A 121,896-nucleotide genomic window follows, 5' to 3' on the forward strand; every position below is an offset into this window, starting at 1 on the left:
GGCAACACAGATGGTCCCTCAATAATAGACCCTGGGAAAAGACAAGCCAGCCACAGACTGTGGAAATAATGTGGAGTTTTGGAGCCTTCCAAGCTTCTATGAGTCAGAATGATAACACATGGCTAATAACCCAGCACCTCCTTTTCTGTCAGTACTCTGTCATTAATTCTTTTTCTGTTTTTGTTTCTGAGTTGGGGAATCTCACTATGTTTCCCAGGCCCATCTTGCGATCTTGAATTTCAGTGATCCTCCTGCCTCAGCCTCCCCGGTAGCTGGGACTACAGGCATGCCCAGCTGTCATTAACTCTAAAATGACACATGCCAATAATAGAAACTTATTTAAACAGTGATTCTGGGAAGAAAAGGAAGTGGAGGGTCAGTCTGTGGTGAGGACAGGGAACTGGGAACCCCGTGCCTATGTCCCCTGGTTTTGTGGAGTATGCTTTACACCTCCAGCCTCACTGAACCTCCTGTGGGTTCAAGGATTGCAGTGGCACCATGACATGTCTGGAAAGCCAGAGGCAACGACAATTTGTACAGCAATAAAATGTTTCTTACAGCTGATAAAGCCAGAGCTTAAAATAATCATGACAGCTAGGCACGGTGATGCACACCTATAATCCCAGCGGCTCGGGAGGCTGAGGCAGAAGGATCGAGAGCTCAAAGCCAGTCTTAGCGACTTAACGAGGTGCTAAGCAACTCAGTATTTTATTTATTGGTAAATAAAATACAGAATAGGTCTGGGAATGGGGCTCAGTGGTTGAGTGCCCCTGAGTTCAATTCCCAGTACTCTCCCCCCAAAATGAAAAATAAGATAAAATAATATTGACACCGATATCTATAATAATCCTCCTCCAGTATTATAAAGAAAATATGGTATAAAAAGTGCTAATCCTCAAGACTTCTAATTCATCAGAATATTTTTTCATATAAGTTCATTGGAGTTTTATGTAAAATACCTACTCCAAATTAGGCAATATTTAGAATGGTGTTTGTAAAATAAACTTTGGGAATTGTTTAAACTCTGGATTATTACAGTTTTTCCAATATTAGAAAGCAGGGGTTTCTTTTAATGCAATTAATGACCTTTTTCTCAGCATAAAATGACATTTAATGTTATAATAGAAAGTGAACAAGGAAGATATGCACAAAATGATGAAGAACCGCTTGAAAAAAAAAAAACACAATTTTTTAAAGATGAGAATCTTCATGGAATAGTGTGGTCTGTTAAGATTCTAATTAACTTTCATTTATCACACGTTTTTTAAAAGTCATCAAGTTAAAAAGAAAGTCATACACTCTATGGAGCACAAAATCAGCCTTTTATTTAAGGAGATTGGATATAGGCCTGTTCTCATATGACTTAGTAAAGTTAGATATAGGGTTACCTCACAGATTTGTTTAGGACACCTAACATTCTCTTTGCATTTGTAAATGATATAAATTCCTGACTTGGGGCTCTCCTTGGAATCCTCAATAACTTCAAAGTGATGTAAATGATTGTAAAAAATTCAGTCTCCTAAGTTGAAAGGGCAAATACCAGCCTTTTATATAGTTTGGGCTTTTAAAGTATGTCTATATAATTAATTCATGTTCACAATTCCTCTTATAAGAGAATAATTTACAACTGATGTTAATTAAGCTGGATATGAAAGGCACACTTCTATAAGAAGGCACCATATTAGACACTGTGGATTTAAAAAAAAATGATAAAAGACATATACCATCTGCCCTTGGAGAATTTTACTTAACTGGAAAGACAGAATGAGTGCATATAAAGTGTATGTAAAGATAAATGTCCATAAATACTTAGAGCCAGACTGGGCAGAACATCACTTGCGACAGGAGTCTTGGTATGTCACAGCTTGCTGTTTGCTGGGGTGATCTTGGAAGGTGTCTGGGTCTGAAGGAGCTCAGCTGGGCTTCCAGGGGCTTTAACGTCCTTTGTGTTTTTGTGGTCACAAAACTCACCAGGACCTACAAACTTCAGGTTTGATCTGTGGGGCCAAAGTGTATTCCCTAAAGCTCAGTGTAGAGTTGAATTTCTGGCCTCTCCAAGAAAGAGTTTAGGAGGATGTCTCTCTCTCTCTCTCTCTCTCTCTCTCTCTCTCTCTCTCTCTCTGTGTGTGTGTGTGTGGGGGGGGGGGGTTAATTACAAAATACATAGGTCTAGCTGAAGAGAAGACCTTTCTTTTAAGTAAGCCCTGAGCAAAGAAAAGGCCGCTTGAGAGACTGTGAGGAATCATACAGTAAATGCATTTAACATATTCAAATTTCAGCTGCACACATTTGGCATCAAACCACAAAACAAAACAAAATATGCTGTACATAGATAAAGAACACTTGAATCCTAGTTGGGGATGTGGCTCAGTGGTAGAACACTCCCCTAACGCATGTGAGGCCCTGGGTTTAATCCTCAACACCATATAAAAATAAATAAGTAAAATAAAGTCATTGTGTCCATCTACAACTAAATAAAAATATATTTTTAAAAAAGAACCACCTGAATGCTGTGGGCAATTCCACCTGCCATCCCATGGCAAGATCCTATAATCTAAGAATGGGGACATGATTCAAATGTGCCTTTGGTTGCTTTTGTGACCTGGGTGTCACACAATTTACTCCTCTGACTCCCTGTGGTGTTATGGAAGGGTTTTAAGGAATCATTAGTATTTTGTATGCATTACCTCTAACTACAAACCAAATCCTTCATCTGGTGCTTAAACCAAAAAAGAAAAAAAAAAAGATCTGTTTCAATGCTGGATGAAAAACGCAGTAGTAGAGTGAAATCTAGTCTCCAAAATGACCCTTTCTTTTTGGAGGAGGTGGGTACAGGGGACTGAATTCAGGGGCACTCGACCCGACCTCTGAGCTATATCCCCAGCCCTTTTTTGTATTTTATTTAGAGAACAGGGTCTCACTGAATTGCTAAGTGCCTCGATTTTACTAAAGCCAGGCTTTGAACTTATGATCCTCCTGCCTCAGTCTCCGGAGCCCCTGAGATTACAAGCATGCCCCACCACACTGGCCCTAAAATGACCCCTTTCTAAGAAATGTCTCAATGGAATATGGACATTAAGCTATTTTTCCTTTATATATACACTGACTTTGCCTTATATTTACCATATATATGCTGACTTTTGTACTTAACCCATGGGCAACATAGACTTCCAGTTTATTCTGAGTGAATAATTTTCTTGTTAATATATTATAACCAGTTCCTTGATAGCTCCATAAGCCCTGGTTCTAGACACAGCCTTGTCCAATAAAACGTTCTGTGTTAATGGAAAAGTTTCTATAATCTTCACTGTGGCTATTGGTCCCTTAAAATGTGGCTAGTGCGATGAAGGATCTGAATTTTCTATTTTATTTCATTTAAATTAATTTAAATTTTAAATGGCCACAGGTGGTTAGTGGTGATCCTATTGGACAGTGCAGATGCTGATCATGAGGGCTGCTGAGCTTATGTTTTAGTCTAGACCCTCTGATGATATTGGAGCAGCAGAAGTTCCTATTTAAACATAAGCCAAATTTGCCCTCAATTTTGGGGGAAGTGTAGGTACTTTCTAAAGGCTAGTGGAGATCTGTTTAAACAGACATCAGATGCTTCTGGAAAATTATAAGTCCTTAGGGCAATTGGTATCAGAAAGAAGGGCAAGCTAAAAAAGGAAAAAGCAACTGCAATTTCAGAATCAACAGAGTCACATCTGAATTTTACAAGGGATGGCCCTCAGCCATTGCCCCTCTGTGAAACCCACTTCCCAGAGCACTGAAGGATAAGGCAGAAGCAGCATAGGCAGTAATCAGCACCCAGGTGTGCCTCCAGCCAGCACCTCATGAGCATTCCTAAGTGCCAGGTAAGGTGCTAGGTGCTAGCAGTCTTATTGGCAGCTGCTGCAGCACCTACCTGCGTCTCTGTCATCAGCAACCTCTGCACAGTTGTCAGCATACTGAGGCCACCACAGAGCATCCAGAGCATAGTTGTCCATTGGGAATTGCAGGAATGATCAGAAGCATTTATTTATTTTTATGACTAGCACTCTTTACTTTTATGTGTTTGTCTAAACCATAAGTGGCTGGTCTCCTGTGAACAACCTTAGGTTTACCTGAAGCCAAACTTAAAGAAAAATGGAGTGCTTTGCTAAAAAGCTAACCTACTCCAGAAAGCATTAGGCAGCAAGAAATTTTACTGACCATTTGGAAAGAAAAACATTTATCACTCACTCCTCCAAAAATAAGGAAATAATTTTTTTTTCTCCCCCCAAGTCCCTCTATAGTCTTTAGCCCCTCCCAACACCTTCTCTATGCAGCTTCTACCCATCTTCCAATTCCCCTCCTATCCATAGCTCTTAGGCCTGTACAAGACCTCCCAGGATTATTGTTGTTGTTTGGGTACTGGGAATTGAACTCAGGGGCACTTGACCACTGAGCCACACCCCCAGCCCTATTTTATCTAGAGACAGGGTCTCACTGACTTGCTCAGCGCCTCACTGTTCTGAGGCTGGCTTTGGACTCCAGCTTTTCCTGCCTCAGTTGGGATTGTAGACATGTGACACTGAGTGGGGCTATTGTAGTTTTTTAAGCATTCATCTAGCAAAAGTCATTTTCTCCACCAGGGAGAGTCTGACCCCAAGAAAAGTAAGATTTCTCTATCATCTGATTGATTGGCTAATTTCTTTAACACCCTGCCTCATTTCCAAAAGTACTCAGGGCAGCAAAAAGTGACAATATCAGTTCAGGTAAGAAGAAAAATGCTAGGTACCTCTTATGCTTTCTATTCTCAAGACTCGGGTTTAGTTTCTCCTCTTCAACTTCCCCAAAAAATTTATTCTAAAGACATTGTCTCTTCCCTCTCAATGTTCTCTTGTTTGTGTATTGCATTGCTTAAGGTCCATTTCTGCCAAGAGATAATAATTTCCATCAGGTACCGTACTAGTTTTGTTTACTACTGCATCCTGAGCACCCAGCATGGTGCTAGAGACATAAAAAAAATCAATAAATATTTTTGGTGAATGGATGAAGGAATGAATGGTAGCCAATTCCAAAAATTTAGATGCTTCAAATAATAAGAAATATTTATTATTCCACTCCATTTCTGTAGGTCAGGAATTTGAGGGCAGCTTAGCTGGTGGGACTAACTTGGAGTCTCTATGATGTTACAGTGAAATTGTTGCCCAAGATTGCAGCCATCTGAAGTTTAGCTGGGAATAAATGGTCCACTGCCAGCGTGGCTCCTTCACATGGTTATTTGGCCCCATGGACTTCTCCATAGTGTTGCTTCAGTGACTTCACAATGTGGCAGCTGGGTTCCCCCATAGAGACTGACCCAAGAGTAAGCCAAGCAGAAACTGTAATGTCTTTTTGATCTAGCCTCAAAAGACACACTTCCAGGATGTCCCATCATCTACCTAGGTCAGCCCTATCCAATGTGAGAGGGAAACACACAAAAGTGAATACCAGGATTCAGGGATCACTGAGGGTCACCTTGGAGACTGGCTACCACAAATGATCAATGCTTGGTACATCCTTTATAAATCCTCAAAATTATCCAAAGTTCTAGAGTTCCTTGCCAAAGAAATGCTGTTTATGACCATTATGCTTCCCTAGTATAACCCCCACACTGCTGTTGCCTGGGAAATTTGTGTTCCCTATAGAGTGTCTTTCCTCTGAATCTCATACATCCAGATCCTTAGAGTAAACTATAACAGAGAAAGCACAGAAAGCCCAGGAATCCCTAAAGAACCAAATATAGCAAATTTCTGGTTTATAAAAAAATATGACAAAAATTTAAAATAATAGATAGAGAATAGAAAATTGTTTCCTATTGGAAACTACAAATAAACATAATTCTATTTGAACAAAATACTCATTTTTTTCAGACTAGAGAAAAATATAAATACTCCTGAGACATTTATAAATCTATCTTATTTATCTTCAAGTTTGATGTTTTATTATTTTACCATAATTGAACAGGAAGCATGTGGGGAGAGGATTTACTGCTAGAATAAACCAAAGGTCTCAAACTCAAAGCCTACAAGGGGCCAATAGGAAATATCAATGAGTGAAATGGGCCAGGTAAGCAGCTGCAACCTAGATCTAGACCTTATCACCATGAAAGAATATAAGGCATTTATTGCCAGTTTTTGCATTTGTAAAAAAATAAAAACCAATATACTAAATGTTGCAAGTAAGTGAAAAGACTTCCAACTCTGTAAACCAACATGGGCCTGGAACCTGGATCTGGCCAGCAAGCTGCCATTTGACAACCTCTCCCATGGATTAAACAGCAGATGGAGAGTGACTACACATCTGATTGGGTGCTGGCTGCTGCTTGGGGAAAGGAGGGAGGAGTTTTTGAGAGAGCTACTCCGCCTTTGGGTTCTTCAACCCACAAAGTCTTTTATTCACCTTCCCACAGGTATTCTCTGCTTATCCTTGGAAAGCCCTGAGACAATTATGTCAAGGGTAGGTAAGAGAGGCTGGCAGCCTACTGGGGCATAGAAGCTGAAAGAAACAATGTACTAAAGCACTCTGTTTGGGGTTCTTCCTCTGTATCTGGCAACATTTTTTGAGAGGAGTCAGTGTCTCTTAAGTGCAAAGGGTCATGTAGCCTCCTTGGATTAGTTTTGACCAGTTTGAGCCTCATTTTCTCATCTGTGATAGGGAGTTGCAAAATCTTCTTTAGGGGCTGGAGACATAACTCAGTTGGTTGAGTGCATGCCTTGTATGCACAAATCCCTGGATTTAATCCCAGCACCACACACACACACACACACACACACACACACACACACACACACATCTTCTTTAGATTATTTTAAGGGTAAGAAGTTCTCAAGGTACTTAGCACAGTGCTTGGTACACAGGAGAGCTCAGTAAGCACCCTTGGGATTTTATCTGATGTTTTGTATTCTTCCACCCCACCACCCTGTGCTGGCATTGAACTCAGGGCCTTGCATATGTGAGGCAAGCACTCTCCCACTGAGCTACATCCCCAGCTCTCTCACATCTTATATTCTGGACCTGTACTTTTCAGTTCATAGGCTCTCCTGTTGCAGATGAGGAAAAACAAGAAAGCTTAGGTGACACATGTGCTATGACTTTGTTACTCACTACTTGTTGGGACCCTGGTCAGGGCTTGGGATGAGTGGCCCAAGGTGGCACTGATCTCTCTGGGCTCCCTTGGGGCAATGAGTGGTGAGTTGGGACTCTGATTATTGCCTTGGCTGATTCTACAGGGGAGACTCATGTGCCTGACCCACCTTCTAGTGATGGTTAGAAGGGATTAATTAGTGGCCGAGAAAATAGCAGTGACAGGGAATCCTTATCCCAATAAGCCACCCGAGTGCATCCAGCAGATAGAACCAGATGGAAAACAACCACTTAGGCCTTAATGAGCTGATTCATCTGTAAATCTGGGGAGACCCAAAAGTCTTGCTAATTATCCCATTTTTGTTTTGTTGTTGTGGTGGTTTGAACTTTTGGGGTTTTTTGCTTTACTTTGTTTTATGTTAGTTTATTTCAGGTTTTCCTCACTGGACAGGCTCTTGCTCTGATTGAGCTTGTCTCAGTCACATCCTCCTTTCTGGTAGATTTGAAGTCATTTGCAAATGCAAGATTATGGGATGGTATTTGTATTTGCCTCATTTCAAGTTCTCCTTAATTCACTATAATGACTTTCATCTTTATCCAAAGAGCACACTTTTTAAAAAATTCATTCTAGAACCTATTAAAACCTATCCAAGGCTCCAGAGGGGAAACAGGCTGGATTTTTCTCTTTTCTACAAGTAACTCCCTAGTTGAGCAATGAACAAAGCACAAGAGCCTTTTTTAGGTTATGAGGGTGGAAAGTCGTGTCCTGTCACAAGCTTTTATGAAAACTGAGTATGTGAGACATTATCTGCTGCTCCATCATGAATGTAAAATTGAAAGTTGTTCAGTGTTCACACTGCAATAGGTTCAAAGTACACACCACCTCACCCACCTCCTGGCCTAAAGGAAGGAAAGCTCCTACTTACATGCTAAATGTGTACAAGGGAGATGTTTGGATGCAGCAGATTACTTAATAGGCCAGCAAGTTCTGGGCAGCTGATTACATGGGTGGTGGACACCACAAAATCATGCTCCAACATATCACCTCCCACCTTATGCAAAAAATGTTGTTCCCACCAGTATGGTGACACTCCAGAGAAGAAGCCCTGTCTCTGGAAGGCACCTGTGAAGAATGCACGGAAAGTATCTGGAAGAGCAACATATTGGCCCTGAGGGACTAGGACATGAGCCAGGTCTAAAGTGGAGGAGAGAACTGGCAGGAAGCATAGAGTTCATCCTAGAGGTGACTTACTATTGCCATTTTACGGATGAGAAAGATGAGGCCCAGGGAGATGAAGCCAACTGCTTAAAATCACAGCTTGCTAAAAGTAGATGTCCAGATGGAATCCAAATCTCCCGCTTCCTAGGCCAAGACTCTTTGAGGGGAAAAACTAGGAGGAGAAGGAAACAGCATGAGAAACTAGGGTTAGAGGAGAGGGTCCAAGATCACTGAAGTGGTGCTATGGGAAAGGAGTTGGGTGTTCCAAATATATCCCTTGTTTTCCAAATACTATCCTAATTTACAGAATAGTGAAGATGACCCCCTAAGAAATTGAATATTACTTCAAGAGTAAGGAAAACAGATCCAGACAGAGAAGAGCCCTATTCCGTTTAGTTAGATGCCCTACAAAAGAGAAGAACTGAGATGAAGCACTTGCAGGCAAACATGGAAGCTTATGCAAATACAAAAGTCTAGAAGCATCTAGACGGTTCTGCTCCATAGAGATGTTTCCAGCCATTGAAAGAGAATAGAGATAGTCTTATTTGTGGTATCTAAGAATGCCATAACTATCCTAAGGCAGGTGCCAAGTGTCCATTTTGCCAGGTATACTCACTGCCCACACTGCAAAAAGGCACCGGCTTGAAGGGATTGCTTATTTGTGGGACCTGAGATTCTCCACGTTATGAATACAGGTTGTTCATCTGTATGAAATGGGGAAGGGAAATTTTTCCTAAGATACCTTCTAAGTTAGGTTGGCAAATAGGACTATGGATCCTGAAAGGGTATGGGGTGGAATAATGAGGAGGATGTGGGGTGCTGGTCTCCAAGTTTCCCTAAGTCCAACAGGGCTCCTACTCAAACCCTGAATAGAGCCCAGAGCAGTCCATGTTGGAGAAAGGCAGCACATGTATTTGTCCCCATGGTGGGCAGGAGGCCAAATAGCAGTGCCCACTGCAGTGCCACACCTGTGCATCTACATGTCACTGAGGCTAAGAAGAACAGAATTATGTGGATTCTGCCAGTCTACATAATTTCTACTAGGCATCTGTGGCTCTTTGAATCATGTGACATTTGTCCTCACAGCCAGATCTTCCAGTTTCTGGGCCTTTCTTTGCCACCCAATCCCAGAAGATGAGCGTTTCACTTTCCAATAATGATGTGGGAGTGACAAAGGTAATAGGCACCAAGGCCAAGTGTAACTTGGGTCTTGAGGGGGAAAAGTGCTAAGAATGGTCCAGCTCTACTACTAGAAACTTTCTCTCCACCTCCCCGCCCCACTGGCTTCTCCACCCACTTCACTTTAGATGCAGTCACATCCCCTGTGCTACTTCATGTCCTTCTCCAGCTGGGAAAAGTTCATTATGCTCACCCAAAGGTCCATCCAGGCAGGTGGCATCGCCATCATCTGCACCAGTCACGCGGGCAAGAAGCATTTCATAAATGGACCTGATGTGTGTCATTTACTTCTATGATATGGTTCTGTTGAAGACTGTATAGGCACCAATAGAAAGGAAGAGAATATTCATTACAGGGCAGTGGAAAGACCTAATGATAAACTGATTTCCAATTTTAAAACTGCCACTTACCATTTGTGGGACCTAGGATAATGCATATCTGTTATTAACAGTTTCTGTGGCCTCATCTATAAAATTAGTAGCCTGGATTTGGGGCATTGTGAATGTGCTTTAAGATGCAGCCTCTTGCCATCAGGCACAATAAATTTTGGTTCTCAATTCATTGGTTTTTTTCAGTTATCGATAGAGAGTCAGTCATCCAGAGATTTGGCCCAAGTAAGATAGGACCCTCTCATCCCCAAACAGGGAGAATCCAAGCAATAACCTTCTGTGGTCATCAGACTCACCCTGAATCTCACTTGGTATAAGTTCTTCTACAGCCATTCTATCATGTGACCCCAACCTCAAAAGGGCCCAGTTCTGGGATAAACATTGTTAAAAAGTCATTCTGCTTGTCAAACAACACATTGAGAGCTTTAGAAAGTGCAGACACGGAGACTTCCTTTCTCCTGCTCCTTGTCTGAACTGCAAAGGGCAGCTCATGGTTCTAAAAGGCTATTCTAGATCAAAACCTTCCTGACAGGCTTCCCATGTACCTACCAGCACGCCACCTCCTGAAGCACTAAGATGGCAGGCAGGAGTCTCACCTGGACGTGAAGAACTGACGAGCTTTCCTAAAAGCATTTGATATAGGAGAAGAGAATTTTAAAAAAAAAAAATCACACCTTTGGAAATAAGAATTCTCCAGCAGTGCAGATAGAAGTGTGCATTGGTGCAGCCTTGCTGACAGGCCATTTGGCAAAATGCATCAAAAGCATTAAAAATGCATATGCCATTTGAGCCAGCAATTCCATTTCTAGGAACTTCCCCTATGAAAATAGTCTGATATGCTCAAGGATTGAGATGCCAAGGAATTCATCATGGCCCCGTTTAGAACAGGGAAAAAACTAGAAACCACCTAAAAGAAGAGAGTAGCTTCAATAAATTAGTGTGATCATAAGACGGAATCCTAGGCTGCCACTATAATGATGTTCCCAGAATATTATAAAGGGGGTGGGGTGGGGGCAGAAATCAAAAAAAGAAGGAAGCAAGGAAGGAAACAAAATTGTATGTACAATAAAATTATGCGGGGGGTGGGACTGCAAATTGGTGCAACCACCATGGAAAGCAATATGGGGATTCCTCAAAAACTTGGAATGGAACCACCATTTGATCCAGTTATCCTACTCCTTGGCATATACCTAAAGGACTTAAAATCTGCATATTACAGTAATGCAGCCATGTCAATATTTATAACAGCTCAATTCACAGTAGCTGAGCTATGGAACCAACCTAGATGAATGGATAAAGAAATGTGATATATATACACAATGGAATATTACTCAGCCCTAGAGAATGGAATTATGGCTCTTGCTGGTAAGTGGATGGAGCTGGAGGATATCATGCTAAATGAAATACCCCAATCCCAAAGAACCAAAGGCCAAATGTTTTCTCTGATTGGCAGATGCTAATTCACAATAAGGGAGGTGGGCTAGAGAAGAATAGAGGTACTTTGGATTAGACAGAGAGTAGTGAAGGGAGGGGAGAGAGTTTGCAGGTAGGAAGGATAGCAGAATGAATTGGACATTATTACCCTATGGCATATATGACTACATGACTGGTTTAATTCGACATTATATAAAACCAGAAGAATGAGAAGTTATACTCCATTTATGTATGATTTGTCAAAATGTACTCTACTGTCATGTATAACTAATTAGAACAAATTTTTAAAAAATAAAATTATTTGGGGAGGGCAAGTTTGCAACTACTGAGCCATACCAGCAACCATGTGTATTGTTTTGGTTTGGTTTGGTTCAGTTTGTGGTGTTAGGGAGTGAACCCAGAGCCTCATACATGCCAAGCCATTGCCCTATCACTAATTCTGCATCCCCAGCTCAAATCTTTTTATGAAACTGTATGAAGGCTATATTTTAAGAGGTAGTGTGTAGGAATCTTATTGTCTTTCTTTTTCTTCTCCGTCCTTCCTTTTACTGCAGGAAATTGAATTCATATGAATTAATTCAATCTTTCAACAAATATTTATAGAGTAACCTCTGGGTATCGTGTGCTGTGCTAGGTCAGTTCTGAGCAAAAAGATTCCTGTCCTGTAGAACTTTTCAGTCTAATGTTGCACATTCAATTCAACTGGTTTCTCCAGCATACCACTGAGGTATTTTTCAGGCTCCAGTCCAGGAAGGTAAATTATAATAGGAACTTTCAAATAGTTCTAGTCCTCAAACTACCTTACTAGTGCTAAAAACCCATGGATCTCCTGACTCTCTTTTCCTCAAACCAGTCCTTCTTGCCATGGCAAATCAAGAAAAATCTTTGGAGGGGTGGTAGGGAAAGCCCGGCCTTGTTAGTGATGGTTAAACTTTTATTAGATACCAAATGCAATTGCTGATTATTCTGGAAACAAGGATGCCTGTCATGAGGGATGGAGCAACTGGATGAAGAGGCAGGGTAGATGCTGTACAACCCCGGCTGATAAAGTTTGAGTGACTTTCAGGAACCCACTAAGCTCTCTGTGCCACCACATGTTCGTTATGCAAAAGAGAGAGAGAGAGAAAATAACATCTACCTTCAAAGGGTGTTACTTGTATGAAATGAGGAAACAATGTCTGCCTACCCCCTCTCAAAATGACCATTTTATGAGCCCCCCCTTGTCCCAAGAGGTGTCTCTGCAGCCATGTTCCTATGCTATGATCATGACTCCTTGGCTGCAGCCAATTGGACCAGGAGCAGATATGAGCCTCATGCAAGGCTAATCAGGCTTATTCTCCTTCGATTTCAGAATGAGCACCGGGAGACTAAGTGAGGTTCAGTCTGGTGTTATGAACAGAAGAAATGAAAAACTTTGTTTGCTGGGCATGACCATTATATTAGTCAGTTTACGTTACTACAACAAAATCCCTGAGACAGGATACTTATGAAGTAGAAAGAAGTTTCTTTAGCTTTCAGTTTTGGAAGTTCAAAGGCATAGTACTAAAACTGGCTCAGTTGTTGGCTGCATCACCTCATGGTGATGGTAATGGCAGGAATGCATGCAGAAGCAGGAGATTACACCTCAAACCAAAAAGCAGAGAGGACTTAGCGGAGTCAAACTCAGGCTTTTATACCGACCCTCCCTATCTCTCTCCCTTCTGAGGGCATACCTCCAAAGACCTAAGGACCTTCCACTAGGTCCCACCTCCCAAAGGACCTCCCAACAGCACTATCCTGGGACCAAATGTTTAATCACAATGGATATTTGGAGTGACACAAACCATATTAAAACCATAGTAGCCATTTTTTTTGGTAGAAAAAGCTGGATTACAAAAGAACAGAGGCACTGGCTGAGACAGGCAGTGCTGAAAGAGTTGGTGTCACTGGGTGGCAAGCCCAGCCCAGCCCAGCCGGCTCTCAGGCTGAGCTACATTCTTATCTTCAAGACTTGGAGAAGGCCTCTATCTTTGCATCATAAATTCCCCAATTTTACTTAACCTAATTTAGTCTCTGTTTTCATAACTTGTTAGCACAAAAGGACTGGGCTGGATGCAAACTTCGTGGATTAGCCAAAGCCTTTATTCAGAAATGGAATCAAACCTCTGATGGACCCACTTACCTGGTAGAAAGTAAGCCACCAGCCAAAGGGGGAGTCTGGGCTTATGGAGGTTAACCAGAGAGGTGACTTAAATAATGAGCATGCCAGTTTGGGCACTCAGGAATTTACTTTTGTTTTTTTTTACTGGGCAATGGAGGGTCTGGGGTCAGCGGTCAATATCTGGGATTTGTTTTTACTGCACAAGATGGAGAGTCGGGGTCAGCAGCCAGCATCTGGAAAGGATTTATTGTGGGAGAGATCAATGCTTAAGTCTCTTCCCAGAGACTCTCATTCTAAGTTTGATGGACACCTTCTCCCCAGGACTTGTTTTGTCACCGGGAAAGAATGTATTGGGAAAGGATCAATGCTATCAATGTGGGTTTCCTTTTCACTCCCTTTTCCCAGGCCATACTATTTTGGGGTTTGTCATTTTCCATATCTAATATGACTAAACAGTCCTAATGCTTTTGTGAAAATGAAGTGGACCAATTTTCCCCCCACTGTGCTACTAAGGATTGAACCCAGGGGAACTTAACCACTAAACCGCATCCCAGCCCTTTTTATATCTTTTATTTAGAGAGAGGGTCTTGTTGATTTGCTTAGGTCCTGGCTAAGTTGCTGAGGCTGGCTTTGAACTTGCAATTCTCCTGCCTCAGCCTCCCGAAATGAACCAATTTTAAATGAGACATTTGAAAAAATCCTTTTCAAGGACTCCCCTAGCTACAGTTAGGGTAGCATCTCAGGGTCTGACTGATTTTTTAACTTCAAATCCAACATGTCATGGTTCGGATATGAGATGTTCCCCAGAGACTCAAGGTCCAAATGCAGCAATATTCAGAAGTGGGTCTTTTGGGAAATGATTGGATTGTGAGGGCTCCAACCTCTCAATGGATTAATCCATCAAATGGATTTTTTATTAATTTGATTAATAATTTGAATAGATTATTGGGAAGTGATGGACCTATAGGAGCTGGGGCCTAGTTGCAGGAAGTAGTTCACTGGGGATGTGCCCTGGAAATGTATTTCTTGTCCCTGTCCACCCCCTCCATCCCCAGCTCCTGGCTGCCCTGAGCTGAGCAGCTTTCTTTCCTCTGCCACACCCTTCCACCATGATGATCTCCCTCACCTCAGGCCCAGAACAATGGAGCCAGCCAACTATGGACTGAAACCATGAGCCAAAGTAAATCTTTCCTCCTCTCAGTCTTTATTTTCCTCCTCAAGTATTGTCACAGCAACAAAAAGCTGACTGACACAAACACATCTGTCGATTTCAACCCAACCTTCACCCATGTTCAGAAATACCTGCTGCTATTTGCAACAACGTGGATGGACCCCGAGGACATTATGCTGAGTGAAATACACCAGACACAGACAGAAGAATACTTCCTGATCTTACCCATGGGAATCTTTAAAAAGTTGAATACATAGAAATAGAAAGTAGATTGTTAGGGAAGGAAATGGGGATGTCAGGGCCAAGGGTACAACGTGACAATTATGTAGCATGCATAAGTCTGGTGTCTTTTGCTGCTGTGACTAAAGGATCTGACCAGAACAACTGTAGGGGAGGAAAAGTTTATTTGAGGGCTCATGGTTTCAGAGGTCTTAGTCCAGAGAAGGCCAGCTCCATTCCTTGGGTCTGGAGGTGAGGCTGAACATCATGGCTGGAGAGGATGGCAGAGGAAAGCAGCTCACGGTGATCAAGAAGCAGAGAGAGGGGCTGGGGCTGTAGCTCAATGGTAGAGTGCTTGCCTAGCATGTGTGAAGCACTGGGTTCAATCATCAAATAATAAAAATAAATAAATAATAAAGTATTGTGTCCATCTACAACTAAAAAATTTTTTAAAAAAGAAGAAGCAGAGACTCCAGCTCTAGACCCCATAGCCATGCCCCCAATTAACCACTTCCTTCAGCCACACCCCATCTGCCTCTAGTCACCACTCAGTTAATTCCTATCAGGGGATTAATTCACTGGTTGGGTTAAGACTTTCACAATCCAATCATTTCTCCTCTGAACCTTCTTGCATTGTCACACATATGAGCTTTTTGGAGGACACCTCATATCTAAACCATAACATCTGGAGATCTAATATACAGCATGAAGACTGAAGTCACTAATATCATATCATATCATACCATGGAAATTTGCTAATAGATTTTAGGTGCTGTTACCACATATACACACTCACACACACAATTACTCTGTGAAGTGATGGCCACACTAGTTTGCCGGATTATAGTAATCATTTCATTATAAATATGTCTATCAAAACATCATTTTGTACCCCCTAAATATATACAATAAAAAATAAATAAATGAAAATTAAAAAAAAAATAAATGCTCCCAATTCCTTGGCTTTCAGGATCCCATGGCACCAAGCAACTTGATACTTGAATTTTTATACGGTCACAGTGAAGCTGGCTGCTGTAACAAACAAGTCTCCAGTTCTCAGTGACGTCACAAAAGAAAAAGTTAGTGTCTAGCTCACATCAAAGTCTACTAATGCTGGAAGGGAAGCTCTGCTCAACATAGTTATCTGGGAACCCGGGTTTGCCATTTCCAGGGCTTCAGGGTGATCCTGGATATCCTCTGTGCTCAGTCCACAAAGGTAGGCCAAGTGAGCACACAGAGATCTGCAAGGATGTGTGTGAGAGGCCAGGCACGCCTCATTTCTGCCCACATTGCACTATCCAGACTTAGTTGCATAGTCCCACCTAACTGTGAGAGAGACTGAAAAATATAATGTATGCACATATGCAGAAGGAAGCAGAAAGGGAGGACTAGTGAAGGTACAGTGGCCCTGGACTCCATTTTCTCTCCCTATTTCCCCTAATCCTATTTTTTTTCATTTGTCTCTGGCCATCATTTAACCAATAATATTGGGATTGACAAACAGCCAGGGGGCAAATCCAGCCCAGTGGCTGGTTTGGTAAATAAAATTTTATTGAGACACTGCCCCACCCACTTGCTCTCTCACTGCCTCTGGCTGTTTCCGTGCTCTCATGTTAGACTTGAGCATTTTCAACAGACCATGGGCCAGCAAAACCTAAACTATTTACTTTCTGGAACTTTATAGAAAAAAAATGGCCAATTCCTGCAAAAATGCACTAGCTTTCTAAATTCCCAAAGTGCATGATCTCTCTCTTTTTTTTTCTTTTTTTTTTTTTTTTTGAGGGGGGCTACTGGGGATTGAACTCAGGGACACTCGACCACTGAGCCTCATCTCCAGCCCTATTTTGTATTTTATTTAGAGACAGGGTCTCACTGAGTTGCTTAGTGCCTCACTTTTGCTGAGGCTGGCTTTGAACTCTCGATCCTCCTGCCTCAGCCTCCCAAGCTGCTGGGATCACAGGTGTGTGCCACCCACCTGGCACTCGATCTCTCTTGACTGTCTTTTCCTCTCCTGTTTTCTTCTTCCTACAGGTCACCATGCTGGACTGGGTAAACCACTAGATGAGACAGTCTCTAAAGTAAGGTTCCAGTCTGCTACAAAAGAACTCAAATGCTTATTTATTCCTGAACTTCACTGGGGGATTTTGGTTATTTTCTTAACATTGCTAAATTTTTTTTATGTTTTGAAGTTTAAGAAAACTCTTTCTAAATGTAATTCCGGGATCTTATTCAGCCTCCAGATGAAATTCTTAAATTCACATGGAAGTGCTGTTTGTGTTCTCAACTTATGGAACAGAAAGCAAACAATATCAATGTAAACATCAAAGGATTAAAAACAGGGTTGTAGAAAGAGCAAAAATTGGGAAGAGAGATGAGAAATTGCAACAAGTCTCACATTTTGCAGCCCCAGCCTACCTCTCCAATATCCTATCATTGTTAATGGTGGGGGGAACACCTGTAAATAAGATTTAATGCATAAATTATGCTATCTTTGAAAATTCAGAGACTATATGTAACTTAGATCCTTTTCTAAACAATGACTATATGTTGCTTCATTGTCCTTTATTATACGTATAATGTGTTAAATTTTGCTGTACGATCAAGTCTTCCTGGATTCTTAAAAAAAAAAAAAAATTAAAGACTTAAGAACCTCCATCCCCTCTCAGATGGCCTCTTCTCACCTGGCGTCCCTATGATTCACAGCAACACCATCCAACTCCCCAGGACTCTGCCAAGCCCTTCTGCTGTGTTTCTAAGTACTTAGGTTTGGTTTCTAAAATAACTGACACCTCCCCACCCCTCCCAGCTCTCAGAAACTGAGTTTCCAACCTTCTGGTTCACTAGCTTTGGCCACAGCCCACACCTGTTGGCAGATGTGCTTAAAAAGAGCCAGCACCTCTGGCGGGGTACTTGCTGAAGCACCCACGCAGTCGGCGATGGTAAGGTGGTATAGACGCTGCCCTCCCAAGCCTCAGGGAGATGCTGGGGTTACGGCTGGAAGACTCAAAGGTTCTCCGCTTTCAGGGCTCCACCTGAAAGCAGTTCTCATCTCTGAAGCATGTCAAGAAGTTTTGCTTCCAGCTTTCCAAGCCTTTTAAACCAGCCTCACCTTTCCATGGATTACTGGCCCCTCTAAGGCCAAAGCTTACAGTTGCTCCTGCTGCAATAGCAAAAGTTCCCCCCCCCCCCCCCCCCCCGCCTCCACTCGCACTTCAACTGTCCTGCTAGTATGTAAGCTCTTGGAGACAGAGGTCTTTGTCTTCTTCACTGATGGGTCCTAGAACTGTTGCCAATCCTGATCAGGTTCTCAATGTTGAATTGGGTCATTCATGCTAAATGAATGGCTCACGGATAGATGATTTACCTATATGCACTTGGGCACACCTCTCTCTGTACTTACTGGTGTCCTTATAGAACTGTGCCTTTTTAAATTTACTAGACAAAAAAAAATGTTTCTTTTTAGGTAAGATGCATGCACAGAGAAATGTTCAGGTCTTTGTTAGCACAATTTAATAAGCTTTGACAAATGTATTACCTGTGCAACCAATACTCCACTCAAGATTTATAATATTGAGCCAGGTACAATGGTACATGCCTATAATCCCAACGTCTTGGGAAGCTGAAGCAGGAAGATAGCAAGAATAAGCACCTAGTGAGACCCTGTCTCTAAATTTTAAAAAAATTTTTTAAAGGATGGGGATGTAGCTCAATGGTTGAGCACCCTTGGGTTCAATCCTTGATACCAAAAAAAAAAAAAAATTATAATATTTCCATCACTACTGAAAAAAAAATGCCTTTTATTAGTCACCTTGGAGACTTACTCAGTTATTCCCCTCTAGTATTCTTACTTCATTTTCACCCTGTGATAAGAACTCTTGTCCACCTTCCTCAACCAAAGTATAAGCTCAGTGAGGTTGGGGGTACCATGTCCTCTCATGGCTTCTCTAGAGTTAGGCAACTAAATAAATGTTGATGTATGCACATCTGGATAATCTGAAGGCAAAGCTTATTTTCAAAGATTCTCTGAGTGAAGGTAACCTATTTCTGAGTCCAGTGCTGAGCACAGAAGGAGGGAGATGAGGGCCTGGGTGGAGGAGGGGAAACTTCCCAAGCTAAAGGAGGAACAGAGGCAGGATTCAAGAGGACCAGACAATGAGACATAGAGACATCACAATCTTGCCTCAGGTCAAATCTGCTATCCTCTCAAAAAACAGGATTCCCTGCCTCCTTGTTTGGTGAATGATTAACACGCTTCATCTCCACACCAAACCCACATGCCAGGTTTATGAATGTATAAAGTGCCTTGCTCCCAGTAGATGTTCAACAAATGATACTTGGATAGAATTTATTGGCCACCTATTTTATCTTATAATATTGCCATATTTGACCCAATTAACTGTGACTCAAAGGAAAAGGACTAAATTCTGGAGCAGCCAATTGTCTCATGATTAAGAGCACAGGTTCTGGAGCCAGGTTAAATGGGTTCAAAAATCCAGCACCACCTCTAGATTTACAACTCTGCGCTTCATACTTAGACTCTCTTCCTCAGTGTCCTCATCTGCAAGGCAGTGATGACAAGAGAGAAAAAATTATTGTGAGATTAATCAAGATGATGCTTATATGCTGAGGTTGGTGGTGCATGCTTTAGTCCCAGCCATTCAGTAGGCTGAGTCAAGAGGCCTCAAGTTCAAGGCCAGCCTAGGCAACTTAGTGAAACCCTGTCTCAAAATAAAAAAGGGCTGGGGATAGCTCAGTGGTTGAGTGCCCCTGGTATTCAATCCTCAGTACTAAAAGAAAAAAAAAATAAGATGATGCCCATACAGAGTTTAGTGCATGCCTAGCATATACAGGTGGCCCTCCATGGATTCAAACCATGGATCAAAAATCTTTGAGGAAAAAAAATTGCATCTGTATTAAACATGTACAAACTTTTCTTATCATTATTCCCTAAACAAAACAGTAGAACAACCATTTACATAGCATTTACATTATATTAGGTATCATAAATAATTTAGAGATGATTTGCAGTATGGAAGAGGATGCGCATAAGTTACATGCAAATACCACAATGTTTTATAGAAAGGAGAGAGTTCCAGAAGTAATCCTCTGCAGACACTAGGGATGATTGTACCAAGTCCTTAGTAAGGGTCAGGTATTATTATAAACCACTCCTGGAGTGGAGTAAGCCTTCTAAGATCACATTCCATCCTGAGCAAGAAGCACTGATCCATTCTGAGGCCGAGCTATAACATGGGGAAGTTGTGGCCTCTGTAGCTCATACATAGTCTCAGCAGACAAAAAACCTTGGGGAGTCTGGTTGGAGGCAGAACACTCCAAGTTATGGAGACAAGACATTAGGATTCAGGGGCAGTAGAGATTGAAGCAAAACCTAGGAGAAACCATTAGAGTGAGAATAGAAATTTAAAAACAGGTGACTTGTCTCAGAAACGGGAAAGCAAAATGGTTGCCTTCAAATGTCACATATTCATTTCCTTCCCCTGATTTTTTTTTTAATTGGGCTACCAGTACACACAGGGTAAATGCTCAAAATTGTATACACAAATACATCACATGTTTGTGGTGTGGAAAAGAATGTGACAATTAAGAAAGAATATTGAAAATATAATTGGGAGGAAAAATAATCTGGGAGACATGGCCACAATAGTGGTCTCTGATAAAATATCACTCCTAGCTCTATAAATTGGATTTATATTGAAATACAACAGCAAGATCATCAGGACTGACAGCCAGGGTCTGAAAACCTGAGCAAAGCAGCATTGGGTCCCTAGATGAGGACAAAGCAAGAAGAGAGGCAGGTCTTAGATGAGAAATTAGTCTCACCACCCCACCTTTCATGCCACATTCTTAATATCATAAGCAGTAATTATCCATCTTGAGGTCCCTATTAGAAAGGACCTGGAGGGGAAAAAGCAGTTGACCTTTAAAAAAAATGTAGTCTGTAAAGCCTTAGATCTCTGGCTGTCTCCAACACCATGTTCTAAAGCTGGTTTCAACACTTCTACGAGCCACATGACACAGGATAACATTTCAGGGAAATTACTTTCTTCATCTCTAGTCTCTGTTGTGGTTTCTCTTGTTCTTGTTCTTGTGGGTGAGAATTCTGCTTGCTCTCTTGTTCAGCCGTCTTGATGAAAGAATCAGAGTTATATCTGCAAACTAGGCTTCTCCCCTCAATTGCATGTCTTGGTTGATGTTGCAGAAGGCAACACTGGGGTTTCCTACTTCTTGGTGTGGAGGCCCAGGGCACTCTGTCTGGGCTCTGAAGTTCCTTCCTGGCCTCTTCACTAGGATGGGCTGCCCTCCTCAATAAACAAGGACTGTCACAGGCTCCTGAACAGCGGGACTTGGAGAGTGAAAAAGGGATTCCTTCCCAGGGGACTTGTTCAACTGATAGTAGGTCTGGTTAGAAATTTACCTCTTAGCACAGAAAGAAAAGCACAGAGTAATCTAGTGAACGTTCTACAAATAGGTCAGCCCTGAATGAAGGCCTGATGTTGGAATTAGCCCTGTATCACCAGCAGGCCATCACTGGATAAAAACAATTACCTTCCTGCAGGAGACAAACAGCATGCTGCCGTGGAATGAATGTGCTTTGCTTGTGTCCCAACTCTGACACTTCCAAGGTGAGTAATTCTGAGCCCCCTGTGTTAGCTCTCCAGGCTTCAGTGTTCCTATCTATAGAAGAAGACAAATAAAACTCCATGTATAGAGTTGAGGGGAATGATTAAATGAGATCAAGCATGGAACCTGGCCTTCAAAGTGCTGGACACACAGTAGGCCCACATTATTACTTTCTTCTCCTCCTTCTCCTTCTTGTTCTTTTTTTCTGGGGATTAAACCCAGGAGTACTTCATCACTGAGCCACATCCCCTGTCTTTTTATCTTGAAACAGGCTTCACTAAGTTGCTTAAGGCCTCACTAAGTTGCTGAGGGCAAAATTGCTGAGGCTGGTCCTTGAACTTGTGATCCTCCTGTCTCAGCATCTTGAGTTGCTGGGATTAAAGGAATGTGCCATTATGTCCAACCTACTTCTTTAACCTATTACCTTCTCTGTACATCTCCCTCTCCTGGTGGTTCTTATGAAATCATAGAGAATGGGAAAAAATAAAAAGTAAGAAGGAAAAAAAGACAATCTATGCAGGGAGGAACATGGTACTGGAAGGATAAGTCTGAGAAAGAAAGCTTTAGGATATTCAGAAACCAAAACAATTATGGCATTTTGTATCATTATAAGTTCTTTTTCTATCTTTTTTTTTTCCTGTCTGCCCAATGTCTCTCCCTGTATTGGTTTTCTGTTGCCCTATAACAAATTACCCCAGAGTTTAGCAACCTGAAGCAATACACATTTATTCTCTGATAGTATCTCTGGGTTAGGAATTTGGGTGTGGCTTAGCTGGGTCATCTGGTTTAGGGTCTCTCACAAGGCTGCAATCAACATGTCAGCCAGGGTTGCCTTCATCTCTAAGCTTGGTTGGAGAAAGATCTGCTTTCAAACTCCCTCAGTGGTCATTGGCAGAACTCACCTCCTCATGGAATACTGGATTGAGGGTCTCAGTTTCTTGCTGCCTGTTGGCTAGAAGAAAATCTTAGTTTCTGTCATATGGGCATTTCCATAGAGCAATTTACAACACGGGAGCTGGCTTCATTAGAATAGTGCTAAAGAGATTACAGACTTTAATGAAATAACTTCAGAAAGGACGTGCCATTGACATTTCCCATATTTCACTCATTAGAAGTGAGTTAACTAGGTCTAGTCCACAATTAGGGGAGAATCTTCAAGGGAAGATTACATGAAGACCAGCATATCACAAGGCAGTGATCACTGGGGACAATCTTAGAAGCTTACTACCTCAGAGTCCTTCTTTTTGGTAAGGACAACCAATTCTTTCTCTTTAAAGATACACATGATTCTGGTGAGGCTGTCCTCCATAATACTCACCACTCTCACTGCATTCCAATACAGTATGGCTTCAGTCCAGGTGGATGAATCATCATAACATATTCTCTTGGCATGGTGATTGGCTCAAAAAGTAGACATGTGACCCAAGCTTGGCCAATCAGAGACTTTCCCTGGGATTTATATATACTGAAATAAGGAGAGAGAAGTTTTCTCTTTAGTCTGAAATCACTAACATAGAATGATATAAGTCTAGGGTTTCCTGGGGCCAGTCTTCTTCCAATTGTGTAAAGGAATTCCAACTACACCAGGAACAACTGAGGCCATCATATTCTGAAGCAGAGACAATTTGAGATTAAAGAGAAGGCATAAATAACATCTAGTAACATTTTAATCTAAGAGGCTAGGTCTACCGGCTCCCCAAGCTAATATATCTCTGTTTTTCACTTGAGATAGTTTAAATTGGATTGTGTTATCTGTAGCAGAAAGAATCTTGATTAATTTAGCTGCCATTTTAGCATCTGTAAAACCAAGAAACTGAATTAAATGATCTCCATGTTTTCTTCTCCTGTATTTCAAATTCTAAGTCTCCTTTACTAAGAAACAGATTTTACAAAAGTGAGTAAAAAGCAAGAGGGAGTGGCCTGATAGAAGAGAAGTGCAGAAGAGGATCACTCCTGGTTCTTCAGAATTTCTATAAGGCTCTTCCTTTTAACTTAGGATTGTACGAATGCCACCAAAAAAGATTCACTCCTCTCGTGATTCCAGAGAGTCCAAACATATGCTATCACAATCACAGTAACACAGAAGTTAAGGGTGCAGGTTCTAAAGGCAGCAACCCTGGATGCAATGATTATCATTATAAAATACCTATGTGTTCACTGAGTGTTTATGATGTACCTGGCAAAGTCTCAAGACCCACTTCCTTACTTAATAGTTGCATGACCATAGGGAAGCAACTTAACCACCATAAGCCTTTGCCTCCTCACCTATGAAACAGGGGTAATAATAGTTCCTTTCTCGCAGGGCTATTGTGAGGATGCAATGAGTCAATGCAGGTAAACACCAAGCACAGTACCTGGCACATGCTTTCTTAAAATGTCTTTCCTTGCCTTTTACACCCAGCTCAAATATCAACTATCCAGCAAATCTTCCCCAGCCACCCCCTATATCCTCTGTCCCCTGAAAGACTTTATTCCTGCCTTCTAGCTTCCCAGCCTGATGACCCTATATCTCACTTACCCCCTCACATATACATCACTCCTGGCTCACCATATCTTATCTTGGGTTCCTGAAGCCTAGATCTATGTCAAACACAGAGGAGCTCAAGAACTCTAAGTGTATTGAGCAAACAGTGTCTCAAGAAGAAGAGCAGATGGTCTGATTAGTACACGCCACACATTTCAGTTTTACAGCTTCATTGAGCATTAGGGACTTTTGTCAGGCGAAACTCTGATGTATGATTGTAAAGCTACTCCTCAGATGAAACCACCAATTGCTCAAGCTAAAACAACTGCTCACAACTGGTAAGCCAACCCATCAGCAACCAGCCATGGAGCCCGTATTAACGGGTGCGGTGCTGCTGGTTTGGAAGCTGACCAGAGACAGTAAACATGACAGTTGCCTGGGTGCATAAACATAACCAGTTCCTCCCCACCTCATCTCTGAGACACTTAAGTCATGGGCATCAAGGTCACCACAAGTGGCTACTTGTCAAATCCTGTCAAGTACAGCAGCAAAGGCCTACCACCCCACCCAAGATATATGTCCAGATATCAAGGACAAAATACAGTAACTAAAGTTTTACAAGAAGTTAAACAAGGGAGTGGGAGTGTGGGTTGGAGGTAGAGCATTTGCAGAGCATGCATGAGGCCCCACAAGAAAAAAAAGCAAATTAGGCAAGCAAGCATTCAGAAAAAGACTCCTTTCTAAGGTGAGTATAAAACAAGGATTGCATCCAAAGAGGAAACATTTCCCCACTTCTGAATCCACATTCTTTTCACATTCTAGAGACTGGGTAGAGCTAGAAGAGATCACTGGAGGTACCCACCTGACTGACTACAGAAAGGACTTCTGTGCTAAGCCAAGCGGGGCAGACCATGTGGTACCTCCTTTCTTATTAGTATAAATCTTAGGGAAACAGTGCAAGGGCTTTTGAAACCTCTGTGGAGAGTGGGGAAGAAAATGAGATATGTACTTGATGATACAAAGTTTTCAAAGTTAATAGTGAAATAAATATTTTAAATACAATTTTTATTCTCCTGTGCTGATTGGAATTAAATTATAGGGCATGGTAGGGCTTACAGGATCACAGCACATGGGCTACCAAATAAATGAGATTAATAATAATAATAATAATAATAATAATACCCTCTCTTACCCTAATATCTCTTCCCCATTTGATTGTTTTCATTCATTCACTCATTCATACCCTGCCTCAGCCCTGGAAATATTGTAGTCTTCTCCTCTAACAGGACTAGGAAGCCATCAATGACTTTTAAGCAGCAGGCTCCATGATGAGATATGGAATGAGGATGAATTTAGAGAACACAGAGGCTGGTCGCCATCTACATGAGTCCTGATTAGATCCTTTGGAGGAGAAAGGATAGAGATTAATTAAGATTAATTAATTAATTAAGCAGGATTAATTAAGCAAGATTTATTGACTAGTTGAATGTGGGTAGTAATATTTTTATGTATTGAATATTCATTCTCAGCTTAATTCAAAATGATTGAGGCAGTGTCATTATTTATTTATTTATTTGTTTGTTTTTTATTTATTTTTTTTAATTTTTTATTGTTGGTTGTTCAAAACATTACATATTTCTTGATATATCATATTTCACACTTTGATTCAAGTGGGTTATTTATTTGTTTTTTAAATACAGAGACCAGGGGTGCCTTCCTAAAGAACTAAGGTGTGAAGGTGGAGGCTCCCTCTGCTGGTTGATTTTTGCTCCTACAGCCTCTGCCCCTCCCAATGCTTTAGCCCTTGAAGGTCCTAGGTAGTTTCACTGGAGAATATTATAATCACCCAGCTTCAGAAAAATGACTAGAAAGTTTCTTATTTTGATGACTTTGTGAATGATGACACTTCAAAGCAAAATGACAATACAGACAGAGATCCAGTTTAGGAGAAATGGTGATTAAAAAAAAGAAAAAGAAAGCTTGAAGAACTATTTGGTGAAAAATGCCAAATGATGATGCTAAGATTTCAATTCTGTGTCCAGTTACCAGGACAGGCAACAGGATACATTGCTAATGGTCCATTGCAGGTTGATCCCCAGCTGCTTAAATTGAAGTTGTCTGCCTTACATCCATAGCTTATCTTGCATCCTGATTGTGCCCCATGGTCACCAAAGAAATTTTAAGAGAGTATGAGAATGAAGCAGCATAAGCCCAGGGCTACCCTTAGAGATCCAACCAATACCTGCTACTGATAGTGGGATCCATGTGGTACTTTCACACCTTCTAAATATTTAGAGGCTGCATGGAAATCTCTTGGTAGTGGAAAACTGAGTATGCCAGGACAGATGGTCTAACTGTGGGGGTGAGTGTCCTCAGCTCCTTCCTCCTCAGTACTCTGTCCAAATATGACTTCACAGTTTAAGGATGGAGTAGGGAGAGACATCCTCCTTCCAATCAGCTTCATCTTTTCTCAGAGCCTCTGTTGTACCTTTTTTGTTCCTGGAATGTCTTCCTCTTCCTCAGTGGGCAGGTCTATTTGCCCACAGCTTCCTGGTGGGGAGCTATTATCTGCCAGAGCAGTCTATCCTGGACTTGATAGACTATCTGAGTACTTCACAAACAGAAAATTTTTGTTTAGCTTGGGAATTTTTTGTGTATTGAATATTCACTCTAATCTTGATTCAAAATGATTGAGGCAGTTTAATTTTTTTTTATTTTATTATACAAAGAGAGAGACCAGGGGTGCCTTCCTAAAGAGCTAAGGTGTGAAGGTGGTGGAGGCGCCCCCTGCTGGCTGCCTTTTGCTCCTACAGCCTCTGCCCCTCCCAATGCTTTAGCCCTTTGAAGTCCTAGGTAGTTTTACCAAGCTTCAGAAGGTACTCTTGCTTTCAGAACTAAAGGTCAGTGTGTCTGTTAGACTGACAAAGCTTTAAACTCATTCCATCATTTTCTGCCCTTCTATTTCACTATCTCTTGCACAAATATTCAGGCTCCTGGTTTGTTCACTTGTGGAACATTGGTTGGACCCTGACACTAAGCCAGAGACCAGGACTGGGGATTCACCGAAGTGAATGGGACATGCTTATTGTTTCTTTGGGAGGCCAGCCCTAAGTGGAGCTGCTCTCTTTCCAGTAGTAAAACCCTCACCAGCCAAGGATGGGAACCCCCAGACCCAGGTCCCTTCAGGAAATGGGTGGACCTTAGCAAGTGTTAATTCTGTAGTTATCCTGGTTGGGCTGACCAGGCTGACCCCTACAGGAGGACAGAAACCAGGTATCCCAAAGACTGCCACCCTGATTGGCTGTTCTCTGCCCAGGTGAGCTACATCCACTGGCCAGGGATGACTCAACCTGTGTTTCTCAGCATGTGAACCCCACACTAGAAGCAATAGCATCATCTGGGAACTTAACGGAGTTAAAAGACAGCTCTGGGGTGGGCCTTGCAATCTGTGCTTTAGCAAGCCCTGCAGGAGAGCCTGAGGCACCCTTGAGTCTGAGGAGCACTGATCCAGAAAGCAGCGTGGCCACCCAGGGAGCCCTACTAAATAGCATGGCTTCAGAAGACTTGGCTTCTCCTGCTTCAATCAGCCTCAAACCACAGCATTTCAGAGCTATCTATTGCATTCCCCAGAAGAGAACTCTGAGGTTTGCCCAAGGCAATTTGGGCAGGGAATTTACCCCCAATCTTCCCAAATTACATGAGAGGAAAAAGGAGGACAACAAAAGAGTCCTCTGAGCTGCCCACTCTGGTTTTCAGGGCTCTGCATAGCTGCTCAATCCTGGGTCATTTCGGAGCTCTGGCCCATCACAGTTTCTGCAGTCCCTTGCCTTGTCTTTCTGCCCTCAGGTGCTGAATGTTCCATTCAGCTTGTTCCCCTTTGCTCACAACTGTCCTAGCTGCCACTCACTCAGAGATGGAATGTGAAGGGTCCAGCTGTGAAGAGATCACAACAGGGTTTGTCTTTTTAAAGCCAATCTCCAGTATCTAAAAGTACTTGTCAATCATAAAGAGATAGGAAGTCACTGGAAAGATGGGAAACACAGCCCCCTGCACCTGGTCCAATGGCACAGGTGTCTTTTCAGACACTCACCAGGGTCTTTTTAGCAGGTTGCAAAGAAGACATGGCCCGGCCTCTCCAGCCCCATGGTATTTACAAAGGTTGATTTTCTAGAGAGGAGGTGAGAGGGGGAAGAAAAAGAGGGGGAAATAGTGTCTTTATGGTGTTAGTATACTGTTTGTGACCATCATCAAAGCATTGGATCCCAAAAAGGATACTATACTTTTTCTTTTTCTGGTACTGGGGATTGAATCCAGGGGTGCTTGATCACTGAGCTACATCCCCAGCTCTTTTTATTTTTCATTTTAATATAGGGACTCACTGAGTTGCTTAGAGCCCCACTAAATTACTAAGGCTGATTTTCAATTTGTGATTCTCCTGCCTCTGCCTCCTTACTTCCTGGGATTATAGGCGTGTACCACCACACCCAGCAGGAGGTTATAATTTGAAGACACAGCTTTGTGTCAGAGCAGAGAAATGAGGGACTCACAGTGCAAGCACTGTCTATGGAATCACACTACCAGGTGCTAACTCAGCCAGGGAAGGTCTTTCTTTGCCTCTCCACTTACTTTTTGCAACAGGTTCAATGTTCTTTTGTTTCAAAACATCACCACACACGTTCCCATACTTTTCTAAACCAGGGGGTGGAAGTGGGGGAGCTCAAGGGGAAAATTACACTTTCTCAGCCAGTGTGGGGGAGTCTCTAATTCAGTGCTGCAGCTGGATGGATTCAGGAAGCACTGGAGGAAATAATCCATAATTTAAAAAAAAGATGTTCCTTTCACACCTGCCCTCTGGAGAGGTGGGTTTGGGCAGGCCTGTTCCATTCAGGGGGGCTTTGGCAGCTACTGGTAACATGGCTGGATTTTGGAAGCAGAATTAAAATAAGAGAAGGACAGGATCTTGCAGCTGGTTGGGGTACAAAAACAGTGTCGCCCCCACCCCCTCACCCACACACACATTCAGACACTCAAGAGCTACTTGTATTTTGTTTTCTGGACACACCACTTCCTCATTCCAAGAGAGTGTCCAGCCCTTCTGTTTCTTGACCTCAGGAGGAGTGGAAAGTTAATGTTTCTAAAAGATAAACTGTTTTCCTCATCTAAATTAAAGATTAATTTCAATGAAGATATAATATTAGGAATTCTGGAAATGAGGTTTGTGTAGGGAAAGAAGAGAGATTAAGCTGAAGGGAGAAGAAGATTCATGGGCTCACTGAGAATTGGGATCCACATTCTGGGCTTTCCCAGTGCCCCAGATATATGGCAAGGGCTCTGGGAAGAGAGACTGGGGAATATGCCTAGGGAGCTCAGATCTGAGTGTGTGGATACTCAGGTGGCACAATAATGGTGAAAAGAAATTAAATGACTTGGATTTGACTCCAAGCTCTGTCACTTGCTGGCTCAGTGACATGGTAGTTACTTCCCTTTATTGTGTCAGTTTCCTCATCTATAAAATGATGATTATTTATTTATTCCATCAATATTTATTGAACTGTATATTGCAAGGTACTGTTCAAGTGGTTGAGAGACAGAAGTGCAAAAAAAAAAAAAACCCTACCCTTACAGATCTTACATTCTAGTGGGAACAGGCAGACAGAAACCATGGAAGCCTCTTGCTATGAAAAATGCCGACCCGTAAATGCCTATTATTAAATAAATGACACAGCATCATGTGTTAGAAGATAGAAAGTGCAATAAGGACAAAACTGGAACAGAGAAAAGGGAAGTTGTGGGGGATAAAAAACAGTTACCGGCCATCAGAAGAGGCCTTACTGAGAAGGAACATATCTGAAGGAGATGAGGGAAAACTGTTAGTTATCTGAGAAAAGAATGTTCTAGATCAAAGAGTAGTTGTCTCACGCCAAACTATTTGTGTAAAGCACTAGTTTCTGGCACCTTAGTAATGTTGCAAAAATGTTAGTCATTGTTGTAATTTTCATGCCCAAAAGTGGCCCAGCCTCTATCTGGGCCTGGGAGCCATTTCCCTAGCCATGTGGGCTCGAAAAATGATTATATCCACAGTAACCAGCATGCCCTGAACTGCAGGGGCCCCTCTAAATATTTGGCTCTGGATAAGATCCTCAGGACTTTGTTTAACTCTGAATGGAGGAATTCCTAATAGTGACTGAGATTGAATTTTCCTCCAGTCCTGCCATATGGGGACTCAGAGTTCAGTTTTATTATGATTTAAAGAAAATTACATAGCTTTCTACCCTATATTAAAAGTCAGTTTACTTTTCATCTATACCAATCCCACAGGTGTGGGGTGCATTGTAACCCTCTCCTTGCATCTCTCCTCCACACAATGATTCCCAGAATGCAGGTTAGTTCTATCTTGTGGCTCTGCCATTTAAACCTATGGACTTCATAGTCACTTTAGAAGAGGAAGAGAAAGCTTGGAGGGGTGACCCTGGCCCTTGAGTGCTATACCTTGGATGTGATTCCCATCACTTAAGCTCATATTTTATGGACTAGAACTAGTCACATGGCCTTGTCCAACTGTAAAAGCTGGGCAGTATAGTCTTCCCTTGTATCTAGAAAGGACAGAAAAAGTAAGAAGTATTAGTCTCTTCCCTACCCTGGTTTAAAACTTTTTTTAGAATCTATGCATAGAGTCTCAGCTAGAGTCATCTGGGGATATCTGTATGATGTGATAGCATTGAAAAACTTTCCAGAGAACTGAACTTCCCAGTTAGGTGGCTGATTTATCTAAGTAATATTCAGTCATTATATATGTGACACAGAGGTTAAGTACATGAGCCCTGGAATCAGACAGGCTCTGTTTCAATTATGGTTCTTCCATTGCTAACAGTATGACTTTGGCCAAGTTTTTTCAACCTCTCTAAACCTGCTTCCTCAGCTATAATTTGAAGATAAGAGTTTCCTTCACACACATCAACATAACATATGTGAAGATTAAAAGATAGTATACATACAAAATGCTTTGAAAATGTTAGCCATTGTTGTTATTTTCATGCCCAAAAGTGAAATCTCTTTAGAATCTTGGTAAGTATCCATTGACTTCAGTAAATATTAGTGTTATTATTATGAGATGTATGAGATGTTTTTGAACTGTGTTATGAAATAATTTCAGACTAACAAGTTGCAAAACCAGTCCCCCCAAAAAATCCCATATATTCTTTCTAAATTCCTTAGGTGTTAATACTTTACCACACTTGCCTTTTTTTTTTTTTTTAATTCTCTCTAGATACACAATTTTTGGGAGAGATTTGTGAATAAATTGCAGAAACCGTGGCTCTTCACCTCTAAATATTTCAGTGTGCATTTTCTAAAAACAAGAACATTCTCTTATAGAAAAATAAAATTGTTAAAAAAGAAACTGATACTGAAAAATAGTATTGTCTAATCTACAAACCTTATTCAAGTCAGGCTTGGTGACACATGTCTGTAATCCCAGCTGCTCAGGAAACTCAGGCAAGAGGGTCACAAATTGCCAGCCTGGGCAATTTATCCCAAATATAAGATATAAAGGCCCAGGGTGTAACTCAGTAGTATAATACTTGGCTAGCATGCTCAGGCCCTGGTTTTGATCTCAGCACCATACAAACACACACACACACATGCAAACAGCTGCTCAGAAGGCTGAAGCAGAAGGATTGAAAGCTCAAAGCCAGCCTCAGCAACTTAGCAAAGCTCTAAACAACTTAGTAAGATCCTGTCTCAAAATAAAAAATAAAAAGACCTGGGGATGTGGCTCAGTGGTTAAGTGCCTCTGGGTTCAATCCCCAGTCAAATAAATAAATAAACAAATAAATAAATAAAAAGAAGTCTGAAGAAAGAGAGTATCCAATGCAGTCTTCCATTCCTGGACATAATCTTGGATCTAGAATAATTGGGTTCTGAAGACTAGAAAAACTTGGGTTGAACTTTATCAACATACCTATATCCATAAAGTAAGGGGCTACCTCTGTGGGCTCTGGGATATCTGTTTAATGCCTTTCCCCCAAACAAAATCCACATGGCTGTTTATCTGCACAGGCAGTACTGCACCCAAACCCATCTGAATGTACAGGATACACTGATCTGGTTTTGACAGTAGAGCCTGGGAGCCCAATCGGTCCCCTCTACCTGTCATCATAAAACGCAACAACGCCCAAGGCCCTGGTGTATTTAATTCAACTTTACTTCTTTGATGGCTGCTTACAGAAACTTCCCTGCTGGAATCCATTTACCAACCTCCTCCTCCTTAATCTCACTCTCCCTCTTTTCTAAGCATGGCTCACAGTCTGGGGCATTGAGTGTTACAAAGATCAGCAGGATGAGGTGTTTAGCTCTGGTGTTTAAGTAGTTCATTGGTAACTTTTAAGAAGTCACTTTTAATAAACAGTGTGATGGTTCCAGGTTTCAGGGAGTTGAGTAGTATAAAGCAGGTAAGGAAATTAGAACAAATGATTGTAACCTACACTGTGCACTAATACGCTTGTAGAAAAAAAGAGAAAGACACGTTACAATCTGACAGAAGAGCAGGGTCACACATGGCACAGGCTTTTGCAGTTGGAACATTAAGGTGGATTTCAAGGAGCTAGAGAACAACCACCCAGAGATGCCAGAAAAAGGGAGATAATGGTAGGTGTAGGAAGAGGTGGAAAATTATTGGTAAAATCATGAACCTTATCAACAAGATAAGGTGAGTTTTGGAAATAAAAATAGGGTATGATTTCTCTGGAAATAGGAGAAAGAATGAATGAAAAAGCAAAGGGTGGATGATGATCCAGACAGAATTGAGACAGTAGTGAGGTGAGCTGAGGTTTTGACTTGGTAAATTAGGTGTGGAGGTCATCTGGCAAGGATGGGGTAGATCAGAGCTTCTTCAAGAAAATTGAGAGGGGTTTGGACAAATCACCTTGAAGAATTCAACAGAAACTCAAGAGAAATGGCTCGGCTCTGACAACAAAAATGACTTATGAATCTGAAAAACAAAAGTGCCTAGATAATGCATTGGGTCTACATTGATTGGCTCCAAAAGCCTTTACAGGTCTCTGCTGATTGCAGTGCTTGTTGGAACATCTATCTGAATGTCTAAGTCTGATAGAAATCTCTGGCAGAGTGACTAATGGCTGGGATAACTATTAGCATGCACTTTTCAATACTTAGAGAAATGAAATTTTCCACTCACAGCAAGCTGTTAAAATCCTAATTATCCCCTTGGAGCCTAGCCCTCTCAATTTCAGAAACTAGCTCCTTTACAAAGGAAAGAAATCACACACATGAGTACCCATTCATACACACCATGAATAAAACAAATCGATCTGCATTTCCCCATCCATCACAATACCCTAAGTCACTCTTGGACACGTTGACTTTCTGGTAATCCTATATTGATTGATCCAAACAAAGTCGACTTTCTACCCATTCCAGTGATAGCAGCAGCTGGCTTTTGTTGGAAGACGCATTTACTCACACCCCCACTGCCTTCTCATATCACACTGTGCCCAATTGTGAATGAAATGCCAGTTTCTTCCTCCTGGGATGTTGTGGAGAGACTGAGAACATCATTTCTCGGGTAACAAAGGCTGAAAGCACTCGTAAGGAATGATATGGTTCTCCAGAAAGGGGAAGGAAAATGTTGGCAAGGGAAGGTACTGATGCCAGAGAGAAGGCACCAGCGTTGATGGCGTCTCCTTCCAGGTACCAAAGTGTTTCTCCGTGGGTTCAAGTTTTCCGCAAATGGCAGCAGATGGGAAGCAGTGAGGAGAGTTACCCTCAATTGATCCTGAGAACAGAGATTGAAGAATGCAGCCTGGGAAGCCCCAGAAGCCCTGTGGCACGTTGCTGAAAGGGGAACCCAAGAACAGAGTGGAGGTTAGAGAAAGTTTGGAGCCATGCTTTGACCTTAGGTGTGCAGCAATAGAAGGAACAAACAGGAATGAAATCCTTCCTCCATGGTCATCCCTGCAGAGAAGTTAGAATTCATTATATTAAGAGACTCAAATGTACTCTACAAAAATTAAGAATTTGCAGCATTCTATTATTTGGGGGCTGGTGTTAGGTTGAAATTAGCTGTGTAGTTCTAATATATGCACATCATATTACATTTTGCTATGATTGTTGAAATTACTTTATTGTTTGCAGAACATCCCTTGTAGGAAACAACCACCTCTAAATAAATAATAACTGAAGGGGTGATTCTGTTTAAAAAAAAAAAAAAAAAAAAGCTTTTCTTTAAAAAATAAAATAGCCAGGGACTGGTGTTGTGGCTCAGCGGTAAAGCATTTACCTAACATGTGCAAGGCCCTGGGTTCAATCCTTAGCACCATATAAAATAAATAAATCAAATAAAGATATTTTGTTCAACTACAACTAAAAATAAATGTACATTTTAAAAATAAATAAATAAAAAATAAAATAGCCATAAAGTTAAACGATTTAGAAAAAGTCAGGCTTGGGGACAAGTCACATTTACCTTTAGAAGTTCTGCTGGATGCTATAAGTGTGCATTATGAATCTGTCATGGAAAACAGGAGGGGAAGAGATCAGCACAGCTGATCAGCAGATGGAAATGCTAGGGGGATATGGTTGTGAACAGTTAAAGAGTACAAAGGATATGGAGTTAAATGAATGGGGCGGGGGTTGGTACTCTTGTAAGATAAAGGTAAACAATTAGGTTTAACACAACCAGAAGGTGATACATTATGTTTTTTTTTTCCCCCCAAGGACAGTTTTGTTTTTCTTTAATTGTGCTGTTTATCTCCCAAGAACCCTTGAGTAGCTTCAAAGCCAACTTTTGAGGTGAGAAATGAAGTCTGAACACTAACATATCTACTAGCAGCCCCCCATTGCTGTGAACGTGGTATGAAACTAAAGATCCTCCACGAGGCGGTCTCAGGCTGCCTTTCCAAATGAAGGCAGAGAAGAGTCAGTAGTTACAGCATTAGATCAGGAAGAGATGTGCTAACCTTGGACCTCAGGGCTGAAGGTGTACTTCAGTGCTAGGAAGCCCAAGACCCTGAATTCAATCCCCAGTACAGCATTAAGGAAAATACTGGGCCCCATTTACCCCACCTCAATAACTGATAGATATTACTGGTTGCCTAACAACCAGTGGTCACCTAAAACTGGTTGTCTTTGCTCCCAGTCCATCTCCAGGAATTCAGTTTCACTCTGAAAGTACTCTCTGACTAACCCAAATGACCTTCACAGCCTGAACCAGGCTTGCCTACCCTGTGACCTGCTCCAAACATATTATTCTCCTTTCCTTCCACTTCTACCCCACTCCCAAAACAAATTATGCAATAAGGAAATCATAGCATTGTTTGTTAGAACATAACACCATAGAGATTCCTTATAGTTAATCAGCATGGAAACTGGCTTGAAAATAAAAGTTATAGTCAACCATGTTAGGGAATACTATGTAGTCATAAAAAAAAAAGGAAAAGCGCTGTATGAGTGGGTAGGAGGAAATGTTCATAACATATTTTTTGTATATATGTGGCACCAGGGATTGAAACTGGGGGTGCTCTACTGTTGAGCTACCCCTATCCTCAGCCTTTTTTTATTTATTTAGAAACAGATTCTGGCTAAGTTGCCCAGGTTGGCTTTGAACTTGCGATCCTCTTGCCTCAGCCTCCTGAGTTGCTGAGATTACAGATGTGCACCACTGCACTCAGCAGTAATAAGGCAATTTTGAAAAATAGGTACAACAGAAACTACGTAGGTGCCTTAAGATCAAACCCTTCCCCAAGGGTTTACTTGGGGAACAACAGATTGTGCGGCATTGCAGAGGCCCAAGGCCCAGGTCTTGATGGGTAAGGTTGAGAATACACACTGAGCTGGTCTAGATGTGGAAATCAAGGAGGAAGAGAACCAGGGCCAGCCTGGGGGAGGGGCAGAGTGGGTGGAAGGAGGCAGATTTTGAGCAAGACAGAAAGAGCAGATGCCAGGTGGAGAGGAACTACTTTGTGGATGATTTGTCATTGTGGGGTTGTGACATGATCACCACTTTCTAGAGCCAGTGTCTCAGTTCAGAATATTTTTGGCATACTATAGAAACAACAAAACTGCTTACTGAGTGTTAGGACTATAAACTGTCAGAAGAACTTTAATTTATTTACTTTTAAATCACTGCAGAAAGAAGATAATGAAGCTGATATGTGTGGCCTTCCAAACCAGAGATTACCCTGATGGATAACAGATAATTTGTGAAGCCAAATTATCTTGGGCTTGCTAAGAAGCCTAAGACCCTGAATTCAATCCCCAATACAGCATCGCTGTTGGCCACATTTGTGGTATTGCCTTCCACAACTAAGCCTTTGCACACGTCTTTATGTCCATACGGGTGTTATAAGTTTGTATTACACATGGGTAAGGCTCTATAGAAAAGCCATTTGACAACAAAAGCATCCCATCCCTTTGTAACTAATGACAACAGAGAAATCTGACCCATGATGGATATCAGAGCACAGACAAATTTATTCTATTTTGAGACCTTCACCACCATTCCAGTACAGCTAACAAAAGATTCTAGTTTACTTCATTAGGTAAACTAGAATTAACTTCCTTATCAGCAAACAGCAGAACATTTACTACACAATACTGAGTAAACAAAATACTTCAGCTACAAGATACTTGTTTCCCAGATTCCACCTAATATAAACTGATTCCCTTCCTAAGAGGAAATAGATTTCTGGATTGTTATTTTTTTTTCTATTGTTATCATTTCAAATTTAAATATTGTCTTTGTCTAAACTGTTTATAATAGATTATTTTAATTTATAACCACAAAAATGATTTTAAAACATAATGCAGACCAATAATTAAACGAGAAGGCTTTTAAAAAGATTCAGTTCCACAGTTCGATTCCATGCTGATGTGCTGTATGTTCCCAGAGAAGAATCAGGGTGTCTCCTCAAACAAGAAAGCTGGTTTAATGGAGGAGTCACTTCTGATCATTGGGTATGCCTACCTGGGCTGGGGATCTTATTGATCTTCCTGGAGGAAAATGCAGTTACTACAATTTGTGGATGAAAAGTACACTAGTCAGAGCTTCTGTTGCCTCAAGCTGCCAGTAGCTCCTGCTCTGCCAACTGAAGCTACAGTCCTGCTCATTGGTCATTATACCTCCATTTCCCATAAAAAACAATGCGAAATATCCAAGAAGTATCTGGGCCAATCAGTGTCCAGGCAGAGATCCATAGGGGAGATTTAACACAGAGGACCAGTTACTCTGTGTTCTGATAGCTGGAAGCCATCTCCTCCCCTAGGCTTTAGGGACCCATTATTACCAGGACCTAGAAGCAGAGCTACCTGGGGAGAGCTGGCTCCATCTAGAAAGGGGCTATCATGGGAGATGGGCATAGAGGAAGCAATGTCCCTGTTGGAGAGTCCACTCAAAGCAGAGAAACAGTGTGGGAGAGATACCCAGGCTTCTCCCTTCCACCTCTGACCTCTTACCAGCACCTCCCATAATGGAAGCTCTCCAGGCCACTTGACAAAGGAGGCTGTGGAGTAAAGTAAGGGCCCATGGAAGCATCATGATGCTTTAATATCGACTCTGTCCCTTCTTCTGCATTCCTGCTTAATCTGCTCACTATTGTATGCCCTTGAACTGTGTAACATCCACCTAACTCATCACCAGCCTCCATGCAGGTCTCCATGCTACTGCCTACACTCCACAGTGGCTGCATGGGTGACTACACAGTCCAGATCTGACCCCACCACCACTCCCAAATTTACCTCTCCCAAAAGCTATCTCCGTTTCTATGCTCCTGCCAAACCAAACCTTCGTATTTTGTTCTTGATAAAAATTTCTAAAATGCATGAAGAATAGTATAATGAACCCACTCCCCATGAAGTCTAAGGTTGTAAAACTGTATAAACACAGCAGAAGGTTTTTGTCTGACCTTCTCATGATTACTGCACCCTCTTGGATCCACAGCTAATGAAAATCATCATCCTGAATTTGATGTGCTTCATTTCCAAGTGTATCATCATGCTTTTATTATATATGTAAGTATTTCTAAGTGATAGATGATATTGTAGACTTTCAGACATTATATATATGGTATAATATTATATGTGTCCTTTGGCAACTTCTTCAACATTGCATCTCAGATATATATACCCATTTATACAGGTAGCTCTATCATTTATTTTAGTTGTTCTAAATACTATATAACTTTATAACCAGTCTATTCTGGTCAGTGATACAAGTTGTTTCCAATTTTTTCTTTTTACTTTTGCAACATTTTTATTTGTTCTTTTTAGGTACACATGACAGTAGGGTGTATTTTTACATATTATACATACATGGAGTATAACTTATTCTTTTTAGGATCCCGTTCTTGTGGCTGTACATGATGTGGAGTTTGACTGGTGGTGTATTCATATATGAACATAGGAAAGTTATATCCAATTCATTCTACTGTCTTTCCTATTCCCATCCCCCCTCCTTTCCATTCATTCCCCTTTGTGTTTCCAAATTTTTTGTCTCTACAAATGATGCTACCAGTAACATTCATGTTCTTGTCTTATTATGCTCACTTGGAAGGTTTTCTCTGGAATGTACATCTAAATTTGAGCTGCAGTTGTGCTAGTTGCTTTATTGGATATTGGCAAATTGCTTTCTAGGATGGGTGTACCATAATTCCCTCACACATACTTCATCTTCAGTTTACTTTTGTGGTTTTAGTTACAGTCAACCACTATCTGAAAATATTAAATGGAAATTTTCAGAAATAAACAATTCATAAATTGAAACTGCATGTCACTCTAACTAGTATGATGAAATCTTTTGCAATCCAGCTCTGTCCAGGTCATGAATCACCTTTATCCAGTGTATCCATGCTGTATATGTTACCCATGCACTAATAAGTAGTATCTCGGTTATCAGTTTGACTATCATGACATCATAGGGTTTCTGTTCCAGTAACCTTTATTTTATTTAATAACGGCCCAAAGCACAAGAGTATTGTCACTGACAATTTGGAGATGCCAGAGAGAAGCCATAAATGGCTTCCTTTCAAGTGAAAAGGTAAGAGTTCCAGACTTAATAAGAAAAAAGAAATCTGCTGAAGTTGCTAAGATCTACGTAAGAACAAAACATAGCACATAGAGAGCCCAATACTTTCCTTGGTTTCAGACATCTATTGGAGGTCTTGGGATGTCTCTGCCTTGGAAAAAAGGGGACTACTTACTAACTTACATTCCCACCAACAGGAAAATGAGAATTCCTGTTACTTCACATTCTTATTAACATTCAGTCCTTATAGGTTTGGGGTGTGTGTGCATATGTACTGAGCTGAGAGACCTTAAAATTGTATCTTATTATGGTTCAATTTTTTTCCCCATCAGCAAAGTTAGAAATCCTTTCATGTCTATGGCCATTTCAATTTTCTTTCAATTACTTGTTAATATTTTTTATTCATTCCATAGTGAGATATTTACTTTTTTTCTTATTTGTCTGTAGGAATTCTTCATATATTCTGGATATTAATACTTTGTCATATGCATTGTAAATTTCTCCTTTTGGTTTTAGGTACATCTTAGCACTTTTAAAATATGGTGTCTTTTAAGTTATTGAAGTATTAATCTTTAAATTTTAATATAGTCAATTATATCAATCTTTTGAGGTTTGTGCTTTCTGTATTTTATTTAAGTAATACTTTCTTATAAAATTATAAAAATATTCTATATTTCCCAAAAGTTAAAAATTTTTGTTTTTAACAGACAGATTTTTAATCTATCTGGAATCTATTTCTCATCTATTATGAAATGTGATTCTAATTTTATGTCTGAATGAAAAATTCAAATAACTAATTTTGCCAGCACCATTTATCCCATTGTTTGTTCTTTCACCACTGATCTGCAATGATAGCTGCATTATATGTGAAGTTTTACTATTTGTGTGACTGTTTCTGGGTGCATTAATCCATTCTGCTGGTTTACTTGCATGTCCCTGAGCTAATTAATACATATTGTCTTAAAAATTATAGCTTTATATTAGGGTTTAATTAGATTCCCCACCTTGTTCTTCAAATTTGTACTTTTTCTTGGCTCGCTTTGCTCTTCCAGATAAATTTTTAAACCTGCTTGTTAAATTTTACTCCAAAAAAAGAAAGAGCCAATTGTCATGGCACATGCCTGTAATCCCAGCAGCTCGGGAAGCTGAGGCAGGAGGATCCCAAATCCAAAGTCAGCCTCAGCAACTTAGCAAAGCCCTGAGCAACTTAGTGAAAGCCTGTTTTCAAAAGAAAAAATTAAAAAGGCTAAGGATGTGGGTCAGTGGTTATGTGCCCCTGAGTTCAATCCCTGATACAAATAATAATAATAAAAACTATGAAAGAAAGAAACTATTTGGGTTTTTATTGGAAATTCACAAAACTTATAAATTTATTCATGGAAAAAATCTTTATCATATTGAAATCTCTACCATATTGAGTTTTCCTTTTTGTGAATACAGTATGTCTCTTTATTTAGGGTGGCTTTAATGCATTCCAATAAAGATCTATGATTTTTCTCCATAGGCTCTTGAGCATTGAATCCTAACAAATTTTTATATTTTTGTTGCCATTGTAAATGTCATACATATTTAAATTATGATTTTCTCACTGTGCTTTTTATGGTAATGCAAAGATTTTTACATGTTAATCTTATACAGAAAACTTGCTGAGCTCCAGCAAGTTATCTGCAGAGTATCTGGGGTTTTCTATATGACCATTCATATTGTCTGACATTCGTTGCTGTTTTTGCAGTGCCTGGGTTCAAATATAGGGTATTACACATGCTACATCAGCACCACCAGTGACCTACATCCTCAGTTTCTGACTATGTTCCCTTTGTGAGTGTGTGTGAGGAGGAGTCCTGTGGGTCTTGAACTCTGGAGCCTCCTGCTTTAGCCTCCCATGTGACTGGGATTATAAGCACACACTGCTGTTCCTGGCTCCTAATCTGTATAATTTTTTTTCTTACCATACCATGCTGGCTAGGACCTCCAGGTGATAGCAAGCATCTTTGTCTTAGCCTTGATTTCAAAGAAAGTGCTTCTGAAATATTACTGCTACATTTAACATTTGCAGTAAGTTTTTCTGATAACTTGACTCCATATTTTTCTTCAGAGAGGGGTTTTACATCCTTATGCCTTTTCATGGACACTTAGTGGGGACCAGATCTCAGTAAACTGACTTATGCTGACCACACTTATGAAAGATTGACTAGAGTGCCAATTACTTTAGAGGAACAAAGTATCAAGTGGTCCAGATTTGGGCGTCTTCTGCTCAGCACTTTCTGTGGACAAACTTTTCTGAGAAACGAGATCATTCCCAGAAGGTAGTTTAGTATGGGGTTAGTTGGGCTGTCATCAAGCTGTAACAGATCAATGTTTAGTTTTCCACCATAGCAAAAGACCAGTTTACTTTCACGATTGTAAGCCAAGTTTCCTTTCTCACAAACAAGATAATAATGCTTTGTTTATTTCTATTGTTTTCCACATGTCAATTGCAGCCGACCCTTTTTTTCTGAGTGAAATATTCTGTAGCATGTTTATATCTTTATTATAATAAGATCTACTATGACTCTTTTGACAATTAACTTCATGTTTTCCTGCTTTGATCCATAGTATGTCAATTACATAGTTTGACACTCATAAGACATTTTTGTTGCACCTAATTTTAAGAAGTTGGAGTGCAGATCATCCAAAAGGAACATACACTTTGATCTTGCAGTTCCAATTCTAGGAAGTAGCAGCAGCACAAGTCCTCAAAGTTTCACTATGAGAAATGTTGCAGTACTCTTTGTATTATCTAAAATTGACACATAAATATACCCCCAAAGGGGACTGGTTAATTGATTGGGTGTTTGTATTGAATGAAATACAACACTATAGAGTCTAGAATAAATTTTTATATAATTTTGTGGGAAAAGGTACTCAACATATTTCCAATAGAAAAAAGACAGCTTTATTCTCCTTTTATTGTTAAAAATGTTTATGTGCATTTGTATAGGAAAAAACACTAGGGGCTGGGGTTGTGGCTCAGTGGTAGAGTGCTTGCCTGGCATGTGTAAGGCACTGGGTTCGATCCTCAGCACCACATAATAAATAAATAAATAAAGGTATTGTGTCCGTCTACAACTAAAAAAATGCTTTTTAAAAAGTCCATGAACATGCACATACATATATATGAGGTACTAACATTGGCAATTGCTCAGGACAGGAGTCACAAAGTTGAGGTAAGACACTTACCTTTGTCTGTTTTGTGTTCTATTATAATGTATTATCTGACATGAAATATTTCTTGACTTTGGGCTTTGTAAGAACTTAATTTTTATTTTTAATTATATAATATGAAAATTACAAATACGTTTTGCAAAGATAAAAAAGATGTCAACTTTGGAATTTAAAAGCAAGCCTTTGCTGTTCCTAATAACTTTACTGCCAAAAAGAAGGAGAGGGCTCACCAGCCAGGGGCTGGGGACCACCCACCCCTGTTCCTGAGTATGTGAAGATTATAGTTTCTCTTTCACACCTGAGTATAGCTCAAGATTCAACCCTCTTCATCCCAGACTAGGAACTACTTTGCAGACCACAGGGGAGGAAGAACATCAGGAATCCTGAAACACTGGCCCAAAGCACCTTTTGGGGAAATATCAAGTTATCCATCTTTGGCAAATGCCCAGTCTGGAGTGTAGTCTTGGGATAGCAGAGCCCTCCTCCACCCATACTCAGCATTAACGGACAGGGGACCCTTACCTACTAAGCCTCTGCTCTTCCCCTTATCTTGCATCCCGGAGATAAGCCCAACTTCTCAAGCCCTACCTTCTTTCTAGCAACCACTATTACCTTGGTATTTATCATGTAATATTTCCTGTGCATGCTTTTATATTGTAAAATAGCTTCCATTTTGTTTTATGTTTAAATTTACACAGGCAATTTTATGCTATGTGTACCCTTTAGCCACTTGCTTTCATTTGTTTTTTTGAGATAGAGTCTTGCTATGTTGCCCAGGGTGCCTTCTAACTCCAGGACTGAAGTGATGCTCCTGCTTCAGTATCCTGAGTAGCTGGGACTATGGACTCGTGCTACTGTGCCTGCTACTTGCTTTCTTTTTCAGTTAACTTTTTTTTTGTGAGATTTATCTGGATTAATCCATGAAGATTCATTCATGTTAAGTGTTAAACACCACATTTCATTTTATCCACCCTGCTATAGGTGAACAGTTAGATCACATTCACTATTTTGCTGTTATAGAGCAGCAGTGATTATTTTTGGACTTACTTCTTGTGCACAAGTGTTGGAATTGTTCCTGAGAGCTATTGACAAATATTTTCTGAACTTCCTCATACTGTATAATGAACTCTGAAACATTTAAATGAATGTCTTCATTGTTTATGAATGTATGTAGTCTTGAACATTTCTAGGTATATATGGTTTGGTAACTTCAGCTATGTTAACCTAAAATGAAAGAGACTGCAAAATCAGAGATAATAATCCTCTGCATCTTAGAAAGAGGAGTAAAATTTTATAGTATTATCTGACCTTTGTTTGCCTTTCAATGTGTGTATCCAACTCCCCAGCTGAGCCAGAAGCCTCTTGTCCAGAGTGACTATATGTTGGAATTACAATTTCCACCACCTAGGACAGTGACCTTTATATAGTGTAACCTCTTGCTCTTCAGTGTGCGCCTCAAACCAGCACTGTTGGCATCTCCTGAGTGCTTTCTAGAAATGCAGAATCTTAACTCCCTCTCCAGACCTAATGAATGGGTTTCTTCTAGATACTCAGGTATCTTGTTAAAAATTGAGTGTCAAACGATTCCCTGGCCCTTAGTAACATATGTGCTTAATTTTTATCATCTTAAGATCAATATACTGTATTTCCTACCTTTATTTGCTCTCAAGAACCTTACCTATTATGGCAACATGTTGGGTACCAGTGTGTTCCAGGCAAAGAAAAAGGACAATCTCAGACCAGTGAGTCAAAGTAGGTGATATCTGAGCAAATCGTATAGTACTTGTAGTCATTAGCCAGTAGAAAGGGAAGGGTGTTCTAGACAGAGGGGATCAAGTAGGGAAATGCATGCTTGACAATTGTTTAGGGAAATCTAAGCAATTGAATGCATATGAAGCAGCAACACAAGAGGAAGCTGATGGCAAATTATGAAAGATCTTGTTTACTAAGCAAAAGAATTCTGTTTTTATCACACAGACAGGCTGGAAGAAACCAGTGAAGTATTTTTGGTAATAAATGACACAATTAGATTTGTAATATTAGATAATTACTCTGGAAGCAATTTCAAGGTTGAATTTGGAGGAGGCTGGACTGGCAAAAATAAATAAACCAAAAGAAGGAAAAGTGACCATCATGCCTGGAGGTGATGCATAGAGCAGCAATCCACAGACCTCCTCTCACAAAGGGATTTGAGGAATGTTCCACCAGAAAGTGGTTGCCTTACTTGGCTGAAAGATTTAGAGTCTGCATGACTACAGATCTGGATTGCTGATCTGTGGTGGAACCGGTAAGACTGAGCTGCAGTAACACACCCAATATTCAACCCTGCCTCGCTGTACCATAGGAACTGCTTTATGGACCACAGGGAGGAAGGGTCCTGTAATACCTAGAACACTGATCCACCTGATGCTCGGAATCCTGAGGACTCCGGTATTCAGAGATATGCCATTTTCTCTTAGCATGACTTGTGTGTCTAAAACTCTATGCAGCTAATTGGGTCTATTTCCCATCTGATAGGGGTACAATGCCATGAAATAACCACAGCAGCACCAGCAGCACCAGCAGCAGTAACATCTGCTGATACTTACTATGTCCTAACCCTTGTGTCCAGAGTTTCACTTATAGAATTTCACCTAGGTCTCATACAGATTCATGTGGTAGAGACAATTATGTTTTAATAATTGTTTTATTAGAGTATAGTGGACAAAACACAGATAAAAAAAATTGCATGTACCTAATAGTAACCCCAAACTCCTGGAGAACACGTAGTATCTTATTCATCTTTATGCTCCCAAAGCATCTGAGATCAAGAATTGGCATAGCAGATAATATTTGTCAAGTGGTTAAAAAATATGCTCACAGCCAAAAGACAATAAATAGCTCCTTGTCGTAATTATTCTCAGGGTTTGGTACATGTCACCATCCCGCGCGGAACTCTGAACAACCCAGCTGTTAACATCACATGCCTGGAGATCCTGGAGATCCTGAAGTAGTAGATGAATACAGATTTACCAGCTGTATGTTTGATCATACAAATATTTTCACTCATCTTTAATACCACGCTCTTCCCAAATGAGAATGTGCTTGCCAGGACTTCACTAAATCATAAAGCTTAAAAGCATCATAATGTGTATCTGTTATCTTTTTACTTCTTTTTCCCCATATTTTTTATTGGTGCATTATAGGTGTACATAATGGTGGGATTTGTTGTTACATATTTGCACATGGACATAACAGAACTATATAATTTGGCCAATATCATTCTCCAGTATTTTATCTTTTTACTTCTAAAGTGATTTTTCTTATACAATTCTTCTACCCAAATAATTAGTGTTCTCTAGTGACTATCATCTAAATGGATTTTTTAAGCTAGCACTTTCAACATTTTTACATCAAAAAGAATAAAAGTAATTGTAGGAATAACAATGAAAGATTTTCTGGCAGTGCCTAAAAGGGGAACTGTTGTTAGTCTGAAAAGGAATCCATTAATATTATGGATAGTGGTAATTTCCAAAGAATTTACTGCGGTATTTTATAAAAGCGATGTTTTAAATTTGTCTCTATTTTTATTGTCAGTAGAACCTTACTGATGTTCTATTATGACAAGAATGTAAATGATTATGAAAACTTTGAAATGATGCCCATTTGCATTACTGTTATAATAAATTTCATACCATCAATTTTGTTCATTCAATTACTTATTCCTCTAGCAAATGTTAGATGAGCACTATATTTGACACTAGAGATACAGAGATAAAAAATATAGTTTTTTTTCCTTTAAAGTTATCAGGTTAGTGAGGAACCGAGTTTAGAAATTAAAAGTTGCAATGTATAGGGCTCTGGTTGTAGCTCAGTGGTTAGAGCACTTGCTTATCATGTGTGAGGGCTTAGATTCCATCACTGGTACTACAAAACAAAAAAACAAAATGAATGAATGAAAGAAAGAAAAAGAGCGAGAAAAGCAAAGGAAATTGCAATATATATAAGACCAATGGTATAGATATGCACAAGATCACACATGGGCTTAGAAGAGGAGCAACACATTTGAGGGTAGAAAGTTACTGAAGGCTTTGAGAAGGAATGATTCTTGAGCTCTGGATTTTATCTTAAGGAAAAAATAGGAGGCAGCTAATTCAAGAGAAGTATGTGCCAGAGTTCTTAGTCGTAAGCAACAGAAATCAACAGAGGCTGATTAAGTAGAAAAGAAGTGTATTAAAATGACGTTAGATAGTTCACTAAATTTCCTGGATAACTCAAAAATCAGGCTCTGAAAGCACACAGCCAGAAACATCTCCCCAAATCATGCCAGAGATCTGGTCTTGTGGGGATGCTGCTGAAGCTGATATGGTCAGTCAGTACCCACCAGCCCTGGACATTAAACTACCACCAGCCCCAGCTGCCTCAGGAGTTCAGTCTTGCTGCAAATACAAATAGTACTATCAGAGAAAAATTCTCTGTGGTTCTTGCTTCTTTGTGTCATAGCTCCTAAATCAAAGTCTGGGGCAGAGACATTTGGCTTGGCCCAGCAGAGGTAACATACCTACACCTAGATTAAAAGGAAGCATTATGGTTTGGATATAAGGTGTCCCCAAAAAACTCCTGTATTAATAATGCAGGAATATTCAGAGGTGAAATCATCAGATTATGATAGCCAAAACCTAAGCTGTCTATCTAATGTAAATGAACTGAGTGGGTGGTAACTATAGGCAAATGAGGTGTGGCTAAAGGAAGTGGGTCACTGGAAGGGTTCACCTTCCCTGAAGCTCCTTCTCCCTCACCCCTCTTCCCCACCACCAGGAGGTAAACAGCTTTCCTCTGCCACACCTTTCCACCATGATGTTCCGCCTTGCCGCAGGTCCAGAGCAATGGGGCCAGTTGACCATGGGCTGAGACCTCTAAAACTGTGAGCCCAAATAAACTTTTTTTCTAAGTTGTTTTTATCAGTACTTTGTCCGCAACAAAAAACTGACTAACGCAGGAAAGCTAGAAAAAGCAGGTATCTGTCAGTTTTTATTATCTATTGCTGCATAACAAGCCACTTCCATGGCTTAAACTATCAATAACCATTAGTATAATCTCAACATTCTGTAGATTGACTGGTCTCTTCTGGACAGTTCTTCTGCTCCAAGTAGCATCAGCTGGGTCTCAAAGCAGCTGAAGGCTCATGTGCCTGAGATGTCCAAGATGGCTCACTGACATGGCTAGCTGTTGGCTGGGAACTCAGGCAGAGCAGGTAGGTTCTTCTTCATGGGGCTTCTGCATACAGATTGGGTTTCCACAGCACCATGCTTTTGCATAGTGCCTCCCTTTCAAGAAAGAAAATTCCAAGTAATGAAGACAGACGTTTCATCTCTCTTAATGATAATTCCTGAAGTAATATAGCATCACTTCTACTCACTTTATTAGTTAAACCTCGCCACCGGAGAGCACACACTCATAAAAGAGAGAGATAAGAAGCTCCATCTTGCAACATAAATAATAACAAAACAAAAAAAATTGAAGCTAGCTGGGCATGGTGGTATACACCAGTATTCCCACTGACTCAGGAGGCTGAGGCAGGAGGATTTGCATGTTCAAGGCCAGCCAAACAACTTGGCAAGACCCTGTCTCAAAATGGAAAAAAAAAAAAAAAGTGGCTGGGAATGTAGCTCAGTGGTAAATACCCCTGGGCTCAATACCCAGTATGGGGGGGGGAAAAAAAAAAGACTGAAGCTATCTTTAATTTTCTTAACTGGCATTTTCAGCTTTTATACTAGGAGTCAGGCCTTGCCTCCCACCTAAACTCCTAAGTTGGAGATTTTATTTTTTCAAACAGAGGAAAGGGGTTCAGATCATCATCTGTCAGAAGCAGAAAGAAGAATATTCCAACTAGAGGGAACAGTACTGGAAAGTCAGAGAGAGGATTTGAGTGGTGCACTATTTATGATAATATAAGTCCTGCTGTTCTCTTGCTAACACTGCATTAGAACTGCTCCTTGTTGAACAGAGTTGTAATTCTACTGTATTTGTGCACATTAGGGGGTTTAAACTAATTACAATTGATTCTGAAGTTGCAGGCCTTGTTTGTTATCTCCTTTCTACATCTTTAAAACCCTTTTCAAGATCATTCTCTACAAGAGTTGCTTCAGGGTGGGAAATGTGTATTTGACAATGATTGCCTGGGCAATGCAGTAATTTGGAAATAAATAAAGCCATACCTCATCTCTACACTCAGGTATTTTTCTAATAGTCTTTTCTTTTATTTCTCATTATGAAAATATTCAAAGTACCAGGAAAATGGAATAGTAATATTGGGCTTTTTTCCTAAACTAATTAAAAATAAATGATGGACATGATATTTTCAGGCATGTCTAAAAAATAAGAATGTTTTGTACATATCCATAATTTCATTAATATTATATTCAAAAAATTAATTATAAATCTGAGAGCATTTAATGTCATATTCATATTTCCATTTTACTGCCAAAATATTTTTAATGACTTATTCAAATGAGGATCCTATCAAAAACCATGCATTGCATTTGATTATTTCTTTTAAGTCTCTTTTAATCTAGAATATCCCTTTGGAAGAGACAGAGTTATTTGTCTTATAGAATTATTTATGTACTGCATTCTCTTAGAGTATTGTTTAACTTGTTTTTCCAGTATTTCCTGTAAATTGGAAGCTAGATTTAAAGGCTTATGTAGCATTGTGCTGTGGACCTAAAGTGACCTCCAAAGACTCATGAGTTGAAGGCTTGGTCCCCAACACAGCAATATTCAGAAGTGGAGATTTTTCTAAGTAATGGAATGATGGGGGCTCTGCCCTCATAATGGATTAATTGATTGAGGGATTCATATTTGATGGCATTGTTGGGAGTTAGTGGAAACTGGAAGGGGCAGGGCCAACCTGGAGGAAGTAGGTCACGAGGGGTGTTCCTGGAAAGGGTACATCTCTTCACTGCCCATTCCCCTCTCCACTTCCTGGCTGCTGTGAACTGAGCAGCTTTCCTTGCCCATGCCCCTCTGCCATGATGTTCTGTTTTGTCTTAGGCCCAGAGTGATGGAGCTGGCCAGTCATGGACTGAAACTTCTGAAACCCTCAACCAAAATAAATCTCGTTTTTCTTCAGTAATTTTTTTCTCAGTGACCAAATGACTAATACATGTAGATCCACGTTAAATAGATTACATTTGGCAAGAATACTGTCTATTTCTGTGATCGGCATTCTTCGTCTGTGATTTGTATACTTCCTTTTGTATCACATCAGGAGACTCGGTGTGTGCAATTGTCTTTGTCTTTTAGTTTGTGGCTGGGGGAAGAGCAAAAATAATTCATAGCATATCAGTTCAAGTGAGGTGAAATAATCTAAGATAGGATTACAACAGGTCTAAAGGTACAGAGAGAAGCATAGCCAGCTTTAGGCTGAATCCTCACCTAAGAGGAGAGACTTTTTTGGTATTAATGAAGGGATGCGAAGTGCCTGCCCAATCTGAGGACCAAACCCTTCTACCCCAGAGAGAAGGAAACTCCCAGTGTAAGCTCTGCACAGGTCTCTTCTGCCCAAATCTGGGCAAAGTTTGGCCCTATTTCCTAGGGGCACTATCTTGATTTTTGCAGTTGAGGGAAGAACTTAGCAAGGTTCTATGCTGTTGCAGAGGTTCAGACCTGGATCTATCCCACTTTAAAGCTAATTCTCTATTCATATACCAACCTGCTTCTCTTTCTGACAGGAACATTTATTTCATGGGACCTACAGAGCCAAAGAATTTAAGGTCTGGTCTAGAGTCCCCAGCATTGGAAGTATTGTCTCTGACACTAATAGAGGCCCAAAATGGCTGCAGGAGTTTTACAGACAGTCTCTGAAAAGCCAGTGTTCAGGGGTCCAGGATTGGCAACCTCAGTAGACAGAATCAGCAGAAATCAGGATGATCTGGAGCAGGGCTTCACAAACTTGGCACTACTGGCATTTGGGGCTTGGGTAATTCCTTGTCATTGAAAGCTGTCCTCTGCATTGTAAGGTATTTAGAGGCATCCCTAGCCTCTACTTACTAGATATCAGTTGCACCTCCACCTCAATTATGACAACCAAAAATATCTCCAGACATTCTTAAATGTCATAGGTCAGGGACAGGGAGTGGGATGGTTGTGTTAAAAAACACCCCTAGTTGAAAATCACTGTTCTGGGGGAAGAGTTAATTCATGATAGTAGTGTCGTCTGCTAAAGGACTAATACCAGACTCTATGTTGGAATATTTTATATATTCATCTCATCTGAATAGCAGCTCTGTCGGGGAGGGGCACTATCTTGATTTTTGCAATTGAGGGAAGAACTTAGCAAGGTTCAATGCTGTTGCAGAGGTTCAGATCTGGGATCTATCCCACTTTAAAGCTAATTCTCTATTCATATACCGACCTGCTTCTCTTTCTGACAGCAGGGAGCAGTTGCCAGAATGCAGGCATCCCAGGCCTGCCTGTAGCAGAGGAGTGTGGCGGACAGTCTTGAAGGAGTATCAGTTCCAGGAGGGTAAAGCTTCCAGGTCATCAGTATTTATCTGGTTGGGGTTTCCAAGGGGCTCACAGAAGTTCCACTGATATTCTTCATGAGGCTTCATCAGTGAAAACTCAAGAGGAAAGACAGCCATGAGATTAGCTTCACAGTTGGGATGGGATCATGGAATATGCCAAAAATATTGAAGAAAATAACCATGGGAAGTCTGTCCTTAAGTTCTTCAAGTAAGGAACAAGATTCTAAGCCCTAAGGAAGCCTGAGATACTCCAGGAGTTACAGCATGAGAACTGTGCCTTGGATAAGCCATAGTTCACTAGAATAGCATAAAGTCAAAAGAAGCTTACCCTGAATACCCCTAATGAGAGAGGATGGGTGCTATGAGAGGGCTTTGGGCATGTTTGTCCCAACATATCTGAAGTGAAGCATTTCCCAGCTACCCCAAGAGATCTCCCTCTTCTCTGAACTCCAGGTACTCTTCTTGTCAGTCCTACACAGCTCATCCTTTGATTGTTCTCCATTTGATAGAATCAGGGGGCTGGGGTTGTAGCTCAGTGGTAAAGCACTTGCCTAGTATGTATGAGGCACTGGATTCAATCTTCAGCACCACATAAATATAAATAAATAAAATAAAGGTATTGTGATAGAATCAGGTTTCAAGGTAGTGATTGTTTTAGTTATATTGGTCTTGTCTTCCTTGACTGTAAATTTGTATTTATGGGCAAGAATCAAAGCCAGCTTCTTTATTTTAGTCCCTCAGTACAGTGCTGAAGGCATCAAGGAGTTCAATTAAATGTTAATTAAATTTCAAAGATAAATTACAAAAATAATCAAGTATAGGATCGATCATAAATTGACATTATATCTAGAAACTATTGTTTTGGTCGGCTTTTTCATTATCAAGACCAAAAGACCTACCAAGAACCATTACCAGAGGAAAAGTTTATTTTGGGGCTCACGGTTCCAGAGGTCTCAGTCTGTAGAAGGCTGAACCTATTCCCCTAGGCTCTAGGTGAAGATGAAAATCAAGGCAGAAGAGTGTGGCAGAGGGAAGCAATGCAGGACACTCCAACACAGAAGCAGAAAGTGACTAAGTTCAGCCACCAAATATATGCCCCCAAAGCATGACCCCAGTGCACCTCCTCCAGCTACACCCTACCAGCCTACCCTTACAATTCAGTTAATACCTGTCAGGGGGTTAATTCACTGATTGAGTTAAGGCTCTCGTAATCCTATCATTTCACCTTTAAACCCTCTTGCATTATTGCACACATGAGCTTTTTGGGGACACATGCTAAACCATAACAACTATAAAGCCATAAAACATAAACATGATAAATAGAAAACTCTCAAGAAAGATATTAACAACTACATTTAAATATTTTTCTGAAAATACTCCACTGATTTAAGATAATTTCATTTATTGGACAAATATCAACCATGTGATGGACCATGTTCTTGAAGTTGGGAACATTGAAGTAAGACAGAATTCTGCCCACCAGTAATTGTAAGTTGCATGAAAACTTGTTTCTGTTGTATTTCTCTGGATCCTGCTACCAAACAAAAGTTAAATATAGATGCAGGTCTTTCACAAAGGTAAAGCTGTAGTTCAGCAAATTTTCCAAAGGCCCAAATTCTATATATAAAGATCCATCAAATTCTATAGACCATTCCAAGGGTAAAATCTGAAGGATAGGCTACTGAGGGTAGGAATTGGCATCAAGATGTACTATTTAAACAAAGAACCCCAAATATTTCCTAAACATAGGGGACATGAGGTTAATACCTAAATTTGGCTCCTCTTTAGTTTGCCTTAGTAACACATTGAAATAATTATCATAGAAGTGACTGGCTCATCTTCTGCTTGGTGAACAGTAGTGGACGAGGTGATGAGGGTAGCCTTCAGCGCCTCTTGAAAAGCAGTATTCAAGACCCTGCCACCTCCAGGGGCAATGCTTCCTAGACCAGTGCGAGGCTTGAGCGAGAAGATGGATCATGAACTCATCTGATCCCCCTACTACTCTATTTGGAGGTAGGGGAAAAGAGAATATTTTCTTACATTTTATTATCACACCAACAAAACTTAGACTTTGAATTTAAATTTCTATTTATGCTATCAATCTTGTAAAAATCATGTCTAGGAAGATGAGATGAAATATTATAATTACAGGATATTCTTGGTTACATTAGTAGAGATACAAAAGTTTCAGACATAACAGTTTCGCCAATAATTTCATTTCTTCTGGTCAGGTTTTCTGTATATTCTGCTATTCATAATAAGTCAGTTATCTAAATTTGATATTACTGCAATTTTTACTACATTTATTGCTTTTACATCTGACACCTTAATCTTCCTTTTTGTGCTAGAACTTGCCTGCTACCACCTTTTTCTACTAGGAGCTGCAAGTTTTACTTCGCAACCACCTCCAGTCCAAGTGAATAGACCAGTCTAATATCAGTCATTCTCCAAGATTTTTCTAATCTAAGTAGAGAGGACCATATGAGAGAAGGTATTTGTTTATAGAGGTATTTACTAATTTGGGAATTATCTGTTTAGTATTTCTGCAAATTGATTTAAAAATTCCTCCTCACATACTAAATTTAAAGAGTAGGCTATTGTTGTATTTGCACTTTACATTAATATGGAATTTAACATTTTCAGATAGTCAAATAAGTTTTAGGCTTTGGCTGCAAACTTGCCAAGTTTCCCTGTTCCCAAGTTTAATTAATGCTCTTGGTAATATGTCACAGAAATTCTCAGTTTCATTCACTTATTAACATGCTACTTTAAAAAATAACACGCAATATGGTAGCCACTCTCCACGTGTGGTTGTCCAGCACTCAGAATGTGTGAGATATGCTAAGAATATGATATATAGGATTTTGAAGTCCTGGTACAAAAATAATGTAAATTATCTCATTAATAATTTAAAGGTATTTATTGCATGTTAAAAAAGGACACTTTAGGTATATTGTAAATAATACAAATTGCCTCAGTAACAATATAATGATATTTATTGCATGTTAAATATTTTAGACATATTTGGTTAACTAAAATATATTATAAAAATTAGTTTCACTTGTTTCCTTTCCATTTTTTTTTTTTTGAAAATTTCTTTCTTTCTTTCTTTTAAGGGAAACTAGCTTTTTTTAAAATCTTTATTTATTTATTTTTATGTGGTGCTGAGGATCGAACCCAGGGCCTTGAATGTGCTAGGTGAGCATTCTACCGCTGAGCCACAACCCCAGCCCCAAGGATAATTTTGAGTTGTTGATGGACTTTTATTTTATTCATTTATTTATATGCAGTGCTGAGAATCAAACCCAGTGCCTCACACATGTGAGACAAATGCTCTACCACTGAGCCATAACCCCAGCCCCTCCCTTTCTTCTTTAAAAATGCAATTACCAGAAAATTATAAATCACATATGTGGTTCACATATTTCTTCAATTCTTTTTTTTTTAAGATAAGAAGCATCATACAGTTATAAATGAACTGCATGACCAAACCATATCCCAATAAATTTGGTGTGTATGCATCTCATCTATATTTTTATACTTTACTATAAAAAAGTATATCTATAAACAATGACATACTGACTTATCTTTAAAAATTATATTTTATTCATTTTTAACCTTTGTTCACTTTTCATTATTTTTACAACCTAACCATACTGGTTTATTTAAATACTGAATAGTTATCTATTTATGAATATATCACAATTTATTTTATCCATTAAAAAGTACTTATTTATGGCTGGGATTGTAGCTCAGAGGTAGAACACTTGCCTTGTACGTGTGAGGCACTAGGTTCAGTCCTCAGCACCACATAAAAATAAGATACTATGTCCATCCTCAACTAAAGATAAATTTTTTTTTAAAAAAGCACTTATTTATCCAATTTTTTTAACTGAATTATAAAATAATATCATAGGTAATTATTTAGAAACAAAAAGGACTCTGGGGATCATTTGGTGTAGTTTTCTTAAGGTATGGTTCACAGACCTTATTCCATGAATGACTGTAGGAGATATAAGACATTTGAATGTCTGTGGGGATGTTTTCTACAGAACAGGCCAAAGCTTTCACTATATTCTTAAAGAGATACATGTGCTAAAAACCTGTGAGAACCTGTGATCAAGTTCCATTCTCTCATTTGACACACAAGAAAACTGAGCAAAAGTTAGGTAACTTTTAGAAAATCATGATAATAGAGACTCTTCATAGACCTATTCCATAACATTACATTGCTGGAGTTTCAGCTTGCTTATTTGTTGATTTCTTAAATAATATACTGAATTACATTTGTTTTATTTTAAGTGTAGTAGATTTTTTTTCCTTTTAATTATATCCATTATGGTGAGGAGATGTTAAAATCAGCACACCCCTGGTACTGGTGGCAATGTAACTTAACATAGATTTTTTTTGGAAAATAATATGAAGATAATACATTCATAGCCTTTTGGTTCAGTTATTTATTTATTTGTTTGCTTGTTTATTTATTTATTTATGGTACTCGGGATTGAACTCAGGGACATTCAACTACTGAGCCACATCCTTAGCCCTATTTTTTGTATTTTCTTTAGAGACAGGGTCTCACTTTAGTAGCTTAGCACCTCGCTTTTGCTGAACTGGCTTTGAACTCGTGATTCTCTTGCCTCAGCCTCCAGAGCTGCTGGGTTGGTTCAGTAATTTTTATATTAAGAAAAATTCTGAAAATTGGAGAAAGCCACATACACAAAATATTCATCAAAGTATTGATTGCAATAGTGGAATTTATTCATTTATAGGGAACTAGATATATCATGGTATTTCTACTCCATCAATTATTGTGTAGACAACTAAAATTGAACTTATATAAGATGTTAATAGGAAGAAATACTTACAACATACCATTAGGTGAAAAAAGGAATACAAAACCTAATTATTTTGTGATTATAGCCTTGTTAAAAGTGTACGCAGGAGAAAAACTAGAAATAAATACAAGAAATGATAATTGGCCATTTTATTTCCTTTCTTGATAACAAATCTCAGATAATACAATTAAGGTCATTCTTAAGTAAACAAAAACAATACTATCATTGCCTCCAAATGCAATGAATTTTAATAAGCATATTTCCCACAGGTTGATCATCTTAAAAACAGTCACAGACTTTCCTTTTTTAAGTACAATTTTGTAAGTATTAAAATGCTATCTTCAGAATTTAATTTAAGAGTATCAGTTACAGTTTGGTTGATTGTACTCATAAGTCAGTTGGCCAAATAGCTACTCAAATCCATAGACAAAGTTGGAAGTTGATCTTTTTAATTGTTGCTTTTAAGAGGCTAGAATTGGTTTCTACATTTACCTGATAAAAATCATCATTTTATAATCACATGTTACATATGAAATCAGGAAGATATTTTCCTAGCAGCAGGGTTTTCTTTTTAATTTTTCTAGGTCCCCCCCCCCCTTTGTGTGTGTGTATGTGGTGTGGGGAGGGTTACTGGGAATTACCCAAGAGCAGTTTCCCACTGAGCTACATCCACAACCCTTTTTTATTTTTGAGACTGGGTCTTTCTAAGTTACCCAAACTGGCCTCAAACTTGAGATCCTCCTACCTTAGCTTCCCGAATAGCTGGGATTACAAGTGTGTGCCACTACATCAGTCAATTAACGTTCTGATACTTAAATTCATTAAACTTTTAAAATTCACTAAATTATTTAAAGTTCACTATTGAAACATTTCTTAGCAAATAGTCGCTGTAGGATCTTGTCTATCCAATGTATTTCTTATTCCAGTGTATTTATTAGCGTCATCAAATGAAAACAAGTATGTGTTTGTCTAAAATAAGTTCATTTCCAGTTTCTACACACACACACACACACACACACATTTTTGTTTCTTTCCTTCCCGGTAGATAAACATTTATAAACTTTATTTTTTTTTCCAAGCTTGCACACGAGCTAAACCAGCAGGGGGCGAAATACAATAGGAATAAATTTGACAAGCCATATAGATTTTTCTCACTTTGGTGACTGAGCAATAACAAAAAATCCAGCGTAACCACAAAGCAATTGGTACTCCAATTTAAAGTGATGCAGTCTCTGTATATCTTAGAGCAATGGAGTTGTAAAGAGACAAATGTGGGTCTGTTTCAGCGCGCCAAGTTAATTTGTCTATAACATTGCAGAGGCGGGATAAACCTTGATGAACTGCTATTGTCCTTATCTTTCCCCTGATTTGTATAATTCCTCTACTCAAAGGGGTGGACACTTCTGTGACTGAAGGGTGTTTCCCATCCTTGTTTCTCTGCGTAGCTGTGAGCTTTGCTGTTTGGGAACTATTTTAAATTATTCAAATTACTGATGCAGAGGTTTTGCAAATGTGGGCAGAACGAGGACCCGACAGGGCTTGTAATTTGTGGGGTAGAACCCTGTACAATAATAATCCGAGAGCCCTATAGTCTGATTTTTACAGTGGCAGGTGTTCGAAGAGATATCATGCTAACGGAGGGGGAAAGGTTACAAGAACGCAAAGGATCAACTGCTCAGGAATCGGTTTTGACCTCTGTTACAGAAATGCGTTTAAATGCATAAATTGATTTGAAGGATCTATGAAAAACGACCATCATCTATATCTGTTAGCAAAATTCCGGATTATTATTATTTTGTCGAAGACGATCTGTTAGTTCGGCGGCTGGTTTCTCATCTTAAATTTGATTTATAACAATCACTTCTTTATTATTTATTAAATAACAGCTTCCTCTTCTGTTGTCTAACATAAAAAAGAGGAAATAATTTAGACTGAACAAAAAAGCTTTCGGAAGCGAAAGGGGCAAGCGGATAAATGCTGTCTAGAAGGTTTCTGGTGGAGAAGATCTGGTTCTGTATTTCCAAACCTTTGCAATTTTATTTGGAGAGCGAGAGACTTAACTCTCATGAGCTGAACATTGACGTTAACCGGCTGAGAGGAACGCCTGTCCCTCGCCTGCAGCGCCGCCCCAGCGGGCGGCGGAGGGCGGAGGATGTCTATCCCCCACACTTGGATGACTCGTAAAGGAAGTAAAGGAAAGGGCAATTTGCCCGCACCCAAAATGGCGGCCGGCGGTCAGCGCATCGGCGCCTGCGCAAGGGTAAGCTTTCTGTGACACTAATTCCCCCAGAGTTTCTTCCCCCACCCCCAGCACCCACTAGCGCCTGGCCCCGACCTAGCCACCTGCGCCCGGAAGTGACGTGTCAGCGGCAGCGGTTCCCCCGCTGCATGATGGGAGAGTGTGTGGAGTGGGCGGGGGGTCTCCGCGGAGGAGGAGGTGGAGGCGGCGGCGGCGGCGGCGGCGGCGGCGGAAGAGGGCGGAGGGTAGTGGGATGGGGGTCCCGCGGCAGCGCTGAAACTCCGGGTGGGCGTCCATGGCGCTGCTGCACTGACAGGGCTGGGAGCAGCCTGCCTTCCGCTCTCACCAGCTCCGAATAGCCAGTCCTTCCCCGGGGAGCCAGTTCCTCCCCGGGCCCCTGAGCCATGCCCATCGCGGCCGCCCCGGACGAGCCAGGTAAGCGCTGCCGCGAGGATTCCCCGGCCGCACCGAGGGATAGGATGAGGGGGCCCGGCCCGGCCCGGCCCAGAGGCCGGCCCCTCGCCCTGGACCGAAGCACCTGCTCGCCGCGGAGCCGGGGCTGTGGGGACGGAGCCGGCTCTGAGGGCCTGCGGGTTTCGGGCTCCGGCTCTGCTCCCTTCCGCGGCTGGTGCGGGGACGCCGCTGGCGGCGCCCGAAGCGCACCGCACCCTCCTTGCCACCCCGGGCACGAGCCGGGGGTGTGTGAGCCGTTCCCTCCCTGGCCGCCGCTGTCTCGCCCTGCCCCTTGGTTTCCACCTGCCTGCAGCTCCGCGCCGGCCGCTCCCTCCCGAGAGCTGTTTGAGAAGTTTGGGGCTTCGCTCGGGCTTCCTCCTTCTCCCTCCCCCTCCCTCGTGACAGGTGTAAACACGCCGGCTTCGCGGAGGCCTGTGGCCGGCCGCGACCGAAGTGTGCTGCTTCCGAGAGTCTGTAAAACACGCCGATTTCGAATCCTCCAGCAGGCAGAGAGAGAGCCCTAAAGCTCAAGCCTTCTTTTCAGAGAGGACCTTTTCTGCTTTCTTCTCGCACTACTCAAGAAATAATCTGCGTCTTCTATCCAGATTGCGTTCGAAAAGTTGGACCATTATTCTTCAAGCGCCCGGCTTTGCAGGCGTTGCGTCTTGCTTGGGGCGGGGGACAGAGGGTGAGCAGCGGTGGGGTGGTTCTTCCATTAGGAAAGTAGTGAGAATAGTTTGTTGTTGTTGTTGTGCGTGATGATGGTGGGGGTGGTTTATTCAAGTTACATAGCTTGATTTCCCACTGAGTTTTTTACTGGGGCTGAGGGAAGAACTGACTCATACATGTAAAAATTTTTACTGGAGTTGGGGGTAGGGAGAGCGTGAAACAGAAGCAGTTGTTCCGTTTCAAAGTTCTCACTTGAGGAGAAGTAAAGTATAACTATACTTATAAACTTTTTCTAAGGCATAAATCTTCTCTTCCGCACAAATTCCCTCAGAAGGATTTTGTTGGGAGGGGTGGGGTAGAGTTTTTCCTTGACGTTACATTTGTTACTTTCAGTTTAACCTCTTGGAATTAGAAATATATGCTGAACTATAGGGGAAACAAATGTTTCAGTTTTGTTCTGTTGGTGTCATTAGCATGGTTTACCTCCTTTTAATGTGGCTCGAGATTAAGTGTTGGTTTTTGTAGTAGTCATTGTTAGCACTTTGCAGAAGTACATTTGTTTAGTAGCCTTCTAAATTTTGTCCATAGAGATATTTCACATGAATTAAAAGATGGATCGTGAATAAAAACTTCTAGCCCAGCAAATGGCATCTACTAGATGCTCATTAGCTCTAGTTGTTCCTCTGTGTATGTATCAAATTAGGTGTGTCAATTGGTCTGCAAAGCACAGATGTATTTTTAAGTCATCAAAAAGCTCTTGAAAGAAATTCATTGGAAGTCAGATAATATATAGGGCACTTGAGTTGTGATGTATTCTGATCTTTTGACTTGGAGACTATACTAAAAATAATTCCGTGTCAAAACAAAGATAATGTGTCCATAATTGCATTAATAAATTTTGTAGAATCTAATTGTCATTATGAAAAATCATATTATCTAGGTCAATCCTATTATAAAACATCATTTTAAATTTAAATTAGTTTTGCTTACAGTTAGTAAAGAGCTATATGAGAAGAGCAGTGAAATTTGAGTGCCAGATAATGTTTTACTTCGTGTAGATTTTTTTTTTTAACTCAGCAGGCAAAAAAAAAATTCTTTGAATAGCATCTTGTTGAGGAGTTGCCCCTTCTTTCCCAACCCTCTACCCAAATCTCATAAAAAGAGGCTATTTAGATATTTTTAAATCATTATGAATTCAGATCAAATATTTATATTCTGATTTAATGTTGTCTACCATTTATAATTTTTTAAAGTTATTTTGCTCTTTTTTCTTAGCACTTTCAATTCCTCCTTATGTAGGCTAGTGAACCTTTCCAGAATGAACTTAGTACTTTTGGTTTTAATCTACTTTTGAAACTATCTGACAGTATGGGTTTTATGTATGTCATTTGGTAGTTAATCTGTCCTCAAGCAGTATATGTTTGTGTGTATAGTTACACACAATGACAGATTCTTTTGCAGCTTTGTGTGATAATTACTAACACTGATGTACACTGCTTCCTATGAGCAAGGTACTTTTCTTTCTTTCCTTCTTTTTTTGTAATTGTTTTTCTTCATAGTCCAGGGGTGTGAACCCAGAGCACGATGGCAAGTGCTTAGCCACTATGCTATACCCCCAGCCCAGCAAGATACTTTAAAAAATACTTGTGAGGATTAATTTGTTTAATCCTCACAACAATTATATAAGGTAGTAGATAATGCTATCCCCATTTTTCAGAGAGGACTCGAAGACACAGAGATAGTAAGGAACTTGCCTAATGTCAAACGATTGGTAAGTGACACAGGACCAGGATATGAACCATATATTTACTGTAAATTGAGGAGTATGTAACAAAAGTCTAAAATCTCATGGAAATGATAAACTTTGTCATGATAAAAGTTACTTTTGGAGAACTGGAGAGGGTTAAAAGGTCTCGGAGGGGTTCAGGAATTTTCAAACATATCTTTACTATCTTCAATCTGAAGCAGATTTGGTAAGAGATTAAGATTTAACACAGCTGCTTGGTGGGTACTTGATCATTTGTTTTCTCCCTGAGTTTCATTATATGCTTGAAATCCTTTGTAATTAAAACATAAAATAGCAGTCTGTCAGCATTGTATATTTTAAAAAGGGAATAGGGAGGGAGTTGGTGTTATTTCTAACTTAACAAACATTTGAATTAAGAATTGTTAGCTTTTCTGGATTCCTCAGCATTGACTTCACTTGCCGGGGCTTTCCTCTAAGTGCTGCCAATTCTAACAGCCTTGTATCAGACTGCAAGTTCTATTTCTGGCCTTACCCTAGGGTGGGGGCTCCTAGGTATATGAATTAGACCTCTTCCCTGGGAAATAGAAAAGTTCAGGAACTATTCAGTGGGGAGGAAAACTGGAGATGGGGAATCATTCATTGCTTATTGGTGCAGGAGAAAAGATGAAGGAAAGCAAATTTAAGACTCCATCCTATCCTTGTCACTCCTATTCCAAATAACTAAATTAAAAGAAGGGCTTTCAGAAATAAATTGCTAATAAATTAAGGCTGTTCACATGCTCAAAGCTTAATTTACAGTACTATATTAGTGAATAATTCCCAGAGGACTATTACATAGTAAATCAGATTTATAATACTGAAAGTTTATTTATGTAAATACTTAAAGTAAGCCATAAAACATTTCAACTAAGTATCTGCTGACACCATTATATTTTCTTCCCTTCGTTCTTACAACAGATATTTATTGAGCACATGTTATATGTCAGGCCCTGTTCTAGGTGCTAGGGATACTGAAATGAAAAAAAAAAAAAGAATAAAAATCTGACCTCTTAAAGTTTCATTTTCTTTGTGTGCACGTGCAAGTGCACACTCATACATGCATATTTGTGTTTGGGACAAATATAAGAGCAATAAGATGGCAGGTGATGTTAAATATCATGTAGAAAAAGAGTTAATTGAGGGGGATTAGGTGAGGATTGTTATGGTTTGCTTTTTTATATAGAGTAGTATTAGAGAGGGCTTAAGACCTGAAGGAAGTGAAGAGAATAAGGGGAAGAGTGGTAGAGGCAGATGTATTCCTAGAATATTCAAAGACCTGTGACAGGAAAGTCCAGTGTGGCTAGAATAGAGCCAAGAAGAGTGGGGGCTCAGTGTGGGAGACTCTTTTTAGAAATTTTAGTGACTTTGTCTTTTTACTATGTGAGATGGGAAGTTATTGCAGGATTTTTGAGTAAAGACATGAGATAAATCATGCTTTAAAAGGATCTGCTGGGGCTAGAAGTGTAGCTCAGTGGGAGAGTATGTGTCTAGCTAGTATGGGTGAGGCCCCGGATTCCATGCCTAGAGGCCCCCCCCCCCCCCCAAATAAAAGAATATCTCTGACAGCTATATTGAAAATAAATCATAGAAATACAAAAAGAGAGGCAGAAAGATCAATTAGGAGTTGGTTACAGTGGTAGAGCTTTAGGATTATAGGGACTTGAATCAAGGTAATAGTAGTAAAGATGATAAGAAGTGATAGAACAAGCTGGGTGCAGCAGTGCATGTTTATAATTCCAGCAGTTTGGGAGGCTGAGGCAACAAGATCACAAGTTTGAGGCTAGTCTGGGCAACTTAGCAAGACCCTGTCTCAAACTAAAGGATAAAAAGGGTATAACTCAGTGATAGAGCACAACTGGATTCAGTCCCCAGTACTGCCAAAAAAAAAAAAAAAGAAGAAGAAGAAAGAGAAATTAAAAATCTTTATCAGAAGCAGAATTGACAAGACAAGATTTGACTTTTAGCCGGGCATGGTGGTGCAGGTCTGTAATCCCAGCAAAGTGGGAGGCTGACGGAGTTTGCAAGTTCAAGGCCAGTCTCAGCCGCTTAGCTGAAAAGAGCTACAAATATTCCAGAATTGGGGAATTTATGAGGTAAATTCCCCTTTAAATTTCTGGCTTGGTAACTGGGTGATGGTGGGATGGGGGGTATTGAGTCAGAGGATCCTGGAAGAGGCCAAAGATATAATAAGGAAGGAGAGTTTGAGCTCTGTTTCTTTTGCTCTTTTTTTTGGGGGGGTGGGGGGGTGGTTTGCACAGCCAGGGTCTCTTGTATGGTTGTCTATCACAGAGCTACATCCCCAGACTCCTGAGCTTTGTTCTTATTAAATTCAGTTTGAGGTCTTTGAGGAATTCAAGTGGAGGGAAGTCTAGTAGCCAATGGCTTGGCTAGACTGTAGAGATAAAATCTGGTAGTACTAGAATGTGGTAATTATAAACTTTAGGTAGATGAAATTGTTTGAAGTTTTGGGGGTATGTTGTGTAAGAAGATAGACTAGATGAAACCTAGAAAAATTTATATACTTGTCCTTCAGTATCCATGGAGAATTAATTCCAGGGTACACACCCATATGAAAATCTATGGATACTCAACGTCCCTCATATAAAATGGTGTAGTATTTGTGTATAGATTACGCACTTCTCCCAAATGTTCTGAATCATCCCTAGATTACTTGTAATACGTATCAAAGTATAAATGCTATTCAAATAATTGATATACTATATTGTTTAGGAAATAATAACAAGAAAAGTCTGTACATGTTCAGTACAGACACATTTTATTACCAAGTATTTTCAATCTGCAGTTTGAATTTGTAGATGTGGAAATTATGGATATGAAGAGCAGACTGTACTACTAATTTGAGTGTGTTTAATACTAATGAGAATTTTAAGTTTATTTTGAAGACTATTTGTATGAAAGTGAAAGTAAGGAGTAAGATTAAGTAAGTTAACTAACATGCTACTTGATTTGTATAATCAAGTAATCTTATATAATGCTTATTTGATAATTTGGAAACATTTACCTTTTTCTTGCAGCAGAAAATTAGCTGGGCTTCATAACCAACAGGCTGAGGGCAGTTACAAATAGGTACTGGTGTTTTTGCTACATTAATAGACCTAAGGAAAAATTATGTAATTATCTCCATAAATACGAAAAGGCATTTTAAAAACCAAGTCTAATTTTTTTCTTAGTACCTGATTTTTTTCTAACAAAGCAACTTAAATGAGAATTACAGGATAATTCTCAAATAGAACAAAATTTACATCAACCCAGAAGTCAGTATCTTCACAAAGACAGAACAGTAGATGTCTCTCATTACTATTAATATGAAACCTGGTATTAGTATAGCCAACACAATTAGTAAGGAAAAGCAGAGACATGAGAATTGGAAAGGAAAAGGTTACTCTATTCCACTTTGCTTATGATGTGATAGTATACTATATAACTTCCAAGATCTTTCATTTATGTAAACAGTATTTGTTAGTTGTGATGAAAGTGCAGGCTCCCATTTGTATCAGCAGATAAAAAGATGAAATACTTAATAAGAAACTTAGCAATAAATATGAAGACCCTGTATTGCTAACAGATTTTACTAATGAACTTAAGAGATAATTTAACTCATAACTTTTTATTTTACTTTTTTATTTTATTAATGACTTTATTTATTTTGTGGTTCTGGAGATTGAACCCAGGGATGTTCTACCACTGAGCTACACCCCAGCCTGTTAATGTGTTTATTTTTTTAAATTTTGAGACGGGATCTTGCTAAGTTGCCTGGGCTGGCCTCAAACCTGCTATTCTTCTGCCTCAGTTTCCCAAGTAGCCAGGATTACAGGCATGTGCCACAGTGCCCAACATACTTTTTACTATTTTTAATAGTATCTTTGTTCCTTGGAAAAAATATATTACCAAGTTTTTCAAGTATCATACTCAACTCTTTAATGATTATTTGAATATTCATTACTTTTTACTTCTAGTTAAGTCACCATTCCTTGTACTTTTTTCCATATTCAGGTTCATTTTCCCATATCATAATGGAACAGCAGATGATAGCTGTCTCTTATTAGGTTTCAAAAGTTTACTTGAAGCACAGTGCAAGTTACATGGAAATAAAAAGCTCAGATTTCAATCAGATTACCAATGAGTCTGGTTTCTGGAAACGGAGAAAAGTATTTGTTGTTGCTACAGTTCATGTATTCATATCTTAAGGTTCATTCGCAGAGGAAATATTAATTTTTTAAATGTGGTTTTATTTTTCTAAGAATCCTATGCATTTAAATTATATTCATAATTAGAAGTGAAGCTTCAAAAAGGAATATATTATGTCATAAGCATGGTTAGTAGAAGTAGTAATTAAACATTTCTGAAATGAAATGCCCCCAAACTATGGATGTCTGAAATATTGTATTTCAAGGATTGTTACAATAATTAAATTTAATCCTGTAAATAAATTTTCTAAGTTTCATTTTTAAGAAAAATATTGAAAATTTAATATTGGGAACTCCTTAGTTTTGAAATCTTGATAACGTTAAATTTCTTAATGATATTCTCACATAAATGTGTACAGCACAATGATTTCAGCATTTCAGTTTGAGAAATATTTTTATCATCCCTTAGAACTTACTACAGTGACACTCAACTGTGGCTAACCATTGGTACCACATTTGAAACTTTGTAAAAATTCAGATGTTACAGTTCATCCATTCTAATTAAAAAAAAAAAAAAAGCAAGCAAGCTAAGGTTGGGAACCATTATTTAGTAGCCTAAGAGGGGAGAAAAACATGGAAACAAACGTGACTCATTTAATATAATAAAAGAAGGATTAGTTGAGACAGGCAACCTAATAACATAATGAAAAGAACACTGGTTTTAGTATTAGAGCCCCACTGTATAAGAACAGATTATTCAGTCTCATTGACCCTGTTGCTTCATTATAAGTGATCTCACTTCTCAGACTTTACAGAAAACTTTATTCCTGGGTTTTGAAGGCCTAATAAATGGTTTTTGGTTGTTTTTTATTTTTGTTTTTGTTTTTTTGAGTAGAAGTTGATTTCAGTTTGCAAATGGAGACTATAAGATATCCCTAGGACATCCAGGTAAATATTTTTTAAAAAGACATTTGGGTAGGCGGATCTGGAGGTCAGGTAGCTGTCAGATAGAGGTGTGGGTATTATGAACATACAAAAACAAAGAGTATAGAAGATTTTGCTAGGATAAGAATTTTGCCAGGATAAGGCCTCCAGCGTATTTAATAGTTATAGGGTGAACAGAAGAAATAGATCCATGTACAAGAAAGGATTAAATAGTAGGAAAATCAAAAGAGAAATGTCTTTCAAAAAGGTGCTTTCTCTTAAAAGTACTTTTTAAGATTTTTTCCCATTAGTAGAATAGTTTTATCTTTTTTTTAATTGCTGTACCTTTTTTTACTCACTTACTTATTGATACATTGTTTTAGATGCTTTTTTAAAAAAATTAAACCACACTAAAATAAATGTGTTTTTCATACTTGCATGAAATATCTTTGCACAACTTTTATGAATGAGACACATCATTGCAGATGAAATTGCTTAGTTTAAGAATGCACATTAAAAATTTTGATGTATTACTAAATTGCTGTAGGATGTATAAACCAATATATACTCCCACCAGTAGCATCTTTTACATTGTAGATATGGCACACAAAAATTTTTTTTTAATATTAGCAGACCTAAACAACGAAATCATTAGAATTTGCCAAAATGTTCATATTTTGTGTGACGTGTTTTTTAAAAAGCTCCATCCTTTAAGCATCTTGCTTCTAGATTGAGGGTAGTATGAATTTGAAGGAAAAGAAATAGTGAATTACTACTTTTATGCAAAGAGAAAAAGAGCACTTAAATTTCATCAGATTGGTTTGTTCATTAAAATAGTGTAATTTAAGAATGCATTTTTTTCTTGTTAAGTACCAGAGGAAGGAGGACTTCTTTGTTTTAAAAAGAAACCCCAGTACCACCAAAAGAGAGAGAGAGAGAGAGAGACGAAGCCATATTCTCCTCTATTTGTGTGCTAGACGAAATAATAGCAATAATTAGATTTGGAATACTTGGATCAGAAGGAAAGAGATTACTTATAAACTTTGGACTAAGAACTATTTCTGGTTTATAATATCAATTTAGGGGGATCATGATCAGTTTTGAAGAAAAAATGAAATAGAACTAAAAATAACAGTGAATACTGTTTGGTGAAACTTTTTTTTTTTTTTTAATGTACATTAGATCATAATGGAAGATGTGTTTCTCCTGTGTATCACAAAGAGGATAATGTGTGAAAAATAATGCTTTCTATGACAAGTGAATTCTAAAATTATTTCTAATCAAAGGTATTTGGTATGTTGCAAATAATGAATGTTATCTATTTTTTCCTTTTAATTACCTTTCAAGAAAAAGTAAAACTTTAAGCCAAGCAAAAGACACCATTAAAAGTTCAACCATGCATATAATCCCAGCAACTCAGGAAGCTGAGGCAAGAGATTGCAAGTTCGAGGCCAGCCTCAGAAACTAAGTGATGCCCTAAGCAACTGAGTGAGACCCTTTCTCAAAATAAAAAATGAAAAGAGCTGGGGATGTGGCTCTGTGGTTAAGTGCCCTGGGTTCAGTTCCTTCTATAGTTTTCATGTGGTTGTCAGTACAGGTTGACCCACTCATGACATTATCTACAGACAGTCATGAGCATTGTTTTGGCAAAGTTTTGTTTTATGATAATCCCCTTCAAGAATGTTGTTATGGGGTTTGTTTGTTTGTTTTGTGGATCATGTAAGATTCTATTTAAGCATGGTTTGTTTTCTGGTTTCCTTCTGTCTCTTCATATGCCTCTAGGTCACCTTTTTTTCTTAATTGATGGGTGGTCGGAGAACAAATTAAAGTAAAATTAACAGTATCTGGCAAAAACTTAATTTGTAACATAAATCTGCTGTTCCCTAGGTCATATTTTAAGGCCTTGTTTGTGAGTCATAGTATCTAGGATATTGCCTGTTAACTCAGGTAGTTGTAATTGCATTCGATTGCAGTTTTATAACCTTTTAGTAGTTGCTTCTGAGAAAGTTGCTCTCATGGTAGGTACTTATAATTGCATGAAGAGCAGCACTGTCAAATAAAGGGTACTGCCAAGGACCTGCCAAGGTGTGCATCTTCTAGTTACAGACTAGACTGATGACTTTAGTTTTGAAAGTCCACAAAGTGGTTTGTGATTTGAATTTGGGAGTTGGTTTGTTTATTTTTATTTCTCAGAATATCCTGAGCTCTTGAAGTTTAACTCATCATGCTTATCTAGAATGCTAATTTAAACTGTACAGCAAGAAATATCTTTCAGAGCATGTCAGCTATTCATGTCAGCTGACTGCAGAACCTTCTGTGGGAAATTTTTCATGAAGTGTTAAGGAAAGTTGCTGGGAAGACAGAAAAAGAAGGCATGGGAAAATCAGTTGGACTTCTAGAGTAGGACCACACTCTTGTGACACTAGCTGACACCTCTTCTTATGCAGAGAAATTATCCCAAACCAAAGCAAATATTCATGTTAGCACGTCTGTTAACACACTAACAAATTTTTGTCCTTTAAGCAATGTTTTTCATAGCTTATACGTAAAGTATTGCAGCACAAAGGATTGCATTTTTTTTCTTTCACACTCATCACTTTTTACACCACTCCCCCTCAGAACACACTTACTTATTTTTGATGGAAATTATATATTTCCTAACTTAATATTGGTCGAGCACTGAAAGACCAGAGGTAGGGTTATTGAAATCTAGTTAGGGTGGGGGCTTATTCAAGAGCAGTCAGTGGAATTAATGCCCCAGCAAGAACTATAATAATGTATTCAGTCCCTGCTGTGAGCCAGGCCCTGAGGATGCAGTGGAAACTCAACAGAGGCCTCTGCCCACTAACACTGTCTTTTGAGCTCAAGTAACTTGTGGGAGCAGTTTCAGTGGAGTGCTAGGATGAAAGCCAGAGTGTGCAATGTTGAGGATTGAGTGGGAGGTTAGGAAGTAGAGATAGTGAACAGATAGGTCCCGTTTAAGAAGGTCTGTAGTGAGAACTAGAAAGTACACAGAAAGGAGGGCTTTTGTTTTGAGAATAGAAGAGTCTTGAACATTTATGAGCTGAGAAGAAAGCATCAGTGGTGATAGAGAAATTCATATAGCCCAGGAGCAGCAAGTGAGAAGAAAAGCAGGGGGTCCAGGGATTATCTGATCAAGATTGTGGATGTAAGCAAAATTTTAGTGAAGAGGCCTGAAATCTAAGTAGTTCTTGCATTTTAAATTTTATTTGCATTGTAAAGTTTCAGGGATATGAGTGTGGAGAATTTAGAGTGGTTAATTTATTCTGCTGCTATACAATTGGAGCAGAGCATACTAGGGAAAAAATTATTTTGCAAAGGCTGATGCATATACATTCTCAATGCTGCTAGTTTTGGTGTCCTTTTATCAATAGTTAGCCAATTTACCTAATCAGTTTCAAGTAGCTTTCAGGGAAAAGAGCTAGTAAATTCTCAAATAAGGTCAGTGTATATGACAGGTTGAAGGTAAAAACAGTTTCCCAGTGTAAGCAGTCTGGCTTTCTTTGGGTGATCAACTTAGGTGTAAAGATATTTTCCTGCTTATTTTTATTATTTGCTCATATTTGATACTATGTGCATTACACAAGATACTTGCTTCTTGACATTTTTGTTGATTATACTTCCTTCATCTTGTAAAAATCTTCTTTCTCCTTCCAAATTACTGTGGAAGCTTCAAAAACCCTTTTCTGAACAATTCCAAAATATTTTGGGGGCAATTCTTACAATTTTAATATTTTCTTTTAGTCATTTCTGCAGTATTTTAAGTCACTTATAAAATATTTGATTAGCTCATGATTTACAGACCACTTACTAGTTACACTACCTTTTAAAGATTACTTACCTTTAAGCTTTTACTTTTATGAGGCAGGAGGATGGTGAATTCAAAGCCAGCCTCAGCAATTTAGCAAGGCCCTAAAACTCAGTGAGTCCCTGTTTCTAAAAAAATATATAAAAAGGACTGAGGATGTAGCTCCATGGTTGAGTACCCCTGAGTTCAGTCCTCGGCGCGCGCGCACACACACACACACACACACACACACCAAAAAAAGACGAGGAGGAGTACAAGGACTAGATTAGATAATTCATATTTGCTTTTCACATGATATTGGAACCTAACAAGCACTCAGTAAATAACTTGATATTGTGTATAAGCAGGGGATTGAAAATACATCAAAGATAACTTGTTTAACAAACACCTTAAATAATACTATGTATTATGTAGTTGATGACACAGACATACAGACGATGTCTGTGATATCTTTTTCTTTTACGTTGGCAAGTTAATTATGACATTAAAAAAATATACATTCAGCTATGAGCTGGGCATGGTGGCAGTCCATAATCCCAGCCACTCCAGAGGCAGAGGCAAGAATATTGCAAGTTCAAGGCCAACTCAAGCAACTTAGTGAGATCCTGCCTCAAAATTAAAAATAAGTGATATAAAAGGCTGGGGATATAACTAATTGTTAGAGTACCTCTGAGTTCAATCCTCATTACCACCAAGAAAAAGAAAATCAGCTTTGAAATTGTGGAAGTTACATTAAGTAGCTTCAAAGTTTGCAGCCTGTATTGAAAAGAGGATGGTAGTCCTAAAAACTAACAACAATAAAAACCTTTCTCAGTTCTTTAAGAGCATTTACTTTCAGGGGCTCTCTGTGTATTTGTTAGCCCCTATAGAGCTAATAGTCAAGAAGCCATGAAAATCTTTGTGACAGTGACATCATGGTCTTCTTAATCTATATTAAAAACTAAAAAGTGAACTAGATCCCTGTCTTCATGTGGCTCAGAGGGAGGGCTCTTATGTGGTGGTTTTGTTTTGTTTTAATGATTCTTAAGCAAAGCAGGAATGTGGGCTGGGTGGGAAGATTCATTGATAGTACATTTTGACATTATCTTCAAATTCCCATAAGGATGTTACAGAAAAGATTTTGAAGAATTTGAGCTATTGCAACATTTGTAATACAAATCAATGTTATTGCTTATATGACATTTTAATTAATTTTTCTAAAATATAGATTTTCTTTCATTGATGCTGGGGGTTGAACCCCAGGGGCCTCTACCACCAAGCTACATCCCCAACCCTTTTATAGTTTTTGAGATAGGATTTTAGTAAGTTTCTCAGGATGGCCTCAAACTTTGGATCTTCCTGCCTCAGCCTCCTGAGTCACTGGGATTACAGGGGTGAGCTACCACACCCAGCTTCTTTCTCTTTCTTCTTCCTCTTTTTCTTTTTTAAACTTACTCAGATGATTTATCAAGTGACTAATTATAAATCTCAGGCATCCTCTGGCAAAAATGTAGTGATTTGTTTGTGTGTGTGATCCATTACCTAATAGTTTGTACTAACAGAGTCAGTCATATAACTTCAAATAAAGTTGTCTTTCTTTTCCCATTTCTTAATCACCATTCTTCTTAATTTTGTTCCCCAGTCCCACCTCAGTCCCTATACAAATAAATTTGGAGTAAGCAGTACTGGTTGTAAGCTTTTAGCTTATCTCTGTGTTTGATTCTGGGAGATTTTTAGAGGGCCTCTTAGAGGCCATACCACCACCACCATATGAGACTCCAAAGACCTTTACAGTAGATAATACTGTATGTGGATAAGAGGGTAGAAAGGGCAAGGGCTAATTCTCTTTGAGGAATGTGCAAATAATACCCTATGTATTTCCTACATACAAAAATCTTCTCCACCCTTCTTATAAGCCTTTATTCTTGTGGTCTTTCCTCTAACTGTATAGCCAGTTTACTTCAAGACACTTATAAGAACTTTTAAGTTGGGTCTAGGGTTGTGGGTCAGCGGTAGAGCGCTCATCTTGAATGTGCAAGGTCCTGGGTTCAATCCTCAGCACCACATAAAAATAAATAAATAAAATAAAGGTATTTAAAAAAAAGAACTTCTAAGTTGCATATATCTATTCCTCTTCCCACGTTAACAAACTCTTATTGGCCTTAGAGATTATGGTCTTGGTCATTCAATCTTGGGCTTCAGATTTGTTTTGTCTTTAGGCCCACTCAAGCCTATGAAATTATAGTACGCATGTAAGTTGCTTATTTTCTAGGGATTGTTTATAAAAATTACTCTTTAGTGTATCTTTAGTTATAAATATTTTTCTTAAAGGATTTTCTTCAATGGTCTTTTAAAATTAAACAAGTATTGACTTAATTTTTTTTTTCTTAGTTGTAGATGGACAGCATGTGTTTAAGTGGTGCTAAGGATCAAACCCAGTGCCTCACACATGCTAGGCAAGTGCCCTGCCACTGAGCTATAACCCCCAACCCCTTGGCTTACATTTTTTAATGGCTTACATTTGTTTGAGGCATAGACTTAGAGTTAAAATGTGATGATTACTGAATTATTGAATGCACAAAATATGCCACATGTTCTTTTAGTAGATATTGTCAAATAGTTTCCAAAATGCATAGAACAGTTTATCAATAAAGTATGAGAATTCTAGTTGCACCTTGCCAAAGTGGCTATCGTTAGAATAACTTTGTTTTAATTTTAGCCATTCTAGTGTGTGTGTAGTGGTGTCTTGTGATCTTAATGTGCATTCCCCTGTTGACTTTGCATATGCTTATCAGCCATTTTGGATATCCTCTTTTGTGAAATACCTGTTCAGATATTTTGGCCATTTTTCTATTGGATTGTTTTTCATTGTTTTATAGAAATTCTTTGTATATTCTGGATATGAGTTAGTTGACAATTACATGTATTGCAAATAGCCAGACAGTGTTTTTTTGCCATTTTACTCTATTAATGATGTTCTTTTGATGAAATTTTAAATTTTAATATAGTCCAATTTATCAGTCTTTTTTTTTTTTTTTTCAGTTAGTGCTTTCTATATCTTGTTTAAAGCATTTTTGCTTTCCCTAGGGTGGTGAAAATAATCTTATCTCCTGAAAGGTTGATTTCTTTACCTTTAGTTTGGGTCTTTGATCTATCTAGGTTTATTTTTACGTAAGATAGAGTCAAAGGTATTTATTTTTATGTTAGGTAGAATCAAAGACTTCCCCCCATGTGTGGATAAGCAGCTAATCTAGGATCACTTGTTGAAAAGTCCATCCTTTCCCTACCTCACAGCAGTGACATTTTTGTTATCATGTGTCTACGGGGCTTTAAACCAAGACTTAATATCTGGCAGTTTGTGCTCCACTTTTGTTCTTGAGAAAACTATTTTTAAATCATCAAATAGTGTCAAATAATATTTGACTCTTTCTTTCCTCTGCCTTCCTAAGCCTCCTTTATCTCTTGAATCCAGAGCTCTCAGCCAACAGACTCACTGTCTCTTCTTTTCCATGATTATTTCATTTTTGAAGCCAGCAGTCCTTATGTGCATCTTCTTTCTGATTGAAGATTAATACTGATGCCCTTCACCCACTGTGTGCTCTACCACCCTGGCTACTAATCTGGTTTAGGACTCAAGTCTGTTGCTGATTATTGCTGTTCTGACCCTATATTAGACCTTCTACACCAGAATTCTCAGATCCCAAACCCTTTGATAATCACTGTTTATCAACCTGAAGGTCTGCTTTGGCCTGCATTTTTAAATAGTTATTCACCTGTATTGTCTCCTAGTCATTTTATAAGGATATGATGTCCCATGGATAAATCTCCAACGTACAGCAAGCCTCCCTGATTCTGTCTCCCTTCTCTAACTCCTTTTAGTTCACTATGTAATTATAAGACCCTTGTATGAACTATTTGTGTTTTCTGTGGCTTGAATGTTCCCTACTGCCAAGGCAATAGCCTTGTTTACTCCCCTCTAATAGGTCTTGCAATAAACAGACATAAAAATAGCAAGTTGAACCATAACCCTTAAACATACATACATACACACCTGTTTGTTCAGGTTATAAAGAAATTGAATAACTAATTGGGACATCTTGTGTGGATTAAGTAGTCCATTAGAAAGGATGAAGAAACAGTTATTGAGTTTGCTTTGTGCCAGACACAGTATTAAACTAGCTCATCCATCCTTTTTTTTTCCCCCTGTTAAATAGAAGTAGCTATTTAAAACCCATCTTTTCTGTGTTTAAAAAAGTAGATTATCTAAGTCAAACTTAATTTGTAAATTCATTATACAAGTAATACTTCAATTAACATAAAGCTTCTTTTAAGTAGAGTTGGCCTGGACACAGAGGAATTTTCTGGAAAGCCTCGAGCCTCCACCATACTGTGTAGTTGACTGAAGCTTATAAAGACTGACATTCTCTTAGGTTTCTGAAGGTGAGTTGGGCCAGAGCCAAGACCTGCTGAAGAGGAGTACACAGCACCCCAAGTTCTTCTTATCAGTAGATGACTCAGTATTAAAAAATACAAATGTCTGTAGTCTGGAAGGCTAATAGAGCCTGTGTCACCTAGAAGGGGAAATAGAGTACCTTGCCAAGGTACATGAGGAGGAGAAACTACTCCCTGTGTTGTTGCCTTGGTTACAAGTTTTCTGATTCAGATTTCATATTTGCATTAGCAACTGATTTTGAAATAAGCCTGAACCAATAAATTATTCCATTTTTCAAACGAAGCAGTGTTTTGGAAAAAGCTGTAGTTTTACCATGAACAGATTCTGCTAAAAAGAAACATCACACATGGTTCTTTAAAAATAAGGTATTGTAGGAATGTAAGATGGTACACACACACTGGAAAATAATTTGGCAGCTTTTTATAAAACTAAACATGCACTTACCATTAGTGCCCCGCAGTCACAATCATCATTTATCTCAGCAAAATGACAACTTATGTTTATACAAAAACCTGAACATGAATGTTATTAGCATTTGTATTATATATAGTATTTTTAGTAAAATACTGGTAACAACCCCAGTGTCCTTCAATGGGTAAATGGTTGGATGAACTAGTACATCTGGATAGCAAAACAATACTCAGCAGTAAAAAGGACTGACCAATTGATACATGCAACAACCAAGATAGACCTCAAGAATATTGTGCTACTTGGGTCTGGGATTGTGGCTCAAGTGGTAGAGTACTCGTACCTGTGAGGCACTAGGTTCGATCCTCAGCACCACATAAAAATATTATATCCACGTAAAACTAAAAAATAAATATATATATATTTTTTAAAAAAGAGCATTGTGCTGGGTGAAAAAAGTCAACCTCACAGATTACATAGCTCTCTTGAAGTAACAAAACTGTGGAGCTAGAGAACAGATTGGTGATTGCCAGTTGACAAGGACGGAGAACAGGTAGGGGCAGTTCTGGGTCTTGACAGTGGTGATTAGTTTTGCAATCTGTAGGGTAGAAGCAACCTGAGTATCCTTTGATGAATAAACACATTAGGGTAATACATATAATAGAGTATTATTCACCCATAAAAAGGAGTGAAGATCTGAGATATGCTACAAAACAGATGAACTTTGAAGATTTTATGTAAAGTGAAATAAGCCTGGGGAGTAATTGTTTAATGAGTACAGAAGACATTTTGATATTTTTGAAGATAAAATGATACATTTCTAGAGACAGATGGTGGTGATGGTTGTACAACATGAAAGGTACTTAATGTCACTGAAGTATACACTTAAAAGTGGCAGATATTATGTTATCTATATAGCCACATTTTTAAAAAAAAATTAAGTATTATTTCCATAAGTAAATAATACATTTATCTTAAAGTACATTTATTTTAAAGTGTACATACCTAAATGCAGGTACACAACTCTCCCTGAATGTTTTTAAATATACTTTTAATTTTTTTATTCTGAATCAGTCACAAACTTTTTTGCAAGTTCAATACAAACAACATTTTTTTCTGGAACAGTTTGAGAGTAGATCTCCAGACTAAAGCCCCTATCACTCCCAAATATTTTAGTGTATGTTCCCTATGACCTAAGGTGTTCTCTTACATAACCACAAATTCATCAAAATCAAGAAATTAACATTGCTTCTATCTAATCCTTGGACTTCAAATTTCACAATCATCACAGTGACCTTTTATAGAAAGGGATCTAGTTGAGAATCAAATATTGCATTTACTGTTGTCTCTTTAATCTTCAATCTGAAACAGTTCTTCAGTCTTTCTTTCCTTGACTTTCATAACCTTATACTTTTAAAGATTACAGGCCAACTTGTTTGTAAAATGCCTCCCATTTTAGATTTGTTTCCTCATTAATTCAGTTTATATATTTTTGATAAGAATATTCCAGATATGGTCCTGTATTATTCTCATCACATCTCATCAGGTGCTACATGAGTTCAGTATTCACCTTGATCACTGGGAGTATCAGGCTTCACTGCTGTAAAGTTATACTTTTTCCCTTTGTAATTAATTATATTGTAGGGAATTAACTATTCAACTATCTTGTTCTTCATCTAACATTTGATTTATTCATTGATATGCTTATATTTGGGAGAACTCAGATTGTTATTTTATTCAGTATGTTATAATTTATTTGACTTTATTTTAATACTAAATTGTCCCTGATTTTACTAGAAGGACCCCCCCCCCCAGTTTGGCTTTTGTGTCCTTTTGACATGTCCTTATCATTATTAATGCTTTTAAATTTTAGAAAAAGGAATCATGCAGTTAATGGCTGCATAATAAGTTTGGTTTTCGATTTTCAGAGTTTGCATAGTATAGTCATATTGCCTTCTGTAAGCCTTTAAACTATTCACGGTCCCAACAGCAGTATGTATGTGCAGGAGTCCCTTTTCCTATACTCCCATTGACATTGGCAGCATATGTTTAAATAATAGGAACTTCTTAATTAGGGAGAAACTGTTAAAGATCAAATTACCTTGGACATTGAGTATGAGAAAAGTTATCAAAATGTTAGACAAGAGAAGAAAATAGTACTTATCTGTACCTTTTATTGTTTTATTCTTTTCAAATCAGCAGCAGAACAGTATCTCAGAGCTAAAGCAGTTATTTATGGTGCTAATTTTATAAGGAAGATAATTTAAAGTAGGAATATTACAATTTTGTCTTTTACTTTTTTCTGGCTTGCATATTTCATTCAGAATAACTCAGTGACTGGACCCATCACTGATCTCAAAGGTCCTCCTTTTCAAAATTCCAAAGCCATTCTCCACTAAGCAGATATATGAACTTTAGGAAAGTTACCACCAATAGGCCTTATTTTCCTCATCTCATGAATTACATTATGTGATTTTTAAGTACCATGGCTCTAAAACTGGGGAAACTTAAGAACTGGGAAAAAGTAATTTTCTCTAGCTTGCAAAATTGGTTATATTTTATAGCAGATATTTTCCTTATATATCTAACTTAGCAACTGTGAGTTTCAAGAAGTATCAGTTTATTATTTATGGGATAGTTTTATTCTAGGATTTTGGTTGATTGTCCTTCCATTGCTTCTAATGTCGTCTGACTTGTATCCTTAGTATAGAGGAACAGAATAGCCCTGACAGATTGCATTTAAGAATTAAATATATGAAAAAGGAGACATCATAAATTAATGAGTATGGGGAGTATTACTCAACAAATGGGGTTATGATTATTGCTTGATTATTTAGGGGAAAAAATCAGATCCTTGCTTACATCCTACACCAAAATAAGTTCTAATGTACTAAAAAAAGTAAATTTTAAAACATACAGGCAAATAAAAGTCAATATTTATGAATTCTTGCACTTACATACTAGTAAAACAATGAAGAAAATCACAAATAAAAAGATCAGTTGACTTGACTTCATTAAATCAACTTGGGAAAACAGGTTGGCAGTTTTATGAAATTGAATATAACATCTGACCCAGCATTCACACTCCTAGATATATGTTTTGGAGAAATGAAAACTTATGTTCACACAGTAATTTGTATGTATGTTCATAGAAGCCTTATTTGCACTATAAAAATATTGAAACAACTCAGATGTCCTCTATAAAGTGAATGGATAGACAACCTGTGGTACAGCTATATAATGGATGACTACTTAGCAATAAAAAGAATGAACTATTAATACGTGCAGCAACATGTATGGCCCTCAAGGGCATTAGGCTGAATGAAAAAAGCCAGCTTCAAAGGTTTACATATTACATAATTTCATTTACCTAACACTCTTGATATAGCAAAATTATAATGAAAGAGAATAGATCAGTGATTGTCAAGGATTAAAATCTAAGCAAAGGTATAACTTTTTCCCATATTTTTTATTGGTTCATTATAATTTCAACCAGTAATGGTGGGATTCATTATTACATATTTGTACATGCACACAATATGACAGTGTTTTTGGCCAGTGTCATTTCCCAGATATTGCCCCTTTCAATCCTTCCCTTCTTTCTTCCATGGTTCCTTTCTTCTGCCCTACTGATTTCCCTTGGATGTTCATGAGATCACCACCCCCAAAGATAGATGTGACTATTAAGGGGCAACATGAGGGAGTTTCTTTGTGTTCATTGAACTTATCCCAGTTGTAGTGATAACTAATTGATACACATGATAACATTTCATAAAACTACACATGGACCAAAAAAAGAAAAAAAACAGGTGAAGTCCAAACAAGGCCTGTAGCTAAGCTAATAGAATTGTACTGGTGTCTGTTTCCTGGTTTGACCAGGTACAGACAGTCCTCAGTTTATGATGGTTTGACTTACAATTTTTCAACTTTATGATGATGTGAAAGCAGTATGAATTTAGTAGAAGGTATAATTGGAATTTTGAATTTTGATCTTTTCCTGGTCTAGCAATATGCAATAGGATACTTTCTCATGAGCAACAGCAAGCCATATGTGTTGCTCTACAGTGCAATGTGTTGCTAAGCTGTGATGTTCAGTAGGTTGGGTGTATTAAATGCATTTTTGCTTTATGATAATTTCAACTTATGATGGGTTTTTGGAGATGTATACCTATAAGAAGTCAAGGGCATCTGATGATGATAGTTTATTAGCATTGAGAGAAGCTGGTAGAATATACAAGAGCTTGACTATTTTTGCAAGTTCTTGTGAGCCTTAAACTAACTTCAAAATTCAGGTATTAAAAAGTTAACCTGGGTTCAGAAATAAACATTGAAAAGCAAAGTGAAGGAATTATTTGTAGCAATTTGAGGATTTTCATGTCTTAATATATAGAGAATTCATACAAATCCATAAGGCAAACACTGAGTACCCAGTGAATTTGAAAGAGAATTTAACAGAATAAGCAAGTGCCTGAGAGAAAACTTTGTAGGTGTTACTTTTAAAGATGTCTATTCAAATTTTTTTGGAGTCCCATATTTCTTTAATGTACTCCCAAAGACATTGGTAACATGCTAAAAGAGAAAAGAAATATATTTTGTCACTATGTTGTAACTGTGTAATCTCACTTAAGAGAAATATAGTTTAAAAGATACAAAATAGAGGGCTAGGGTTGTAGCTCAGTGGCAGAGCACTTGCCTAGCACATGGGAGGCACTGGGTTTGATCGTCAGCACTATGTAAAAATAAGTTAATAAAATTAAAGGTATTGTGTCCATCTACAACTAAAAAATATTTTTTTAAAAAAGATACAAAATAGAGCAGTGTAAATTTGCATTGCTTTAAGGTAGCTTTGAGAGAATTTTGAAAGACTTTATATATAATTCTTCCCTCAAAAACTTTTTTTTTTTTAAACAGGTATAAATTAATCCTTAGAAAGCAACTAAACAATGGAGCCAGACATCATTCGAATGTACTCTTCATCCCCACCACCACTAGACAATGGAGCAGAGGAGGATGATGATGATGAATTTGGGGAATTTGGTGGATTTTCAGAAGTCAGCCCTTCTGGCATAGGGTTTGTCGATTTTGATACACCAGATTATACTCGTCCTAAGGAAGAGTTTGTATCTTCAAACCATTTTATGCCAATTCATGATTTCTCAGAAAATGTAGATAGCCTTACAAGCTTTAAGTCCATTAAAAATGGTAATGATAAGGACATCACTGCTGAACTTTGTACTCCCATGAAAGGTCAGTCTGATGTTTTACTTTGTACCACCAGCAAAGAAATTATTTCATCTAAAACTTTAGATACTTCTACTGATGGCATGGAAAGTCCAGGAGATTTAAACAAAGTAATAGAGCAGAGACAGAATGTTGGAACACCTGAAAGTTTCACTCCCGGAGATTTTAGAACTGATATGAACATTGTTCATCAAAACAAGCAGTTAGAGAGCTGCAATGGTGAAAAGCCTCCTTGTCTGGAGATTCTAACAAATGGGTTTGCAGGGTTGGAAACTGTAAATCCTCAGGGAACAGATGATCTAGACAATGTAGCTGATTCAAAGGGACAAAAGCCTCTGAGCACTCATAGCACTGAGTATAATTTAGACTTTGCACCTAGTCCTGCTGAGGAATTTGCAGATTTTGCCACATTTTCCCAAAAGGAAAGGATACAACTAGAAGAAATAAGATGTGCAGTTTTAAATGAGAGAGATGCACTAACCATTCAGGAAAACAACAAAATTAACAGAGTCAATGAACTGAATTCTGTAAAAGAAGTGTCTTTGGTTAAAAGTTTTGATGAAAAAGGAGACACTGATGGAGAGGATCAGGTTTGTGTTTCAGAAATAAGCATAGCACCTAACAGAAGTTTTGGTGTTGAAAAACAAGGCCTTCCAATGCTGCAACAGGATGAATTTTTAAATTCAAATAATCAATCAAAGGCTTGGAATTTGGTAGATTCGACTGATAATTCAGAAGCCATTAGGAAAGAACAATGTAAAACTGAGGAAAAACTACATTTAGTTACTTCAAAATGTGCTGACCTATGCATGGATTCTATTAAAACTTTTGATGCTGATGAAGAACTTGGTTCTTCCAAAGAAGAAAGTAGAAAGTTTACTAATTCCCAAATCCCAAACATTGGTCCTACAGAAGAAAATGTTTTGGATGATTCTGTAAGTGTAAAAAATGGTAATAGTAGTAATGATTTTGTGACTTGCAATGATACTAATGAGGATGATTTTGGTGACTTTGGCACAGCCAGTGGCACCACTCCACCTTTCGTCACTGGTACTCAAGATTCAATGAGTGATGTCACTTTTGAAGAGTCCTCAGAGCACTTTCCACATTTTAGTGAACCAAGTGATGACTTTGGAGAATTTGGGGATACAAATACTGCTTTTTACCCGGAGGAAATGATATTTACTGATTCAGACCTGAAACAGACTTCTGATAGTTTATCAGAGGAATGTCAATTGGCAAGAAAGTCTAGTGGAACAGGCACTGAACCTGTTTCAGAACTGAAAAATGGGCAAGACAGTGAGTTTGGAGATTTTGATTCAGTGCCAAATATTCAAGATGACTGCAGTGCTTTTCAAGACTCTGATGACTTTGCGGACTTCAGTTCAGCTGGTCCTAGCCAAGTTGTAGATTGGAATGCTTTTGGGGATGAACAAAAAGATGGTTGTTCCTGGGCTGCTTTTGGAGATCAGCAAGCCACTGAAGCTCATCATCGAAAGGAAGTCTGGCAGTCACATAGGACAGATGAAAATGTTGATATTCCAGGAACCCCCAAGATGTACAGTATCCCTTTAGCAACTCCCAAAGGAGCAGTTGCTAGTGGCCATTTACAGGAATCAGCCACTTCCATTCAGGTATTTACTAATATTCTCTATTTTTTATGACATATTAATTGCTGTGAAGACTTCCAATTCAGCTTTTTAAAAAATATTATTTCAATTGAGTACCTGTTAAAGGAGTCTCTTTATGATATGTAATGCTTGCCTGCTTTGTAGATTAGTTACATTTTTACAACCCTTTGAGAAATTATAAATAGTCCAGTACTAAAACTTGATATTTATCCCAGTGAGTTTTCTTAAGAGTTATAGAAATTTGCCAGTTTTTCCAGGTGTAGTGGCATACCCATAATCCTAGGGACTCAGGGAGGCTAAAGCAAGAGGATCACCAGGTCAAGGGCAGCCTCAACAACTTAGGGAGACCTGCCTCAAAATAAAAAATTAAAAGGCTTGGGGGATGTAGCTCAGTGGTAGAACCCCTCTGGGTTCCATCTCGAGTACTGCAAAAATTAAAAAAATGTTAAGATGTGAATAACAGTTACAGAAATGTGCCCATTTGATTTTTTTGAAAGATACTATGGGTAAATTCGCAATCTACAACTTTATTTCTCTGGTTATCTTTTGCTGAGAAACCAATTTTCAACTGGAAGTATTTCCAAAGTGTGTAAATTGAAATGGTTATACATCATTGTTTTGATACCTTTGACACATTAAGTATAACTAAAAAGAACCAATTAACAAAAAGATATTAGGGAAATTATGGTATTACCAGTTGATGTACACAGATAATCATTTTTCAGTTGGCTTTGGGTGCCTGAATTGTCTACTTTGCTAGTTCACTTATTACATGGTTTGACTAATGTGTATTATTCCTGTTAGGTAATTTATTATTGAGGCAGAACCTTGGAATTTTAAACAGGAAGTGAACTAATTATAATGCAAAATGAAGACTCTTGGGTTTTGACCTAACCCTTTGCAAACTATTTAGTTTCATCTTACTAGCATATAGGATGACATTGGTATTGAACGATCTTTAATTTATAGCCCTAGAACTTTTAACATCATCAGATAGTGAATTTTTTAAACTATGATCCCTTCAAATAGGAAATTTTGGCATCACACAAGTTGATTGAAGTTACTTATTTATAATTTGATAACTGGATATAAGAGATAATAAAGCATGAAATGGGCTTCATGGAATCTGATAGAGCTGAGTTTGAATCTTGACTCAGCTTCTTAAAAGCTTTATGGTTTTGGATAATAAGTGAAAAAATAGAAAATGAAGATTTTGTAGCATGATTATATTTGGTAAAAATTAAACAAAAGCTACATATATTTGGCAAGATGCATTAAGACTTTCCAAGATTTGTTTGACTCAGGCCTTAGACTTTTTTTTTTTTTCTTTTCTTTTCTTGTTTTTTTTTTTTTTTTTAATTTTTAGTTGTAGGTGAACATAGTATCTTTATTTTATTTATTTATTTAATATTTTTTAGTTATACATGGACACAGTATCTATTGTGTTTATTTTTATGTGGTGCTGAGGATCAAACCCAGTGCCTCACACATGCTAGGCAAGTACTCTACCACTGAGCTACAACCTTAGCCCTAGACTTTTGTTTTTTGCTGAATGGGTTATACAGAATGACAGAATTTGGAGATGGATGTTGGGGAGGAAAAACTCTGGAAGGAACTGGAGGAAGTTTGGGAAGAAAGTTGAGGTATGGAAATAGGTATACCCTGCTAAGTTACTGAGTCAGTAGTGGATAAAGATTAAACAGTGACCTTGATTCTTATCCTGCTGTTGTAAAGGAGAATCGTAGCCTGTACTTTCTTCTTGGCTTTCAGATTCTGATGTTTAAATAACATTGTAATTATCTTAGTTTTTAAACCTTAGAACTGAAGACCAGAACATCAAATGCATACTCAAATGGTATGTCTTACCATTTGACAAGACCAGATATAATTATTGAAACTTTATTTATGGTACATTAATCTAGTCCTTGGAAGGGATTGGGTTTACTAACAGTTTTCTCTAAATGCTTCTTTTAGTTGTTGCAGTGTCCAGGACAGAATAGAAATCCTCACATATTAATGACAGTAAACATTAGGTCTTTTAATGGCAAAATTGAAATGATTTATTCCTCTTAAATCTTACCTACATACAATTAGTGGCCCAAAGAGAATGCTGTCAAGTGATTTTGTCCAAATTGTGCTTAGCAGAATGTTGTGAGGGTCTTTTAGAGTATTTTAGAATTCAGAGCTCAATTAATTCAGTTAAACAGAGGTGGAAGGCAGTTCTTTGTTTTGTAAAATCAGACAAATATAGGTGTCATTTCAGGTTTTTTCCCACTTTTCACTATATTTGGTATGTAACATCCAGGTCCATATTTTTTAGCACCTTTTTTTTTAAAGTCTACTATGAACTTACACTACCATAAATAAAGTTTCAATAAATATATCTTTCTCAGGCTTATTGCAATTATTTGTTACTTAGGTGGGGAAAATTCAATCAAGAAATTTTTCAAACTCAAAAAATGTTCTCAGTCAAATTAATTGTCAGCCACTGGTCTAGCATACCTCATTACTGAGAAAAAAGATATTATCCTTTTAGTGAATAATTTTTTTCTGAGAACTCAGAATCTAATATATTTCATTCTCTTTTAACATTCTTATGAATGACAAGTAGTAGACTGGGGGAACTGGAAAAAGACAAGTAGTAGACTAGAGGTGTAGCTCAGTGGCAGAGCACTTGCATAGCATGCTCGAGGCCCTAGATCCAATCCCAGCACTGCAAAAAAAAAAAAAAAAAAAATCTCCATTTTACAAATCACAAAGAGGTCAAAACTTTTCTTTACTTTTTTTTTTTTAAACATCAATGGATTTTTATTTTATTCTTATATTTGTATGTGGTGCTGAGAATCGAACCCAGTGCCTCTCACATGCTAGGCAAGTGCTCTACCATGAGCCACAACCCCAGCCCTATTCTTAATTTTTGGGCTAAGATTTAAAACAAAACAAAAATAACAAGCACAGCAAATCCTCCTTATCTTTTGTTTTCCCTCAAAAGATAATTATAATGTTATTTAAACATTTTCTATTTTTTTAGCCTTTTAATGTTTTAGAAAGGAATTTTGATTAAAATAGCCAAGATGCCTTTTTCTTAGCTGTATGGGTGAAAGAGATAATGTCATAAGCATTACATTGCACTCTGAACTTTTATAAGTTTTTAAAATATCACTTTGAATGTTACTTGAGAATTTAGGTAATTGTTAAATAATCTTTATATTAAAAATTCCTCTAGAAAGAGAGGCTATAAATCATTTTTTGTTATTAGCCATCTAATTTGTAATACTACTGGGAAAAGGAAGATTTGAAAGATTTAAAAACTAAGAATGTCACAAAAAAGGAAAAGAAGAAAATCACTAATTCTTTGGTTTGTGCTATTTTGAGGTTAAATTTCTGGGTGTGTTTTTTTTTTTTTTTTTTTTTTCCACCAGAAAGTCCACATTCTCCAATGGAATATAACCAATTCTGCATTTTCAACTTGTTGTTTAATCATTTACCTAAGATTGTGTGCCAGTTTTCTCTTCTGTGGGTGAACATTTGGACTTATGATTGAAATAGAAGCAAGCAACAAAGAAACTAAGACTTTAAGATTTGGGCCTTTAAGGATCTTTGCTTTCCTTATTTGGATAGCATTTCCTTTTGCTATTTTTCCCTCAGAAAATTTGACATTCTGGTCTTTAGTTCTAAAATAGATAGAAATACTCTTATTAGATTTATCCAGAAATTGTGCAAAAAGAGCAGATCATCTTTTTTGAACTTGGTAAATTGGTCCCTCTTTTTAGATAGCTTGAAATTAGGAATTGGTAAGTATACAGGTGTAGATTGTACTTGATATCTTACTTAATTTTTAATAGTGGTAAGACATAAGGTATCCTCTTAAATGGAAGATTAAATTACTCAGTGGATTTTATGTTTCTTCTAAAGGTCCACTTAAGTGCAAGACCTAATGCTATCAATATTGAAACTATTGGCATTAATCAACTTCTGTTCCTAAGCAAGAAAGGAAAACTAACTGGAAATATGAAGGAATTTTAACAGTTATCTTAAATATGTACTTTAAAGGAGATAGGCACTTGAGTTGCCTAAGAAGCAGAATCTAGATAGACTCCTAAGGTGCTGGTTTTTATGTACCCCTCTGGAAAGGTGAATTAGATTTGTGATATAATTTATCATTTTATACCCCAATGTAGTCATTTATAAAATCGAGATGTATTTGGTTCTCCAGAGAAAGAGAACCAATAAATGGGATTGTGGGGGGAGGGGGGGATTAGTGGAAGGAAGGAGGAAGGGAGCAAGGGAGGGAGAGGGAGGGAAAGAAGGAAGGAATAAATTAATTGATTGGAGAGTGTGAAGTCCCAAAATAGAGTCAGGAAGCTGGAGACTCGAGAGCTGATACAGTTCCATTCTGATGTGAAGGCCTGAGAACTAGTAGAGCCAATGGTATGGAGATGCACACCTGTAATCTCAGTGACTCAGGAGGCTGAGTCAGGTGGATCGCAAGTTTTGAGACCAGGCTCGGCTACTTAGCTAGGCTTTAAGCAACTAAGCAAACTCTGCATCAGAAATAAAAAGGCTAGGAATGTGGTTCAATGGTAAAGTACCCCTGGGTTAAATCCCCAGTACCCACACCTACTCACCCCCAAAAAAGAGAAGAACCAATTTTTCACTTAAGTCCAAAGGCAGGAAAAGATTGATGTCACTATTCAGAAAGTCAGGTAGGACTAGTTCCCTCTTACTCAGTGTTTTTGTTCTATTCAGGTCTTTGATTGATAGGACAAGGGCCACTCATGTTAGAGAGGACAGTCTGCTTTATTTAGTCTTCCAGTCTAAATCCAAATGTTGATCACATCCAGAAACACACTCATATATTTGATCAAACGTCTGGACACCCCATGGGTGAGTCAAGTTGATGAATAAAATTATCATCCCAAGAGGGAATACCATATGTCCATATATTGCTTCAGGATTTTGGAAAACCTGTAACCTGTTTGTGACTAAAACATACCATTTGAGTATGCATTAGATAATACAGCTTATTTGCACCAGTAGAAGAAATGACTGCTTATATACCATAGGACTTTCTTCTCTATCCCCAGACATAGAAAGATGACAGAACTGGGAATGAGTAAAAGTGAATTTATGTATAATGTTTTGCACCCTTTGATTAATTATGCCATTGGGTGATTGGGTGCTGTGGCACACATCTGTAATCCCAGCTGCTCGAGTGGCTGAGGTAGCGTGTGAACCTTTGGAGCTGTGGTATAGCCAAGGGTTGCATTATGACTTTCATAAACTTCTTCTCCATAAAAGATTTTTTAAATTATATTTTATGACTTTAAGTAAATATGATTATTATTAATATTAAATACTAAAACATTTTTGTGGGCCCCTAGAAGTGTCGTGGACCCTAGGTATATGGCATAGTGATTAAAAGAAGGTTCTGTAGTCATGGTGTTAGTTCCAGGGATTTGGAGTAACTTACATGAGCAACTTCCCTGAGCCTCAAGATTTATAGAATATTCGGGGCTGAGGATGTGGCTCAAGCCGTAGCATGCTTGCCTGGCATGCGTGCGGCTGGGGTTCAAACCTCAGCACCATAAACAAAGATGTTGTGTCCACCGAAAACTGAAAAATAAATATTTAAAAAAAAAAAAAAGATTTATAGAATAATACTATCAGCAATGGGTGAGCTCAATAATAGAGTGCTTGCCTAGCATTTATGAGTTCTTGTGTTCAATGCCCAGCCTGAATGGGGGGGGGGGGCATACAAGAATATTATTGTACTGACTTTAAAACTTTTGTTATGAGGATAAATGAAATTATGCCTGTAAAGATGCTTAGCACAGCACTTTGTACATAGTGCTCAGTGTATGTTAACTGTTACTGAATAACCTCAGAAACAAACTTCTTGAGAAATGGTTCTCAAAGGTGCAGGAAATACTGTTGCTAACTATATTGTTGGTTAACCATGGAAAGAGAGAGAGAGACAAATCAAAATTTGTGGAGCAGTACCTCTAGTTCTGGCTCTTGGCAACATACTCACCTTTCAAGCTATTTTGAGAGAAAAAGCTCCTGCTTTGGGCTAGTTCTCATTTTCAGAATGGTTTTGACAGATAGGAATGCATATGAATCTAAGTGCACTTTTGTGCAATAGCAGACTTCCTGAACTAATTGGTTTCATAGCATTGAATACTAAGGAAAAATAAAAGGGAAGTCTGGCACCTGCCTTGAAGAGTATTTGATTTTTCAACCCTACATTTATCAGAGTCCCATTTCTTAAAGTGTTTAATAGCCAGATGTGCTCCTGTTTGACTTAGAATTTGGTACATGTGTACGTGGAATGACATGATTTATATAAACTGGTATTCAGCTAACCCATCACCAGTTTCCTTATTCCATGGAGTTAAGGGAGAAACAATGACGTTTTCTCTTTTTTATACTTTGGAGTTAAAGGTATTTAAAATGCAGGTAATTTGTGTGAATATTTTTGTACTTAGTGTGCCATTTAGTTAGTACTGTGGCCTCAGGTAAATATTTAGACTGCTAAGTGTGTGTGCACTTATTACCTTCATATTCATTTAGAATGCAACACTGACTCTTTGGTAAATGTTTACAACTGTTAGATGAAATGGTTTGCTTTTTTAAATACGATCATCATCACAGTACTTAACAAGGGATCCATTGTCTAATGGCTGGAAATGTTTGAAAGATCACAAAATTTAAGTAAAAGCATGATTTGGTGAAAGGAATGTAGGCCTTGGAGTCAGACTTTGGGTCAAATTCTTGCTATGCACAATACCAGTACTAAAACTCTGATTAATTAAAGTTCCCTGAGTTTTCAGTTTGTTTATCTGTAACATAGAGACAGTAATACTTATCTGAGGTGTTTCTTTTAGAAGATTCCTCAAGTGTTATATGTACAGCGTTAAGCATAGTAAATCACATAGAAAGCATTAGACTATTGTTATCAATACATTATAATTATATAAATATGTTCTACCTACATACAAGAATGATTTAGAGCTGGGGACAGTGGTGCATGCCTGTAATCCCAGCAGCTCAGGAGGCTGAGGCAGGAGGATGGCGAGTTCACTGAGACCTTTGTTTCTAAATAAAATACAAAATAGGGCTGGGGATGTGACTCAGTGGTGGAGTGCCCCTGAGTTCAATCCCCGGTACTCAATAAAATAAAATGATGATTTAGATGGCTTATAATAAGATATACTTTCATAAATAGAACTATGATGCCCTTAACAATCCTAAACAAAAGTGCTTTCCCCCCATCCCAAAGCACTTTGATTTAGTTAGGATTCCTATACTAACAGTAGGCAGAAACCTCAATACTAGAAACTCAAGAATAAAACATAGTTCATTCCCTCAACACTCCTGTAATTTTCAGAAATTAAACCTGGAACTGCTTTGATAACAACATATTATAGTGGTTTAAGAGCACCTACTCTGAGACTATGCCTCCTGATTTAGGATTCAACTTCCCCATTTAATATGCACGTGACCAGAAGCAAGTTAATTTAACTTCTCCCTGCTCCATTTTTCTCATCCAAAAAATGGAAATAATATTGTTACTTTCCTCGTATGGTTCTTATGAAACTTCAATGAGCTGGTATTTTTAAGGAATTTAGAATAATGCCTGGCTCATGGGAAACACTATGTAAACATTAAACCAAAACTATAGTGCACCAAATAAGGCTTTTACAGTTTGAGTATGTTCAAAGAACATCTTTTGATCTTTTGTTGAATTTAGTTTCTCACTTTCCTGAAATGGGTTATACTGATTTTGTTTGCTTTATATTTGCTGCCTTATCTGCGTAAGGAAAGCAGAGATCAGCTAGTCAGACTTGATCACTAATTCTAAATAATAAGATATATTTTTTTGGAATTTTACATCTAATACATTCTTTATATACTGGAATATATTAATAAATGACACTATTCAATGTAACCTTTTTCTGAGTAATTCAGCTACAAACTTAAAAAAAAAAATGAGGGCTGAGTTATAACTATAGTTCAGTTGGTAGAGTGCTTGCCTCACATGCACAAGGCCCTGAGTTTAACCCCCAGCACCACCACCAAAAGAATGAACAGTGCTACCATTGAATCAAAACCAGGAGTAAACTTCTGTGTAGAGAAACAGAAGTAATATAAACAAAATTCCTTTTTATTCATAAATGTTAGAACAAATCCAAGTATAATATTTTACTTTATTGACTAGTTTGCTAAGAGATACTCAATATTTTGCTCAAACTAACAATTTTTTGTTTGTTTTTTATTTTCTTAATTAGTGTCTGTTTACAGTTTCTTGGAAAATCTGTCTTGAAAGACACAAACGACTCTGTTTTTTATGGTAGATTAGTTTCTCTTTTTCTGAGTATCATATGTGTTGTATTCTTGTAACCTGTTCTACTTACCAAGTTATTGGGACTATGTTCCATTATATTTTTGAACTTTTAAATTTATTGTGCTTTGGGGGAAGCAAATTACTCTTAAATGCATCTACTGTATGCTTTGTACAGTTTCATAATATAATTGAGACTTAACTCACAAATGCCAATCACCAATATCCAAAGTTTAAAATCTGCAAGAGAAGCAGTTACAGATTCTCTTTAAATAAGAGGCTCTTTGAAGAACAGATACTTGAAAACTAGGTGTTTTCTCCCCCATCCGTATATACTCAACAGGAAGATCTTGGGAAGGAAACAAAGTATTTGGATTTAATTTTTTATTATATCCTAATATGGTAGAAATTAATTGACTGAGTTTCATTAGAGAAACTTTCTTAGTGAGCTTTGAGTCTAGTGTGTGTTTGGTTGGTTGGTTTTCTGTGTATGTGTGTGTGTTGAGGACTGAACTCCGGGTAATCACACATACTAGGCAAACGCTGTACCACAGAGCTACATTCCAGCACCTTGAGCCTAGTTTTAACTCTGTTTTATTCCTGAGTAGGCTGCCATTAAAGTATCATCTGTATAAGGGGAGTAGAAATGATCAAAGTTGCCACCTCAACACACACTGGTAGACCTAGATATCTCCAGGTTATAAGTGAATCATAAGCACCTGGGTCTGTAGCCTTCTATCAAAGTGTTGTAATTATATCATGCATTTACTTACTGGAATTAACTAGTAATAAATTAAATTTGGCATCATTTGTTGCCATGAACAAGATAGTAGTAAAAAATTATTTTTACAGGATGCCCTTACCATTAAATTGATCTCATGGAGAGTTGGAAGTTGATATACTTTTTAAAGTAAAAAATGCCAGAACAAATTTAAATTTATCAAAACCTTTGTTAATTCTGTTAACTGCTTTCTTGGTGATGCTGTTAGTGGATTCTGGTTATTTGATATTTACTTATTGCTTTACTTCAGGGGTTGGCAAAGTATGGCCCAGGGGACAAATCTGTCCTGCCTGTTTTTGCAAATAAAGTTTCACTGGAACATACCCACATTTGTTTATGAATGGACTGCAAAACCCAAAATGTTTATTCTTTGACTTTATATTGAAAAGATTGCCAGCTCTGACTCTATCTCATTCAACAAAAGATCTGAAGCAGTCAAATTTTAGATCTAACCCTAAAGATATATGAAACGATCTTTAAAAATGTTCATGTAATTTATATCTTTTGTGGGAAAAGGTTGTAGAAGAAGTAAATTAAGGTGATTAATGTGTTTCTTTTTCTCAAGTACTTTCCACTCATTTGAGAATTTCTTCATAGTTACGCTTTATATGTAATAATGCCCAGCTGATTTAGTATGTTTTAGGGTCATTTCTTTCTCCAGGTGGTAAGCTTCCTACTCTGCCCTTTAAAAAGATAACAGAGAAGATACAAGAAAGATTTAATTTACAGAGAAATAAAATTTGGCCATATGTTAGTTTTTTATTTACCTTTCATGTCCAGGAGGAGCCAGTGCTTATCAGGTTTCCAATTAGGAAGTTATCTGATCCTTTTAAAAGTAATGTCTGTCCATTCCCTCTGTTGAAGCAAGTAAGTGCTGGGTCCCCTTGACGCACTCAAGTTTCACAAGCCTTGGGATCTTGAGTCTACCCTTTACTTTAGGGTTCATAATTGAGTGAGAACCTTTTCCCATCACACAATGAATATAATGAAGGTGTCAGAGTAACTTTTGTAGAGTTAGCAGGAGAGTGCCTTGAGACTAATTATTCAGTGTTAAATTTTTTTGTTCTGGTTCAGCTTCCAAAAGAGAAACTTGGGTTTGGAAAATGTGTTTATGAAATTTTTTCAGGCTTCTGACTATACTAGACAACAAAAATCAAGCATTATTATTATTTTTTTAATGATTTGGCAGGGGGAACTACCATGATGTGGCATTTTTTTAAAATATATATTTGGCATCAACTCAATAGTACATTTAATCTTCCAGCAGGTTTTAATTCATTAACATTTTGTATTCCTTTTTGATGTTTAAATAGTGAATTGGGCTGAGTTTGAAAATATCTTGCTTATATCTGTGGTACAGTTACGAAAATAGGAAAAAACGTTTATATAGGTTACATATGTGCAATAAACCTGGTGTTCTCCCCCACTCCCCCCCAAAAAAAATAAAAAGTTAATGTAAATCCAATAAGTCTGAACTAATAAGAATACTTCAAAGAACTTTTTCTGTTTTAGGTGAAAATATGGAATAGTCAAGCTTTACTTGCAAGATAGTTTTAAAATGTACATACACATGCAACAAAGGAGTAGAGAAATAGAATTTCTAGAAGATAGTGCAGGTCATCAAAATGATAAACTGTTTTTAAATTTCTAATCAGTTAAAATTGAGACTTTGTTTTCTACTTTGGTTTGTACTTATTAACAGCAGAAATATTTCAAAAAGGATTTTATAGTTCAAGTGTTTATGTCTAAAAAAAAGGTCCTGATCAGCTATAATAGCATAATACTTTCACAAGCATACAATCTCATTGTCCCTAAGTCTGGAGTACATTAGTAGTGGTGGAAAGAATATGAATGCTATCTGGGTTTTCTTTGTTTGTTTTTGGTTTGGCTTTGGGTACATTATTCAAACTTTGATATTACTTTTCACTGAACAGTAGAGTAATAATACCTTCTTTATATAGACTCTTGTAATGAATTAAATAATATAACAAATGTAAAGAACCCAGTTATATGGTGTTTGGTGTGTAGCTACATTTGTCACCTACTGTATCATCATCATGATTACTTCAGGTAGTCCTTTAGAATGATTGCTCTATGAGTAACTATGTGCTTTCCACTTAGTGTTTTTTGTACCTGAGTGGTGGATTTCCCTCACTTATTTACAATAAGGGACAAGGTGTGTGCGTTTGTGTTTTAATGATAGTACTAAGACATTATTACAATTGGAGAAGTGTAAATAAACTTTCGGGGGTATTTTGATACAGACAGCTTTACTAAACCGCCTGGAACGAATTTTCGAAGCATGTTTTCCTTCCATATTTGTCCCTGATGCTGAAGAGGAAGTTACTTCCCTGAAGCACTTGCTGGAAACAAGTACCTTACCAATAAAAACAAGAGAGGCCTTAGCTGAAAGCGGGTAAGTAGCAGACAGTTTTTAGATACCATGTGGTTTTGTGGGTTCTAATTTATATAAAGTTTTCTGATAGCATCAAGTATCTAAAAGGTTACTGTGTTGAAATTTAGTCGTGTTCTGCTAAAAGACTGACAATGAAGGGCTAGGGATGTAACTCAGCAGTAGAGTACTTGCCTAGCAGGTGTGAGGCCCTGGGTTCAATCCCTAGCAAACCGTGCCCCAGCTCTAAAAAAGACATAATGAACAAATTCCCTGCTTTTTTCTTTTCGTTTTGGTACCAGGGATTGAACCCAGGGGCACTTAACCACTGAGCCATGTCCTCAGCCCTTTTTATTTTTTATTTCAAGATAGGGCCTAAGTTGCTTAGGGTCTTGCTAAATTGCTAGGGCTTACCTCAAACTTGTGTCCCTCCTGCCGCAGCCCCCCTAACCACTGGGGTTACAGGTGTGTGCCACTGAGCCTGGCTTCTCTATTTTGAACTATTTCTTTCGATGTTTCTAAGTCAGTACTTTAATCAGTCAATGGCATGTATTATATTTTGATTTCCTAGTACAATAAATAAGCCTTTAGATCTTATCTCTGCTATTCTGCCTTCATCTTCCTGGTACACTTATGTTCTTGGTTATTTTTCTAATTTGGTATTTTCAATATTATAATTATTATGATGATCAAGTAAATTTTGTTCACTGCTAAGCCCCTGTTTTCTTTATCCAACTTTCTCTTGGACTTTGAGCATCCTTAATCTGAAAGTCCAAAATCTGAAATACTCTAAAATTCTGTCTGGACACAAAAGTGGCTCATGCTAGTCCCTACTACTTAGGAAGCTAAAGCAGGAGGATCACTTGAGCCCTCAGCATTTGTAATATAGGATTTATACACATTCAGGGCCAGCTGGTTCCCATCTCAAAAAAAGGAAAAAGTTTCCAATTTTGGAACATTTCAGATTAGGGGTACACAATTGATACAGTCTAGACAAATCTATAAAATCTGAAACATTTATGGTCCCAGCCTTTCTCATAAGGAATATTCCAGCTGTAATTGCCTGTCTTTCTCATTTACTGAGTCTTTCCCTACCCTCCAGCAGCCTGTTAGGTTTGCTTACAATTAAAATTATACTATCAGGTTGTCCTTCCTTCCTTTCTTTTTTTTTTTTTTCCTGAAGCACAAAGAGCTCTTCCTCCTCCCTGTTGTCTTCCTCATATCTAAAATGATTTCTGTCTAGGTCTCTTACTCATGTGTTCTCTTGAGACTTCCTTTTGCTCGTATCCCATTTTGGTGGAGCATATTTTCTAATAACCTCCTGAGGGGGAAAAATACATGGGAGACAAAATTTTATTTTATTCTACTTTCACATTGAATTTATAGTTTAAAATCTTCTTTTTGCTGCTGACCTTCTGAAATTTCACAACAAAGTGTCTTGATAAGAATTGGTTTTCATTCATGATGTAGGATCATTCAATCTAAAGGCTTCTGTTATTGAGTATTGAGCATTTCTTTTATATTATTACCTCAACAATTGCCTTCCTTCCGTTACCTGTTTTCTCTTTTGGGAATTCCTGTTAATTATTGGATCTTAAAGGGTCTAGATTGATTTTTCTCATTTTAATTTTAAAGTTATTTTTATTTCTGGGCTGTACTTTTGCATTTTATCATTCTCTGCCTCTTTAAGTATCCTCCCTTCCTGCAGGTCACTCCTTTTACTTGGCTAAGTCAGTTATTGCTTCTTCATCCCTCTGTGACCTCAGTATCTATAATATAGAATTTAGGTATCCCTCAATTTTGTTGAAGATTGAGATTGTGTTTTGCTGCTTGGTTTTTTGTTTGGGGATAATTTCTGAGAAAAGTGGGGAAAAAACAAGATTTATATTGAGCTGTTTTAAAAATATTTAGTTGTATGTATTTTTAATGTGCTATTTATATAGATAATTCATATTCTTGGATTCAGTCTTTTCTCTCCAAGTGATTCATTCTAAGGAAATAGTATAACTTACAATAACACATACACCATAAGATACAGGGAGAGAGTCATGACCTTACTAAGAGCTGAACAGTAAGAATATGAGCCTGGCATGGTGGTACACACTTTGATTACAATAACTCAGGAGGTTGAGGCAGGAGGATTGCAAGTAGGACAGCCTTGGCAACTTAGCAAGACCCTGTCTCAAAGTAAAAAAATAAATGAAAGGGCTGGGGTATAGAGCGCCCCGGATTCAATCCCCATAACCACCAAAAAAACTTAAGAACTGTAGGGTTGTAGCTGAATAAATGATGGTGCATCAACCTAATAGAACATTACACAACCATTGGAAAAGTCCATCCTTACCACAGGGGATATGTTCTAAAACTCCATGGATGCCTGAAACCTCAAATAGTACTACATTTTTCCCTATACATTCATACCTTTTATAAAGGTTTATTTATAAGTTAGGTATGAAAAGAGATTTAAAATAATAATAAAATAGAACAACTATAACAATGTATTATAATAAAATCTATGCAGATTTATTTATCAAAATATCGTATCGAATTCACCTTCTGTAATGATGTGAGATGATACAGTAACTATATGATGAAATGAAGTGACATAAATGCTCAGAACAGCACCTAATATAAAATTTATGAATTCTTTATTTCTAGAATTTCCCCTTTAATAATTTCAGACCATGGTTGACCATGGGTAGCTGAAACCTCAAAGTGAAACCACAGTTAAGGAGGAACTGTTTTACATTTGTAAACAAGGAAATGTTTAAAATGTAAAAAATACAAAAGTATAGATATGCTATAATTGCAACTCTGTAGATCAAGATTCAAGGAGAAAACACAAATATTAAATAGCTATATTAAGGTAGTGAAATGCTAAGTGATTTCCTTTAATTTTCTTTTATAATAAAAGGCTACATTTCTACTCATTACTGGCATATTGTTTCATATGAATTACTTTTCTAATAAGTATGGCTCTTGATTTCATTCACATAACCATTGTACACCGATGTTAGACATAAGATAATTGGAATGTGTAATGTGTCATGGTCATATTAAAAGTGAAGTTCATAATGAAAACTGTTTCATTCATAATGAAACCTGTTGTTGGTGGCTTTATTATGGTCTTTGCAGAGAACTGCTGGATGTGTGGACCGAACTACAGGATATCCATGATGCACATGGCTTGAGATATCAGTGGGGCGGCTCCCATAGCAACAAGAAGCTTTTGTGCTCCTTAGGAATAGACACACGAAATATTGTGAGTTTGTTAGTACTTTGAAAAATTCTTTCAAATGCTTTTTAAATTTTATACTCTGATAAACCGTAACAAGCCTATTCCTCAGAAAAGTAAATGTTTGTTTTAAGTATGCCAACTTTTAAACATCAATCTACCTAAATGTTTCTCCAAGCAATATTTCCCATTTTTTAAAAAAGTCATTTTTAGTGTTTTCCCTTAACTATAAAAAGAGAGAATTGGATCTAGGAGAATTGGAAAAAAAAAAAAACTCCATATGGGCAATTTAACAATTAATTCATCCATTCACAATGTATGTAATAAAGCATTGTAAGCATATTTTGGAGACTAAATATGTTCTTTATCTCTAACACATGTTTATAGCTCTTCACGGGCAATAAGAAGCAGCCTGTTATAGTGCCCATGTATGCAGCAGGATTGGTAAGTACAGAAGTGTCTGTGCATGTATTTGTCATTACTGCATTTATTCTGTAAAATCATATTACATAGAATGACAAGTGTATGTTGACAATTAGGGTCGAAATCTTAGTGATACACACACACAAATGCCCTTTTTGATATCGTAAGCCTCTTTAGTCTGTCTCAGGACATTTTTCAATATTTTATTAATTATATACTTTTTAAATTTTGTTTTAGATATACATGACAGCAGGGTGTATTTTGACATATTATACATACATGGGGTATGTAATGGGTATAACCCATTACAATTTTGATCCCATTCTTGTGGTTGAACATGATGTGGAGTTATACTGGTCATGTTCATATGAGCATAGTATAGAAGTTGATTGGATTAGACAAAGGGGAATGAAGGGAAGGGAGGCGGGATAGGAATAGAAAAGACAGTAGAATGAGTTGAATATAATTTTCCTATACTGTTTTTAAATTGAAAATTATTTTTAGTAATATTAGTGCTTATAACTTTAAAATGCACCTGTGAAGAACTCTCTTCTAAACTTGATTTTAAAAGAAACTGAAGCATCTGAAAACTCAAAGGTGTTTTTTTTAATCCAAATTGTTATTAATTTTAAATAATGCAAAATTGAGGCAATGGATGTACATAAAAGCTTGGAAATACCAAATTATAGTAAACAATAATGAACTAGGACCCATAATTGTTCCTTAGTTTCTCCATTGTTTTAAATGTATTAATTTTTGTTTTTTCAGATATGCCAAGTAGTCTCAGAAAACTAAGGCATTTTCATTTGGTTCCTTATATAACCTCAGTCACATTTTAAAGTTTGATGTTTGTGTTTTTGGTGAATAAAAATATCCTACCATACTAAAAATTTTCAAGTTATGGGAGCCAATAACTTGTAAAATAAGGAAAAAGATACTGTGTTTAAGAATAGAAAAAATAACACTTGATATAGTAATTTAAATTTTACCACCCACATGCACTTGTGAAAGTGAATTTGCTATGGAACTTGACCTTTTTAGAACCTATAACTTTTTCCATGAATAAACACTAATTGTTATTGAATTAAAACATTTCAGGTTTTTTCTGTTTTGTGAGATTTGTTTTTTTCTGTGCTTGAGCTTTCTTGCCAATTTCTGCCCCTTTGTAAATAGTTATCTTATACTTTAAAGTTACCTGCATTTTCCCTACATTCTTTTTTACTGTAGGTCGGACACTCTAGAATATTTAACTTTTTGGTTATTTGGATTTCCCCCCCACTAAAAGAATCACACTCCAGAGGTGGTTGCTGTTAGATTGTCATATCTGAGCAGGAACTAGGAATTTCATTTGTAGGAGCTTCTATACATTATGCTGAAGGTAGTAACCTCTTGCTCATGTGTAGCCTCACCACATTAGCCAGTTCTTTGAGGTTTGAGAGGAGTTAGAGCTAACATTTATGTTTTATTTTTTCTACCTTATCACCTTTATTATTGATAATTTTCTTAATCCCAAAGTTTGTTTAGTGCATATAAATGTATCTTCTCTCCATCTTTGGCATTCATTTTGAAACATATTCTAATATCAAATTTTAATTATATGTGAATTTTTCCTCATGGTACATTTCACATGCATAGGTCAATAATTGAATTGCATTTGGAGGAATAGTACCTGAAATCATTATTTTGGTGGTGGGGGATGCTGGGGATTGAACTCAAGGGCACTTGACCACTGAGCCACATCCCCAGCCCTATTTTATATTTTATTTAGAGACAAGGTCTCACTGAGTTGCTTAGTGCCTTGCTTTTTGCTGAACCTGGCTTTGAACTCGTGATCCTCCTGCCTCAGCCTCCCCAGCTGCAGAAATTGCAAGTGTGCACCGCCACGCCCAGCTGTAATCATCATTTAATTCACTGTTTCTCAAACTTTAATGTATATCAGAATCATTTGAGAGACTTGTTAAAACATAGATTGTTGGGTACCACCTCCTGTTTCTTTCTTAAGAGTTTTAAAGTATGGGACTTGAGATTTTACACATCTGACAATTTCCCATGTGACACACAAACTGCTGATTTTGGAGACTACAGTTTGAGGACCATTTAAGTGATGGGTTTAAAATAGAAGCCTTGGGTGACACTGGTAATTGTTTGGCATATGTATATTCTTGCATCAGAGCACTTTAGAGAGCCTATATAATATATAGGGTATTGAGTTAGACCTTGAAATTATTTTCAGTTTTCTAGCCACTAGAGTAAGACCTTTCATGTATACTGTTATAAAGAATTGAATCTGTGAGTTGCTTTCATTAGCTTAGTCCCTGTTTTACAGGGAGTGAGGTTTTTCTGAAAGCATGTTTTTAGAAATTTACAGATTCTAGCATTACCGACTTGTCAACTTTGATTTTTTTTTTTTTCCCCTCAGTTAAGGATGGCTTTTGTCTGGAATTTAACTTTTAATTGATAAATAGTCAGGAACTTATCAAATATTATTTCTAAATATGTAAAGCTTCACTCTTTTTAGGTCAGTGGCCTGGATTATCCATTTTTTGTTTTGTTGATACAAAATGTTGATCCCCCACCTCGCCCCACCCCCAGTTTTTATACCCATCCAGAATGTCTTTCTTCAGAATCCATTGGAACATGTAAGATGGTTTACCCTCTGAAATGGCAGTGTCTCTACCATGCCAGTCTAAGAAACTAAATACTAACTCAAGTGCCTTAGTGGAGGAGGTGAAGCTCAGTGGTAGAATGTTTGCTTAGCATACACAGTGTCCACAGTTCTAACACCAACACCACATACACAAAATAAAACCAAATACCTCATAGGAGTCCAAGATCAAACACTAAGTTGACACTAAAGGATGTAGACATCACAAAATAGAATCAGCTCTCACTTCTCCAAGCATACAAAAGTGGCCCTTTCCTACAACTTCATTCTTAATCATCATAAAGGGTTGGATTGCCAGGTGTGGTGGTGCACACCTGTAATTCCAGTGGCTAGGGAAGCTGAGGCAGGATGATCACAAGTTCAAATCCAGTCTCAGCAACTTATCAAGGCCCTTAGCAACTCAGCAAGACCCTGTCTCTAATAAAAGTATTTTAAAAAGGGCTCAGGATGTAGCTCAGTGGTTAAGCACCTATAGGTTCAATCCCCAGTACCCTCCGAAAAAAAAGACGTGTTAGATTCTTCCCACACCCTCATCCCAAGTTGCATGTATGCTTTTGTGTGACAGTAATAAATATGCTCTTTAAAATGTCTGATTTAAAATATAAGATCTGGGGCTGGGGTTGTGGCTCAGTGGTAGAGTGCTTGCTTAGCATGTGTGAGGCACTGGGTTTGATTCTCAGCACTACATAAAAATAAAAAAATAAAATAAATGTCCATCAACAACTAAAAAAATTTTAAAAAAAATAAAATATAAGATCTGGCTTCAAAAACACTTGATTATAAAGTTATGATTATAAAATAGTTTCTATTATAATGCTACAAGATTTTCTGTAATCAAAATATCTTTAGTAATTTCCAAGTAAGCTTCATTTGTTTTCAGCTTATTTCAGTGCACAATTTTATGCCAATTTTTTTTTTTCTTCAAAAAAGGAGGATGTGACCATTATTATGTGAAGCTTTTTCTTAAAAAAAAAAAAAAGAAGAAGAAGAATAGTACTGGTATTACTAAACTGTCTTTGGTGCAAGATTAGGATGCACAGCATACTCATGAATATATTTTAAAATTGAATGTCTAAATCAATACACATAATGGTGGGATTCATTATTATATATTCATACATGCACATGATATAATGATATAATTTGATCAATATCATTCCCTGGTATTTCTCCTTATCCCCCCCGTCCCTTTCCTTTATTGATCGCCTTTCAGTTTTCATGAGATTCCTGCCCAACACACACACACACACACACACACACACACACACACTCACTCCTATACACCTTTTCCTCTTTAGCTTCTACATATGAGAGAAGACATACAATCCTTGACTTTGAGTTTGGCTTATTGTGCTTAACCTAATGTTCTCAAGTTCTATCCATTTTCCTACAATGACAATTTAATTCCTCTTTATGGTTGAATAAAACCCCATTGTGCATATATACCATATTTTATTTTATCCATTCATCCACTGACCAGACACCTAAGCTGGTTTCATAGTTTGGCTATTGTGAATTGGATGTACACCATTTCATCATAACAGTTTAGCAAACATTTTTCTGGTCTGGAAAAAAAAAAGATTAACACATATTGATTTATGTATTATAGTTGAAATATTACACTTGAGAAATTTACTACAGTGTTGCAAAGTATAAACTACAAAATGTAATCTTCTGTATTGAAAGATTCTGGCTTCTATCATTGGTTTCATTTTAATGCCATCCTTGATGCCACTCTTATGTTTACCATTAGTACTGCAACTCTTGAAACAAACCACACGAGTGAGCTTTGGAAATATACAGACTGTGGTGCACTGAGAATTCTAGGCTCCCAGCTCACAGTGCAGGAGGAGACAAATGTGCATTCATATGAATAAATTGCTGTTCTGTTTATCTTTTAAACAGGAAGTCAAATTAATTATATCATGTGGTAATTATACAGTGAAAGGTTATAAACCAATTTTCGGACTGAAAAAACAGGGTGGTGATGATAATTCGGTGAAATACAAGTTTATGGGTTGATTTTTCCCCCACCCACCCATTAATGTCTAATATACCTTTTTCAGGGCATGTTAGAGCCCACCAAGGAACCATTGAAACCACTCTCTGCCGCAGAAAAAATTGCTTCCATTGGTCAGACAACCACCTTGACACCAGAGATGAACACATGTACATCTGATCAATTCCAGGTAAAAATATCCATATTTATACAGATGTGTTTTGCATATATTGACACATGTCCACATGTACTTTTTCCTTACTATATTACTTTGTTTTGATGATGGACATGGTATTGATTGTTAATTAACATTCCTTGAAATACAATGAGCAAATTATCTCTACTTTTCAAAAACAGAAAGGCATAATATGAAAACAGGGTAATTGTGGATAAGTTTTTAAACCAGCACATGCCTTAGTCTCTTGACTTATAAAATGAAGAGTTTGAAGAAGGGATCTCAAAAGTATATTGCAGTTCGAATATTATATGATCATAATTACCAACTCAAATCTGGTAAGTGCCAAAATAATAAAAAAATGGGAAACAATGCATTTATACCAACTCTTCAGTTCTATGGTATGTTTTTACTGAAATCCTTTAAAAATTTAGAAAGCAACAAAAGCTGTCTTACCTTTCTTACGCTTTACTTCTTTGGCACATTTAAGCACAAGCTTTATTTCAGTTCAGTATGCTTATATTAAAGTCTGCCCTCTCACTTTGTAGCTGGAGAAAATAGGCCTTTTTGGCTTGCTTACTCTTCCCACATCAAATTAGAAACTGACTCAGTGCTGGTTAAACATTGTTTTGTTAGTGAACACTAACATTTCTAAACCATGTTCTTGCCATGTGTGTCATTTCTTAAGCTTAAATACCATCTTCAATAGTATCTAACACAAAAATGTACTTTTGGATAGCTTTGCCCAAAATGTGTATTCCATTGAACACAAATCCCCAGCAATGGTCTACTAAAATAAGGTTCCAGGGTAAAATAATTGGGAAATAATTCTTATACCTCCAAATCCACCCTTGAAGACTAGCAACACACACAGTAAAGATTCTGAGGAGTCATGTAGTAAATAATCCTATTTAATTCTAACTCATTTCTCAAATTTACCTGGCCCCAAGACCCTTTTGCAGGGGCAGGGGAGAAAAGCACTCCTGTAGAATCAGTATTTTTAAGAACATTAGAAAATGATGCATAAGTCCACATCTCATTTGTGTTTCAAGAAACATCTAATGTTACTGCTGCATACCACGGTGGTTATTCTTGGGCATGGTTTAAACATCAATTTGAAGCCATTGAATTACTGGCACAAAATTAGTGGGCAAGGTAATCTGATGTGTACAGTGCTTGGCTTTACTGATGGTTGGGCAAGCAGACAAGGTGGCTTCAGCAAAATATCTCAGTAGGTAGAATCTTAGTTAACTTTCCTTTCATTGCCTTGATATTGCCTTCTGGCTATCAACTGCTATCACAACCCTGCCTATCTGTGAATATTCCAAAATTACCTCTCCCTTAGTACATTTCCACTTCTACTCTGTCAACATTCTTATTTCTATAGAATTAGGAAAGTAACTACTTGGGACATTTACTGAAAATAAAGCTTTCTTACTGAAACATTTATTGCTAAGTTTTGCTTGCCTTCTTCCTCTCTTCAGCCAACCACTTCCACATGTTCAGCCCCATAAGCTATTGCATATTTTATTGGAGTTAGCTGTTGCCTGTCATTTTTGCCCCTTGTTGATTTGATCTTACACATTCATTTTATGCATACCTCACAGCTTGTCATCTTTTATATAGTTTAATTTTGACTTGATTAAAAGCATATTCCACATGATATAATAGAGAACATGTGTTAATTTAGAATTCTGTAAGATGTCTGACCTCCACCACTGAATTGTATGACCCTTGCTTGGCTCCATCTCTGATTCAGGTTAAAATAGTTAACATCTGAAGTGCATTGTAAAGATGCTCCTTATATAAAATGATATTTCCACTAGTCTTTGGCATGCCATATAATTTAGTTTTTATTTTTGGTCATGCAGTAATACTGTTAATATCTTCCCAGTAGTCATATTTTCCAAATGAAATAGCTCTATCCCATAGTACTAGAAGCTTACTAAAATGTGTCAAGAAAAATCTCTTCAGTACCTAATTTTTTCTTTCCCACCCCTCCAACCAGCAATGTTGTATAATTCCCATTGTGACAGTGCTTTTGGATCTTCTCGTTCTGTCCCAGTTTGGTACCCATTGAGTTTGGTTGTGTTGGACTTTTTTATTTTCAGGCTGGCTTAGATTTCTTGTAACCATTGTATCTCTTCTTAAGGAATTAAAATGCTTATTAATAATTGTTAATGGTATTTTTCTGAGATACTTTTACCTGAAAAGACAGCTCATGTGTAATACTGATACCTTTTGTTTTTATTCACTGTCTTTTTTTTTTTATTTTTTTGGTGGGCGGAGTGCAAGGGATTGAACCCAGGGGTGCTTAACACTGAGCTACCCTCCCAGCCCTTGTTCACATTTTATTGAGGCAGGGTCTCACTGAGTTGCTAAGGCTGGCTTTGAACTCATGATCCTCCTGCCTCATCCTCCCCAAGCTACTGTGATTACAGGCAAATACCACCACACCTGGCTCTACCCACTGAATTTAAAGGTCACGTTATTCGTGGTGCCATTACTGCTTGCCCCCTCAATAAATACTTAAACCACACGTTATTCACCGCAATAGAGCAATATTTCTGAGAAGCAGTAATAAAATTAGTCCCCACTAGCAACTTCTCATGGGCTGCTTGATGTGACTTTTTTAGTTGTGAATCAGAATTTTAAAACTAGAAGAAAAAAATACCTAATACCATAATCCATTTTTTCAGAAAGAAAATATTTGGAAAAACTGAGTGACTTGCCCCAAATCATACATTAGTGGTACCACTAGGACTAAAATCCAAATCTGTTTCCATTCTGCATATTTGTTCTTTTTGTTATGATCTTGTTTTCGAAGTGCTTTTGTCTCTGCGGTAATCGTTTATATCACATTATTTCAAGTTTTAAAATGCTTCATCCCAGTGCTTTCTCTTTGAGTTTCCTTACCTGTAAATGTCAATAGCCAATTTTTGCTTACCTATTGTTTTTCATCTTCATTCCTGCTAAATGTTGATTTATGTTCATATCCATTCTTATAATTTTGGTTGTGTCCTCAAAATGCCATATACCTGTATGGAAAGGTAATATTCCGACAAACCACTGAGATATTTCTTAGTACCCACCTCCTTGACATTATTTAAATAGAACATATTACAGAGTTTCCTTCATTCATCCAGAAATTTTGTTTTTGCACAAATCTAGTTTTGTCCACCCATTCATTGAATATAAGTAAAAGGTCTTATTGATCCAAAAGTGGAATAAGTTGAATCTGCTGGACTGCTTAGTTTTGTTTTCTGGGATGAGCTCAAAAAAGGTCTTTTCTAAATGTTTATTAATCTTGCCAGATAGATTTTAAACTAAACTTTTACCAGCATTTTAAAAACTTATTTGAAATAATTATAAATTCATAGAATGTTGCAAAGATAACACAGAGAAATACCCTATTCCCCAAGATACATCTTACATAATTAAGGTAAGAATAAAAACCAGGAATATGATATTGGTATAATATGTGTATGTAGTTCTGTATTACATGTAGAATTAGGTAACTACCACTGTAATAAACATACAGAACTCTTTCATTACCATAAAGAACTCCCTTAATAGTCACATTCCACTCTCCCCAACTGTCTTTTATCCATAGAACCTCTAATATCAATGTTTTACTTGGTTTTTATTCTCTTCCTCAATGTCCAAGCTGGACCAAATTTTTGGAAATTAAACACTTTTTAATTTTGCCTATCAGTAGTATCCCAGTTATATCAACACAATTATAATATCATGGGATTAGACTTTCCAAAATTTCAAATTTCCAGAATTTAGGCTTCTGTCCACAGTGTCTTTACCTACCCAGGAATATTTTTTTTTAAAGGAAAAGATGACATGTTGATATTAAAATTCTAAAAAAACCACAAAAACACAGGTTATTCCTAAAAGTCGCCCACAGCATTCCAAAACGAGAAAAACCAAAAAATTTTTTTCCTTTTAAGAATATTCTTAAAATGAAATGAATACTCATTTTTAAAATGTTTTTAAACTACCTTCCATTTTATATAAACATTTGCTTATTTTACCTTTATATTTGGCAGTTATGAAATTTTGAAACCTAGAATAGTCAAATAAGTTCTGAAAATTCTTTTTAGTGCTTTATTTTAAAAATTAAATTCTGTTATCAGATAAGTAATTGATAAGTCAGAAAAGTTTTTTTTTTTAAATGTAAGTCCCATCTATTGGCTCATAATTTCTTTTTTGGAAAATCATAAACTTAGAGACCTTGGACTTTGAACCTTCTCATTTATAGGGAGATCACTAAATTAACTGAATTATACAAAGGTCATACAACTAGTTACTTACTGGTTACTTAATGTTGAACAACCCAAATCTCATTTTCAGTATGGTACTTTCTCTAATATGCTATATTTTATCTGTTAAGAAAGTTTAAATGACCAGTCATTTAAAATAAATTTAATCACTTCTTAGTGAAAAAAGTCCATGAGTTTTTAAAATATTTTCTTATTGATCAAGCTAATAGTTTGACAGAATCAATTCATAAATTTGTTTGAAAATGTAAAGATAATCCCATTTCTGAGGTGAAGTTGTTTTTTTTTTTTTTAATGTCAGTAAGCTGTACTGTTTATAAATTTTGCAATTTCAGTTTGTGTTATATTTGTAGGTAACCTTCTGAAATTGTAAATTATCCCAATTTTTGTCTTTAGGTACTTTGTTGCCTAGTAGTCTTATTGTAATAGTTTTTTATTTTGCTTTGTTTATTAAGGATTCTTTACGTTGCTACAACCTGTACTGATTAATTTTGATTTTTTGGTTTTCAACTCTAGGAGTCTCTACCACCCGTCCAGTTTGACTGGAGTAGCAGTGGCCTTACTAACCCTTTAGATGGTACGTCTCTCCGTAGAGCCTCTAGCACCAGAGCTAGAGTTAAGAAAGCTACAAAGTTCAGACAAACTTCTCTCTGCTGATTTCCCTTTTTGTTTGAACATAACTTAACTTTGGAAATTCAGGCTTTCTTTCTAAATAGTAATTGCTCAAGAAACCAGCTGTTACTATTATTAATAGTATTTATGGTAGTAGCAAGGTACAATTTTAGCTTCTTTATCTTAGGTCAAAAATAAGCTTATTTTTTACAGATATCTAGATAGCTTAAATGATATTTTAGCTAGGACTGATTTATTTCAAATTTTTTTCTGTAGTTTTAATTTACGGAATTTTCTTGAATGCAAAGTCTTAACGGCTAGAGGCTGCTTCAAAGCACAATTATTTAACCAAAAACAATGTGCGGATCCATATTTATTGACTCAAAGTAGTTTTCAGATTTAATATTTTATAGAGCACTTATATGCAAATGTAAAATGAATGATTTTCATGATCCTTTTCTAAAATTTATCTCCAAATGCTAGTAGGTAGTTCCAGAAAACATTGGTTTTGCTTATAGCTTTAAAAGAAAAATCTGAAAATGGAGTAACTTATTCTAGTAATGTGGGGTCTTTAAAATAACACACAATACTAGTTTCTAGTGTTCACACCACAGGTTTTCAGTGGACCCTGAGATACAATTGTTCCTACTCCTTGTGCTGCTTAAGTTTGAGCCTTTGTCCAGAATATCTGTCATTATCATCTCAATGGCAGTTGTCATTGCCATTGTCTAAAACACCATCAGTTTTGCCTTATAGCGTAGGTCCTAGGATATCTGGAAAGCATCCAATTGAATAACAGTGCTGAAGGAAAGCCTGGATGCACCTTTTGCTGTTGTCTGGTGTCTTTAGTCAAATCATCATGCTTTTTATTAACAACTTCTTTAAAAATGTATACTATTTCTGATTACTGTTTCAGAGTTAAAGGGGAACAGTACAGCTTAAGGTTGCACATCAGGGTAGGGCAGTTATGACATTCCTTATGATTTTATTTTAAACTAAGTTAATGTATGGTGCGTGTCCTGAAACTGACAACTTTGTCATTTTTTTAAAACACCATTAATTAGAAACCAGTATTACTAACGTGAAAGATTGATTTGGGCATGTATAGTGAGTGATTTAATGTTGGGTTGAGATTAAAGTATTGTTTCCCTTTAACGGGTACGCTTTCCCCTGGATCTTTCTGGTATGGCTTCCAGTTTTGATTGAAAGAACTGAACTCCTAACTAAAACCTTACTAAGTGTTACGTTCTTTACATTGTACATGAGAAAATGTACATTGAATTAAATTGTTACTTTAGAAATGTCCTTAGTAATGAAAAACTAATACTGTACACGTTGTTTTAATGTTGATTTTTTAAAATGTGTAATGACTACTAATTATAACCTGCATGTTCAAGTGTGTGTCTTACCCCTTTTTACACATAACCCCTCCTCCCTTGGCTTACCTTCTGTGTGGCTGCCTACCAACACGGTCACTGAATTTCAAGCTAGTGGAGGTTCCACTCTTCTGAACCTTGATTTCTTTGGGCCCGTGGATGACAGTAGCTCTAGCAGCAGCACCACAATCCCAGGTCAGCAGAGTGTTAAAACCACAATTCTAGTTAATTTACTAAAAGCATGACCACAACAATTGACTTTCCTATAAACAAGGAAACAAGTAGACTGCATTCTCCATAATGTCTTTTTAATACTTTTCTTTCATCTATCTGTTGTTATTTTCTGTTATCTGACTACAAGTGACTTGTATGAGATATTTTTAGTAAAAACTTTTTTAGAGTGTAATAGAGGTAGTTTCTAGCAATAATATAGTCCTAATGTCCTTAGAGAGTTAAAGGCAAGATTTTTTCCCCCCATAAGTAGATAATGTGAGGTTTTTATATGCTTATTTTTTAAAGCATATTCTATAAAGCCACTTGAAAAAATAGACTTGAGATATAAGAATATTTTTAGTACACATAGAAACTTTACATTGTAGTACCTCTGATAACATAACTTTGAAATTCTAGCATTTTAGTTTACTAGTGCTGCTAAATATATATTTAGGTTCCAGAATGCTGGAGTTAGCACACAGTCCTACATAGAACTATTATTGTTTTTATGTAGCTCTTAAATCAAAAGTATACTGTTAGTTTTCCATGGAGAAAGAAAAAATGTTAACAAATTTAATAGTAGAAAAAATTGCTATGAGATACTAAAAGTAAGAAATTAAAACTTACTGGAGTGCCTGTTAATATTTAGCCCTGCAAAAGTTCAGTTCATTGACCAAAGAACTAATGTACTTTGTCATTTATAACTGAATAAAGGATTAAAATTTTAATGGCATTTTTATGTTTATATTTGTTTAGTATGATTTTAGTGAATCCCTGTCATTCCTAATTGTGATCTGGTACTCATGCCACATTGATCAACAGGCAGCCACTGGGGTGCTATATAGATGCCAATACTTAAAATGCATAGTGAGGATCCCTTTCTGTGACCACTAGTGAACAATTTCACAGCCAGCCTGGTTCCTGAGATTTTGCTGGTTTTGTTTTGTTCCATCAGATAACCCACCCAACCTACTTCCAACAGTTTAGGAACATGATGGGATATGGAGGTTATGACAGTCAACTAAAGGTGAACCTGGAACCAGGATCCCCTTTTTTAAAAATCTGATAGGGTAATCTGATCCTGTTACTGGGAAGTTCCGAGGCCCTCTGGTACAGAATGACAGGATTCCTCAAATCTAAGTTCCTGGATATCATTTTTGTTGTTAATTTTGCAAGCATACCAAAAAAACCAATCTGTGTCTGGTTTTTACTTAAAACTGATATTTTACTGTTTACTTAAATTAATTCTAAATATACCTGATCTATGGAATGACCTGGATAAGCTAAAGTTGCCTAATATTTTATAATACTTAATGGAGGGGGGAGCAACCAAAAACTTGTATATCACTTTCCTTATTACTATGTTCCCAAGAAGTAATCATCAGGGTCCCATGTTAAATTTGTTCTCAAGTTTGTTTTGTCACCAAGTATTACAGTTTAAATGAGGTCACTTTGCTTTTGGATGCCTAAAATCCTGATTTAGTTTTAATTTTTGCTTACATTTCAAACTCATTTAAAAAAATTCATAGAAGCACAAATAAACTGGCCATATAAAGAAGTATAGAAATGGCCTAATAATCAGCCTCAGTGTTCACAGCTGCAAGAAGAGTAAGCCGTTTCAGAAGCTTAGTGCTATAGTAGAAGTGAAATCAACGTGGTCAAATGCAATCCTCATTACTTTGGAACCTTTTAAATATTTCTGTTCACTATTTTCATTAATATGCTCTAGCTGCTGTATAAATTGGTTATAATAAATTTGCTTTGGCTTCTTTTTATTGCTATTGGGTTTTGTTAAAACTTACATCAAGCTACAGGTACCAACACTTTAGTATTCCACGTCACCACTTGCTTGCACTTTTTCTGACTTGTTTCTGGGAAAGTCATTTTGTCTTAGCTTGCAATTAATTATTTTGTGTGTGATTCTTAGGAGGTTGGCGTAGAATTTGGTTGGCTAGCTTTATGTAAATAAACTATGCCTCATTAAGGTTGTGTTTAAAAAAACTTGCATTAAAAAAATTACTCTCCAATTACTAGTGTACAATAGGAAGTTGTCTTGTTTCTTTTAAAAAACATTGGTGGTTGTGGATTTGGGGTGGGTTTTTTTTTGGGGGGGGTTATTTGGGGAAAAGGTGTTTGGGGCTGGAAAAAGGGATGATTTGTCATTTTTTAAAATTTTCATCTGCCACTTTATTATTTGACAGCCAAGTATCCAGTATTTTATAAAACCAACTAAATTTTAGTGGCACTTTTCTGTTGCCAGTCAGAATGCACTTTTTTATTCTGTATTATACTTAGATATCAGCTTAAATTTTGTGGTTGATTGAAATGTAACCTTTACCAGCAGAGGAGGGAAGTGCACTGTGTTCATTTTGTCCCTTTACAGATAATTTCCAGGTTTTACATTGTAACTGCAATCCATATACTTACTACAAAAAATAAATGTCCTTTTTAGACATACTTTGAAATGTACCTTAATGAAATATTAAGAACTTGGGAGAGTCAACCTACATTTTCTATAGCCTTCCTCCCTTGTTGGATTTGGTAACTGTGGAAGCTGCTTTTGCTTAATTTCTGTAAACATCTGAGATCTGTTTAAATTTGGTGGTCATCTACAGAATCAGTTAATAGAAGCCAATTCCTGATTCTTTTTCCTTAACCTTGAAATATCCTGAAAGGAGGGAACTTACAAATATATGCATTATAATTTTGTCTGATCTTGGAGGCCTGTTTAAAGAAATAAGTAAAAATTAGACACAGTAGTATGTACCTGTAGCCCAGCTACTCACAAGACTGAGATAGGAGGATCACTTTAGCCCAGCAGTTCAAGGCAGCCTAAATTAAAAAATAAAGACGGAAAAATGAAAATTTAAGCTATAAAACATTTCTTTTTACTATCTGTTTTTTCTGTTATACCCTGAAACTCCTGAAGTTTCTGTTCACGTAATTTGCTGATAATAGGGAGAAAGTTTACCTTGGGTATAAAATAGTTAACTTTTCAGTAGTAATTATTTAATAATATAAATCTATTACATAGGAAATATAAAAAAAATCATAAATTGTTAATTTTAGTGAATGTAGATGGGGGAAGGTTTTAGGTAGATTTTTACAGTAAATCTAAACCTCTTTAATTCATATTCCTTTTGACTTACTATAGATTTTTGAACTATTGGCTACCAGACAAAAATGAGAATACAGAAATACAATAAACCCTGGAGAACTTTTTCATTTTAAAAAGTTTTGTTTTTATTTGCTTTTTCTGAAAATATTTTATTCTTCCCACCTTTTAACCTAAAGAAAGAATAGTGTGGTATACATTTAGTAATTTGATGCTTTGAATAATAATAGTTCTTGTCCTTACATATATATATGTATGTATATATATATATGTATGTATGTGTGTGTGTGTGTGTGTGTATATATATATATATATATGTATGTATATATATGTGTGTATATATGTATATATACATTTTTTTTTTAAATCAGGGATTGAACCCAGGGGTGCTTAACCACTGAGTGACATCTCCAACCTTTTTTTATTTTTCATTTTAAGACAGGGTCTTGCTATGTTGTTAAGGCTGGCTTTGAACTTGGTGATCTTCCTGCCTCAGCCTCCCAAGCACTGGGATCATTGTCATGCACCACCATGCCCAGCAGATAGTCTGAACTAACCAAATCAATTATCATGTTTGAAAGTTTATATTAACTTCCAAATCTTTTGCTGTGGAAGAAAATAATGAAAAAAAAAAAAACTAACTTGTTAGGAGGTTGAGAGAAAAGAGGGTTTTAAAATTAAGTTAATAAGCCAATTTGAAAATTGGGACTGACGCATTATATAATAAATCATTTGCATTCTGTTTATAAAACAGAGACTTTTGCTGATGCAATGGTGCACATCTATAATCCCAGCTGAAGCAGGAGAATTGCACATTTAAGGCTAGTTTCTGAAACTTAATGAGACCCTCTCTTATAAAGGGCTGACGATGGCTCAGTGTTAGAGCATCCCTGGGTTCAAACCCCAGTACAAAGTAACAGGAGTGGGGGTTGTATTTTACAGATTCTCCAAAAAGTAAAATTTCTAATTTAAAAAATAAGCACAGGATTACAGTGTTTTAAAGCTATATTGTGCTTGTAAAAGGCTCAGATGTTTACAGAATACTACTCTTGCATCTTGGATTGTGACTAATTAAGTAACCTCTGCAGCTTGCCATCACTGACTGTCATTTTATACTATAAGGTGTGGATCCAGAGTTGTATGAATTAACAACTTCTAAGCTGGAAATCTCCACCTCAAGCCTCAAAGTGACTGATGCATTTGCAAGACTCATGTCCACAGTAGAGAAGACAAGCACATCTACCAGGTAAAAAGTTAGGGTCAATTAAACCCTCATTTTGAATTCTGAGTTAAAACAGTCCAAAGGGAAAAGCACGTAAGTTGGCAGTCTTTCAATATATTGTCTTAAAATTCACTTTATAAAAGCCAATAGATGTCTAAATCCAGAACATAGTATCAAATTATGCTTAATTATTAACTTTATTAGAGAAGAGTTATTTCATAAGAAAGGACTAACAGATATGATTTTATTTCTCTCCCCCACCCCACTTTGTAGAGAATCTTTCTCACTGAAGCCATTGTAGAAACATTTATAATTCATAATTACTGGGAACACCATCTTAGGATCACCTAGACTGATCTTTTTTCTTCCAGGCTAAGACAGAGAATAGCCATCTGTATTTTCCAAAAGCTTGCTGATCTGCATCTATGATTTGGGACATGAAACCTTCCTTTACCAAGCTTCTTTGGACCCTCTTTAAGGGCATAGCCTTTAGAAAAGCTATATCCCAGAGTTGGAACCAAAACCAAGAATTATCACTTGGGCCTTATGTTGAGAATTTAGAAAACCCTTAGTTTTATATAATTAAATGTTGGAATAATGCATTGCTTTGACATATTAACCACAAGAACAAACCAGTTCCTAATAGAAATGTAATTATGAGCCAGGAAATCACTAGCCTAAGAGCAATACTGGTTGGTTGGCAGGCCAGCTCTGCTTCCCAAATCCATAATTTATCTGCATTTTAAAAAGGAATAGTTACCTGCTATTTGCCCACTTTGAGAGACGTTTTAGTACCATCGTGTTAAATTCAGAGTTACCCGTTAAAGTCAGTTCTTTTATAGAAAATTGATTATTTCCCTTTTTGATGTATGAAATGCTGTCTTAAAATGTAAGCTTGAATGACCATTGCCTTTTAAACTTTATTGTGTGTTTATATCCATTCATTCAACAGGTATTACTACATATAATTTTAAAAACTGTTGTTATTTTATGAGTACCCTTAACTTTTCCCTAGAACAGGTTTGTAACATAAGTCCTTTTTTTAAAAAATATTTTTAGTTGTAGATGGACACAATACCTTTATTTTGTTTAGTTTTTTTAATGTGGTGCTGGGGATGGAATCCAGTGCCTCATGCATACTAGGCAAGACTTCTACCACTGAGCCACAATCCCGCCCATATAGGTTCTATTTTTAAAGTCCACAGAGTCTCTCTATTGTTCTTATTGCCCCTTGTCATTGTAGTATGCCCCCTGGCACTGCCAAAGCCGCCTTTTAAATGAAAATACTTGTAAATTGCAGTTCCTGTGGACTTTAGGCTTCTTTTTTTTTCTCTTTCTAAACAAACCATTTCTTCAAGTTGAAACTTGTCACACAGATTTCTGATCGATTTTGTTTTCTGTGTAATATAAAAGGAAATGTACATTTGACTTTAAAAACAACAGAAGGCTATTGCCTTTGTTGTCTGGCCTTTTCCCTGCTGTTTCTGGGACAACCCTACTGTTTGCTCACATTTTTCCCCCTGCAGTCTCACTAACTAAACTGCAGTAGTTTTGGAAATCCCAATGTTGAAAATTCATTTTTTGTACCATTAGGAGGAGCTCTAAACCACTTTGCTGGCTTGCTCTCCTAATTTTTAAAACTTATCCTGCAGACTACACTAGGGAACATTTCTGACACCTATCGTTTTTAAGAAGTTATTCTCCTTTTATGTAAGGGTATTCTGAACTAGAAGAAAGCACTAAAACTACAGTGTATATCCTGGAGGTAGTAGTACAGCTGGATTGCATTACTTTCTAGTTCTTGTCCAGCTTTGTATTTAAAACAAAATAACAAGTAGCCAACTTTGTATTTTGTTTCAAGGAATGTATATTGTTTAAAAATAAATAAGTACATGCCATTTGCACCTGAGAAATGCAAATATCAATTCTTAGTATTAGAATTTAAGGTCTTATACTATAACATATCTCCATGAGTGATTTTTAATTGTGCAAAAAACAGGCAGGTGGCATATATAATTTCAGAAATTTTAATTTTCAATATTTTGGTTGTTTTTAGGTTTCATTTCATTTTTCTTTTTGTTTTGAATAAAATATAGAAAGTAAAGCTCACCAAAATTGTCTCACATATTGACAAAACAGAAGATAGAGTGAATAAGCTTTGTGAGGACCTGTCAGATAAGAAAGGGTTAAACAAACAGTGCTTAAACCAGACATAGCATGCCCATAATCCCAGCTACTTGGGAAACTGAGGCAGGAGGAAAGAAAGTTCAAGGCCAACTTAGGTAACTTAGCAAGACCCTGTCTCAAAAAAGGAGGAGGACTGGAGATATAGCTCCGTGGTAGAGTGCCCCTGAGTTCAGTATCCAATACCACAAAAGAGAGAGGAGAGAAGGAAAGAAACAGTGATTGAGGTAAAGGAAATTTGACATGGAACAAATAGCATCATACTCTTCTCTAAGTATCTTTTTTTTTTAATTATTTTTAGATGTTGATGGACCTTTATTTTATTCATTTATTTATATATGGTGCTGAGAATCAAACCCAGTGCCTCACACATGCTAGGCAAACACTGTACCACTGAGCCACAACCCCCGCCCTCTAAGTATCTTTGAATAACTAAACACACACATGTTCCTCTCTTTTCAGTACATAGGTTGTGAATGTAACTTCTCACTAAGAATGCAAGTTCTTAGCTTTAAAATAGTTGCATCTTCTTTTCCTTCCTAAAATAGATAAAATCATTTAACTTACATCAATGGGTGACCAGCTGGCTAGTCTAATTGATGTTTCTACAAACCAAAGGACTAGTTATAAAAGGGATACTTTTTGTCTTTTTATTGATGTAATTCATATACCACAAAATCTACCTTTAAGATATATAATTCAGTAGGATTTCATATATTCACAATGTTGTACAACTATCTAATTCTAGAACATTTTTATCATATCCTCTCCCCCCAAAATGCCCTGTACCCATTAGCAGACACTTCCTATACCTTTCTCCCTCTATTCCTTAGCAATCTCTACTCTGCTTTCTATCTGTGGATTTGCCTACTCTGTTTCCTATAAATTGAATCCTATAACATGGCCTTATATGTCTGGCTTCTTTGCAGTTTTAAGTTCATCCATGTTGTGGCTTATGTCAATATTTAATTCCTTTTTATGACTACATGGCTGTATAATATTCTCTGGTATGGAAAAACATGTTTTGTTTATTAATAGGTTATTTTGCTATTTTTAGTATATGTGCTGCCAGAGCGAGCATCATTTTCACTTGTTGAATGTTAGGAGTAATGCTGCTATGAACATTTGTATACAAGGACGAATGTTTTAGATTCTCTTGCAAGTGGATTTGCTCCCTCATATGGTAATTTTATAATTAATCCTTTGAGGAACTGCCAAAGTTTTCCAAAGTTGATGGCACTGTTTTATATTCTCAACAACAGTATATGAGCATTTCAATTTCTTCATTCTCACCAGTACTTGTTATTTTGGATATAGCTACCCCAGACAGTGTGAAGTGGTATCCCATTGTTGTTTTATTTATGGTACTGGGGATTTAATCCAGGAACACTGTATCACTGAGCCACATCCCCAGCCATCCTTTTCATTTTTTAAATTTTGAGACAGGGTCTCACGAAGTTGCTAAAGCAAGTTCAAGGCCACCTAGCCTCCTGCCTCATTCTTAGAAGCTAGGTGGAATTTCAGACTTGAGCCACTTAGTCCTCCATTATCATTTCATTTGAATTTCCTGAGAAATATTTGCCTATGTTTTATAATTTGTAACAGTTCTTTGTTGCAAGTGCTAGACTTTTATCAAATATATACATTGCAAACAGTGTCTCCCATTCTGTAGGTTGTCTTCACTTTTTTATAGTATCCTCTGAAGCACAGATGTTTCTAAATTGTGATGAAATTGAATTTTTATGTATAATATTTCTTTTATTTATGCTTTAGGTCTAAGAAACCATTGCCTAATTCAAGGTCAGGAAGATTTACATCTAGGTTTTTTTGGAGTTTTATAATTCCATCTCTTAAGTCCTTGATCAACTGAATTAATTTCTCTCTATGGCATGAGGTGGGGGGACCACAGTTTTTTGTTTTTTGGTTTTTTTTGCATATGGCTATTCTCTTGTCCTAACACATTTATTTTGAAAAGACTACTCTTTCCCCCATTGAAAGATCTTGGCATGCTTGTTTAAAAAAAATTTTTTTTTATTGTTATAGGTGTTTATTTCTGGAATCTTAATTGTATTCTATTGACAAAAAGGGCAGATCTTAGTTAGAAAAGACATAGATAAAAATTGGGTTATGGCATGTAACTTTTGTTTTTCAAGTCTCCCTCAAGCATTTCTTTTTTCTTATATTCTAAGAAGACTAGCTCATATAAGTGTACAGTGATTAAAACAAATGCTCAAACTATAAATTATGTGAGCTTTTTAAAATTTTAAAATACAACTTCATATTGCCTCTGAAATAAAACAATTGATACAAACCTGAGAAGTAATCTTTACCAAAACTTTGTTAAAAAATTTCTGTGCTCTCCTTTCCCACACCCCAGCTGCACTCCACAAATGGAGAAGTTCAATTGGGTGCAATTTGTTATGTTTTAAATAGCCTTTTTTAATACAGAAGCAGTAAGGGATATTCTAGGAAGTTATTCTTTCAAGTCTTTTCATGCAAATATGCATGCATGTCTTTTTTAAACCAAAAATTATATTTTGTGTAGTGATATGGGGGTCAAACTCAGGGCTTTATGCATGCTAGGTAAGAGTGAGCTATATTCCCAGCTCCCAAAATGAGATTTTATAATCCATCCTGAATGGAATCATGGAATCAATCTTTATAATCAGTGATATATATTTGCCAATTTCAGTGAGTTTTTATTTCACGAAATACCCAGACTGTATTCATGTTTTTCCAAAAATATCCTGCTTTATACAAACCAATATTCAGTTCAGGATAATTATATCTAGACATTATGTCTCTTATGTCCCTTATAACCTAGCATATCTCCCCTTTTGTTTTTTTGTTAATATTAGCTTGTTAAAAAGACTAGTCCAGTGGACCTACAGAATGTTCTAAGCTTTGGAGTTGTCCATTTGCTTCCTTAAAGTAGTATTTATTAAATTCTCTATTCTCCCAATTTCCTATGAATTGAAAATTACATCTAAAGGGCAGACATGATGTATGGAGTACATTATAGGTGTTATGTCACAAAAGATACCTGACATTTGGCTGACTGCATTGTTAATGATGATAATGTTCATTGGTGAAAGGTTGATCTTTTCCATTCTAGATTGTTTTTCACATTGAGACTGGAAATGTGAACGTTGGAATGATGCAAATATCCACTTCTTCAAAAATCCTTTGAATAGTTATGCCACCATTTAAGTGCAATGGAAAAATGTATATTTTAATCAGAAACAATGTTAGATTGCTATTCTGTTCTTCTAAAAAACCCTAGAAATTAGTTCAGTGGTTATTCTACTGATATGCCTCAAGCTATTGAACTAAAACTCTGTTATTAGGGGCTGGGGTTGTGGATCAACCATAGAGAGCTCGCCTAGCAGGTGCGAGGCCCTGGGTTCGATCCTCAGCACCACATAAAGATAAACAAAATAAAGGTTGTGTCCAACTACAACTAAAAAATAAATATTCTTTTAAAAAGTCTGTTAGATTTTTCATTCATTCTATAAAATCTTATTTCAGCCTTTTCAGAATTAGTAACAACAGAAAAGTCTAGGTATTAAGTGAAGTCCTGCATCTAATCTTTTTTTAAATTTCACCACTAACTTCCTGCTCACTGTCCAAATACAAAATATTTAGGTGAAAGGAACAACTTGTGTCATATCTAATAGAGTACTAATTGTCCTTTTCCAGAAAAGAAAATTGGGTTTTCTAGAATCCATTTAAAATCATCTTTGGTCTAAAATTAATAATCTATATGACTATAACTATTCCTTCAATATATTGGACATCCTAGGAAAAAATGCAGTTTGGATTCAATCATGTGCTCGATTTGGGCTACGTACACTAGGACAACCTGACTTCCAGGAGTTCTTCACATCTGTTCTAGGTGCCAAATTGGTCACTTCTCGTGGGAGTTGGAGTGGTATAGTAAAATAGACTTCATCTACAAGACCCATAAGATTAGAAATGGCCTCCCCTGGGTTCCTTCCTGCAGCCAGTCTTCATGCTGCTTGTATCTCAGCTGGCTGAAGGCTCTCTTTCCTGGAATTTCCCACTGGGGATAAAGAAAGCCTGAGGTTAAAATGACAAGCCTTGTGCCGCACACATTTTTTATGTGAAGGTAATTTTGGAAGTTTCACAGGGGGCAGTTTGGAATCCAGTCAGGCCAAATGTTTTTAGGGCTTTGTAACTAATATTTCAGTAGAGTAGCATGTTAAAATTATGGCTGGGTAGATGCTTTTAGCTTTAAGCTGTGAGCTGTACACATGTACATGTGAATATCCATAAGCACATGCCTTGCTTTAATAAACATACAAAAACAGGCCATGTGTTTCTGTTCACGAAAGAGTTGGCATCTGGCACAGGAAGCATAGAACGCAGAAGTACAACCTTCAGGATCTAGCAGAAGAAAAGATGGTCGAATACCTGAAAGTTTAGTTAGAGCTCTCGGGGGGTGTAGTGAGGGCTCTATGAGGTGTTACAAGGGCTGCTTAACCTAGAAAGGAGATGTTTTAGTCAGTTTTTTCGCTGCTGCAACTGAAAGACCCCACCAGAACAATGATAGAGAAGGAAGGATTTATTTAGGGGCTCACAGTTTCAGAAGTCTCAGTCCCTAAGTGGCTGGCTGAATTCCTAGGGGTTCAACGTGAGGCAGGACATCATGGTAGAAGAGTGTGGCAAAGGGAAGCAGCTCACATGATAATCAGGCAACAGAGAGACTTCCACTCACCAGATACAAACATATTGCCCAAAGCCATGCCCCCGATTCCCACCACCTCCAGCCACACCGTACCACTTCAGTTTACACTCAGTTAATCCCTATCAGGGGATTAAATCGCTGATTGGGTTAAGACTCTTACAATCCAGTCATTTCTCCTCTAAACCTTCTTGCACTGTTTTTCACGTGTGAGCTTTTGGGAGACACCTCATATCCAAACCATAAGAATGGATTTCCTCTCATTTGACCTATTGCAAAGTCCCATTAACGTACTTTCTTTCTCATTTGTTGATAGGAAACCGAAAAGAGAAGAGCACTTGAGTGAAGAAGCTATCAAGGTGATTGCCAGCCTTCCTGACTTGACATTCATGCATGCCAAGGTGTTGATGTTCCCAGCCACATTAACACCTTCCACCAGCTCCCAGGATCAAGTAGACTGATAACTGATGTGAACTGGACAGTTTCAAATGCTTTCTCTCCTCCTCCCTTCCCTACCATCAAAAGCATACCTGCTTTAATTAAAGAAAATTCAAGTTCAGCTGATTTGTTGGTAAGCCGCACTAGAAAGGTATACATAGTAATGTATATTTATTTACATACTGAAGTCCTAAATTTATATTAGAAAACATGTAAATAATCGGGGGTGAACATTTTTGAAGATTTATTCTTTTTGTGTTGCTGGGGTGTATACATTTATGTCTTTGTGAAATACACTGGTGGTGTCCTTCTTACAAAACTTTTGAAATAAAAAAATTAAAAACTCAAAGCTCCACTGTCTGAAATCCCCTTCAGTCTTTTCAGATTGCATTGAATGTCCTCTTCATTTTTCATATCATATGTTGAATCACTTTTGCTGTCATAAATAAGCTCCAAAGTCCCTATTTAATTTTTTTATTTCTGTGTGATGGGTTTGTTTCAGATCTGGCTTTTGTTATCAATTTTGGGCTCTTTTTTAATCTTTTCAATCTGGCATATTGCTGTTTGACCTTTTGCAAGGTACTTCATCGAAAGCTCTTTTGTTGTAGGGTATAGATCATTGTCAGAACTTGATTGGAGGGGTTTAAAAAGATTGTGTCTGTTTTAAGTCAGTTTGATTTGGAGAAGGACCAAATTATATGAATGTCTTACAATGAATTTTTTTTTTTTTGTTTGTTTCTATCGTACCACTGATTTTTTTTTTTTTTTGGTTCTATCGTACCACTAGTTTTTGAGGATTTTGCACAGTGTAAAATGACATAATCATAGATTGCTATGGTTTAGGCTGTATATACAGTAAAACTATGGGTTTTAAATGTTTGGGGAAATTCCTATGGAAAAAAAAAAGAGACATGTAGAAGAACCTCTAACAAGGTTAATGTGCATGCCCAAGGTCTTTTGAGATTTCAGTGTGTAAATTTCCTTTTAGCTTACACAAAAATAAAATAATTTAAAAGAAATTTTAGCCTGGTGTCTGTGTAACTTTTATATAAGGAAACATTTAATGTGTTTGAATATGAGATTTTATCCAATATTAATGTATTTCAATCCAAAGAAAATCATTTGGTGGACTTCCGCTTTGTTGAAATAAGAATTAGAATCTGGCTTATAAGAATTGGATCAGTACTTTTAGTAACTTAGCTATTTTTATATATACAACATGGGATTCTGGAAAAAATTCCCATCATTATAACATGTCATCACAATATTTGCAAAATTAAATAAGAATTTATAGGAAATTTTTTTCTTTTCCAAGAAAATGTAGAATGAAATTAAGGTGAGCAGATTTTTAGAAGTTAATTTTAGATTATTAGATGTTAAATCAGCAAAAAAGTCACGTGACCTATCATAAGCTACAGGCAGCCAAGAGTAGCCCACCTTACTCACACTGAAAATGTTACAGCAGAACTCTTGCATCTCAATCATTGTCAGAGATTTCCTGGTTACCAGGTTATTGCCTGAAATGATAAGATTCTACTTTCAGCCATTTCCCCTACTTCCTCCTACCAATTCTTTTCATAGAAGGCTTTTCTTCAGAAGTCATATTTCCAATGCCTGAAGAAACTTTCGAATGGAAGAAGATAAAATATTCCTCAGCAGAATTTTACATGTGTCAGTAATTGAAGCTTAAATAGCTGCTTCTATAGTCTCTGACAACTAAATTGTAATGAACCCACTTACTAGCTGCAATATTGTAAGAAAGTTAATCAACTTCTGAGCCTGAATTATATTAATTCTAAACATGAGAATGATACTACCTACCTCATGGGGTCGATATATTAAATAAAAGACATAAGACACTTATCACATGTATAGACATGGTAGCCACAGCATAACAGCAGCAAACCCTGTGAAGACTCCTAGAGCCTGATAGATTTGAGTAGTCACAGGAGAAGGGATCATTTAAGTGATAATACAGTAACTTACTTTAAAACAATCAGTGACTGACAGAAGTGTTTATAAGATGAATATGCATACTAAATAAATCAGGCTTCCTTTTGTTTGTCATACTGGTCATTGCTGCCTTTGTCACAACAGGTACATCAATACTGGATTGTCTTAGGTTAAAGGCAGTGCTTTAGTACTGAGGCCCAAAACTGTTCTCCCTGTTTGAAATTTTTCCAATAGCACTCAGCAGTTGGCTCTGGAAGGGTCTCAAGCACTTCTGGCATCTCTCAAAGGGAGAGCCTGTCATCTGCCCACTTACTTGGTCATCAGCTACTTCTGGCAGTAGCTACTCCCTGCCTCAAAGTCAACCACAAAGACCCTGCAGAATTGGGGAAGAAAAGAAGCCTAGGAGTAGAAGCCCCAGTAGGCCAAATCACACATTAGTTTAGCAATCAACTTCATGTCCCAGGTGCATTAAAACCAACT

General features: G+C 37.4%; 1 protein-coding gene across 4 annotated transcripts; it reads left to right on the forward strand.

Moving 5' to 3' along the window:
* The first annotated feature begins 58,005 nt into the window (after window positions 1–58,005).
* Aftph (aftiphilin) lies at window positions 58,006–120,487 on the forward strand. Of its 4 annotated transcripts, none has more exons than XM_027934334.2 (10): window positions 58,006–58,209; window positions 79,335–81,298; window positions 92,685–92,836; window positions 95,948–96,074; window positions 96,435–96,491; window positions 101,202–101,324; window positions 106,115–106,175; window positions 107,698–107,781; window positions 112,037–112,160; window positions 119,342–120,487. In XM_027934334.2, the coding sequence occupies exons 2-10, from the start codon at window positions 79,367–79,369 to the stop codon at window positions 119,484–119,486; spliced, it is 2,805 nt and encodes a 934-aa protein (XP_027790135.2). In that variant the 5' UTR covers window positions 58,006–58,209; window positions 79,335–79,366; the 3' UTR covers window positions 119,487–120,487. The 4 variants fall into 4 exon arrangements, with proteins under 4 accessions (XP_027790135.2, XP_027790137.2, XP_071457744.1 ...); XM_027934335.2 differs by lacking the exon at window positions 58,006–58,209 and adding an exon at window positions 73,898–74,002; XM_027934336.2 differs by lacking the exon at window positions 107,698–107,781.
* The last annotated feature ends 1,409 nt before the right edge of the window (window positions 120,488–121,896 follow it).

This window comes from Marmota flaviventris, chromosome 14 (genome assembly GCF_047511675.1).
Source record: "Marmota flaviventris isolate mMarFla1 chromosome 14, mMarFla1.hap1, whole genome shotgun sequence".
NCBI lineage: Eukaryota > Metazoa > Chordata > Mammalia > Rodentia > Sciuridae > Marmota > Marmota flaviventris.

Bases quoted from the DNA above. Each gene is read 5' to 3' on its own strand.
- Aftph (XM_027934334.2), top strand. From the start codon at position 79,367: ATGGAGCCAGACATCATTCGAATGTACTCTTCATCCCCACCACCACTA. The intron at 92,837-95,947 runs GTAAGTAGCAGA...TGGTCTTTGCAG, and splicing joins GAGGCCTTAGCTGAAAGCGG to AGAACTGCTGGATGTGTGGA. The intron at 96,075-96,434 runs GTGAGTTTGTTA...ACATGTTTATAG, and splicing joins GAATAGACACACGAAATATT to CTCTTCACGGGCAATAAGAA.